Source organism: Armigeres subalbatus, chromosome 2 (genome assembly GCF_024139115.2).
Source record: "Armigeres subalbatus isolate Guangzhou_Male chromosome 2, GZ_Asu_2, whole genome shotgun sequence".
Classification (NCBI taxonomy): Eukaryota; Metazoa; Arthropoda; class Insecta; order Diptera; family Culicidae; genus Armigeres; species Armigeres subalbatus.
Window position 1 is genome coordinate 425,816,464 of NC_085140.1, and position 106,250 is coordinate 425,922,713.

General features: G+C 39.9%; 5 protein-coding genes and 1 long non-coding RNA gene across 12 annotated transcripts; 4 read left to right on the plus strand and 2 right to left on the minus strand.

Annotated features, from left to right (window-relative positions):
• Positions 1-340: 340 nt before the first annotated feature.
• On the minus strand, positions 341-10,299 carry LOC134217882 (zinc finger protein 197-like). 2 transcript variants are annotated; one of them, XM_062696713.1, is made up of 8 exons: positions 10,234-10,290; positions 9,987-10,141; positions 9,714-9,796; positions 9,317-9,657; positions 8,411-8,608; positions 7,886-8,341; positions 7,346-7,827; positions 341-621 (listed from the first exon to the last, which is right to left on the minus strand). In XM_062696713.1, the coding sequence occupies exons 2-7, from the start codon at positions 10,042-10,044 to the stop codon at positions 7,347-7,349; spliced, it is 1,617 nt and encodes a 538-aa protein (XP_062552697.1). In that variant the 5' UTR covers positions 10,045-10,141; positions 10,234-10,290; the 3' UTR covers positions 341-621; position 7,346. The 2 variants fall into 2 exon arrangements, with proteins under 2 accessions (XP_062552697.1, XP_062552696.1); XM_062696712.1 differs by having other exon boundaries at positions 9,987-10,299.
• A 173-nt stretch (positions 10,300-10,472) lies between these two features.
• On the plus strand, positions 10,473-21,444 carry LOC134213531 (zinc finger protein pita-like). Of its 2 annotated transcripts, none has more exons than XM_062692669.1 (4): positions 10,473-10,786; positions 20,290-20,483; positions 20,538-20,790; positions 20,868-21,444. In XM_062692669.1, exons 1-4 carry the CDS (start codon positions 10,652-10,654, stop codon positions 21,012-21,014), a joined length of 729 nt encoding a protein of 242 aa, XP_062548653.1. In that variant the 5' UTR covers positions 10,473-10,651; the 3' UTR covers positions 21,015-21,444. The 2 variants fall into 2 exon arrangements, with proteins under 2 accessions (XP_062548653.1, XP_062548651.1); XM_062692667.1 differs by having other exon boundaries at positions 10,474-10,786; positions 20,538-20,798.
• A 215-nt stretch (positions 21,445-21,659) lies between these two features.
• LOC134210332 (zinc finger protein 62 homolog) lies at positions 21,660-59,009 on the minus strand. Its single transcript, XM_062686380.1, has 16 exons — positions 58,733-59,009; positions 58,319-58,674; positions 58,081-58,266; positions 57,650-58,027; positions 57,376-57,582; positions 43,281-43,440; positions 42,867-43,222; positions 42,620-42,814; positions 42,183-42,566; positions 41,832-42,038; positions 23,375-23,540; positions 22,961-23,316; positions 22,714-22,908; positions 22,277-22,660; positions 21,926-22,132; positions 21,660-21,862 (listed from the first exon to the last, which is right to left on the minus strand). Exons 1-16 carry the CDS (start codon positions 58,871-58,873, stop codon positions 21,766-21,768), a joined length of 3,975 nt encoding a protein of 1,324 aa, XP_062542364.1. The 5' UTR covers positions 58,874-59,009; the 3' UTR covers positions 21,660-21,765.
• LOC134213535 (uncharacterized) lies at positions 29,622-30,239 on the plus strand. Its single transcript, XR_009979474.1, has 3 exons — positions 29,622-29,690; positions 29,754-29,818; positions 29,890-30,239. It is a non-coding gene; the product is annotated as an uncharacterized LOC134213535 (long non-coding RNA).
• Positions 59,010-60,866: 1,857 nt separating the features above from the next.
• LOC134213529 (transcription factor E4F1-like) lies at positions 60,867-66,557 on the plus strand. Of its 5 annotated transcripts, none has more exons than XM_062692665.1 (7): positions 63,148-63,193; positions 63,338-64,126; positions 64,195-64,551; positions 64,621-64,929; positions 64,989-65,170; positions 65,234-65,510; positions 66,164-66,557. In XM_062692665.1, the coding sequence occupies exons 3-7, from the start codon at positions 64,310-64,312 to the stop codon at positions 66,222-66,224; spliced, it is 1,071 nt and encodes a 356-aa protein (XP_062548649.1). In that variant the 5' UTR covers positions 63,148-63,193; positions 63,338-64,126; positions 64,195-64,309; the 3' UTR covers positions 66,225-66,557. The 5 variants fall into 5 exon arrangements, with proteins under 5 accessions (XP_062548647.1, XP_062548646.1, XP_062548649.1 ...); XM_062692664.1 differs by having other exon boundaries at positions 63,157-63,193; positions 64,621-64,781; positions 64,833-64,929; positions 64,989-65,510; positions 66,164-66,556; XM_062692663.1 differs by lacking the exon at positions 63,148-63,193 and adding an exon at positions 60,867-60,917 and having other exon boundaries at positions 63,970-64,126; positions 64,989-65,510; positions 66,164-66,556.
• A 1,352-nt stretch (positions 66,558-67,909) lies between these two features.
• Positions 67,910-72,613, plus strand: LOC134213519 (zinc finger protein 808-like). Its single transcript, XM_062692648.1, has 12 exons — positions 67,910-68,201; positions 68,261-68,607; positions 68,671-69,291; positions 69,349-69,957; positions 70,014-70,220; positions 70,282-70,596; positions 70,662-70,841; positions 70,901-71,101; positions 71,168-71,335; positions 71,757-71,918; positions 71,985-72,158; positions 72,217-72,613. The coding sequence occupies exons 1-12, from the start codon at positions 68,061-68,063 to the stop codon at positions 72,548-72,550; spliced, it is 3,459 nt and encodes a 1,152-aa protein (XP_062548632.1). The 5' UTR covers positions 67,910-68,060; the 3' UTR covers positions 72,551-72,613.
• The last annotated feature ends 33,637 nt before the right edge of the window (positions 72,614-106,250 follow it).

The following is a 106,250-nucleotide window of genomic DNA, read 5'->3' on the forward strand; positions in this document are numbered from 1 at the left end:
CCCATTGTTTCCAATTAAAAAATGGGCGGATCGAACTATGGAATTATAAGTTATGAATAAATACACTTTTTCGCAAAATAACGCGTAAAAACAATTGAATCGATGGACTGAATCAATTATTTAATTAATTACTTCGGTTGCCGCGCAAAATGTAGCAGCAATATTTTCTTTTCTGTTTCTGCTGTTACACATATTGGCCTGACGAAAGCGGATGTTTGACACAGCAATATTTGGAGATGTTCCTGGTTGCGCGCACTGCTTCACCCGTTTGAAGAGCCTGGTTATTCTATTATTTTTTCAAGTTCTTTCATATTTTTACCTAACTAACAACCCTGTAATCTTATTTTTGATCAGTTTACATTGCTGGTAATAACAACTCGTCGTACTTTTATTATTCAAATTCAGTGTAAATAGAATAGAAAGTTCATAACCTCCATTGTCTCGTGCTCCATCCTGCCCTTGTTGCATTTGAACCAAAAATCTGCTTTTAAATTCAACTTCACTGTACGTTCAGTTTCATGAACTACAATCGCCCGTTTTGGATTCTTGGGACGCCGTCGCGTCTGACTGGAACATCCACTGCTATCATGATGCCATTTCGTGTGTCTTGGCAAGGCAGAGCTAGAATAGAAGATGTAAGTTTTGAATGAAAATCTTTTAAAATTTAGAATTTAAGTTGCTTATCAAGGCAACTTCTAATTTTTTCTGGTATATTGAAAGAACCAACAATTTGATGACAATTTATAAGCTAGACTCAAAATTGGAAAAAAAAAAAAAAAGTGATGAACTAATTTTACTCTTCTAATCCCAAATTGACTGTGAGGACATGAGGGCAAGGCCGGAATTAGGGGGAAGGCCACTGGCGGCGCCAGAGTTCTGGTAATGGTTGGGCACTAGCATTTCTAGCGTTATTGGTTTTATAATTTGGCGTCAGTAGAAAGATTTATAATAGGAGGCATCAAGCAATAAATTAATTTAAAGAAATGTCAGGCAGTTTAAATGTGACGAAATTTTAATTGTATTTTATCGTCGATAATTGAAAAGGTCACCATAGGATTTTTTTTGAATATTTTTCCAAAAACTATCAATTCCTGTGTGATAATCTTAAGACTGTAATTACGCTATTTCAGAGTCAAAACCAGGGTTTACTACTGACCTGAATTCTTCGGATTTTTTTCAAGAATTCCTGGGGAATTAACTTCTGTCATTTTTTTGTAAATAATTCTTCAGGAAATACCACCAAGATTTTTCCAAAAAAAATCAAGAGTGCTTTCAGAAATTTCTATAGCAAATCTGAGATATTATTTCAGATATTCCTTCGAATACTAACGGAAGAGTTTCTAACGGAAATTTTGAAGGAATTTCCAGATGAAATTTCGGAAAGAATTCCTAAAGTAGGGTAATTCTCCAAATGTTGAACGGCTAATTTCTTACCCTATTGTTGAACGCACGTGCATTTCTTATGGGAGTTCAACAATAGGCGACAAAATTAGCCGTTCAACATTTGGCAGTTTCCCCTAATTTCCAAATGATTCCTAAAAATAAATTCTGAAGTGATATCCGAGAAAATTTTTGAAGGAATATCTAATTGAATTCTAAATGAAGGGATTGAATGGATGAAGATTTGAAGAAATTCTTACGGATTTCCAAGAATTTTTCCATCTTCCTAGAGGGAGGAAGGAATTACTGGAAGAACTTCTTTAAGAAATTCCTAAAATAATTGCTAAAGCAATTTAAAAAAAAAATCCGAATGAATTCTCTTAAGGAAATTTCGGGAGGTTTCCCTGATACAATTTTCGAAGGTATTTCTGTAAGAATTCCGACCAAATTTCCAAAGGAGTTTCCGAAGAAATTATTTTTAAAAAAATCGTTAAGAAACCTTCGAAGGAATCTCTTGAGGAGTTTTCTAAGGAATTTTCAATTTGTTCTTTAAGGGGTTTTTAAGGGTTTTTTTCCTATAGGATCTTTTGAAAAAAACTTTTGAAGAAAATCTGAAGGAATTCCTAGAATTCCTTTTTTGAAATTTCGAAAAAATATCGTGATGCATTCCAGAAGAATTTCTGTATCTCTCCGAAGTCATTTCCTAATAATTTGTAGAAAGAATCACTGGAAAAAAAAACTTCAAATAAATTCCTGGAGGAATCTACAGAGGAATTTAAGAAATTCAACTCCTTAGCAGTGCGGTAAGACTCGCGGCTACAAAGCAAGACCATGCTGTGGGTGGCTGGGTTCGATTCCCGGTGCCGGTCTAGACAATTTTCGAATTGGAAATTGTCTCGAATTCCTTGGGCATAAAAGTATCATCGTGTTAGCCTCATGATATACGAATGCAGAAATGGTAACTTGGCTTAGAAACCTCGCAGTTAATAACTGTGGAAGTGCTAATTGAACACTAAGCTGCGAGGCGGCTCTGTCCCAGTGGGGGATGTAATGCCAATGAAGAAGAAGAAGAAGAACTTCTTTTGGAAATTCCGAGCCTCAGAGGCTTCCGAGCCTCTTGAAAGGAGGCTTCCGAGCCTCTTGAAAGGAGGCTTCCGAGCCTCTTGAAAGGAGGCTTCCGAGCCTCTTGAAAGGAGGCTTCCGAGCCTCTTGAAAGGAGGCTTCCGAGCCTCTTGAAAGGAGGCTTCCGAGCCTCTTGAAAGGAGGCTTCTGAGCTCTTGAAAGGAGGCTTCTGAGCCTCTTGAAAGGAGGCTTCTGAGCCTTTTGAAAGGAGGCTTGAGCCTTTGAAAGGAGGCTGGAGGCCTCTTGAAAGGAGGCTTCTGAGCCTCTTGAAAGGAGGCTTGAGCTCTTGAAAGGAGGCTTCTGAGCCTCTTGAAAGGAGGCTTCTGAGCCTCTTGAAAGGAGGCTTCTGAGCCTCTTGAAAGGAGGCTCTGAGCCTCTTGAAAGGAGGCTTCTGAGCCTCTTGAAAGGAGGCCTGAGCCTCTTGAAAGGAGGCTTCTGAGCCTCTTGAAAAGAGGCTCTGAGCCTCTTGAAAGGAGGCTTCCAGCCTCTTGAAAGGAGGCTTCTGAGCCTCTTGAAAAGAGGCTTGAGCCTCTTGAAAGGAGGCTTCTGAGCCACTTGAAAGGAGGCTTCCTGAGCCTCTTGAAAGGAGGCTTCTGAGCCTCTTGAAAGGAGGCCTTGAGCCTCTTGAAAGGAGGCTTCTGAGCCTCTTGAAAGGAGGCTTCTGAGCCTCTTGAAAGGAGGCTTCTGAGCCTCTTGAAAGGAGGCTTCTGAGCCTCTTGAAAGGAGGCTTCTGAGCCTCTTGAAAGGAGGCTTCTGAGCCTCTTGAAAGGAGGCTCTGAGCCTCTTGAAAGGAGGCTTCTGAGCCTCTTGAAAGGAGGCTTCCGAGCCTCTTGAAAGGAGGCTTCCGAGCCTCTTGAAAGGAGGCTTCCGAGCCTCTTGAAAGGAGGCTTCCGAGCCTCTTGAAAGGAGGCTTCCGAGCCTCTTGAAAGGAGGCTTCCGATCCTCTTGAAAGGAGGCTTCCGAGCCTCTCGAAATGAGGCTTCCGAGCCTCTCGAAATGAGGCTTCCGAGCCTCTTGAAAGGAGGCTTGCCGGAACGGAAACCTTGACAAGTTTTGAACCCATAGACATTCCTATTACAAGGAAAAGTCGCCTCTCCACATTTCGATATTGAAGGGACCATCGAGAAAGGGAGAGATGCAGGAATGGAAGGAAAATTGAAATGGGTACAAGATCCAATAAAGCTCGTTGCTATAAAAAACGACAACAAAACAAATCTCGCGCTTAGTTTCATAGGGGCGTAACTGTATTGATCGATTTCTCTCAATCGATTATATATTTCGTTATTAACTCAATTGTTTCAAAAGCTACAACCGTGATTATTGGTTTTGGTGCAAGATACAATCATTCTTTATCACACCAAACCATTAAATCATCGACAAACTAGCGCAATTCGGTAGAATAATGAAAAGAAAACATCGACGAAGATAAATCGATCTATACAGTTACGCCCCTACGAAACTAAGCGCTAGAATTGTCATTCCTTGTTGTTGTCCAAAGAATTTAAACATATCGACGTAAGGAGAGTGAATCCAGAGCAAAATATGATCAGAACACATCGAGATATAGAGATATCAAGATAAGGAGGTTATCGAGATGTAGAATGCCAAATGTCTGTAGATTGAAGGGACAGAGAAAACCATCGAGATAGGGAGAGATATCGAGATGTAGAGAGTCGACTGTGTAACAATTCAAAAACTTGATCAAAATACTTGCTGAAGCGTTCCTAAGATAGATATAAAGAATAGAATTCGTTGTACAAACTTAAAAGACTATTTTTTTGTCGGTAAAATAAATTGACGACCGTAAAAGTATTTTTTAACTGATATCTCGTCAATAAATATGACGTTTACTCAAGTTACTGAAACTCGGCAGTCAAGTTTGCCATAGTAGCCGTTAGTTCGGAATTTGACTGAGTTTCGGTAAACCCATCTGTCAAATGTAAAACCTGTAGCGTGTTTCACGTGTTTTACGTGCAAGGGAAAAAATAAATTTTCATCTTTAAATTTGTTGGTAAGTATTCAATATGATTTCAATTTCCTCTATAGATACAATATTCATACAACATTTTACGTTGACTTCAACGAAAGCAACAGGGACGACACAAGGTTTTGAACCCGATAAAATCCCAAAAAAAATCTGCATATTCTGCTAAAAAGACGGCATACGGGTTTTATCATCTTTCTTGAAAGATGTGCCATCTTTTTCGGGATTTTTCGGTTTGGAAAAACTGGTGTCGTTCCCCTTGATTGAAAGTAATGAAACTTATGTCCGTTTTAATTTCAGTTCCAGATGTACTTCAATCAAGAAAATTAGCAAATAAACAGCTATATCGATGGAAAATGCTTCACCCGTACGAAGAAGCTAAAATAAACATGGAAACATTTGTGAAGTTTTATTTAGCATGTTCATATTGTTTTTTTTTTATTTTTACAAAATGTGACCTAAAATATAATCTATTTTATATTGATTAAAGCTTTTCATTGTTGTTTTGATTTGATTCATCTGAAAATAAATAATAAAAATAATTATTCACTGAATCTCGGCAAAGCCCTTTACCGAATTGATCGGCAACGTACTACCGAACGGCACGGTAAAATTTGACAGCTGGGTTGTGTCGAACATTTTACGACCAATCGGTAATTTGAACTTTCACCGAGATTTTTACCGAGATATCAGCTGTTGGATTCTCGGCAATTTATTTTGCCGGCCTCGTCGAAAAAAATTAAGTTTGTATGTGGCTACGCCCATATGATCAAATAAAAAGATATGTTCAATACTTATGCAACAATTGAGAATAAAGCTCTAAAGCTCCTCCTAGCCCACTGTAGTTGCGGCAATGCATTTTGTCTTGAGATAGATACATTAAAAACATTCTAAAATTTGCTTGTCTTTTTGACCTTTTGTTCACCAACCCGTCATATACTATACTGGTTGTGGTGTGCAGGATTCATTACGCAATGATTTACTAATCCCCGAGCATATTATGTACAATACAAAGTTTTTCAATGAAAATGAAAAATGAATGAAACAAAGTTTTAAAATCAAACATCAAAACTTTAGCAATATGTTTGTTTATTCGATTGTAATAGATACATCCGCCATTACGCATTTTTGTCCTAGGTACCCCCTAGGACTGGTGAAAGTACCACCAGGGGTACATGTACCCCAGGTTGAGAAACGCTGACTTAGAGTAATTTACGATGGAATTCCTGGAGAAATTTTTGAAGATATGCATGAAAAATCTTCTGGATGACTAATCGAATTGATTCCTGGGGGTATCTTTTTAAGAAAGAATATCTGGATTATATTCCCAACGAACTTTTGGATAGGTTCATGAAATATCACCTGAATGAATACTTTAAGAAATTTCTGGAGAAATTTCCGAAGCAACTCCTGAAGTAAATTCCTAAGGAATACTTGAGAATATCCGAAGAAGTATGATGATGGATCGACTGCAATCCCGATTTCTTTGGGTTTATATTTTTGTCATAAAGTCTAAATTTCCGATTCAAACTGTCCGAATTTGCGCAACAATTTTCGAATTCGGAATTGGAAATACCTTTTAAAATTTCCTCGAAAATTCCATCAGAAAATCCCTCGTAATATCTTGAAGGAATTCCTTCAAAAATAAATTTCATAAATTTAAGAAATTTCAAATGGTTTTACTCAAAGGGAAAAAAAAGTTCCGAAAGAAATCTTCTTATCAGATATGATTAAATTTCAGTGAAATGTTGGATTTGGTGGGTCACGTGCCCCATCGTGCCCCTGCTTAACTCTGCCAAGGGGGGGCTGGATGTTTGGCAGAGTCAGGGCCCCCACAAAACCTTGTGTACCGAAACCAACCAGTTTTACCCATTGCTTACATATTTGGGTAAATTTAGACAATCCCCCTCCCCCCAAAAGGTGTAGGGGACATCGTTATTCGTCTTGAATTCATTAAACTCCAAAGCATGTACAGCGGAAAAAGTTTTGAAAATCCCAAAAAAAAAAATAGATTGATAACCTGTGCATACTTCAAACTTGCATTTACTTCCGCTATATTCTATAATATAATATAGCGGAAGTAAATGGAAGTTTGAAGTATTTTAACCTTGTAACATATTCCCCTAAGACGCTCAATATTAATTATTTCAACCTGTGCATATTTGTTGTTCCTCATCTATGACTAGTAACTACGATTAGTACAGTCAATCAAGGTAAGCTTGGTATGGACTAACGACCTTCTGTCTGATCAAGCGAGCGGCCTTACTGGAATCATACAGACATTACGGATATATCATATGCGCATTAATAGGAAATGTAGTGAAAGTCGCATTAATATGTGGAAAACAATACCTATATACTTTTTTAGTGATTTCTACTTCAATAGAATGTCTGAAAAATTTATGAGTGAGGTACTCAGACCAAGGTGTATGTTTTTCGACAATCGCTAATGTAGTAAGATGCAGAAGTGCTTTGTGAACGATTTCAACAACTATGTTTTGGAGATGGAATAATAAATAATATACAAACTCCAATTGTTGACCCCCTTCCGCTTACAATTGGACGGGATATCACTGTGTTGTATTATACACAATTTTTAACCGAGGAGTCACTTAAAATCTATGTACTTGGCCACCAATAATTTCACTTAAAGTTTAATTAGTTTTCTAGTGAATCTACACTAACGAAACATTTAAGTTTTACAAACTAGATGGAAAAAATCTATATATGTTTTCCAGTAATTTCTAAGTGAGACCAAACACGGGGAATATTTGTTTTACAGGATTGCATAGCCTGTTATTACAAGAATTTGTATACAAGCATACCTTATTGCTTGCACTCACCACAGCAAGATCTTACCTCATTGTAAATCCATTACTGCATACTTTTTTGGGCCATGCACTATCCTTTGATGGTCGGCCTCACTAGTCTGGGGATTGGCGAGCACCGATTCTTCAACAGTGTTTGTACCTTTCAATCCATCAAATTCTAGGACGCCCTTCTGATCGGAGATTTTTTTGTTATCTTCAAACGCATTCGTAATCATATGTCTTGGAACTATTATTGATATTTCCTCATCGCTATCATAATCCTCATCATCATCATCATCATCTTCGGCACAAAGCTCGATTTTCACCTTTTCCTTGATGTCAATTCCATTTTCTGGGATTATGGTGCTCTTGTCTTCTCCGTCTTCGGGCTGCACCGTTATCAGCTTTCCTTTCGATACGTCTGAACTAAAATGTTTAGGGTTTGTTGAGTCACTGCTCTGTTGTGCAACCTTCGATCGATGAGTACGCTTGTCCTTTTTATGCATCCGCACATGCCTGTTCCTGTCGCCACTGTAGTTGAAGAGAAATTATAAAATTGTAACATATAACATTCAGTGTAACTACTTACGGTAATGCAAATGCTTTTTCGCAAATAGTGCATAAATAGTTTTTCGGTCCATGGATCAGCCTATTGTGGTCCCAAAATTTTCTTTTGTTTTTAAATGTTTTACTGCATGGATAGCACTTCAGTGTTGCTAAGCAGTATTCAACCTTCTCTGTTCCTTTTATCGGTTGATCTGGTCGAGCCGCATTGAGAAACGATGGACCTTGCTCTACATCTGTGTTATCGACGCCATACGAAACTTCCGTATCAGTATCCGATCCGAATTCAATTTTCACTTCTTCAATTGTAATCGATTCGTGTTCAATTATCATCTGCTTATCTGCTGCTGTATGTTCCTCATCCTCAGTTTGTACACATGGTTCGTCATCAGCATTTTGTGGACTGCCTTCAATCCTAATCTTTTCCTGATCTTTCCTCGTTTGATTGGCATGAGTAGGCAAATGCTTCTGCCATTGTTGACTAAAAATTCAAGAATAAAAGTACATGATAACTATTGTTTTTATTTAGTTCCATGTCTATGTTTCGTACCGTACAGCAAACGATTTTTCACAAAATGAACATTCATATATTCTGGGTCCGTGTACTCTTTTATGATCGTAAAGCTGCTTTTGCGTTTTGAATATTTTAAGGCATTCTTGACACTGCAATTGATTTGCTTTGGGTTGGTCTATTTTTGTGGTTTGATCATTTTGCGTATGAGTTTCTTTATGTATTTGCAAACGGTCCCTGTAAGAAGGATGTGGTGTCAATCGTCATTTTTTTCGACTTGTTGATGAATTGTTAGAAAACAACAAATGTGAAATCGCACAAAACAGTAAGCAGAAGGCCATTGAACAATTTGAATTGTAATTGTTTTACTATATGTTCGATTTGTGGATATGCACAACATGTGAAAGATTTAGTTCGAAAAATGTATTGGAGCTAACCACTTCCTTCGGTGGGATTTGAACATACGACCCCAGTGCTAGCGCTTTCCATATTAAGCTATGATGGTCCTCCGCATGATGATTTCAAATTCTCAACATTAGGCACATAGCTGAACTCGCAATTCATTCTCAAAACTAACTCTTTCCCACGTATTTTTTTTTTGAACACATGCAACCGAGTTGGGATGAGTATGTAGTATTGTCTAGCATTGAAATTGCTGACATTTGCCTAAGATCCCCCCTGGTCGTAGTGGCACACCCGATCAGGAAAAAAAGGACCACCCATCGACCTGTAAATATATTTGGAAAGTTTGATTTTGGGTCGGTTTTCTCCATTGTAGAACGGCTGGCACAGTAGGTAGCATGGTGACTACCATACCAAGCCAGGCAACATAATAGCGATTTGATCGCTATTTCAACCTGCTTATATGTGCAATTTGTAATTGGAATTCAATTGGCGAAATAATTACAACACAATTGAGCCCTCAAAAATACTGTTAAACGTTACCTTCGAGCAAAACCTTTTCCACAGGTGGGACACACGTGTGGAGTTTGTGCATGCGCCCTCCATTTATGCTCCCTTAAGAATGTCCTATTTTCGAATTTCTTGTTACATGTTTGGCACCGAATTGTTGCGTTCTTACGGCTCCCGTCTCTGGTTTTATCTGGAGTACCGGCTTTAACAGATAATTTAACCGGTTTTTCGATTGCCGCTTTATCTTTTTTCTCAGCCATCAACTTCAACACATCCTGCACCTCCTGGCATCGTGTCCTGAACTCATTGAACTCAGTCAACCGAAGCCGACATTTAGAACAGATAGCCAGACTTACTCGGTCTTCGGTGGTTATCTGGAAAATACAGTGTCTATGACAATGTAAACAAAGAAAGTCTGCGTTGTATATACCTTGATTGAAAGAAAGTCTGATATCCATAGATGAAGATCCTCTACCTTGAATATGTCTTCGAGGCACTCTTTGCTCAAACACAGTCGACACCAAGATGAATACACAGCTAGGTGTTTCAACCTGCCCAGTTTATGGAAGAGAAGAAGGCGGGGGTGAAAAATTCATTTTCGGTGCAAAACATAAACAAACCGGCTGGCTCTCCCATACTAAAATCCAAGATGGCTGAATCGTGAATTTAGCAGATTGGAACACCTAGTGGTGTATTCATCTTGGTCGACACATCTGATTGCTCCGCCCTGAGATTTTTTGCATTTTTGCTTTCGATACCATCGCGAATGGTTATCTAATAGGCTTATTATCATCACCCTTGCGACACAACTCAATCACAGCCAAGTATGTTAAAGATCAAAGTGTAGCAATTGCAGCCCTAAAATACAGTATTTCACTGCGCTTATGAATCAATTTTATTGCTTCTTGTTATATATTTCATATTTATGGTTTAGTTTTTATTTAAATTACAATTAAACATCCCTCCACACGTAAGATTTTTCGCGTACATGGCGTTTGTTTATCATCAATATGACTTTTACAAAGCTATTAGATGTGTTGGTTTAAATCAGGGCTTTTGCCCTTTTTACCTGTTGATTTCCTCCATTTCTTCGCATCCAATGAATCGATGTGCTCCGCATGCTGCAGTAAATGCCGATGCCGCTGAAGCACATCGGGTGCGAGTTCATTTGTTTGACAGAACACGCACACATGTTTGACATGACAAGTAGGAAGTAAACAAAAGTAAATAATTGAGTTGTAAAGTGTTTATATTTCACGGCCCTACATCAATATATTTCATAAAATATATTTTGTGTTATTGTAATATTTAAAATAAAACGGAACCTGTTATTGCATAAATCATTATTGAACAACATCGGCCGCTACAATGGCAGAGAAAGATTCCAAAGACACAAGCCGTGCCCATAAAGTTTGCCGGCTTTGCCTGAGCGAGGAATCGCTTGAAGACATATTCAAGGAGAGTAGTCTCCCATTGTGTATATCGGATTTTCTCTCGATTGAGGTAAGAACAATCATTTTCATTTATAAACAAAATAGTTGGTTAAAGTACCAAGAATTTTTCCCTTAATTATAATTTTTAACCGGTCCTGTAACCTCTGATCTGTGATTTCTCGCTATCGGCCTAATCAGATTACGAGCTTCATAACATGATACTTAAAGAGTATCTTGATGTCAAAGTTCACTCATCTTATTGTCTTTTCATATGATATCACGTAAAATACCTCGTAATCTGATAGGCTAACATGTTGCCAGATTCGATTCAATCAACCTTTATTGCAAACTAAAATACCAAAGGAGGAATACCATAAAGTAATATTTCAAAAATTTCAGGCCTTACATACTCTGTTATTACAGTACGAAACACATAACAAATTATTATTCGTTTGGTATTAAAATAACTAAGCATGTTATGCCTAAAGTATTTAGCATATTCATTTTTGGTATTTTCACTAAAAAGTGACTATTTGCATTCAAAAGTCACTATTTTTCGGAAAATGGTCACTAAGTCATTATTTTTGCATTGCCTATTGTAAAACAGCTCAAAATAAAAATCATTTGTATCTACCTTATTATCATCAACCAAATGTGAATCTGGTGGCAATATATTAAATTTGGGAAACATGCTCTCTCAGCTAAGCGTGAGGTTAGATTCGTATTTTATGTTGTAACTACCTTAGTTATCATCCGATTTTGACAATTCATGCCCGAACTAAAAAATTAATGCAGTTTGACGGTATGTCCATGGAACCGACTATGACCACCGAATCCCGGAGATATTCCGGGTTTTTCGGAGGTAGGTTCAAAACCGTAAATTTGTGGTGGATAAATTTATTTTTTAATAATTTATATTTAATAATTTTTAATAAATTTAAATAAATTTTTTATTAGGAGAAGTTGTGGTTGAAAATTGAATAATATTAGTAACCACAAATGAAGTAAGGGTCTTGCTGATTGGAACCATATATTGAGATTTTTAATCGGACTAGAATCAAGTGAGATATGGCCATTTCTTTATAATCGGTTCCGATGGATACTTATCAAAGGGGTCAGGCCACAACTTTATTTGAATCTCGCTTTTTAATAGATCGTCCATTATGATGTTATTCCAGGAGGCTTCCAATGTGTCAAGAATGAAAATCTAATTGAATAAACGGATCCTGGAGTCGCTGGGATGTCCCCGGGGAACCTGTGAATGGGGACATTAAAGTTTTAGCTCCAAAATCAGTCATTCGACGGCTCTTTTTTATAGGTTTTAGCACCAAAATCAGGAAGCACCGATCAGGAAGCAAAGTATAAATATAAAAAGGCCATTGACAGCTTTGACCGCTTCCAGGACCTACTGGTTGCTCCCGAGGAACCTGTGGAAGAGGACGTTGTAGTTTTTACACCAAAATCAATCATTCGACAGCTCTTCTCCCATATAAGCAAAGTATGAATATAAAATGGAACATTGATGACTCTGACCGCTCTCAGGACCTACAGTGTCCCCCCGGAAAACCAGTGGAAAGGAACATTTAAGTTGCAGCACCAAAACCAATAACTTGACTGCTTTTTTTCCGTGATTTTTTATCAGAAAGCGTATGAGTATAAATTGGACCATTAATGGATCTGACTGCTTCCAGGACTTACGGAATGCCTTCGGGATACTGTGGAAGGGGACGTTTTAGTTTTAGCGCCAAAACCAATCATTGGACGGCTCTTTTTTCATGGGTTTCAATCCGAATGTAAAGTATGAACAAGAAATAGACCATTGACGGCTCTGACCGCTTTCTGGACCTACGGATAATCCACGGGGAACCTGTGGAAGGGAACATTTTAGTTTAAGCATCAAAACCAGTCATTCGACGGCTCTTTTTAAGGTTTTCGATCAGGAAGCGAAGTATGGATATAAAATGGACCATTGCATTGACGGCTCTGACTGCTCTCAGGAACTACTGATTGCCCCGGGGTTATCTGTGAAAATAAACGTTTTTCGATCAGGAAACGAGGTATAAATATGAAATGCCAGGATCATTTTAAAAATATTACCCGAATCATTTTTTTTGTCAGTTTTATTACTGCCTACTTCATACTTCGCTTCCTGATCCAAAGCCATGAAAAAAGAGCCGTTGTATGACTAGTTTTGATGCTAAAACTAAAATGTTCTCTTCCACGTGTTCCCTGAGTCATTCTGTAGGTCCAGAAAGTGGTCAGAGCCTTGATGGTCCCTTTTATATGCATTTCTCGATTCCTAATCGAAACCACTACGAAAGAGCCGTCGAATGACTGGTTATGATGCTTAAAATAAAATGTCCCCTTCCACACAATCACCAGGGGCAATCCGTGGGTCCTGGAAGCGGTCAGAGCCGTCAATGGACCATTTTATATTCATACTTCACTTCCTGATCAAAAATAGAATGACTGGTTTTAGTGCTAAAACTAAAATGTCCTAATTCACAGGTTTCTCGAGGGCAATCAGTAGGTCCTGGAAGCGGTCAGAGACGTCAATGGTCATTTTTAATTCATATTTCGCTTCCTGATAGAATTCCATGAAAGAAGAGCCTTCGAATGACTGGAATTGATGCTAAAACTAAAATGTCCCCTTCCACAGGTTCCCCGGGGCCAATCCGTAGGTCCTGGAAGCGGTCAGGTCGACAATGGACCATTTTATATTCATACTTTGCTTCCTGATCGAAAACCATGAAAAAAGAGCCGTCGAATGACTGGTTTTGGTGCTAAAAATAAAATGTCCTCTTCCACAGGTTCCTCGGAGGCAACCAGTAGATCCTGGAAGTGGTCAAAGCCGTCAATGGGCCATTTTATATTCACCCTTCGCTTCTTGATCGAAAACCATGAAAAAAGAGCCGTCGAATGACTAGTTTTAGTGCTGAAACTAAAATGTCCCTTCCCACAGGTTCCCCTGGGCTAATCCGCAGGTCCAGAAAGCGGTCAGACCCGTTAATGGACCATTTTATATTCATACTTTGCTTCCTGATCGAAAACCATGAAAAAAGAGCCGTCAAATAACTGGTTTTAATGCTAAAACTAAAATGTCCCCTTCCACAGGTTCCCCGGGGCCAATCCGTAGGTCCTGGAAGCGGTCAGAACCGTCAATGGACCATTTTATATTCATACTTCGCTTCTTGATCGAGAGCCATGAAAAAAGAGCCGTCGAATGACTGGTTTTGGTGCTAAAACTAAAATGTCCCCTTCCACAGGTTCCCCGGGGCCAATCCGTAGGTCTTTAAAGCGGTCAAAGTTATCAATGGACCATTTTATATTCATACTTCGCTTCCTGATCGAAAACCATGAAAAAAGAGCCGTCGAATGACTGATTTTGGTGCTAAAACTTAAATGTCCCCTTTCACAGGTTCCCCGGGGACAAACCAGCGACTCCAGGATCCGTATATTCAATTGGTTTTTCATTCTTGACACATTAGAAGCCTTCTGGAATATAATCATAGTAGACGATCTATCATAAAGCGAGATTCAAATGAAGTTGTGGCCTGACCCCTTTGATAAGTATCGATCGGAACCGATTATAAATAAATGGCCATATCTCACTTGATTCTGGTCCGATTCCAAATCTCAATATATGGTTCCAATCAACAAGAGCCCTACTTCATTTGTGGTTACTAATATTATTCAAGTTTCAACCACAACTTCTCCTAATATCCACCACAAATTTACGGTTTTGAACCTACCTTCGAAAAACCCGGAATATCTCCGGGATCCGGTGGCCATAGTCGGTTCCATGGACATACCGTCAAACTGGATTAATTTTCTAGTTCAGGCATGCCTGAATTGTCAAAATCGGATGATAACTAAGGTAGTTGCAACACATCCAATTTTACCCGAAATTTGCCTATCCTAATTATTTTGTCCATCCCCTGTACATGTACCCCTGGGGATATCTTTCGTAATGACGTACGTTGTATTAAAATTGCAAAGAATACTAATGTTAGGAACATCTTTCAAATACACCCAACGACGGTATTTTTTTCGGCCTATCCCGTAAACTTGACGTTAAATTACCAAATATAATAGCATGAATACTTTCTGTTGAGTATATTTATGGGTGCACGACGTTAGGCATCAATACATTGAGCACCCTTCTTCGCATAAACAAAGTGGGATTCATGTCCATGCGATGTGCTTCTTCTTCTTCATCCGCCACTGGGACATTGCCGCCTCGCAGCTTAGTGTTCATTAAGCACTTCCACAGTTATTAACTGCGAGGTTTCTAAGCCAAGTTACCATTTCTGCATCCATATATCATGAAGCTAACACGATGATACTTTTACGCTCAGGGAAGTCGAGACAATTTCCAATCCGAAAATTGTCTAGACCGGTTCCAGGAATCGAACCTAACCTCAGCATGGTCTTGCTTTGTAGCCGCGCATCTTACCGCACGGCTAAAGAGGGCCCCTAATGTGCTACTTCAGTAAAATATTTAACCCTTTATAAGGCAGACGAATCTAAACAATAAATTAACAAAAACAACAATAGGACACAATGTTGACATGGTTTTAAACTCAAATGTATGTTTGTAATACATTAAACAGTTCAGAAACATTGAAAAATTGGTGGCAATATAGTTGCCACTGCCCGGCAAGCGGTGAAACATTGGTGGCAATATAGTTGCCACTGCCCGGGAAGCGGGACAACATTGGTGGCAATATAGTTGCCACTGCCCGGCAAGCGGGAAAACAGGCAACAACAAAAATATAAAAAGATTTTTAAAAATTTGGTTTTATGTAGAACCAGTCAAATCAAGGTACGTTACATTTTTTGGTGAAGAGTCCTAGCCAGAAAACGCATTATAAGTGAAAAAAAATTTGTTCGCGTTTTTTCTCCCAAGTGGGGACCTTTGGGAAAAAAACACAATTTCGTCAAAAATCCAAAAACAAAATATACAGAAAGGCAAAGCTTTTTTCACGCTGATCACGTAATAATCTAACACAGGAGATTCAAAATAATTGATACCAACAGGAAAAAATATATCTTTGTCGTTTTTTTAACGAATTATAACTGAAAATCCTTCTTCCACTCGAAACTTACGATCTGTTCGCAAAAAACTGTTCTCAAATTGACATTTCAATTTTTTTATGGCTCAAATTCATCTGGGGTGTTACTAGGAAGCAAATAAAGCCACTACATGTGAAATAATAAGTAGAGCTCTTGTTAACAAATAGAAAAACATATAATTTGTTGGTGGCAATATAGTTGCCACTGCCTTATAAAGGGTTAAATCAGCCTTAACTTAACTTAACATAGTTATTATGTACAGTTACACATAACAAGTACCGCAGTGCAGGACTTCTTTTAAAAAATATGACATTTTGAAACAGAAATTACAACGTGCATTGCCATTATTATTATTATTCGGTTGTCTTGTTGATAGTTGGATGGCATCTTCCGTTTCAAATTTGGTATTTTTTGCGTTTAATTTTTTTTTACAAAATAAAGAATCTAAAGTAGCCCCCGGAGTTAAAAGAAGTCCCGCACGGCGGTATCTTAACTAGTTATAATTTTTACTTCGTAATTGGCAAGAACTAGTTCTCCTCAGTGAAGTTTGGGACAAATCGGGCACTAATTTTCACATACTATTAAAGAGAAGTTCATCTCAGGTTCTATTAATAATTGAAGTCCTGGAGTTCATAGAGACCATGTGCTAATTAAGTTGGAGTTTGTCATTTTCTCACACTTCATACTAAAAAAGTAGAGCGCAGATGTGGTTGCAAAAAAACGATAAATTCTTTACGCAATTAGATGCCTGGGGTTTAAAGATTAGATTGTGATCCATTTCTATCCAAAAGAAAGCATGATCTATCGTTTTTGTCTCTTAAATTACCAACAAAGGAGACTGAAATTGAGCCCAGCCACACTCGTATGTGAAGCAGGCATACAGGGGATGTCCAAAATAACTGGGATAGGCAAATTTTGGGCATAATTAGATCACCATGTCGTTATTACCACAAAATTCTGCGAACAGCTCTCCGTTATCGCTAATTTCTCCGAGACCATGGCGTCCCATAATGCGCTTATGGTTCGAGTTGTCGGATCTGATCTTCGCATTGAAGTCGCCCAAACAGATATTGATATCCTCCTTCGGAATTCTATCTACGACGGCATTGAGTTGACTGTAGAAGTTCTCTTTGTCTTGCAGATCGGCAGCATCGGTTGGCGCATAACATTGGATTATAGTATGGTTTCGGACCCGTGTTCTAAATCTGGCAACGATTATCCTTTCACTTATAGGTTCCCTGAGGTTCACTTATAGGTGCCTGAGCGCTTAGTAGGAAGCTAATTCCGCGATGCCGGGGAGCGTGTTCACCTCGTAAACCAGAGTATAGCAGAACTCGTCCCGATGGCGTTCTGTGATCTCCAAAGTTTGGCCAACGGACTTCACTCAGTCCCAGGATCTCAAGCTTCATGCGGCGTGCCTCATTGGCAAGTTGTGCCAATTTACCCTGCTGGGCTAGGGTTAAAACGTTCCATGTTCCTATTCGTGTCCGTTGTTTCTCGCTAAGAGTCGTTGCCGTAAAATCAGTCCGTATTCTTTCATTATCGGATTCTCGAACAAATTGATGTTTCGGAAACTGTAGGTTGATGGTCCAAGGTTCCCTATCCACCGGGATGGGGCTGCCATCTTAGGTATAGCTTCCGGGGAATAGAATTTCATACTCAGCCGCTGGATGCCAGACCAGACGCTGTTGGAGCCGCACCTCCTTGGTGGACAGACGCTCGATCAGTCGGGTCAAGTTTGTTTGAAGTCGCTTTGATAGGGCCTGCTTGGGGACACATGCAGCTTTTTATAGAAGTTCAACAGAGCCCACCGTTGAACCCCACCACATCCTAGGCAGACCCCACAGGACGCACCCTCCCACTCTAGCTGATGTCAGAAGTACAACAGTACCCAGGCTGCACTACCAGCTAAGTACGCAACCCTTAGCTGCCCGTAGAAAATTTGACAACTGGAATCGACCGATTTCGTCGGGTACAATCGGCCGATTGTTGCAACCTACGCTTATGAGATTTTAACACAGGCTTGGGTCAATTAATCACCCTATTTAATATCATTCCGACGAAATATTAGTTTATTAGTAGAATTTCGTACACACCCATTTAAACGAACGACGAATCAACCGATTTGATCGGTAAAAATCGGAACTACCGACTAAGTATAGTCATTGATCGGCCAATGCCTGTGTTAAATTCCCATGAAGCGACGGTGCAACAATCGGCCGATTCACACCCGATTTAGTCGGATTAATTTTCTATGGGGTGGCGGTCAATTGTCATCGGAAGACCCGTGGAAGCGTGAGTATTGGAACTTGTGAGGACCAGAGCTATGTTAGGCGCCCCTACCCTGATGTCAACTCACCATTTCGCAGCTCACCATGAATCGTACGCTGCTTTGAAATCAATGAACAGATGGTGAGTCTGCAAGTTGTACTCCCGGATTTTATCAAGGAACATTCGAGGGTTAAACATCTGATCCGTCGTTGGTCGGCCCTCACAAAAACCTGCCTGGTATTTGGGACGAATCTTCGAAGTGCTCCTTCCACCTGGCTGCCACCATAATCTTGTCTGTCAGCAAATTTCCCTCTCGGTCATTGCGCATGGCGGGCACTGGCGCAATCTTATACCGCGCGCCATTGACAGTTGCGTAAAACCTACGCATATCGTTTCTATCCATGTTCTTTTACGCTTCGATCAGCTATCACACTTTTCGTGTTGCCTTTTTTTCTGCGGTGGATTCGTTTCTTATCTGCCCTTGCTACACTGTACCGCTCTCTGTTGGAACGGGTACGAGCCACTAGCATTCGACTCCTAGCAATATTTTTCTCGTCCATCACTCGCTGGCACTCCTCATCAAACCAACCATTTCGTTGGCGTCGCTGTGCAGTGCCTAACACTTCCTGCGCTGTTGTTGTCACAGCTTTGTGGATATTTTCCCACAATCTGTCGACGTCGCCCGATCCGGTGGCATCTCCTATCCGCTCGTTCAACTTCTGGTGGTACTGTTCAGCAGCTCCTTCAACTGACAAGCGTTGCATATTGAAACGCATCGTTCTGTTGTTTCGTAAATTCGTGACGCTGGAAAGCCGCGCCCGAATTTTTGCAACTACAAGATAGTGATCCGAGTCGATGTTCGGACCTCCGAAGGACCTTACATCTATCACACCTGAGAAATGTCGTCCGTCGACCAGCACGTGGTCTATCTGTGAGCAAGTGTCTCCACTCAGATGTTCCCAGGTGTGTTTGCGGATATTCTTACGTGCGAAGTAGGTACTGCTTATTGCCATTCCTCTAGCAGCAGCAAAGGTTACAAGTCGCAGACCATTATCGTTGGTAGCGGAATGAAGGCTTTCCGTACCAATGACAGGGCGAAAGAAACATTCTCTTCCGATCTGCGCATTTGCATCCCCGATGACAATCTTTACATCGTGTGTTGGGCACTCTCTGTAGACCTTATCAAGGCTCTCATAGAACTCATCCTTCACGTCATCAGGCTTATCGTTCGTTGGGGCATAGATGCTGATCAGGCTATAGTTGAAGAATTTGCCCTTCATTCTCAACACGCAAATGCGGTCGCTTATCGGCTTCCACCTTCTGCTTCCCGATCACGAAGAAGCCAACTCCTCGTTCTGCTCTGTCACCGCCGCTATAGTAGATGTGGTACTTGAATGAAGGGTTCGCTATGGGATTGCTGCCACACTCACGCCGACTTTCTGCAGCTCACGAGCCAGGAGCCCAACACGTGCGGGTTCATTCAAAGTTCTCACGTTCCAAGATCCGACATTCCAATCGTTGTCCTTTATTCGTTGTCGAGTCTGTTGCCGTTGAATCAATCCGTTTGCACTACTTTTGCCTTTCTTGATAACTGTAGAATCTTCGGTAGGCTACCTTACCAGGGCTGCGCTACCAAATAAATGAACTATAATTTTTATTATTAACACTAGGATTCATTGGTTCAGAAAAAAACCGTTACTACTAAATTTTCGAATGGCTATATGATCTCAGTTGTTTTTCAACCGATGATATCAGTTTTTCATCAAACTCTTAGCCATCCTTTCACGTGGCTCGTGTGGATATTTCCGTACATTATTGGTAAAATTAGGCCGGTACAAATATTAGTGCTGTCCAATGAGCAGCTCGAAGAAGCTCGAAGTTATTCCCATCCTTCTCATGTCCTTTTGATGACACAAAAAATATCGAGCAGGATGGGAACAACTTCGAATTAATTGAGCTGCACTATTAAGAAATTAGCTCCTGACGATCTTCGAGTATGTAGTGTTTTTAAAACAAAATTAAAAATAAATGGATTCTTTTTCTTCTTTCTCTTATTGGTATTACAACCCCAAATGGTCCATTACCACCTTAGTTCTCATTCATACATTTTATAAAATAATTGGATATATATCTAATTTATCAACACGTCTGTCTAGCAAACACAAATTGTTGTAAAGAAATTTGATTTTTTTTTTTGAACATATTTCCCCAACGCCCTTTTTCTAGGTATCGATTAAGGACAAGTTGAGCCATGCCATCTGCGCTATTTGCCGGATACGATTGACTGAATTCCGCGACTTCCAAACCAGATGCAATGAAGTGCAAGATGTGCTCCGTCAGAAAATGGCTCAAAATGATGATAATGATGCACGGGTACAAAAGCATTCGTGTCGCACTTGCGGCAAGCATTTCTCGACAAGGTAAACCGATTGGATCAATAATTTGTAGAAAAATTAGCTTCAATCAATTCACAGACAACTTATGGAGTGGCATTTTGAAACTCATAAACCCGATAGGACCGATGCACTACAAAAGTATTCGATCTCGGTACTCAATGAGTACGCGACCCTTGAGGCAGCGCAGAAGGCGGCTGAGGAATACCATCTGAGTTTTCAATACCAATGTAAAGTGTGTCACAAGCTGTTCAAATCGAAAAGGCATTTATGCAATCACATGACAATCCATAAACCGAAGAGGTTTGATTGTAAATATTGCGATAAAACTTTTGTAAGAATGTGAGATATTTCATCGACTATAATACTAATGCAATTAACACTATTTAAAATCGTTGTTAACTATTTCAGCCAAAATTTGAAGAAACACGTGACATTTCATACAAACGACGGTTTGCCACGGCAGGGGAAAGCAGAGCTGATTGGGGATCCACGGGCTTTGAGCGCGCCTCCAGCTGTGAAGACCAGCGCAAAGAGAGGTGCCAACGCTCAAGTTAAACGTAAAAAACCCATTACCGGTTCGAGTCGGAAAGAATCGTTAACAATGAGCAAGGTTGAAACTTTGACAAAAACTTCAGTAAATTCACAAACAGCAGATGAATTGATCAGCAAACCGAATCACAAGAAAGCGAAAAGAGAAACATCCATTGGTTCAGAGGATTTGATTGAAGTTGCAGAAGTGAAAATTGAACTCCTCTCAGATGACGATACATAAATGGCAAGTAAATGAAGCTAACACATAGTATTCAAGATTGAAGAGTACTTCTACAACAATATGAAAGAAAAAAAAAATCATAAATAAAATACGTAATGAACATTGTTCTAATCTAATTTTTAAACATATTTGCAAAGTGAAATTTCTTGTGAATTCAACAAACTACTGCTACAAACTTCTACTGTAAAATAAACACAATATGTCTATTCGAAATTTTATTTTCTTATATTACACTTAAAACACAGTATAAGAGTTTTAAAACCTTCTCCGTATGATTTCCCGTGGAGATTTTTTCGATTATCATCTTTCTGCTTCTTCTTCTTCATGCAACATCAAAGCGCAAAATGCGCTCGATATTTAAATTTTGAATGAGGTTGAATTTAACAAGCCAGCACAGTTTAAAACTAATTCAATTTGTAATAACAGAAGTTTGATTGAATGTTACTTTTATTTGTGCAGTTTCCAAATATGTGTATGACAGCTTTATTTCAAATTACAAAATATGTTTATACCTATGTGAATTATAAATATGAATTAATTTTCGTTTTTATCTGACTTTGGCGAAATAGTGCTTCTACTTTTGATGTCCTTTTCTCGATTATGCTTTCGCACATGTTTTGCCAAGCGACTTCTGAAATATTTTGAAATCAATAGATAAGGTATCAAAAGTTGTATTAATCATCAAATGTCTTACGCTTTTGAAAATCGAAAGCCACAGATGTGACACTCGTGTTTTTTTGGTCCATGCTGGTAACGTTTGTGATGAATTAGGTCCCTGTCACTTTTGTATGTCTTCTGGCAAAAATTGCATTTGAAAGCTCTTGCATTGCAAATTTCCGATTCCTTCGACTGCCGTTCACAGCGCGGTTCGTGTGTTCGCATATGGTGTTGCATGTGGTGCCTGATATAGCAATAGAAATAAGTAAGATATCAGAATTTACTGCCCATGAATTCATAACAGTCCCATGTTTGTTTGATTTCCTACCTACATGGGACTGTTATGAATTTATGGGCAGTTTAGCAGGCTGTCGAAAGTTCTACTAACTGGTAGGCAAAAGGTTTCCCACATATGGGGCACTCGTGTTCCTTTTTCCCATGTGTATACTTCTTATGGTGTTGTAACCTGCCTCGAAATATAAAGGATTTTTGACATATCTCACACTTAAATGGTTCAACGACGGTTTCATTTTTCATTGTAGATTGGCCATTTGTTAATGCACTTCGTGCTTCATGCTCCAAATCCAAACGAGTTTCAATTTTAGCTTCCTCAATTACAATCACATCATTCATGTCATCGGCGTTCTCGTTTTTGATGACGACACATCGCAACTCGGTCTGTGATTTATTTTTCGTTTCATCATACACATTTGCAGTTTGGTAATCATCTGAGTTATCTTTGTAACATTTTGTGTGTTGAAGCAATTGTTCCCTGGAATATTCTAATTTATTCATAATGGAATTGAGGATGCAGATATGTCTTACCTTCTTACAAAAGATTTTCCACAACGTTCACAAACATATTTCTTGGGGCCATGGACCCTCTTATGATTGATTAACTGCTTTTTCGTTTTAAATATTTTATGACACACTTTACATTGTATCGGTGATTCAGAGCTCGTCCCCTGATCATCAATAACTATACATTTGTAACTTTTTATGTGCCTGTTCAAAAATCCACTGAAATATTTCAATTGATTTATAATGGAATTGAGCATTTGTAATATTTTACCTTTTCTTGAACGATTTTCCACACCGTTCACAAGCATATTTCTTGGGAACATGAGCCCTATGATGTTTGATAACCTGTTTATTCGTATCAAATGTTTTATGAGACACTTCATATTGTATCGTTGAATCAGTTCGTTGTGGTTCTTCGTTCAGCAATTGAATCGTATATTTAGCGTCCGTCCCCGGTTCATCGATAACTACGGAGCTTAAATTCTCATTTTCAACTTCTTCGGCTCCAACCATGGTTTGCAGAATGTCTTGTACTTCTTGACAACGAGTTCGATATTGATGGAATTCGATCATTCGTATTCGACAAATAGAACAGATTAGATGGCTCAAGTGGTCATCGGTGGAAACCTATAAGGCAGCATACATTTATTTCGCAATGGATGATTTAGATTGTAATCATATTTACCACGATTGAAAGATAATCCGATAGCCATTGGTAGAGATTTTCTTCTTTGAATATATCATCAAGTAATTCCTCGCTCATACAAAGTCGGCATATTTGATATGACCCGTTAGAATTCGTAGGTTCTGTCTTGATTGATAACATTATCAATTTTTCTTTCAAATCAGTTTATCTCATCTACTCTAACTACTAAATTTTGCTAGTAATAGCGTCAATAGCGTAATAGCTAGGAGCTCGGACAGTTTTGAAACGTAAACAAGTTCGGTGGCTGTTCCATACAAAAATTGAAGATGCTTAATCATAATATTGACAGATTAGAACACCTGTATAGGTTCATTATTTGACATTTGAGCGGTGTCGAAATTCATTTTGAATGAACTCGATGTTGGAAAGAGTGTTCATTTTTTGTAAACAGCGCACCGCTCAAACGTCATTGTGTTTATTCGATGCACCTCCAATGCACCGAATGAACACAATGAGAGAGCCGAGAAGTGAATAGTGAGAATTGAGTAATAAGATAAACATGTGAGATGTGAGAAGGGAGAAGTAAGAACTGAGAAGTGAGAAACGAGTGGTGTGAGAAGCGAGAAGGAAAAAGTAAGATGTGCGAAGTGAAAAGTGAGAAGTGAGAAATTGGAAGGGAGAAATGAGAAGTAACAAAACGGTAGCAAGAAGTGAAATGTGAGATTTGGGAAGTGTGAAGTAAGGAATGATATGTGAGTAGTGAGAAGTAAACGGTGAGAAGTGGAAAGTGATTTTTGAAAAGTGAGAAGTGAGAAGTGAGATGTGAGAAATCAGAAGTGAGAAGTAATATGACAAGAAGGGAGAAGTGAGAAGGTAGAAATGAGAAATTAGAAGTGAGAAGTGAGAAGTGAGAAGTGAAAAATGAGAAGCACAAGGGACCTAAAATCCCTGGCAGCTGGTCAGTAGCTCAAAGCGGAAGTCGGGCGCATCTCGACCCGCAAAGAAAGCTAAGGACAGAGGCGAGGCCTTGTTGGTGAAAACTGATAAGCATAAGAACGCCGACGTCGATTCAAGCAACTGAAAAGCTTTCGTCGCTGGAACAGGACGCGCGAAGCATCAGACGGACCATGATTGGTGAAATGATCTTGGTGCTGAAACGTGGAGCGCAAGCTAGCGGGACGACTGGCCCAAGAGATCTTGGGTAACGGCGGACGAGAGATCTTGGGTTGGGGACGGAAGTGGCCGTCCAGTGCAAGCAACTGGACGAAGTTACAAACGCGGATGACGTCGTCTCTGCCGTCAGAGAGCAGTGCGGTACAAAGGTCGTTCATTTGGCACGCAGCTAGCGTACCCTAGGCCAAGGAGCGAGCGACGTTGAAATCAGCTAGTCAGTAAGCCCAATAAGCAACCTTCAGTAACCAGGTACAGTCGCGATTCGCTGGTTGGGCCACGACCTCGGCCCATAACTAACGAATTCGGTTTTTTAGTTGGGTCAACTGACAGCCATTTGAACACGTGTATTTCGACGTGAACATCACAAATGATGTCCAGTGACGCCCAATCCTGTTTTCGTGTTTACATTGAATTTTGACGTACGGTTGCTTTTTAGTTGGGCCATTGCCCAACCAGCGGAGGCCCAACTAAAAAGTGACCCAAGTATTAAGATCCCAACCAGCGAATCCCGACTGTACTATTGGTGCTTATAGTCGGGACTTATGTCATACGACTTTAAGGCCCCAGACCGTAGCAACCTGTGTTTTTTTTTTTTTTTTTTTTTTTTTTTTACAAGGGAGAATGCATTTACACACTAACCCAGTGCTCGCACCCCATTCACTCCATTTGAGTCTTACTTGGATGCTCTCCCGGACGCTCCGCTGCCATGCCTCGAGGTGTCAATAGCGGTAACTGCCTGGGCCTACAGATATTGCGCTACGACACTCTGCCTCAGATCAATCACACCACTGCCGAAGCAGACCATACGCTACCCTGCCGAAGCAGGGACACTCCCCATGCACCACATGTGCACAACTGTAGGTGTGTGGGTACAACCCACTGCTACCCTGCCGCCGAAGCAGCTTCTCCAAAGACCATTCGCTCCATGTGACCCTTTTTCGGGTGCTCACTCTAACACTCCACTGCAATGCCTCGAGGTGTCGATGGGATACCTCGACTCCTGCCTCAGCATGTGCAGTCCATACTCAGACTTCTGCTGCGCTTTGAGGTGACAATAGCGGCGGAGACACGCTATGACACTCCTGCCTCAGCACAACCAGATCACTCACTCCCTGCCGAAGCAGCTCACGCGCTACCCTACCGAAGTAGGTACACTCCACAACTTATTCTAACACTCCACTGCCATGCCTCGAGGTGTCGATAGCGGTATGTGGGGACTAATCAACGATACTACGCTACGACACTCTTACCTTAGCATGTGCAGTCCATACTCAGACTTCTGCTGCGCTTCGAGGTGGCCATAGCGGCGGCGACTCGCTATGACACTCCTGCCTCAGCACAAACAGACTCCCTGCCGAAGCAGCTCACGCACTACCCTACCGAAGTAGGGACACTCCTCATGCCAGTTGGCACTCCCTCCCTGGGCTTGTGCTTTTGAAGCGGCACACAGTCGCTTTGATAGAGTCCGCTTACGGGCACTTGTGGTTTTTTGGGAGGGATTTTAGCAGAGCCCACTGCTAAATCCCACCACGCCCTAGGCAGTTCTCCCTGACTCGCAGACAGCTGGGGAGGGGTCGTCAAGCCCTTGGACATCATGCTGTTCCTGCTGTCCCTGCTGCCCCCTGTGTAGTCATTGTGATTAGGAAGGGCACAAGGCGCAGGAATGCAATAAGTCACCAAAGTGACTATCTGCGCTAGCAAAAAACAAGCAAGTTTCCCACCCGTCAAATGTTACTCCGTTATACCTATACCAATTTCTAAAGCAGGAATTCCTGTACGTAGAATGTGAAGTCCTTGGAAAACACTCGTTCCTTTTCACCATTCCTAAAGTCCCCGGAGAAGTTAGCTCTTTTGCCGAAATTTACAAGCGGCGGAAGTGGAAATAGTTGCAAATACAATATGTGAGAATTATTCCGGCCCTTGCTGAATAAAAGCAGCACCAGCTGCCGGAATCTTTTGCAACAAATTTGGCCCGTTAGATGGTGCGAAGGAACGCTACCTCAATCATGCGCGACACTAGAGTTCATGATGAGTTGTTTCTGCTAATCCAAGAGACCACTTGAAGTGACCTCGAATTCATTTTGATTTGAACATTTTCACCTGTTTCATTTCAGTTAGTCAGTAAAAATGAAGTTTTCTTGTATGTTTTCTTACGTTTGACAGAAGTCTAATGTTTACGCTCGACAGTGCTGCCAAACTGTATCGTTTTATCAGTACTTTTATCAACCACAAAATGTGGCACATTGTGGCACACCGAGGAACAAATATTTAAATGAACACAATTTGAATTGTGCTCAGCGACCCACCCCTTGGCATGTAATCACGTTATGGGTGGACCTCCGTGTCCCATCGGAAAGGAAAACAAAAATAAGCCAAGCAAGCAATACAGTTGAATCTTAACCACTGTATATCTGTCCAGCAGCAGCCTTGGAGTCGAGGACCGATGTACCTCCCCTGTCCGACCCGTACAGCGTCCCTGACTCGGGTCGTTATTTATGTGACAATTTTCACGCGCATCACGGAATTTATTCCATTTACCGCAAGGAGTTATGAAATTATCCAATTGGGTCCAAAACTGCCGCTAACCGCAAGTCAGACTTATCTGTATATGGCGCCCATATACAGATAAGTCTGACTTGTGATTAGCGGCAGTAAAGCCCTACCTCGTTTATGGTTGCAAACGATAGTGCATCGCTCAAAAATACTTGAACCGATGTTATAAAAATTCTGGTAAAAGCCTGAATCAGTAAAACTAATATTTCTGTGGGAAAAACATATTAAGCTCTTTTAGTGGAATGTATTAAACCGTCTAAGACGAATTAAGTACTGTCCATTTAATTTTCGTTATCTTTGCAGATACGTATTTCGACCACAACTGTGTGGTCGTCTTCAGTGTCTTGTACTTGACTCGACTTGAAGAAAACAATCGCAACTTACACTATTTATACTACGCTAGGTAGCTAATACCGTCTTATTTGCCTACTTTATTTACCTATACAGTAAATTACTTTATTGTTTAGGTAGAAACTTGAAGAGCCAAGAGCTGCCATTTCACTGATCCTTATTCAACAGCGCTGGTTGTACCTGTCGGTGGATTTCCAAACTCTCAGCTACATCGAGTTTCCATGGGGAAGAGACAATTCTTAAGATTTTAATATTTGATGCCGTAATTGGGTGATTTTCCTTATACACATGCTCTGGTACCTTAAATCTAAATTCGTAATGTAATCCCTTATCGTTTTCTCTTTTCGCCTTACTCACTTCCGCCATATGTTCCTTGAACCTTATATCTAATGATCTTTTTGTTTGGCCTACATAGATTTTTTCACATTGGGAACAACTTATCTTATAAACGCCTGCCTTATTTTTTTAAATGAGAATCATCATTCATAAGGCAACATATTGAAATTCATACCGATTCATACAAATTCATACCGGCAAATTTTCATTAGGCGTTTGATTGAAAGTCATACTCCATTTTCCTCAGTGTCAAGTAAATCCACAATATTTTTCGCATATTTTCATATACCGTGGACCCCCGATAATTTGAACGGTACCTCATTCAAATTCACGGGGTACATTGTTAATTTGAACTTCTGGTTACTCCATTTGCATAAAAAACTGGTTTCTAGCTGCTCTCTTTGCTAGTTGAGAGACGTTGTTTATAGATAGAGACCTGCAAACAGTGAATCCGAAAGTACCAAACGAACCAAACGCGGTACCAAACGAGCAAAGTAAACAAACATTACCAATCGGTACTAAATGCAAGATAGGTATTGTAATCAACATGATAGAAATTATAAAAAAGTTCGAAAAGTTCAGTAAATGGAGATGTTTTTAGAGTTCTCATAGCAAATTTATGTATGGTATTTAATCATATTTATTGTTGAATATTGTAACAATTACGTTTTCTTATTTAATAGAGCCCAATGGAAATTCTATGATATAATTTCATTAGTTAAAAAACTATGGCACGAATGTTCGTTTTGGGTAAAATGCCTAATAGTGGACCCCCTAGTAGCGGAATTTTGCTCTTCCTGTCATAAGGAGTAGAAATTTTCAACATATTAATTGTGCTTGATATCGAACAACAAGCTTCCTCTTCTCGATACATACATAAAACACCCAAATACACGATGTTATTCGTCAAAATAAACATTTTAAAATCTAACTGAATCCGCCCTATAGTAGACCCCTTGGGGGTCCATAATAGGAAATTAGTTCCCTATAGTCGACACTTCATTTGATTTTCATGTCCCGTTTCTGGACGTTCTTCTTCCCTATTATGGACCCCTCAAAATATTCCTATAATGGACTCTCTCATGTTTATTTTTTATAGAACTGTAAAAAATCATCTAATTTTACTTGTCATAAGACGAGTTTGTACAGTCCCAAGGCAAGTCGAGTCAAGTACGAGACGCTGAAGACGGCCTTACTGTTGAGGTCGAAATACGCATCTGTCAAGGTACAATTAAGTGGTGGAATTAAATGGGACTGTACAAACTCGTCTTATGACAAGTGAGGAAATTTAACTAAAAAGCTCAAAATAATTTTCTTAATTTTACTTTACTTGAAATCAAATCATAGGACTGTAAGATAGGTTCTCCCAATGGAATTTCATAGGAAAATGTTGACATTGTGCTGTAATAATGCAAAAATGGCTGGAGTGTCCACTATTGGGCTTAGACCCCTTAAGTTAGTCTCCACACAACTGCACACCTTACGCCTTCGAAAATAGTTGCATCTGGCATACAAGCTAATCGAGTGAGTTCCCATTACCAGTTACACTCGCTAAACATGAGACCCAACCCAACCGCGCGTCATTTCGCTATGCAAAGTAGCTTGAATAGAGGGACAACGACCCGCAAATGCGCCATTCAAAATGCATTGACCTTCCTTCCTTCGACTTCGGACTCTACTTCCAAGATCGGAGAGGATTTGACTGGATGTTTGAAAGCCGTCAGAAAGAGATGTCGCGATGCCCGCTAAATCTTTTATATTCAATTGCGAGAATTAGCGTTCGTGATATTGTCTTCGGGTAATATCACGGCAACCGGGGATTATTTTACAGATTCGCAGTTAATCTGAGGCATTTTCCAACTCTAATCGATCACTTCGATTCGATCAGTGGAAGAGGCAAAAGTGGTCCGTATTTGTTTCGCGTCGTGGTGTAATTTAAAACGTTAGTTTGTGACATGGTAACTTTTTGTATGATGTGTTAACTTTTCCTCCTTTGTTCCCCTAGTTGATCGTCAATCTGTAATTTGTTCGATCTAAGTGTCGGCAGTGTGTGAACCTAGTATAAGAAAGGTAAAAGTGCAAATATTAGCAACCTAGATAGGTCCCCAACCAAAAAGTGCGTGTGCGTTTCTTTTGATTAGGTGCGAGGCAGCGAAGCCATTTGCCGTTACACCACCATCCCATTAGAGACCACTTTTGACCCCACTCGTCGGCGTCGAGGTAATCCCGGGGCACACGTGGCCGGAAGAGGGCCGCGTCACGTTTCTTTTACGCGCCCTAGACAGGCAGGCTCATCAAACCATCAGCGTTCAACCGACAGCAGCGAGAACTATTGTTCGACGAACGGACGCATGTGCCGCATTCAAGCGTAAGACCACGCGCCAGGTGAGAGAGTGGTACCAAACATCGTTCGACACGTAAAGCCGTCGACATCGGGCCGGAGTAGTGCGTGCGTAAGCAGCTCTGTGTGCTCAGCCGCCGACTCATCACCATCCACGTAAAACCTATGGTCGTGAGTATTTGCATGCATTTTTTGTAATGTAAACGTCCATGCGCATGAGGCAATAAATTTCATGTACATAATTGCCTCCGTTAAGTAAGGCTGATGACATACTGGAAGAGAAGAGAAGCGAAGCGAAGAGGCTGGAGTTAAGCAAAGCGAAGTGATCAGGCGATCAAAGCGGGCCATGACATACTGAAAGCGTTTTTCAGAGTGTTGATCTCGCAACAAACACAAGGGTAAAAACATGGATTTCGTCAGATGGAGAATATTTTGCTTCTCCAAGCACATTTAGCACAAACAAGAAGAGTGTTGGGGAGATTTATAGAATGTCGCAATTGAAAACCGTTTTTATGATGTGTGCGATAGATTATCATCACATACAAACAGAGGTAGGGTGAAGCTATGGTAAAACTTTTTGGGCAATGTTTTATTCCTATTTTACGTTTGCTCCTATAGAAGATCCATTAATTACTTAACGGGAAATTTTCAACCCCCCCCCTCACCCCTACGTCACACTTTTTGTATGAAACATCTGAAAATTTTGTTTGGATCGTCACACTTCGCCGACAACACCCCTCCCCCTTCAAGCGTTACGTAATTTATGGATGTTCCTCTTACGACATTTCTATACACTGAAGTTGGGTAAAATGCCCAATAGTGGACCCCCTAGTAGTGGAATTTAGCTCTTCCTGTCATACGGAGTAGAAATTTTCAACATATCAATTCTGCTTGATATCTAATAACAAGTTCTGCATCCCCTCTTCACGATACGTACATAAAACACTCAAATACACGACGTTATTAGTTTAAATTAACATTTTAAAGTCTGACTGAATTCGCCCTATAGTAGACTTCCTGGGGGTCCATAATAGGAAATTGCTTCCCTATAGTCGACACTTCATTTGATTTTCATGTTTCGTTTCGGGACGTTCTTCTTCCCTATTATGGACCCCCCAAAATATTCCTATAATGGACACTTTCGTGTTTATTTTCAAAAGAATTGTAAAAAATCATCCAATTTTGCTTTCCATAGCATTTCCAATGCATGTAATCAAATCATAGGACTGTAAAGTAGGTTCTCCCGATGGAATTTCATAGCAAAATATATACATTGTGCTGTAATAATGCAAAAATAGCTGGAGGGTCCACTATTGGGCACTTTACCCTACCTCATAAAAACAACTTCCACAAAAATCGTTTTGTCTCGGCTCCCAACCTTTTTGAAAAACGGCGTAAACAAACGCAAATCCAAAAAATCCGCAGAAAAAAGGGAAACCATCTCCCACCAATAATGGCCGGAAAAAAATTGGGACAACAATTTCCTTATCTATCGGATTGTTCCCGAAGTTTTAATATGCGGACATAAGCAAAAAATGCGCAAACCCGATTTTCGTTGAAGTTGTTCTGGTAGAGCACGTTCTGGTAGTGGCACGTACGTGATTTAGAGTCTTGCGGCGTCGATACGCTCACGCTAAGTACGACGATTTTGAGACAACCAGTCACTTCCCTCCCCGATTTCGGGAAACATTAACCCTATCCTCTGGATAGTCTCAGGCCGGGCAAATCTTAAACTGGTGGGTGGTCTCCTTCACGGAGTGGCGCTTAAGCCACCCATTTAACCGGGGAACGTGACGGGTTGGCGGGTTATAATATAAGGAAACTAGCTTTATGTACCCGGCCTTGCTCGGAATTGCCAGATTGGTTCGCAATTTGATCTCACAATAGGAAAATGTTAAAACCAATTGATATCAACAGGGTAATTGTGTTTACCTATTGATACTTCATCATTTTATTAAAAGAAAACCTAAGAAGGAATCAAACCCACAATTGCCTTATTCCGGGCAAACGCCTATTTCTAAAAAAAGGAAAAACATCCACCGATGCCTTATTCCGGGCAAACGCATATTTTAAAAGAAGGGATCAAACCCACCATTACCTTATTCCGAGCGAATGCCTACCTTTAAAAAAGCAATCACATCCATCATCCAGAAGGAAGCACATTATTCATTGCTTTTCACTGGGCAAACTATGATTCCGATGAAGGGTAACAATTGACCTTTCTCGTCGAAAATTGAATATCGTTTTATTGTCTTAGTCGATTCTTTGGCTAATTTGCGGTCAACTATCCCAAAAAACTCATATTTTTTGAAGCCTTCAACTATTTTAAAATCGAAAACAAAAACCAAAAAAGTGCTGCACGTGTAAACCGGCCTGAAAAATTCACCCGATATTCGTTCAGAATCGTGCCAATCTCAAAAAACAGTCTAATATGGTCTTCTTCAGACGGAGAATATGAGTTCCAAATTTGGTGGACATCGGTAAATGGGTTGAGAAGTTATGGTACGTTTAGAGAAGGCAAGTGAATTGAGCAAGTCGCTTGAATCGAACGCGAACTGAAAGTGTAAACACCTTAATTCAATTCACTTGAACGAAAAGAAAGTTGAACATGTTTAACTTTTGGCAAGTCAATTGAATTCAACTGAGTTGTTCAATTCACTTGCCCTGTCAAAACGTAGCTTTATACTGAATTGATCGATAACTAAACAATACCTCTCTCTCACACCCTCCCCCTTTTAAAACGACCTAACCACATCCACTAAAATTGATTCCTTAGGACAGATAATATGTGATACAAATTTGGTTCACATCCTCCCCCTTTTCCAAAGAGCATCCCTAACCCCCCCATTGTCGTCTCCTTAAGATTAAGAATGTGTGTTCCAAATTTGTTTGAATTCGGCCAAGGCCAAGTATGGGTTCCCTGCATCTTCACTAGTAGATGTTGAACTAACATTCCTTCCCATCCTTTCGTGATTGTAAAGACGTGACCAGGCAGTGTTGTCCTACACTCAGGGCAAAAAAATCTGGTCTTTGATTTACTCCATCTCACACTCACAGTGGGCGCAGCAAGCCAAAAACGTGCGTTTTTTTATTTGCGTGCAAACGGTTGATGTTAGGGTGATACAAAAATTTTTCAAAAATTTGAGCCGCTACAAAAGTGATAGAACTTGAAAATACGAACAAATTCGTAGAATATACCAACTCTCTATCTTTTAACGGTAGCGAGTTATGATGAAATTTCAAAAAATCGTATCTAAAACCAGTTTTTTCAAGAAAAATTTTTTTCTTATTGTTTTTCGACATGGACATGGACATGCTCTAAGTGAACAAGTTTATCAAATCACACGTTTTTCTAAAAAAAAATGTTGATATTTCGGAGGTACATTAGAGAAGTTATTCGACTTTTTCATATTATATAATAAAACTAAACGTTCGCTAATTGGCTTTTTTCTAGTTGGGGCGCTTTTTAGTTGGGGGTTCGCTAATTGGGGCGAAACCCAATTAACCCAATGACGGTTCGTTTCCGTAATTGGCGGGATCGATATTTTCTGGCGCGTAAATTTTTCCTTTGTTCAATGCAAAAAGTAAACAACATTGACGCTTGTCTAGGGTTTTAGTATCGGGAGTACCGGTACCGGAATTCCCGGGAATACCGACCAATTTTAGGTACTGAAATACCGGTACTGGCTTAATGAAAGTACCGGTATTTTCGGTACTAAGGAAAAAGTTTTGGTTAAAACTTCCGATGGTTAAAACCACATTATTTGAATGCAGCAGCTAGTAAGAAAGATATAATTTTTTTTTCTAAAATTTCAAACACCTGACAATAGAGGTAATAAACTATAGAGGACGATTGTCGCTGCGGTTCCTTTTGTTATCGTCCCCAAACATGTTGGCTACCTATCTGTCAAAACGTACTCATTATTCCTTCGTTGACATTTAGTGCCCTATCCTTGCCAGCAAAAGATGTTTCGCCAGTGACGACAGCGACAATCAGTTAGGACAAACGTCAGGCGTCCGATGACGTACCTCAAGACAATCAAACCGCAACGACATCGTCACCCGAATAAAAAAGTCCAATAGAATTAAAATAGAAATTATTACAATACGATAAATTTAATTGTAATTACAATAAAATCTATTGTTGCTCACAATAGAATAACAATAAGGAATATTGTTTTCCACCATAAATTCTATTGTAAATGGCAGTTTTACAATAGAAAATAGGGGTTGTTAGTTACCGTAACAATAAAAAAATCGTTTTTTTCTCGAACAAATTTTTGCAATTACAATAGAATTTATTGTAATTCTATTGTCAACATTTTTCTGTCAATAGATTTTATTGTACGTTTATTGGAACAACAATAAGGCAATTTAATTGGTACAATAGAAGAACAATAGAATTTAATGTTCATCAATAAAATGAATTGTAATTTTATGATATCTTAATGTAATTCTATTGTACTTTCTATTCGGGCACATCCAAAAAAAAAATCGTCACACTTCATCAGTATTTTTCCAAATCGTCCCCGCTTGAGGCAAGAGTGTTCCTGTAAGTTCGATTACTGCACCAGGATGATTTCAATGATTTTCGAAAAAAACCCAGATTAATCCACCTAGCGGTGATGATGCCTTTCTCGCTCGTTCAAAATGGTTGATAAACATATATGAAAAGTCTAAAATAACAATTGGTGAATAAGACTTATTTTTCACATTTGTTTATACCAGATGAACCGGCCTAGGGTCGAAAATCTCGTAAATAAAGATAGATTGAATTGAAAATTCACATTTGTTTATACACATTGTAATAATTGCTGCCGAATGCAATTTGTTGCAAGCAAATCGGATGAGGTTAAGTGCCCGGAAAATGTGATGAGGTTGTGCAATTGCACAAATCGAGTTTCAGACATAGTATAAAAATTTGTATTTTGGCCATAACTTTTGAGCCCATTGTTCGGCCTGATTTTTAATGTGAAACAATGGGACAGGATTCCCCGTTTAAATAATCGGTTCAGGATAAGATTTCGAAAAATGAGTTAGATTTTTTTTTGCACACACACGCACACACATGCACATACACACGCTTTTTCTGAAAATTCCGTTTTGAAGCCAGAATCCAGCTGAAATTGTTGTTTTGAATAATATGATTCTTCATATAGATAAAAATTCAGTTGACCATCCCCGTCAAAAATTGTATTTCGTTTCATTGTTTCAGTCGATTCTTTGGCTTATTTAAGGTCAACTTTCCCAAAGAAAATATGGGTTCTTTGAAGCCTCTAACTATTAAATCGAAAACAAAAACCGAAAACGTGTGCACGTGTTAACCGACCTGAAAAAAATCACTCGATGTTCGTTCAAAATCGGGCCAATCTTAGAAAAACGGCACTTTTTCGATTTTTGTTTTAAATTTAAAAAATACTTAAGCGAATCAAATTTTTTGACGGGAAAGGTCAATTTTTGCTAATGAGTAGTTCCGTTTTTGTCATTATCATTCAAGCACTTTTCAACAAGATTTATGAATTTGATCTGATTTAAAAAAATCTGATCAGAATTCTTCTGGGGTTGCTTTTCTTTATATGGAAAGCATTTCGCAGTAATTATGAATGTATGGTTAAAATTGATTATTTTGATTTCTAAACTGAACCAAAACTATTTATCAGATCACTCTACAGGTAAACTATCCAAGTACAAAATCTGATAGATTACGCGTGACAGAGCTAGTGTTACCAAAATCAGAATTTTTGAGCTCATATTGTGCAATAATTTACATCGTAATGATTACATACCTGATATACTATCAGAAAATCGAAAATCGTTGCTTGCCTTCGTGTAATTTGTTATGGATTGTGGCAAGGATGTTTTCGATCATTAGTATTGTGCCTTGCAACAAAATGACAACTTTCGTGATCATTTTCCAAGGCTCTCAAAGATGTGAAAAATGTCTCCGCAGTACAAATAGCACGTGCTATCCAAGCATTCACCGCCGGAAAGTACCACGTGGCGGCCAAATTAAAAAAATATCGAATTGGCTTTTTTTTCTGGAGGTATGTTGTTCTTAGGCGACTATCTGGCGCGTATTTTTCGTTGCGACCAAAAATGAGCGGAGGAGTAGATTTTTTTATGAGCGGTTTTATATAGGTTCGATAATTTAGTAGTTTGTCAATAACTCATTCCAGAGGTTAAATTTCAAACGTGATATGTGGAGGACTTCTAGAGCGAAGGTTTTTACAACTCTGCCTAATTGTTGTTTCTATTGCACTAATAACAGAGTTATAGCGCTAGTTGCAGTAACTTATTATACAGACTGATCGAAATTTTGTTATCATTTAGTATTAGTAACTAGTGCTTTAACTCTATTATTAGTTGAATCAAACCAACAAACTATTAGGCAGAGCTGTAGAAAAAATATTCGCACTAGAACTCCGCTGTAACACGTTTTGACATTTAACCTCTGGAATGAGTCATTGTAGTTTGTCAATGATCGAACTAAGACTATTAAATGATCTAAAACATACTTGGATTATAGAAAAGTTTGGATACTTTTTCTACTGACTTCCTAAAATAGAATGTTTTCTCCGAATCCTTCCAAAACTCAGTTTCTCCTACATAATCCGAGTGCTTTTCAACGAAATTAATATCCTATGGAAAGAACCACGCGAATAAGGTTGATATAGCCATTTAAATGCGAGTGTTCGGAATATGAGTCATTTTCGCGACTTGAGTCAAAACGCTTTATATTTTTCAACACCCGATTAAATCCCACCGAACCAAACCACAGCACCTGGTGCGTTACCGCATGTATGCACAAGCAGCCAATGTCTTGATGCAGTGAAATAGTTATTTATTGCAAATCGCGTAGCTTCTTGTTCTTCGAACACTGCCCTCTCAAGAAACAAAGATAGCTCAGGAGTAACGTGATAGGCTCTCAATCAGAGGATTTATGATCGGTCCTCGTGTTAGCCGTCTTATTTTTTTCAAAACTCATATTTTCTAGGAGTGTGGTATAATATTACGCATTGCAAGAAAAGTTTTGAATACTAGAAAATTCAAACAAAATTTTTGTCTTTAACAAATAATCAATGGAACCTAATGCTGTGTATTGTTTATATTTATATTCGAGTCATTTCTATAATTGAATCCATCTGATTATTTGGGATATTTGAAAGAATTCAGGTCTGAACTTAAGATGATGAAGGAGGTAGGAAATGAAACATAAATGCATAAATTGAGAATCGATATGTACTCAACAGTTTTCTTTAATGATTGTTAGCAGGAACAAAATAGCTTTTGATTTACCTTGGTAGTAATCAAACTTGCCCACCGAGTTTCAATAGAGAGTAAACATAAGTGGAAAATTATATTCGATTGCTTCAATGCACAAAGAAAAGATGCCTTACTGAATAGAAAAGACAAAATTTTCAATCAAATTAGAAGCTTGCGAGTTTATGGGGCAGCAGACGCTATATCCAAGGAATTAAGACCGGGGATTTCCCTCTGCGCGTTATTTCCGCGCAGACATCCAAATTTTTCTTTTTTTCCGTAATACTCATGAACCAGTTTCCCCAAATCTCATTTGCTCGGATCAACATTCAACCCAGCTGAGCTAAAAATAGAACATTGCCGCACGCAATGCGATGTGTGTTGGTGATGCTTCATACGGCAATATTCATCCGACGTCAAGAGACTGAAGCGACTGCGCATGCGTCCCGCGTCTTCCCGCACACCAGCTGCGCTCCCATATGCTGATTGAACGCCACAAAGAATGATGCATGCATATGCGTAAAAATAGAACAGAAGCACGGCTTGCCGCTGATGCTACGATGGTTAAGCCGACCTATCCACAGTGGCGGAAACCCAGACAAGCCCAAAACAAATCGTTCTTTCGTGAAGCTGATATTATTTCAAATTTGCACATTTAGTCAATGATAATTCCTCAATTTGTTTATTGTAGTTAGTAAATTTAATTTTTGGTGACTTGGTTCAAGTTGATGGTGTAAAGTATCTCCTAAACATATATGTATGGGAAAATTAAATTTGACTGAATTTTGTATCGGGAAAGATTCGGAAAGAACTGATATGATGCATTGAAATATATATTTTGTCACTTAACAGTGGTTAGTTTGGCGAATTGCGCCTTGCTGCACCAAAGCGGGAAATTTACTGTTTCAAGATTAGAATTAAGGGAATTAAGACGCTGCTGTGATCCTAAGTCATGGGCTTCCGGGAGTCTATGGATAGCATAGCATATGTCGGATAACTATTTAAATTTCAAAATGAATTCAGCGTTACAAAATTACTGTTGCTAAATTTTAAGCGCAATCGTAGGTTTAGTCGAGCATTTGTATGGGGGACCACCACTGCGCGACGGCACATTGCCATTCCTTCTTTTGGGCGCATTCGAATGGGAGAGCGTTGAACGTGTTAAACAAAGCACGATGCTTTTTGAAATTGCTATATGAGGACTGAGGAGTATTTACAGTATATAGGGTATTTGTGCTTTTCTTAGCGCTTGATAGCAATAAGACATGAGAAAAGTTATGTCTAACGTTTAGCAGAGAAGAGGATTTTTAATTATTGACGGGTATCCTATCGTAAAAAGCTCACCCCAAATTACAATTTGGTAATTTGCATAGGGCACGCGTAACCTGAGGGGTTCTTATTGATACTTCCCATTATTATACACATATGTGTCTACTAGTTTGGATGTAATTATGCAATTATACCAATACAATTTTGCATTAACATCCTCAAATCAATAGTGAATCTACTTTTATCTCAATTAAAGAAACAGCGTATCCAAGCGATTTCAATAGTTCATCTATTAGAGCATCATTACTGGGCGCGAGTGTTTTGATCATCCTCGCAGCGCTGTCATTTTAGTTTAGTCACTCTTTTTCGCACTGGTCACTATTTTCGGTTGGTGGTTTGGTGGCTGCATTCCGTACAGGTGACATTTAATAGTTCATCAAATAGCAGCGCTGTTATCGCGCTACCAAATTTGATCACCTGTCCGCAGTAGCGATCGGAAAAGTGTCAAGTAATGATACTGCGCTGCCAAACGGCTTATACTCACCACCGGCAATCTTGCTCTAAGTTAATGTATTGAAACTGTATATTTTAATAACCAACGGTAAAAGCTAATATTTTCTTTTCTCGATCCATTAATACTTCCAGAATAGGAATCGGTACCCTAGCAGGATAAACTCTGATGCTTATAGAGGTAATGAATATATGCCCAATTCGATGATTTATATTTGTATGTATCTTGTCACATGCTATGTGTATCGGTGGTGCTGTGGTGTAGTAGCCGCTTCCCGATCACGAGTTCGAATCCAGATTGGAGCATTTTGCTTTTTTTTTGCACGTAAAAACAGTTTTTTGGCCATAACTCCGAAACGCAAAGTTCAATCGATCTAATTTTAAATAGGAACCAATGGGACTGCATTCCGCGTCGAATGCAACTTGTTGCGAGCAAATCGGATAATGATAAATGCCCAAAAACGTGTCTCACATTTTTGTACACATACACACACACACACACATACATACACACATACAGTCATCACCTCAATTCGTCGAGCTGAGTCGATTGGTATATAACACTATGGGTCTCCGAGCCTTCTATAAAAAGTTCGGTTTTGGAGCAGTTCTATAGCCTTTCCGTATACTTAGTATACGAGAAAGGCAAAAAATCTTCCAGTACCGGTATTTTCCTGGTACTCCCGGTACTGAGGGGTTCAGTACCGTAGTACCGGGACTCGCCAAAAAGGGTCGGTACTAAATACCCTACTGTAAACAAGCTCTGTGAACTGTCAACCTACGTCATCATGCACTGGACTATACACTTGAGTGTATTTTCAGCGCACGCGCTACTGTGGATCTGGTGTGCATTTTTTTGACAGTTTGACATGACATTTAGAAGATTCAAATATTCCTCTATTAGTTGAACTAATTACTAATACTATAAAATCGGTTAGATGAAGTAAAATCATAGAGCAGAATTTTTTGCACTGAGTGTAAGACAACACTGTGGCCAGGTATACAACTGCTTCTGTATAGGAAAAGGTATTAATCCCAAGTACCAATTAGTGACAATATGCAGAATATTGCTCAATTGAGCATTGTATAGCCACCCACGATTTGTACAATCACTTATGCTATGCTGAATAATTCAAATGTTTCCGATAGCAAAACGATCTATTCTGAATACACATTAAAAGCAGAACCAAATGGTGAACCAATCCAATGTGAAATTTGCCGCAAAAATTTCAAATCAAAGGATCGTCTCATCAATCATAAGCAAATTTAAGGGATTGAATATCATAATTGCAAACCATGCGAAATATCGTTTCATTCATTGTTAGAGAATACGTTGTTCGTTATGTGGTGCATTTGAATAATTTACATAAAAATCATTATAGTGAAAATCTCGAACGGCATTTGAGGGATCATGTAGAGGAGTTATCCAGCTTTCCACGCTCGGTAATGGCGGCTAGTCGGTGTGTAAAAATCAATCAGTCACTGTACTTTTTGACACTAGCTGGAGGAAAACTCACTGGCGAAAAGGCCTTTTTTCCCTTCCCCTCACCCAGGAACGCCAGTGAGCTTTCCTCCAGCTAGTGTCAAACAGTACAGAGACCGATTGATTTTTACTCAGCAGCAAGCCGCCATTACCGAGCGTGGAAAGCTGGATATGTCCAGCCAACATCCATCGTCCTCTGCAGGTCAGAAGGCTACTGATGAGATCAAATTTCCAACACCAGGCACATAGCCGAACTCTCGCAATCAATTTTTCAAACCAACTCATTCACACGTAGGGGAGAACGGTCCAAAATGCACCCCTTAAGCTTTTTCGATATTTTCGCCCATATAAACAAAAATACCCAACCATTTCAACGTATAGATGCAACATTTACAAACCCAGCTACATTTCGCAATGATCTCCTATTCAAAACAATAAGGTTTTCATGACTTTCTAACGCATTTAAAAAATGTTTTAAAAATAGGCCTGGGGCAAAACGCCCGAATGGCGGTCTAAAATGACTCAATTGCATGTAAAATGATGGTGAACGCATGGTTGTTTGTTATTTCTTTATGGATTGAACTACAATCTTACGGATGTGGTGGAAGAATAGCAAATCGTTTGAGTGAATATGAAGGGATTTTGCTAAATTTTTCCAATGGAGCTCAATGATGGATAACTAATTATGAATTGTAATGGTAATATTCGTTCATAAATGTACTACAACAGATTATATGGGGGTTATGAGTGAGGCCATTTTGCCCCAGGGCTGCATTTTGGACTGTTCTCCCCTATATTGTTCTGTGCAATGCCAACCGAGTAGGATGAGTATTTAGTTGTGTCTGGCATTCACATACAGCTTCATCAACAATTGCGCTCGATATTTAATTAAATGAGGTTGAATTTTGACAAGCCAGCCCAGTTTGAAACTAATTCAATTTGTAATAACAGAAGTTTGATTGAATGTTACTTTTATTTGTGCATTTTCCAAATATGTGCATGACAGCTTTATTTCAAATTACAAAATATGTTTATATGTGGATCATAAATATGTATTAATGTTCGTTTTTATCTGGCTTTGACAAAATAGTGCTTCTACTTTTGATGTCCCGTTTTCGATTATGACTACGCATATGTTTTTCCAAGAGACTTCTGAAATATTTGGAAATCAACAGATAAGAATAATCATTGATTAATCAATTAATCATCAAATGTCTTACGCTTTTGAAAATCGAAAGCCACAGATGTGACACTCGTGTTTTTTTGGTCCATGCAGGTAACGTTTGTGATTAATTAGGTCCCTGTCACTTTTGTATGTCTTCTGGCAAAAATTGCATTTGAAAGCTCTTACATTGCAATTTTCCGATTCCTTTAACTGCCGTTCACAGCGCGGTTCGTGTGTTCGCATATGGTGTCGAATATTATGCCTGATATAGCAATAGAAATAAGTTAGATACCAGAATTTACTGCCCATGAATTCATAACAGTCCCATGTTTGCTTGATTTCCTACCTACATGGGACTGTTATGAATTTATGGGCAGTTTAGCAGGCTGTCGAAAGTTCTACTAACTGGTAGGCAATAGGTTTTCCACATATGGGGCACTCGTGTTGCTTTTTCCCATGTGTATACTTCTTATGGTTTTGTAACCTGCTTCGATATAAAAAGGATTTTTGACATATCTCACACTTTAATGGCTCAACGACGGTTTCATTTTTCTTTGTAGATTGGCCATTTGTTAATGCACGTCGTGCTTCATGCTCAGAATCCAAACGAGTTTCAATTTTAGCTTCCTCTATTACAATCACATCATTCATGTCATCGGCGTTCTCGTTTTTGATGACGACACATCGCAAATCGGTCTGTGATTTATTTTTCGTTTCATCATACACATTTGCAGTTTGATAATCATCTGAGTTATGTTTGTAACATTTTGCGTGTTCAAGGAATCGTTCCCTGGAATATTTTAATTTATTCATAATGGAATTGAGGATGCAGATATGTCTTACCTTCTTATAAAAGATTTTCCACAACGTTCACAAACATATTTTATGGGGCCATGTTCCCTCTTATGATTGATTAACTGCTTTTTCGTATTAAATATTTTATGACACACTTCACATTGTACCGGTGATTCAGAGCTCGTCCCCTGATCATCAATAACGCTACATTTGCTCCTTTTTCTGTGCCTGCTCACAAATCCCCTGAAATATTTCAATTGATTTATAATGGAATTGAGGATTTGTAATTTTTTACCTTTTCTGGAACAATTTTCCACACCGTTCACAAGCGTATTTCTTGGGAACATGAGCCCTATGATGTTTGATAACCTGTTTTTTTGTATCAAATGTTTTATGAGACACTTCACATTGTATCGGTGAATCAGTTCGTTGTGGTTCTTCGTTCAGCAATTGAATCGTATATTTAGCGTCCGTCCCCGGTTCATCGATAACTACGGAGCTTAAATTCTCATTTTCAACTTCTTCGGCTCCAACCATGGTTTGCAGAATGTCTTGTACTGCTTGACAACGAGTTCGATATTGGTGAAAATCGATCATTCGTATTCGACAAATAGAACAGATTAGATGGCTTAAGTGGTCATCGGTGGAAACCTATAAGACAGCATACATTTATTTCGCAATGGATGATTAAGATTGTAATGATATTTACCACAATTGAAAGATAATCCGATAGCCATTGGTAGAGATTTTCTTCTTTGAATATATCATCCAGTAATTCCTCGCTCATACAAAGTCGGCATATTTGATATGACCCGTTAGAATTCGTAAGTTCTGTCTTGATTGATAACATTATCAATTTTTCTTTCAAATCAGTTTATCTCATCTACTCTAACTACTAAATTTTGCTAGTAATAGCGTAATAGCTAGGAGCTCGGACAGTTTTGAAACGTAAACAAGTTCGGTGGCTGTTCCATACAAAAATTAAAGCTGGCTGAATCATGATATTGACAGATTAGAACACCTGTATCAGAGTGTATGTAATTAAGAGTGGCGACATGTGCCGCATTTGACAGGTCTCCTGCTCGTTTGGAACACGATTTTGTGTGGGAACGACAGATGAATTTTGTTCCAATTCTCACAGTGTCGCCACTCTTAATTACATACACTCTGACCTGTATGCATGGTCCAATAAATACGCTAGGAGAAATGTCAAAAATGAAAAAGTACAATCACGAAAAAAAATTCCACAGTGAGATATGAGTTGCAATTCTTTAAATAATTTTAAAAATTTGAAAATGATACATATCATGAAAATAATGAAAACAATTTTCAGCTCATACTTTTGATTATCTACATTGTACATATGTTTATGATGTTCATGATAATAAATGTTTTTCTCGAATTGATCCCCGAAAAGGTACTAGGGGGAAAGACGGCTTTGGCAGGTTTTGTTCTATTATTGGCAGGGGGGTTTTTATCGACCAAATTTTATGAAATTTGGCCACAATATTCTTTGATATGCAAAGAATGTTTAGTCCAAATTTGAGCCTAGTCAGTCATAAAAAACCCCTCTGCCAATAATAGAACAAAACCTGCCAAAGCCGTCATTCCAATAGAGGTATTAAACTATAGAGGACGATTTTCGCTGCGGTTCCCTTTGTTATCGTTCCCAAACATGTTGGGTACCTATCTGTCAAAACGTTCTGATTTTTCCTTCGTTGACATTTAGTGCCCTATCCTCGCCAGCAAAAGATGTTTCGCCAGTGACGACAGCGACAATCTTCCTCTATAGTTTATTACCTCTATTGTCATTCCCCCTATTTTTGATGTTTATTGAATTTCTAATCTCGTGCAAAAAACATTTTCAAAAATAAATCAGCTTGTAATTTTTAAAATTATTTTGAATTTCTTTGGCTATAGGGATCGTTCAAAAATTACGTCCATCGTTTTTCGGCATTTTCAACCCCCCTCCCCCCCTGTTGTCACAAGCTGTCACAAATCATTGATCCCCTCCCTCCCCCTGTACGTACTACTGTAATTTATAATAAAGGTTCGTCTTCTTCGTACACTATTTTTACAAGAAACTTAGTAAGAATTAACTCCCTTAATAGCAAATTAAAATTTTCTTGGGCTTATCAAATTGTTTTTAAAATGTAATTTGATACTTTTTCTTGTTGGACGTAACACAAGACGAGATCCCCCCTCTCCCCCTGTCACAAACTGTCACAAATTCTAGACCCCCCTCCCCCCTCAAAACCATGGACGTAATTTTTGAACAACCCCATACCTTGCCGTGGTAATTTTTAGTGACTCTACTTTTTCTCTGATGACAGCATTCATCCGGTGAACTCCCCCAAGAAATTATGACGTTTGAGCGGGTGTCATAATGAACGCAAAATGAACTTTTGTTCGAGTTGGCGACCCGCTCAAATGTCAAAATCCATCGGGTAAGGGATCGTTCAAAAATTACGTCCAAGGTTTGAGGGGGGAGGGGGTTCTAGAATTTGTGACAGTTTGTGACAGGGGGAGAGGGGGGGTCTCGTCTTGTGTTACGTCCAACAAGAATAAATACCTTATTACATTTTAGAAACAATTTGATTAGCTGAAAAAATATTTTAATTTGCTATTAAGCGAGTTAATTCTCACTAAATTTCTTGTAAAAGTTGTGTACAAAGAAGACGAATCATTATATTTCATACAGTTGTACGTACTGGGGGGAGGGGGGGTCAGTGATTTGTTACAGATTGTGACAAGAGAGGGGAGGGGGGTTGAAAATGCCGAAAAACGATGGACGTAATTTTTGAACGATCCCTAAGTGAATTCGATGAACCCCTGCACAGGTCCATGGGTTTTGACACTTGAGCGATTCACTCGAACAAATGTTTTACGTTCATTTACGACCCGCTTAAACGTCATAATTTCTTAGGGGAGTTCATTCTAAGTTGGTCTATTGTTATTCATTAGTTCATTTTAGTGCTGTCCAATGAGCAGCTCGAAGTAGCGCGAACTTGTTCCCGTCCTGCTCGTTCTTTTTTTGTCAACAAATGGGCATGAGCAGGACAGGGAGAAACTTCGAGCTAATTCAAGCTCTCATTGGACAGCACTTTTGTCTATCGCTATGATTGACCAAAACATAAAAAATTGAGAAGTGATATGTGAGAAATGAGAAATAATATGTGAGATGTGAGAAGTAATTTGTGAGAAGTGAGGAGTGTAAAATGAGAAGCGAGAGGTGAGAAATAAGAAGGGAGAAATGAGAAGTGATAAGTGAGAGCCGAGAATAGTGAGAATTGAGTAATAAGATAAACATGGTTGGTATCGTGACCTTCCAGTGCAAGCAATTGGACGAGGTTATGAACGCGGACGACGTCGTCTCTGTCGTCAGAGAGCAGTGCGGTACAATGGTCGTCCATTTGGTACGCAGCTAGCCTACCCTAGATCAAGGAGCGAGGGACGTTGAAATCGGCTGGTCAGTAAGCCCAATAAGCAAACTTCAGCCACCTTCAGTGGGCAGGTACTATTGGTGCTTAGAGTCTGGACATAAGTCCTACGACTTGAAGGGCCCAGATCGTAGCAACCTGTGTCGTCATTGTGATTAGGAAGGGCACAAGGCGCAAGAATGCGATAAGTCACCAAAGTGACCATCTGCGCCAGCAAAAAGCAAGCATGTAATCACGTTATGGGTGGACCTCCGTGTCCCATCGGATAGGAAAACAAGAATAAGCCAAGCAAGCAATACAGTTGAATCTGTATATCTGTCCAGCAGCTGTCTCGGAGTCGAGGACCGATGTCCCTCCCCTGTCCGACCCGTACAGCGTCCCTGACTCGGGTCGTTATTTATGTGACAATTTTCACGCGCATCTCGGAATTTATTCCATTTACCGCAAGGAGCACGCAATATATTTGAAACAGGTCGACAGATCTTTGCTTACGCGTGTAAAACGAAAGGCCTTGCTGCAGGAATCTCTTGGATAGAAAAAACTATGCTGTGTACTCACTGTGTACTCATTATCTTTATACATTTTCTGTCTGTCTGAACCTTATAGACTCCGAAACTACTAAACCGATCGGCATAAAAATTTGTATTCAGAGCTTTTTGGGGCCGTGGAAGGTTCCTAAGATGGTTCGAGACCCCTCCCTTCTTTGGAAAGGGAGGCTCCCATACAAATGAAACAGAAATTTCTGCATAACTCGAGAACTAAGCAGATAATAAATCAATTTTAGGCGAACCGAAGTTCGTCGGGTCTGCTAGTCTACAATAAGGAGCATGCACCGTATTTGAAACAGGTCGACAGAACTTTGGCTATGTGTGTTTTTTTTTTGATAGCCAAGAAGTTATGTTGTGTACACATTACATTTTATCTACAATAAGGAGCATGCACCATATTTTGAAATAGGGCGACAGACCGTTGGTTACGCGTGTAGATCTAATGGCCTTTCTCAAGGATTTTTTTCTGTGATAGCCATGAAGTTATGCTGTCAAGGCGCCAACTTCATGAAATTTTTGGGGGGCAAGGAGGTATGAAATTATCCAATTCGGGAAATGAAAACGTCACAACAATCGATTTTCAAAACCCTTAGACTTTGCTTACATATAAGATTTTTTTATTCACTGGTTATTTCTGGAAATAAATTGAAATTCATCGACATTTATTCGCCATGTCCTTGTAAAAGTGCAGTAGAGATATTGAATTCAGTCGCTGTTTCCCCATTCTGGATCAAATTTCTGTGTATATATTCTATTCTACGTTCCACAAGGAGTATATTTGAAAGAGATTGATAGATCTTTGGTTATGCGTGTAGATCGAAAGGCCTTACTCCTGGAATTTCTTGGATGGCCGAGAAGTTATTCTCCATACACATTCTATTCTATGTGCCACAAAGAGCATACACCATAATTGAAACAGATCGATAGACCTTTGGCTAAGGTTGGTATCGTGTTCAGAAGAAATTCCTTTTTCTATCCCAATCCCATGTTAAATTCCGTTTACTGAATCGGAAAAGTAAAAAATTGAAATGAAATTTCTTCAACAGTACCTACCTGAAAAGAACAAAAATAAAAAAAAAGAATTTGTAAGGTTCCCACGCAAACCAGTGGGAGTTGTCACTTTACTTTCGGAAAAATAGTCTGCTCGATTATTCCGCAGGTAAAAGTGACATTTTGCTCCATGCAGATCAGTTGTCAAAACTCCGCTTGGTAATGTTGAACAAAATTCCATAACCTCTCTACTTTTTAAGTGGATACTGGGCTTTATGCCTGAAAATAGCGAAAAATCAATTTTTATCAAAGTCGCTTTTTACGCGGTTCTATCGAAAAGATTAGGAAACACGCGAAAACCACAAAAAAAAACGATTTTTAGTGAAATCGTTTTTACGCGGTTCCGATTTATGTGGAACGTGTCCCCCGCGTAAAGCCGACTCCAGTGTATTTCATATTTTTATATTTTCATTTTATCTTGTATTCATATTTTCGTTTTTTTCATGGGATCACATTTTCATATATTTATATTTTTATGTTTTCAGACTTTCATATTTTCATGTTTTATATTTTCATATTTTTATTTGTTATTTTAACATATGTTTACTTTTTCATATTTATTATATTTCATATTTCCATATGTTCATGATTTACATTTTCATATGTCCACATTGTCTCCAGTAGCCTTGCGAGCGAAGGCGTAGGGTTGCCAATCCGGAGATGGCGAGTTCAATTCTTGGTCCGGTCTAGGATGTTTTCGGGTTGGAAACTTTCTCGACACCCTAGGCATAGTGTATCCATTGTACTTGCCACACAAGATACATACTCATGCAATGGCGGGCATAGAAAAACTTTCAATCAAGGAGGAAATGCTAATAGAATACTAAGTTGAAAAGCAGACCAAGTTCCAGTTGGGATGTAGAGCCATTGAAAAAGAAGAAGAAGATATCCATATTGTCATATTCTCATACTTTTATACTTTCATTTTTTCAAATTTTTATTTTTTCATGTTTTTTTACTTTCATATTTTCATACCTTCATTTTGCCATATATTCATATGTTTATGTTTTCAAACTTTCAGATTATTTTCTATTATAAATGTTCATACTTTTATATATTTTTAATTTTGTACATATTTTCATTTCATACTGTCATGTTATATTTTGATATTTTCATTTTTTCGTGTTTTACATTTTTATATGCTAATTTTTATCATAAATATTTTTTTTCATATTGTCATATACATTATGTTTTCATATTATCATATTGTACGTAAACTTCCCTATTGGACCCGACCGTTTGAAATAGTCTTGCCACGTGCTTTTTTCTGCTTCCCTCGTACTTCTCTTTTTATTTTTCCGATGTTTTGACATCTGCTTTGACATACAAGGAGAAAAAAACAAGGCAATCTACCAAACATTTATTGAGTTTGGCAAACCTTGCTGTAAATGGGAACGTTTGAAATAGGCAAGTGAACCGACCTTCGAATCCATTGGTCCACTCAGCGAACTGGACTATCGAAATTCATAACTGGCGCCTTATGAATCCTCGACTCGACTGAATCCTCGACCACCAACAGTGCTTCTTATACGCAGTTACCTTCCCGAGTATACAAGCGTCGATGGGCGTGTGGTCTACATACCGGTCTCCCAACCCCGACGTCCATGGTTCGAACCCAGTCTGCCGCACTTTTCTTTTTTTAAATGAAAATCATCATTCATAAGGCAACATACTGAAATTCATACACGTACAAAAATGTCATGTTATTTATTATTAATATTTCTAATACTTTTTTGCCAAAGCAGGCGCTTAATGATATGTATAATAAAAAACTTATACATCGCATTAGCCACATACATTCCGAAACTTATACTTTTCATTAACTTATGAATGTTATTAGCTTTTTGATATGGGATCATTCATTAGGTGGCATAATGAAGAGTATAAGTATTTTCGAATGGTTGTTTGCCATAACATATAAGGCTATTTTTTTACGTGTACCGATTCCTTGTGGCAAATTTTCATAAGGCGTTCGATTGAAAATCATACGTCCATTTTTCTCAGTGTCAAGTAAATCCACAATATTTTCATATTCACATATTTTCATATACCGTGGACCCCCGATAATTTGAATGGTACCTCATTCAAATTCACGGGGTTCATTTTTAATTTGAACTTCTGGTTACTCTATTTTCATAAAAAAAACAGCTTTCTGTCTGCTCTCTTTGCTGGTTTGTTTGGATTCTGCGTTCCGTCTTACCAGAGACGTTGTTTATACACAGAAAAAAAAATCCATGGTCAAAATTACTATTTTGTAGACTACGCCATGTTTTTAAAACAACCACAAAATTTCAGTTAAATTAACCATGCTTTCGGACAAATTCAACACTGATTCAGTTCATGTAACAACATTCCACTAGGACCACAGTTGATTTTTACTGCGCGCATAGTAAAATCAAACGGGTTTGTTGTCTGCTGAAAATCGTCGGTGCGTATTCTTAAATTAACCCTCGGAATGGTAATTTCGCCGCAACATTTTTAAGCGTGTAGATAGAGTTCGCAAACAGTGAAGCCGAAAGTATTAGCAAACCAATCGTCAAACGCGGCACCAAACGAGCAAAGTAAACAAACATTACCAATCGGTACTAAATGCAAGATATGTATTTTCATCTGATAGAAATTATAAAAGTTTGAAAAATTCAGTAAATGAAGATGTTTTTAGAGTTCTCATAGCAAATTTATGTATGGTATTTAATCATATTTATTGTTGAATATAAGGAAATGGTGCTAAAGAAGAGAAAATATGTAGTTGGAGCAAACGAAATAACTGCTCACACTGAGAGTCACTTCAAGTTCTCACAAATTTTTATGTTGCCGATAGCACATATTTTTTTTGTCTGCTGGCCGTGAAGCCAGAATTGCTTTTATTCTCTCCGCGTGTCTCTATATCAAGACAAAATTTTCAAAACGACTTATCTGCTTTTGTAAACAAAGATTCAAACGACGATTTGACGAGTCTGATAGCTCTCCCACGCAAACCAACACCATAAGCAGGTAGCGGAATCCTTCACCTACCTATTGATGGTATTGGTTTGCGTGGGAGAGCTATCAGATTCGTCAAATCGTCGTTTGAATCTTTGTTTACAAAAGCAGATAAGTCGTTTTGAAAATTTTGTCTTGATATAATACCATCGTCTCTGCGTTTTACGATGTTCCATTTTTCTTTTCTCAATTCTACGTGCTAAATGACGTTTGAAAAAAGATATTTTAGTTACCAGATAAAGATTGTCGCTGGCGTCGCTGTCCGTAACATCTTTTGCTGGCGAGGATAGGGGATCTAAATGTCAATGAAAGAAAAATACATACGGTTTGACAGTTAGGTACCACACATGTTTCGGACAGCAGAACAAAGGGAACCGAAGCGACAATCTTTATCTGGTAACTAAAATATCTTTTCGTTTGAACCATTTTTAATTTGAACGATGTTCAAACGAACGGGGTTCTAATTAAAAAATATTCAGATTAAAAACGGGGGTCCACGTTCACGGTATACAGACTTTGATCTCTTCATATTGCCATATTTTCAAATATCTATTTTTCCATATTTTCATATAAATTATTATTATAGATGCACTAAAATTGACTGCAAAATACTAAACAAAAGATAGGGTAAGACGGTATAATATGCCCCCCCTAAGGCAATTACTTGATAACTTTTTAGTTTTCAACGCAATTTATGCAAACTTTGTGTTATTTGGTAGTCCAGGAAGTCGCAAATGCATTGCCCGTGAGTAGTCATATAAAAATATTACAGATAACACGTAATAAAGCTTTTGTGAAAAGTCGTGAAAAATGAATTACAAAAAGTGCCTGGGCAATACGCTCCACCTTAACCAATGACGTTTCAAGGTTACAAATCCTTATGCACTTGACATTAAAAACTCAAAGGTTCAGCCCAATCGGGTTGTACGCAAAGGTGACGTTGAACTACGTAGCTGTATGTAATCTACAGGTTTTCGACTATTCTGGGCGATGAGACCAAACAAGCGTTTTTCAAGCCCAGCCTGAATCTGTTTTCGATGTGATGTATATAATTTTTGGACCAACATTTGAAAATGAAGATAAAAATATAATTTTCAAATAATAGAGGATGAACAACACTCTCAAGCGTTCTACTTACTTACTTACTTATGGATCCTGTACACCTCTGGTGGTGCAAAGGGCCGACTTGAAAGATCTCCATCCTGAGCGTTGCCCGGCTATCGCTTTAACCTGTTGCCAGGTTAGATTTCGGTCGACTTCTTTTATTTCTTTGTTGTGGCTTCGCCGCCATGAGCCTCTGGGTCTGCCTCTGCTGCGATGTCCCGCTGGGTTCCAGTCTAATGTTGTGAGGCCACCAGGCCCGAATTATATACCGCAGGCATCTGTTAATGAACACCTGCAGCCGTTGAGTGTTCTCCACTGATACACACCATGTTTCACTAGCGTATAACAGCACAGATTTCACGTTAGAGTTGAAAATTCGTATTTTGGTGCGTTCACTTATCTGCCTGTTTTTCCAGATATTTCTTAAACTCGCAAAGGCAGCCCTTGCTTTCTTGATCCGTGCGCCTATGTCGATCTTGGTACCGCTGTCTAACGCCATTTGGCTACCTAGATATTGAAAGCTTTCAACATTCTCCACTGGTTGCCCGGCTACTGAGAAACTGGAAGGGGTTACCGTGTTTACACCCAACGATTTGGTTTTGTTGATGTTGAGGAGGAGCGCTCGGCAAGGTCGTTGAGCTTACTCTGCATATCAGAGCGCCGTTGCGCGAGGAGTGCAACGTCATCAGCCAATTCGAAGTCGTTTAGGTGCTCCATGGTTATAGACTGCCATAACAGCCCGCGGTTTGGTTCACGGTCAATCGCATCTACCAGAATCTCATCGATTACGATGAGGAACAGTAACGGTGATAGAATACATCCTTGCTTCACACCTCACACCTTGCCTCAAGCGTTCACATACGCAAATTACCAATTGATAAAAACTCGCTAGAGAGTAAAAATCGTTCGATAATTGTATCTCGATTCGAAGCATTGGTAACAATGCCAAACATCCGATTGAACTTCATTGTTAACATTAAATTGGTATTAATAAGGTTTATATTATTTTAAATGATAATCGATTACACAATTTGAAAAGCACAAGCCTGGCTGATAGTGTACAACTGCAACCATCACCGACGCAAACTGCTACAGAGACTTACCACCCATCGCTAAGTCAGTCTAAGCCCCTGGTGGCTCATTACAGAAAAACCTATTGCGAAAGCTAGGCTGTCAACGGCGTTATTGATAATAATAATTATTCCTTCACGTGAATTGCGTCGGACTTAGCGTTTAGTCCGGCAGACACCTACGAATCAGAAAAACCGGGCCAAAGAAAGTTTACCAGAACGCATTCACTGCAGCAGCGAAGAAGATTCCAAGCCCCTCTACTGCATCATCAGACGTAAGCAAGAAGCTATCGTCAAATGCCCCCAAGCTTTTCAAGGAAAACGCACGTTTAAGTTAGCATAAACGAACTGCACCAGTTAAAAGCCCTGCAATGGCGGACATAAAAACACTTTCAATGAATAACTAAAGAAATGCTGATAAATTACTAATTTGAAAAGCAAGCCAAGTTCTAGTTGGAATTTAGTGCTATGGAAGAAGAAGCTTGCGGTGCACTTACGAGATTGACTGATTCACCGAAACCAAGTGCTAAACTGTAAGCAAGATACAACATAGATATTGTAACTCACTAGAATCGGTTTTTACGCGGAAGATATGGGCCGCGTAAATTAAAACAACGTAAAAAATCGCGTAAATCCCAAAGTATGTCTGAAGGAATGCGGAAATCCAGAAACTCGCGTGAATAAAAAATCGCATAAAAACGATTCCTGTAAAAATAACCGCGTAACAAACGACTTCAGTGTACATCAGGTATGAAGCGTTGACTCTTCCTTGATCGAATGGTCCAAGAAAATTGAAAATCCATCGAGAAACGGCTGAGATATTAACGTTCAAAGTCTATCATATTTTCGTGACGATTTTCAATTTTTGACGTAGAACTACGTCTGTCTTTTCTATATTGGGATACACTTTACGATTGCAAAAAATCGAAAAACGTCACGAAAATATGATAGACTTTGATCGTCAATACCTCAGCCGTTTCTGGATGGATTTTCAATTTTCTTGGACCATTCGATCGAGGAAGAGTCGACGCTTCATTCCCGAAGTACACTAAAGTCCATTTTTACGCGATTTTTTTTTATACCAGACGTTTTTTATTTGATTTTTTTAATTCGAATTTCAGAATTTCCGCGGTTTATTCAGACATATTTTAGGATTTACGCGGGTTTTTTACGTTGTTGTAATTTACGAGGCATGTATCCTCCGCATAAAAACCGACTCCAGTGTGTTACAGTATTTACGTATGATTATATATATTATTTAAGACTGGCTAACAGTTTAGCAATCGGTTTCAGTGAATCAGTCAATCTTGTAAGTGCATCGCAAGCTTCTTTTTCCATAACACTACATTCCAACTGGAACTTGGTCTGCTTTTCAACTTAGTAAACTATTAGCATTTCTTAGTTATTAATTGAAAGCTTTCTATACCCGCCATTGCATTAGTATGTATATTGTGTTGCAAATACAATGGATACACTGTGCTCTGGGTGTTAAGAATGTTTCCCACCCGCAAACATTCTAGATCGGATCGAGAATCGATTTCGCCATCTCTGGATTCTGCGGCTTTGTTTGCAAGGCTAACTGGAGACCTCAAGCCAGCATAGACGTCAAATTAATGCAACTTACAGGGCTTTTAGCTGGCGCAGTCCGTTTCTGCTAACTTACACGCGCGTTTTCTCTCGAAATCTTGGGGGCGTTTGACGGCAGCTTCTTACTTACGTCTATTATACTAGTAGAGTGCCTCGGAATCTTCTTCGCTGCTGCAGTGGATGCGTTCTGGGAAACATTCTTCGGCTCCGACGCAACTCACGTGAATTAATAATAATTATTATCAATAAACGGTCAAACTTCTTTGTCGCGTCTACTCTGACTTCCTCCATAGGATGACCACCAAACGCCGTTGACAGCCCATCCTTCACGATGGGCTTTTTTGTAATAAGCCACCGGGGTTTTAGACTTACTTAGTGGCGGGTGCTTAATCTGTGTTCCAGTTTGCGCCGGTGATGGTTGCAGCGGTACACTATCAGCTAGGATTGTGCTGAATCATTCTCATACGATAATTATTGAAATTATAATTTCCATTTGATAACTTCTCAGGTGTGAAAAGAAGACGAGTTGTCATCGGCGATAACTTCTAGAATTTTGGAATCTATTGATAATAAACACAAAATTATCATTTTCATGTAAACCTAATTAATACTAATTTAATGTCAACAATGAAGTTAAATCGGATTTTTGGCATTGTGTTTTGGTGTTATGTAGGAAAATAGGTTCAAAAGTAGCATTTACCAATGTTTCGAATCGAGATACAATTATCAAATGATTCTTACTCTCTAGCAAATTTTTATCAATTGATAATTCGGATATGTGATCGCTTGAGAGTGTTGTTCATCGTCGATTATTTTATTTTTTTTATCATCCTTTTCAAATGTTGGGCTTAAAATTGTATCATCACCAGGGTTCATAATGCTCACCCAATTTCAGGAGCACAGGATAAACAACAAAAACAGATTCACCGAAAACCTGTCCATTACATACAACTACGTAGTTCAACGTCACCTTTGCGTACAACCCGATTGGGCTGCACCTTTGAGTTTTTGCAATCGTAAAGTGTACGTAAAGTTGGTAAGGGCATATCGTCCTGCCTACACTGGGGCGTTTTGGCAAGTAATACATGTTTCCGGAAATCGTTACATTTTTGAAGATGGAAGCAATTTTATATCATATTAACCACTGAGAAAAGTTATTTTATTGCCAAACTGAGTGTTCCAGTGCAAGTTTTGCGGACAGTGTGCTAGAGTCGCTCCAGAATGTTGAGCAAACAAATATGAAAAGTTACATCAAAACTGTAACTTTTTGTATTTTGCTATTATTTTCATTGCGTAATACAAAAATACTTCCACATTCACATAGTATGATGTGTTTACAAATACTTATAGGTGCCAACTGATTTTGACCCTTAATTAGTTATAGTTTCCTAGAAATCACAGGGGGGCGGTAGAGCACGGGTAGAGCTGGCAAGGAAAACAGAAAGGGTATCATTTCTGATACAATAGAAGAAAAATGTGTATTTTAATCATTTTTACCATATGGTTTTTTTATTGACATACGATCTATAGTGTCGAATAGAGCTCCCAATTATTTACCCAACCCACTAACACAAATTTCCTTCCTGAGACATCTTTGAAGGTAGTATGGGTTCCCTGCATCTTCACTAGTAGATGTTGAACTAACATTCCTTCCCATCCTTCCGTGATTGTGAGGAAGTGGCCAGGCAGTATTGTCCTACACTCAGGGCAAAAAAATCTGCTCCTAGATTTACTCCATCTAAATGATTTTATAGTCTTAACTAAGTAAGTTTAATTAATAGAGGAATATTTGAATCTTCTAAATGTCATGGCACTGTCAAAAAATGCACACCAGAGCCACAGGAGCGCGCGCACTGAAAATACACTTGAGTGTTTTCACTGGATCTGTGGATCTGGCGTGGATTTTTTTGACAGTTTGACATGACATTTAGAAGATTCAAATATCCCTCTATTAGTTGAACTAATTACTAATACATACTATAAAATCGGTTAGATGAAGTAAAATCAAAGAGCAGATTTTTTTTTGCACTGAGTGTAGGACAACACTGTGGCCATGTATACAACTGCTTCTGTATAGGAAAAGGTATTAATCCCAAGCACCAATTAGCGACAATATGCATAATATTGCTCAATTGAGCATTGTATAGCCACCCACGATTTGTACAATTACTTATGCTATGCTGAATAATTCAAAAGTTTCCGATAGCAAAACGATCTATTCTGAATACACATTAAAAGCAAAACCAAATGGTGAACCAATCCAATGTGAAATTTACCGCAAAAATTTAAAATCAAAGAATCGTCTCATCAATCATAAGCAAATTTAAGGGACTGAACATCATAATTGCAAACAGTGCGAAATATCGTTTCATTCATTGTTAGAGAATACGTTGTTCGTTATGTGGTGCATTTGATTAATTTACATAAAAATCATTATAGTGAAAATCTCGAACGGCATTTGAGGGATCATGTAGAGGAGTTATATGTCCAGCCAACATCCATCGTCCTCTGCAGCTACTGATGAGATCAAATTTCCAACACCAGGCACATAGCCGAACTCTCGCAATCAATTTTTTAAACCAACTCATTCACACGTATATTGTTCTGTGCAATGACAACCGAGTAGGATGAGTATTTAGTTGTGTCTGGCATTCACATACAGCTTCATCAGCAATTGCGCTCGATATTTAATTGAATGAGGTTGAATTTTGACAAGCCAGCCCAGTTTGAAACTAATACAATTTGTAATAACAGAAGTTTGATTGAATGTTACTTTTATTTGTGCAGTTTCCAAATATGTGCATGACAGCTTTATTTCAAATTACAAAATATGTTTATATGTGGATCATAAATATGTATTAATGTTCGTTTTTATCTGGCTTTGACAAAATAGTGCTTCTACTTTTGATGTCCCGTTTTCGATTATGACTACGCATATGTTTTGCCAAGAGACTTCTGAAATATTTGGAAATCAATAGATAAGAATAATCATTAATTAATCAATTGATCATCAAATGTCTTACGCTTTTGAAAATCGGAAGCCACAGATGTGACACTCGTGTTTTTTTGGTCCATGCTGGTAACGTTTGTGTTGAACTAGGTCCCTGTCAGTTTTGTATGTCTTCTGGCAAAAATTGCATTGGAAAGTTCTTGAGTTGCAATTTTCCGATTCATTTGACTGCCGTTCACAGCGCGGTTCGTGCGTTCGCATATGGTCTTGCATGTGGTGCCTAGTATATAGCAATAAAAATAGGTTTAGATATTAGAATTTTACCAGCTGTCGAAAGTTCTACTAACTGGTATGCAAAAGGTTTTCCACATATGGGGCACTCGTGTTGCTTCTTCCCATGTGTATACTTCTTATGCTGCTTTAATCTGCCTCGAAACAAAAAGGATTTTTGACATATCTCACACTTAAATGGTTCAACGACGGTTTCATTTTTAGATTGGCCATTTGTTAATGCACTTCGTGCTTCCTGCTCAGAATCCAAACGAGTTTCAATTTTAGCTTCCTCTATTACAATCACATCATTCATGTCATCGGCGTTCTCGTTTTTGATGACGACACATCGCAAATCGGTCAGTGATTCATTTTTCGTTTCATCATACGCATTTGCAGTTTGGTAATCATCTGAGTTATCTTTGTAACATTTTGTGTGTTGAACCAATTGTTCCCTGGAATATTCTAATTTATTCATAATGGAATAGAGGATGCAGATATGTCTTACCTTCTTGCAAACGATTTTCCACAACGTTCACAAACATATTTCCTGGGGCCATGGAGCCTCTTATGATTCGTTAACTGCTTTTTCGTATTAAATATTTTATGACACACTTTACATTGTATCGGTAATTCAGAGCTCGTCCCCTGATCATTACAATTCTGACGTTTTATGTGGTTGTTCAAAAATTCACTGAAATATTTCAATTGATTTATAATGGAATTGAGGATTTGTAATATTTTACCTTCTTGTGAACGATTTCCCACATCGTTCACAAGCATGTTTCTTGGGAACATGAGCCCTATGATGATTGATAACCTGTTTTTTCGTATCAAATGTTTTGAGACACACTTCACATTGAATCGGTGAATCAGTTCGTTGCGGTTCTTCGTCCAGCAATTGAATCATATATTTAGCGTCCGTCCCCGGATCATTGATAACTACGGAGCTTAAATTCTCATTTTCAACTTCTTCGGCCCCAACCATAGATTGCAGAATGTCCTGCACTTCTTGACAACGAGTTCGATATTGGTGGAATTCGATCATTCGCATTCGACAAATAGAACAGATTAGATGGCTCAAGTGGTCATCGGTGGAAACCTATAAGACAGCATACATTTATTTAGCAATGGATTATTTAGATTGTAATGATATTTACCACAATTGAAAGATAATCCGATAGCCATTGGAAGAGATTGTCTTCTTTGAATATATCATCCAGTAATTCCTCGCTCATACAAAGTCGACATAATTGATATGACCCGTTGGAATTCGTAGGTTCTGTCTTGATTGATAACATTTTCAATTTTGCTTTCAAATCAGATTATCTCATCTACTCTAACTACTAAATTTTACTTTACTTTATTTCACTATACTTTTAGTGCGGTCTTTGGGGTATGTATACAAATAGCTAGTAATAGTGTAATGGGGAGATGCATCGAATGAACACAATGACGTTTGAGCGGTGCGCTGTTTACTAAAAATGAACACTCTTTCATACATCGAGTTCATTCAAAATGAATTTCGGCACCGCTCAAAAGTCAAATAATGAACCTATGCACTGCCCCATAGACTTATGCAGGGGTTCATCGAATTCACTCACCTGATGGATTTTGACATTTGAGCGGGTCGTCTTTTCGAACAAAAGTTCATTTTGCGTTCATTATGCGACCCGCTCAAACGTCATAATTTCTTGGGGGAGTTCATTTTGCGGTGAGTGAATTTGATGAACTCCTGCGAAGGTCTATAGACCTGTGCAGGAGTTCATCAAATTCACTCACCTGATGGATTTTGACATTTGAGCGGGTCGTCCACTCGAACAAAAGTTCATTTTGTGTTCATTATGCGACCCGCTCAAACGTCATAATTTCTTGGGGGAGTCTATAGACTAACGCAAAATGATCTCCCCCAAGAAATTATGACGTTTGAGCGGGTCGCATAATGAACGCAAAATGAACTTTTGTTCGAGAAAACGACCCGCTCAAATGTCAAAATCCATCGGGTGAGTGAATTCGATGAACCGCTGCATAAGTCTATTCCACATCATAAATGAATATTGCATCAAAATGAACGTGGAATATATCTTCATCAACGAGCATGGTCCAATGCACCGAGTTCATCATTGACGTTTGAGACGGGCGCTGTTTACTAAGAATGAATACTTTTTCATTCATCGAGTTCATGCAAGTGTTCATTTTTAGTAAACAGCGCCCGTCTCAAACGTCATTGTGTTCATTCGGTGCATTGGACCATAGTTAAGGATATGCCATTCTAACTTGAATTGTTGCGTGTTGCAAGTTGCAAGCAGGTGCTGATAGACTTTTGGATTGATGTGACATGAATGTAATGGTGGCGAATGTAAACAATATCGCATTGAATTCACATGTCTCTGCTCTCTAATAGTTTTCGAATACACTATGCACGATGTAACATTGAACCGAGTCTCGCTCGTCAAAGATCTAGGTATCTCACTGTACAGTAAACTTCGTTTTAGTGAACACATCTCAAACCACGATAGCTAAAGCTGTTGCTGTATAGGGAGTTCTGAAGCACAACACCCGAGAATAGTGATAATTACTGCCTCAAAACGCTGCATACATCGTTGATTCGTAGCATTCTGGAATATGGCCTATATAGTCACAGTCCTATGCATCGCAAATAGCGAGAATCGAACTGACCCAGAAAGCTTTCATTATACTAATGACACACTGGTGGTACAAGTACCATGGTACAAGAATCTTGAAATGAGTACCATACCAATTATTGTCTTTATTAAAGATAGTCTTGGAATAATTTTCTTGTTCTCTTGTACCATGGTACAAGTACCACAGGTGTGTCCTTAGTATTAGATTTGCACCTGGCGTAATCGACGTGAGCTGCCACGATATGAGCACCGTCACCTTTGGCAGAACCTACCAAAAGATTAAGCTGGGAGCCATGGGACATCGGTTACTCGAAGTAGGCTATAGATCCATAGATCGAGACTAGTATTGAATAGATTGTCTTAAGCTGAGATGTCTTAAGGTGTCATTCAATAACTGAAATTCAAGAAAGATTTCGATCTTGTAAGTACGAAACGTACTTTTCTGAATCTCCATCTCTCCTGAAATAAAATTTGCTGAACTGTTTTCAGCCTTTTGTTTTGCTGAATCGTAAAATTAAAATTTGGTGTGTTCGTTTTGTAATGTTTGGATCGAATATTTGAATCCAAGAATGATTTTTCATGTATGAAATGAACTTTTCTTATAAGAATGATTGTTATTCATTAGTTCATTTTGTCTACCGCTGTTTGACCAAAACATAAAATCTCTTAGTTTATGATGCCTTTAATAATAAATTGTTATGTGATTCCATTCTTTTTATGAATATTTGCGAATTTATATAAAAAAAATATATATCTCTTGGTAGTATGGTACAAATAGAATGCGCAACGCGTCGTCCGTAAACGAAGATCGTGAAAGCTCGTCGCGCTGGATACTCGACTTCGCAAAGAAAGTTTGTCCGGATTCGGTACCGGTGAAGCAAGAGTTACGTGATGCTTTTGCAGACAGGGATGACATGGATCGTCCCTTTTCGATGATTGAATTCTCACTTGCTCTTCTTTCATGTAACAATTCCGCTCCAGGGATGGATAGAATCAGGTTCAATTTGCTTAAAAACCTCCCAGACGTCGCGAAGAGGCGCTTATTGAGCCTGTTCAACCAGTTACTGGAGTGCAACATTGTTCCGGATGATTGGAGGCATGTGAGGGTGATAGCCATCCAGAAGCCCGGAAAACCCGCGTCGGATTATAATTCGTATCGCCCCATCGCGATGCTGTCCTGTCTTCGGAAGTTGTTGGAGAAGATGATTCTCTTCCGGCTAGACAAATGGGTTGAATCGAATAATTTTTTGTCAGATACACAATTTGGTTTCCGCAGGGGCAAGGGAACGAACGACTGTCTTGCGTTGCTTTCTTCAGAAATTCAGCTTACTTTCGCTAAAAAAGAGCAAATGGGCTCAGTGTTTTTGGACATTAAGGGGGCTTTTGATTCAGTTTGCGTCGATGTCTTATCCGACAGGCTCCACGCGTGTGGACTTTCTCCAATTTTAAACAATTATTTGTACAATTTGTTGTCAGAGAAGCGTATGAGTTTTTCTCATGGTGACTCGGCAACTTCACGAATTAGCTACATGGGTCTCCCCCAGGGCTCATGTTTGAGCCCCCTTCTTTACAATTTTTACGTCAGAGACATTGATGAATGTCTCATGCCAAATTGCTCGTTGAGACAGCTTGCAGATGATTGTGTTGTATCCGTTTCGGGGCCAAAATCGGTTGATCTGCAAGGACCATTGCAAGATACTCTGGACAATTTGTCCACTTGGGCTACGAAGCTGGGTATCGAATTCTCTCCGGAGAAAACTGAGATGGTAGTCTTTAAAAAACGCAAGCTGGCAAAATTCCCGCTCCAACTGATGGGTAAGGCAATCACTCATAGCATGTCTTCTAAATATCTCGGGGTCTGGTTCGACTCGAAATGCACCTTCGGGAAGCACATTGTGTATCTGACACAAAAATGCCATAAACGTATCAACTTCATGCGAACAATAACCGGAACATGGTGGGGAGCGCATCCCGAAGATCTTATAACGTTGTATCGAACAACCATTTTGTCGGTCCTCGAATACGGTAGTTTTTGCTTCCAGTCCGCGGCTGAAACACACATGCTGAAGCTTCAAAGGATTCAGTACCGCTGTCTCCGTATCGCGTTAGGTTGTATGAATTCGACTCATACGATGAGCCTGGAAGTACTTGCGGGAGTACTGCCTCTGACAGATCGTTTCGCGGAATTATCGCTCCGGTTCCTCATCCGCTGTGAGGTTCTCAATCCATTGGTCATTGACAACTTCGAGAAGCTGCTCGAACAAAACCCCCAATCTCGATTCATGAGTATTTACCACTGGTACATTACGCTGGAGGTAAGCCCTTCTTTTGTAGACACCAATCGTGCTAACTTCTTAGACTCTTACTCTTACTCTTACAGTTCCTCTGTTACTTTTGATCTGTCCATGAAGCAGGAGGTTCATGGAATACCAGACTTTCTTCGTGCGGAGGTCATACCTCCATTATTTGCAAGCAAATACGGGCACGCTAGCGAGGAGAGAAGCTTTTTCACAGACGGGTCAAAAATGGATGACTCCTCTGGTTTCGGTGTTTTAACGTTTTTCATAGCGCCTACTTTAAGCTTAAAGAGCCTTGTTCCGTGTATACTGCTGAGCTAGCAGCTATACACTATTCTCTCGAGCAAATCGCATCCCTACCTCCTGACCACTTTTTCATCTTCACCGACAGTCTAAGTTCCTTGGAGGCTGTTCGGTCAATGAAACCGGTGAAGCATTCAGCGTATCTTCTTAACGGGATACGGAAAGCTTTGAATGCTTTATCTAAACGGTCTTACACAATCACCATGGCTTGGGTCCCTTCTCATTGCTCGATCCCGGGAAATGAGAAAGCGGACTCTTTTGGCCAAGGTGGGCGCCATGAAAGGTGATATTTACGATCGGAAAATCACCTTCGATGAATTTTTCTCATAAGTTCGTCAGGAAACCTTGAACAGCTGGCAACAGAAATGGACAAATGGTGAGTTGGGTAGATGGCTGTTTTCAATTCGCCCGCAGGTGTCGAAGCGTCCATGGTTCAAAAATTGAATATGGGACGAGACTTCATTCGAACCATGTGTCGTCTAATGTCCAATCACTACACTTTAAATGCACATCTTTTCAGGGTGGGGCTTTCGGAAGGAAATCTCTGTGTTTGCGGCGAGGATTATCAGGACATCGATCATGTCGTGTGGGCGTGCGAGGAGCATCGTGGCCCCAGATCTGCGCTAACTGAATATCTCCGGGTCCGAGGAAAACAACCAAAGCCTATTAGGGAAGTGTTGTCGGGCCTTGATTTCGAGTACATGTCCCTGGTCCACCAATTTTTGAAAGTTGCTGATGTAAGACTGTAACCTTAGTCTGCCCTTCCTCTTGTCTGTTGTTCCCCATTACGAATGTCTTCCTCTTGTTGTCCATTTCAATGCCTGTCGTTAATCCCTTCCGTAAGTCTTCCTCTCGTTGTTGTCTCCCAAAAAAAAGTTTTTTTTTTATCCCGTTACAGATGCGAAACATCGCGAAGAATGTTAACTTTGTTAACATCAGCATCGTAATTACTTAAGTACCCTAAAATCCTTTCCTTTCCTACTGTATTATTGTATTCCCTAACCTCGACCAAACCGCGAGTCTTTCGGTTCCCCAAAACTAACACTATGTATAAGAATCAAGAAAAGTATTGTAAAACTTGATTTCGGCTCCGTAACGCTTCACGGCAAATGAGCCTTCCAAATAAACGAAAGATAAAAAAAAAAAAAAAAGTATGGTACAAATGGAGTCCTCGATGAACAAGGCAGAAACTACGAGGGTGAAAAACATTGATCAAATGTGTCGGTTGTGCATGAGCAAGGAATCTCTTGACGATGTTTTCAAGCAAAACGATCTTCAGAAATGGATTTTGCATTATCTTTCAATCACAGTAATGACGATCGAGAGTTTATTTATTGGTTCTGATAAATAATAGGTTTTATGAACATCATATCGTAGATATCCCGCGACGACCACATGAGTCAGGTCATCTGTATTGTCATGTCGACTACGGTTGGTAGAATTTGACCAATTTCGAACTCACTGCAAGAAGGTGCAAAGCGTTCTGCAGTCCATGGAGGTTATTGGAACTTATGCTGAAGATGCGAAGCATAAATCTATAAATAATTTAAGAATTGCCGATAGCACAACGATCCGTTCTGAAAACACATTAAAAGCAGAACCAAGTGGTGACCCAATCCAATGTGAAATTTGCCGCAAAAATTTCGTATCAAAGGATCGTCTCATCAATCATAAGCAAATTCAAGGGACTGAACATCATGATTGCAAACAATGCGAAATATCGTTTCATTCATCGTAAGTAGAATACCTGAACTTTGTTCGTTATGTGGTGCATATGATTAATTTACATAAAAATCATTATAGTAAAAATCTCGAACGGCATTTGAGGGATCATGTAGAGGAGTTAAATGTCCAGCCAACATTAGTTGATCTCCAGAAAGTTAAAACTGAAACACATAACGATGACGATTCGATGCCATTCAAACCTGATCCAGGACAAGGTTCAGTAATTGAATCTATTCAAAGTGAGTATGTCGTAAACCTTGCCCATAGCGATTTAGTGTGGAACATTCCAGTTAAATTAGAGGCAGACTCGCTAGAAAGAATACATCATATAGAAAATATTGAAAGAGCTGTGCATACAACAATCGAAGCCGAAATAGCTTACACAAGGTATATGCAATTTGTGGAGATGGGCAGTTATCTAATTTAAATTCTTTTTATAATTTTAGAGAAAGTTCTGACAAACCGAGAAGTGATGCAAAAGGGAGGGATTTGAGCACAAATCATTCCGAATCGAACGATGATTTTATTCCGACAGCCTTATCAGGAATTCAACTCCGTTGCAAAAAGAGCGAACATCTTGGGCAAAACACCAACTTCACGCAAAATGTCAAACGCAAAAAGAATGCTGGTGGGTCGAAATCTGATAATTCCATGCGACCTAAGAAATGTATTAATGAAACAGCTTTAACAGATAAACACCTTCCGGACAAAATACCCGACGATGTAGAATTATATAATAGTCGAATCCACCCAGATCTGGAAACATTGCTCATGAAAAGTTTATTTGATTTAAGTGTCAAGACAAATAACCGCCCGACGGATTTACGCAAAGGAGAGGAAAAGCAAGCACAATGCAGCACATGCCTAAAAGTTATGAGATCCAAAAAACATCTATATGACCACATGCGTACTGTACACGGACCGAAGAAGCATATTTGTGGATTGTGCAGTTTTGCATTCTCGAGGCGGTAAGAGATTCGAATGCTTTTTTGTTTCTTTTTTTCCCTTTCTCGTAAAACCAAACTTTTGAATGAAGGCTATTTTGGACGAAACGAACATCGATAGTTGGATTATTCATGGTTTTTTGCCTTTATCGTATATACTATTTAAGTATACATGAAGGCTATAGGATCACTCCAAAAACAAATAGAAGGTTCGTTTTGAGTTTTGATAGAAGGCTCGGAGAACCATAGTGTTATATACCAATCGACTCAGCTCGACGAATTGAGGTGATGTCTGTTTGTGTGTATGTATGTATGTGTGTGTATGTGTGTATGTGTACAAAATTTTGTATATGTACACACTTTTTGAAACTTAGCATTGATCGAATTACTCGCAACAAATTCCATTCGACTGGAAATCTTGTCCCATTGTTTGCTGTTGAAAATTGGATCGGACTATGGGATCAGAAGTTATGACCAAAATACTATTTTCTATGCGCAAAACACGCTAAAAAAACTAACTCTTTTTTTGTGCACGAGGAAGGCACCAACACCGCTAGGTGGATTAATAAAGTTTTTTTTATTAGTAAATCAGGCAATTCTTCTCAATAATATAATAGCAGCACTTTCAATGATATTAAAAAAGTACTATGCTATTTCACATTTATTTTACTTTTCAGAAATGACATGTTAAGACATCAAAGGCAGAACCACCGGGGAATTTCTAAGCATCTAACTTGAAATTAAATTGCATTAAATTGCGACACAAACAAGACTTACGGCTTCAAACAAAGTCTACAAATGAAATAAATGTTTTCAGCATCTTTGTAATGTTTACCTAAATTTAATCACAAACCAGATAACATATTCGATACTGCATCTATGTACACTGGATTTTGTTTTTACACGATTTACATTTTCTCAATTTTCCACTCATCCTAAATGTTTAACGTATATTAATTATCATGTGATTTTTCTTTGATTTATTTTGGATTTTTTGAAACATGTTGCGAATAGTTTGGTGGCAAATTGAAGTAACACGATCAAAAATACGAGCGAAAAAAAATCGTGTAAAAACAAAATCCTGTGTACTGTGCACGTGCTCCCCGGTTCAACATCACACCGCCCTCGTTGTTTGCCACATTGTCACCTTCGTAAAAAGGTTTCCGTTCGCCTCCCTACACATGTCAAACTGTGGCACGTAACCCGTTCGTGCGCGGTTTATCTTCTCAAACAATGTTCGTGTTATTTCATTATATCGATCTTCCTATTGGTGCTTTTTAATCCGAAAAATCGTGTTTTGTCTGTTCATATCGTGCTTCGTTCGTCCTCGAGTGGTGCCGCAGCAATATCGCTCATGTTGCGTTCTTATCCACTAAGGGGCTGTCCGTCCATATACCACGTGGACAGTTTAGGGGGGAGGGGGGTGTGACAAATGTCTACGGTCGTCCGCACTGGCGGTGCCCTACGTAACTTCAGGAGGTTGACTGTTCGCGTATCGAGATCGGTTCGACGATTCCGGTTAGCGGAAAACGTCCGGTGCCTGACGACCTGAAGCCCAACCCTGATCACTCCCCCTCTCCATCCACGCTGCAGCTCCGACAGTATATGCGTGACGACTCTGCTTTACTCATTCTACATGTTTTCCTAGTGACACATTCGCTCTGTGGTGTTATCCGTCCTTAGGGCTGGCAATCCTCTACGTACATACTTCCAAAAACCACGTCCTCAGGAGCCTCCTCAACTTTGAAACACGCCGATCACAAGGGTGGCGACGCGTGGCCTCACCGATGCAGATATTGGCGGAAACAGACGTGTCCGGATAGGATCTGTGTGAGGTAAAAATTCAGCTCTCCATGTTGCCTGTTCACCTATCTCTCTCTCTTCGTTGGCATTACATCCCCCACTGGGACATTGCCGCCTCGCAGCTTAGTGTTCATTAAGCACTTCCACAGTTATTAACTGCGAGGTTTCTAAACCAAGTTACCATTTCTGCATTCGTATATCATGAGGCTAACACGATGATACTTTTATGCCCAGGGAAGTCGAGACAATTTCCAATCCGAAAATTTTCTAGACCGGCATCGGGAATCGAACCCAGCCACCCTCAGCATGGTCTTGCTTTGTAGCCGCGCATCTTACCGCACGGCTAAGGAGGGCCCCGTCTGTTCACCTATACGTCTACAAATTAAGGATGAGCCGCTTGGTCCACCTTCCATTCTTCCCACAGATGCTGTTACTTGACTACAGAGTCCTGTCTCCTGTGTAGGGGTTAATCAAATTCACACACCTAAAGGATTTTGACACTTGAGCTGAATTTAGTGAATTTGATGAACCCCTGCACATTTAAAATGAACTCGATGTATGAAAAAGTAAACTCGGCACCGCTTGAACAGTGAGCGCGCTCAAACGTCGGGTTCATTCACTTGACCCGAGGAGTTCATTTTGCGTTGGCCTTTGGAAGTAAAATATTTGATCTTGAGTTAAAAACAAACATCAGGTGCATTAACTTCTGAACAGATTTCAAAACTTATGTTATTTATTTCGGCCACCGGCTGACTAAATAGTGATTTTATTATGACTTCTTTGGAAATCAAAAAAGAACTTGATAGTTTCGACAGACAGATCTGTCGGCTATGTTTGAGCGAAGATTCACTTGAAAGTATATTCAAGGAAAACGATCTCCATCAATGGATATCGGATTATCTATCGATAGCGGTACGAATCGATATCTAAACATTTTCAGCTATGACTTATTTTCAAGTACATTTTCATAGGTCTCAATTGATGACCGCCTGAGTCAAACCATATGTTCTGTCTGCCGATTGCGATTAACTGTCTTTCACCAATATCGGATACAATGTCACGAAGTGCAAAACAAGCTGCTCTCTAAACTCAAAGATGAAGATGAAAAAGCTGCCACCAGCAAAGCGGATCATTCAAAGACGGATACGGGAACTGCATCACAAGCATCACGGGTAAGAAAAGGGCAGAAAGGTGTACCGCCGTTCCAGTGTGACGTTTGCCATAAGGTGTTTCTTGTCGGGAGGCAACTGACGGATCACAGAAGGACACATAGACCAAAGCATGTGTGCAAATTTTGTGGAGCCTCGTATGTACGACGGTAAGTAATTGAAACAATATGTGATCCCATGCATTTAAATAATACTAACATCATGTTTTCAAGTGATCAGTATGAAAGACACTTAGAAAAAACCCACGCAAACGAAGTTTTGCAAGATCAAAATGAAGCTAAGACAGACGATAAGGGGCAAACGGAAGGCGAACAACGCGAAATAAAAACTGAACCTCCTGAAGAACAGTCCTCTGTAGTAGGAGCACGTGAACAAATTGATGAGCTGGAACCTATGAATCAATCACAATATTCAAAGGTGGATGAATCTACTGTACAAGAAGATGCAGAACTGAAATCAAATGCAATTGAATTTCAAGATGATGAGTCTAGTTTGGGACATTCAGACGAAGAAGAATATCAGACAAATGTTATAGAGGATATAATTGTCGTCGAGGAAGTGAAAATAGAAACTACTCAGGAGGAAGACGAATCCACATCTCAAGTTGCTCTAACAACGTATATGACAGTGGGGGATGTTGATGCCAATGAGAAAGAGCTGCAGAAATTGGCAAAGGCTGCTAAAAAAGAGAGAGTTTATACCGGCGACCCTTTACAGTGCAAGATATGCTTCAAGCAATGCCGGTCCAAACAGGCGCTATGGTGCCACAACAAATCTGTTCATGGACCGAAGAATCATGGTTGCGTACTATGTGGATTCAAATTTGCTTCACCGTAAGATATCCGATTACTGATTTAATGCACTAAAAACATCTTTTTTTCATATTGCAGAAGCGATTTGCATGCTCATTTTCAGTGCAAACAACATTTGAGAAAGAAGAAAGAAGCACGCGAAAATGGAGTTAACGTAGTGGAGATCACTAAAAAAGGCACTGAAGAAGACAAATCAAACAAGAAACCAGATGAAGGTATCAATGAAACAGTTGATGATACTGTTCAATCGTCTAATAAAGCTCTAGGTGCATCCGATCCATCTAAGCTTAATGACACACAGGATAGCATTATTGCTGAGGCTGATACTAGTGTCGAACAGAAGACTGAAACCACAAAGAGTGTCGATAGATATCCTTGCACAAAATGTAATCGCTCTTTTACCAGACAATGTCAGCTGAAAAACCATTTGAGAAATCATGACGAAAAAGCTAGGAATGACGGGGAGTCGAGCTTGAGCGATGATGACGATACAGACTATAGCGAAAGTGCTTCCGGTGTGAACCATTCTGAGCAAGGGAAAGAAGGTAGTGACGATGAAGAACAATTGCAATGTGATCTGTGCGATAAAGTGTTGGAAAGTAAGAAGAGGCTGCAGGACCACAAGCGTAACAAGCATAGACCTAAAAACAATCCTTGTCTCATATGTGGCAAGCCTTTTATAATGAAGTAAGATGAGGATATTTCGTTGGGTAAATGTAGGTAATTTTTGTCATCCATTCCAGGAGTTCTATGGAACATCATATGCGAATTCATCGACCCAAAGTCAAACGTAAGCGTACGAAGCCATCAGATGAAGAACATAGACCGTTTAAGTGCGACGTATGTGAAAAAGCTTTCAAGATCAGGAGAAATCTGATATATCATAAAAAATATATCCATGGTCCGAAAAACCTCGAGTGCCACATTTGCGGTTTTCGCTTTTCAATGCGGTAAGAAACTTCGGAAACTGTTTGACAGCTAAGTTTAATTCTTATTTTCCTCTAAACTCAGTTTTGCATTGGATATGCATGTACAGAGACACATACGTTACCGTGACAGTAGAGAGGACTATCTACCATTTCTACAGAAACAACAAAAAACAGAATCCATAACTGTTGACGATGACGACTCAAAAAGCGAATTGAAAGAATCCACCGAGAGCTCCATAAAGCTTTTAGGCACAGAAAGTGAACCCAATAGTTCAACCATCGAATGTGGTCAATGTGATAGAGTTTTCCAGGACCAGAGATCCCGGCTGCTTCACTACAAATATGCACATAAAAAGAAGCTAAAGTGCTCCGTATGCAACGTCATGTTCTCTTCACAGTATGATGTTGGTACTTATGTGATGAAAGCAAGTTTTCAACCAATGTGGTCTCGTTAAATTTCAGCAAGCGGATGGTAATCCATATGATCAAGAGGCACAAAAAAGAAGATGGTAGCTATCAACCCATGAAATGCGAGATATGCAACAAGGTTTTTCCAACCACGAGTCAATGGACAGAACACAAGATCATTCATGGACCGAGGAGATATTCCTGCAAGCTTTGCCCCAAAACTTTCACAAAATCGTAAGGCCATTCAAAAACGATTATGAGGTTCGCTTTATTACCAAGTGTTTCTCTTCCAGGCAGCATTTAAAATCACACTTGAATTTCCATGTGGACGTGGGAGATGATTTCATGAAACCTGCTCGTGTGAGAAAAGGTTATGAATGCGAAATATGCCACAAGGTAATCCAACTCAGGAAACATATGCAAGGTCACATCCGTAAAGTGCACGGATCGATACTCCATGAGTGTACGACTTGTAAAAGACTATTCAAGGAACGGTAAGATATTATTGGCCCTAACGATAATTAACAGTAATTGGCAAAGCTGTTTTTATCAAATTTCAGTCAAGAGCTAGAAATTCACATGGAAACGCATAATGCGCCACACCAAGAAGATGGGAAGCTGTCAGAAAGTTCCAAAGGAAATGTTGACTCGTTGAATCAGGTTGAAAAGACAGATAACCAATCTGTGAATACCAGCGAGGCTAATTCAGAAACTGCAACGAGCAAAAGGTAAGTGATTTTTCTTTGAAAGAGTGTCAATTTGTTATCACTTGAGTAACATTCCTGGTCCTACCGAGAAATTTTTAAATTGGCTCGATCGGTCATTGTCATTGCGTTCCGGAATTATTGAGAAACCATTCATCCGTCGGAAAAAAAAATTCATTCAAATTAACGCAAATAGATGTGAATCGTGGAATGAAATCTATCCCCCTAAAGGGCTAGGTTGATCTCTTTCATGTGTTTTTCCCATTACATACCTGGGTACAAAGTTGGCTACATCGTCAGTACACCTATGCCTGGCGTATTGTAGAGCTCCATAATCGTCGGTCTTCGGCGATGTTCCTCTAGTTTCCCCGAAAGTTTACACGAGCAAGACACCATTCCCACCCCCAATTAAAATAATATTTTTCACTGTTTTACTTTATTGTAGCAAAGAGCGTCAAGACCAGGCTTCAGAGCAGATTGGAGAGTTTGAGTGTGGTGAATGTCACAAAGAGTTCAAAAATACTAAATATTTGTACAATCACATAAGAAATGTGCATGAACCGAAGCAGCATTTATGCTCGTCATGTGGAAAAGCATTTTTATCACGGTAATATCATAACTTTTTTTCTCAAATTCATTTATTCAATTTCATTACTATTTTATTATATTTTAGGCAATACCTGATAAGGCATCAGTCAACTCATAAAAATGACCATCAGCCACTCAGTTGTACAAAATGCAACAAAACATTTCCATCGTGGAGAAAAACATATATGCATATGCGACTCCATGCTCCAAGAATACATAAATGTAATGTTGATGATTGCACTAAAGCTTATACTACAAAGTATGAAGATCAAGTTCTTTAATGACAACAACATAACTAGGATATTTTGTCTTTTCAGTGGACAGTTATTAGTTCATATGAAGAGTCACAATTCGAAAAAACTCAGTGAAGAAAAACCAGTTGACCAGTCCAATGAAGACGAAAATTCTCAGAAGAAAAAGCGTAAGAGCGTCAAACGTAAGACATATTCCTGCACAATATGTGTTAAAAAGTTTCGCTCAAAGGTCAAATTAGATGCGCACAACGAGGAGAAACATCAAAGCAATAGAAAACAGGCTGAACAACAACCGGAATCGAATGCGCCACGAGAAAAAGACGTAAATCGTGCCAGCTTACCAGATGGCTCTGTTATCTTGTTTGAACCTGAAGAGTTCAAAATTGAACCGGAGTGAAATGTTTATTGTAATAATTGATAATTTTATAATTGATAATATAATTTTTTCTAATACAGACAACTTTCGCTGTTTGAGTATTTTATCAAATCGTAGCCCAACTCACCACTAGGTATGTGCATTCCAAGTTCACTTGTTGGATTATCTTCAGTTGGTCCAATTAAAAGAAAACAAAATCACCCCCATACTGCCGTTATAAACATATATAGGGAATAAGTTAATAAGGTTTAATAAGTTATATATAGGGCAAACATGGGACAAATATGCATATGACGGCAGTATAGAGCGTGATTGTGCCTTTCTCTTGCATATGTTATGAGAAAAAACAGAAGTGAGGTCAAAATTGCACTTTACGGAGATAGATTCCATTTTAATCGATTCACATCTATTTGCGTTGATTTGAATGCATTGGATGTTTTAGACGTAAACTACGTCTAGGGGAAGACTCGGAAATTTCCACATTTAAGACCGTCGCGAAATTAGAAGAGATTTCAAATGCTATACACCCAGTTCTTTTTTTTACACGGGTGGGTTTTAGTTGATTACGACCTTTAGCGTTAATGAAACTATGAGTTAATCCCATGAAAAAATTCACAGAAAATCAAAGAAAATTCAGGTGGTATTTAAAACGCTGTGAAAAATCAGGTTGACCACGAAATTAAAGAATACCAACCGTGTAAAAAATGGTCTTTATCTTTCGAAGGATTTTCGAGGTTTTTTTTATCAATTGATTCGGAAACTCTACAGCAATTTGCCAATTCCATAGATACTATTGATTATCAACGTTAAACTATTGAAAATGTTATTTCTTTCCAAACCTGGTAAATAATTCAGAATAAATCCCGTTCATGCATCCCCAATAAGGACATCAGATTGATATATGATACGGACCCAGTCAACACAAGATCGTATAGGATGTCACATAAGATGCTAAAGTGAAGGCCATATAGGTACTTCCCCATACAATATGTACGTATATCGCCTCCACTTTAGCATTTTAAGTTGCATGATATACAATTTTGTGTGGACTGGGGACCTTTGGTTCAATACTTCCTTTTTCCTGTGTATACACGTGTTTCGCGTGCGCGCGTCATTTTCATGCTGGATTTCACGGAAAGCAGACCAGGGCGTCCAGAAGCGGCCCCAGCGACAACGGCTGTCGCAGGGGTGGTGGTGCAGCAGAATTTTTTTCGCTCGGTGGTGGTAGCGGTCGTGGCAGCGTCAGCATATCATTTACATGGACATTTGAATATTTTTAGCTACATATATGCAGCGTGTTTTCCTATTTACCTTTCTTAAACAAAATGGAATCATGTGTCTGTTTTGCCCTATTCATAATCACATATCGAGCTATATCTATGTAACAAAATAAACAAAATTTAGCCAAAATTCCAAAATATGTTCAGATGTCCAAAATACCATCGTAGCCCTATATATTAAACGAAACTCTCCGTCAATTTGCAAATTTTATTGAAAACTTTGATTGTCAACTTCAAACTATTGAAAAATTTTAATTCCAAAAATTCTTTCCAATGCCAGTTAAAAACGGCAACGGCCAAAGCCAGTGAAAAAATCAGAACCAACTAATGCCATTCACAACACGGACATCAATTTGACATTGGCTCATCGCTCCATTCCTCTATGCATAAAAAGACCCGTGTTTCGGGCTCGCGCCGCGCGTCATTTGCGTTCGAGCATTCCCGGAGAGCGGACACGACGCTCCATCGGTAGCCGTGAGTCAGTATTTTTTTTGTTCTTAAAATGCTTTATTTACAGATTCAGGTGTACATGGTCAAGTAACTTCTCAGAGATTCATTGCTTTTATTATTATGTGTAACTTCTACCTTTTACTGTTCTATTACAATTTATTGTAGTATAGTGGAGATCCTCGAAACTAATATGATTATGCTGGATAATCATACTGATGTTCATTATTGTTGTCTGCCATAAGTTGGTCATTAACGGACATTCGGCAAACTTATGCTTCAGTGTTTCTACTTGCCCACAAAGCTGACAATTTGGATTGTCCCTTCTCTCCTGCTTAAAGAACAGCTCATTATGGTTTATTTTGCCATGGACCAGAAGAAAATATATAGACTTTGTAACCAGTGGTGTGTTGATCTGTCCAAGATTGTTGAGATTTTCGTGGTTTTTGTATTCGGTTTTTGTTGTATATGCCTTGAAAGTTATTGATCCATTGAAACTTGACCCAATCAACACCCACTGTGCCGACATCAGCAGCATAGGATAGTTCCACTACTCAACACCAGGTGTACGCAAGGACATGGGAGGCCATGGTGGGTGGTGTAATGGGGACAGCGATAGGGCGAAAATGTGATGAGGGAAAAAGGTAACGGTCAAGCCCAATGCCAAGCCTTTTCGCGTGAACGACCACCATCGCTAAATGGCAATTAGCTTGCAACTTTTGCTAGAAAAAGACGTGAGTCGATTAGCTATCCGGAAAATTAAAACCAAGAAGTTAAAGTCGAAGATCTGTGAAAAAGTGAATTGCGCGACATAGGAGGAAATATCCAGGACCCCTTTTTTGGCTAGACCTTAGTGCACCCACATCAGTCTACGTGAACTCGGCCGTGGAGTGTTCTTGGAGCCATTAACCAAGCAGCGGTGGACCGCTTGCGTCCGAAGCTCGACCCTACACGCTCTGGGCCAGATTTGCCATTCTAGCACGTCCGTGGCACAACTGTCCAGACACCGCCATTTTGTGGATATCACCAACGCTGCAGGCACTCCGTGACTGGGTTCGAGGAGACAAGCCAGCATCGAAACCTCGAGGTAGTGTCCCCCCCGAGACAGTCCAATACGGGCTATAATTGGAGCTACCCGGTAGCGACGTTAGAGGAAGCGGTTGGAGTAGCGGAACGTGAAGGGGGCCCCCACCGAAGAGAAGTGAGGTAGGAGGTAGATTAAGGAAGTGGGAATACGAAGGAGTAATAAAGGTACCTGTGTGTAATTTGAAGAATCCGGTTTTGGTGTTCAAGTGGAAGTTTCCTGTATTTTCTTGGCCGCGATAATCAAGCGCGTACGCCGACCCTGAGGCTATTGAATAAGGGGGGTCTCATTAGTGCTGGGCAGGGAACGCCCCTTTAGTTACAACTTTTCATCAGATGACAAACTTCGGTTGTTTATGTTTTTCCACACAGCTTTCCAGTTTCGCGTGTATCGCGATGTAACTGCAATGGGAGGCAGTTGGTTTAGGAGATGGTTATAGATGGCGTTGGATACTGGATTTGAAACAAGATGTCCCGGTAGATCGTCCAAAATCGGTTTAATTATTTTAAGATGCAGAAGATCCGCGGGGATCTGGGGCATTTGCATATATTGTGCTAATGCCGGTGTCACGTCAAGTGTCTTCAGATATCGGTTGACCAAAAGCGCTTTTGTTTTTAGATCCGGAGAATGTAGTCCCAAGCCTCCTTTTAATTTCAACCTGAAAACGTCTCATCTTGACTCTTTGTGCTGGAACCCCACTCCATAAAAAGTATCCGAATTGCTTGGTGAACTGTGCAACATATTTGTTTGGCATTGGTAAAATTGACGACATGTATCATAATTTTGAGCAAATATAAGTATTTAAAAGTATAACTTTTTGCTTGATGTTTACAAAACGCGGATGATGCATCCATAGCCATAGCAGACCGTTCACGTGTCGATGATTGTACGACAATTCCCCGAAAACCAATTCCCCGAATGCAATTTCCCCGAATAACAATTCCCCGAACGTAACAATTCCCCGAATGAAACAATTCCCCGAATGTAACATTTCCCCGAATGCTTCTCTCTTCTTTTTGAGTGCGGCACAAAGAGATTGGAGGATTTCTGATCCAGAGGTTGAGAGTTCGTTTCTCGGTTCGGCTTAGGATGCTTCTGGGTGAGAAGCATTTTCGGCTCTTTGAGCATAGTGTGTCCATTGCACTTGCCACACAAGACATTCATGTAACTGGCAGGCACGGGAAAGCTTTCAATAACTGTGGAAATGCTAGCAGAACACTAAGTTGAAAAACAACCCAAGGCGAAGTCAAGAGATATTGCTTTCTTTAAATGTATTAGTATCCTTGGTATGATGAATTCATCTGCCCAGTTTAAAAAAAAAGGAAAAAAAGGAAGTGTCAATGTCTCCTGAAATGAACACATTTGCCTGGTATAAGGCAAAGAGGATAGATAGTCCCTTCTTTAAATGAACTCGTTTGTCTGAAATAAAGTGAATCAATGAAACAGTGCCTTCTTTAAATGATCCCGTGTACCCGATGTAATGGTAATGGAGGAGATAATGCCTTCTTTATATAAGCTCGTCTATCCAGTATAAAGCGTCTCGAGAGAGAACGTCTGTCCATAATAAGGCAAGAAGAAGAGATAATTCGTTCACTATAGGGGCGCGCCTGCCAGATATAATAAAGGATTGATATGGAGCAATTATATGTTTAAAACTGCTGCTATGCTACACTTATCCAAGAAAAAGCCAATTTTAAGAACAATCTGAAACAAAAAATGCCTATTGCTATTCTGAGAAAATGAATTCGGCAAAATGTTTTTCGATAAAAATTATACATTCAATACATATTGCTTATATATTTTTACCTTATTCTGGCCAAATTGGTATCAAAATAAGAGAGCACTTTAATATTTATTATCATTCTTAATTCATTTATATTTGCATTATTTCAAGCTAACGCCTATTTCTGAAGAAGGGACCACATCTACCATTGCCTTACTTTCATGTAAATGATTTCTTTTAAAGAATGGATTACATCCATATTATCTTATTCCGGGCAGATACGTGTTATTAAAGATAGAATAATAGCAATAATAATCTGGGGAAACACTCCCTAAAGGAGCGACGCATTCACCATTGTCTTAGTCCGGGCAAACGCAACATTTTTGTTTAAAAGGATTCACAGCCAACATTGCCTCAAACTTCTTGAGAAGGTATTTACAGGACAGGAGTTTAATTTCGAAGATAAAAAAATATTTACCAAAAACGCTTTCAATCGGAATTGCCGTTTGCGATTCTGTTTTTGAAAAAACACGTTGTTCGACTATTATAGATCAAAAAGCACCTTGGAAATCATACTACCCTGATATTTTTATAATTTTAAAACAGATCTTGGAGGATCAAAAATATCTTATACTACCAAAGGATATTGAGCTGATAAGTGTAGCATAGTTACGGTGTACTTTGTAGATTGGACACTAGTGATACTCATGTTTTTCTTTTGAAATCCTTATTCAAATTGCTATCAGAAATCAAGGAAGGTGTGGGTTCAATCTAGGTTAAAAATCACGAAAGCGAGGGTTACTACTCCTGGCCATGCCCATCTTCACCAAAGGATATTGCGCTGGTAATGTCCAATAAGACACACTTGAATGTATCTTTAAACGCTGATTTTTTTCGAACGCATACAGTCGATTGCGAAGATGTGTTTGTAAGGGGTACTATGTTTTCGGGGAATTGTTCCATTCGGGGAAATGTTACATTCGGGGAAATTGCATTCGGGGAATTGTTACATTCGGGGAAATTACATTCGGGGAAATTGCATTCGGGGAATTGGTTTTCGGGGAATTGTCGTACAATCCGTGTCGATACACCTTTTCCCGTTCAAGGCTACAGTATCCTTCAAATTGTTTTTGAAAATCACGCCTAGAACTTGGATTGCTTCTTTCTTGATTATACCATCCCAGTTTGGAAGTGGTGCCCCGATCTTCATTGACTCCGCCCGTGCTCCGTTTGGTGCTGCTGCACCAAAACGTTCGAAGCAGTCCAAAATCCGTTGAATTTTTGATGAACAGCGCACAATGATCGTAACGTCATCTGCATATGCAATTACACATTCTCCTGGTTCATTGCATATTTCCGCCAAGGTATCTAGAAGTGGTTGCAGATATAACACGAATAGTAGCATACTAAGTGGATCTCCTTGCCGAACAGATCTTCTAATGGCAAAACCTCGGGCAAAACTTTCACTTGTTCGGCCATTGATAAGTAGTTGAGATTTGGAATGAGCTGTTAGAGCAGTCAAAAGGTCCGCGAAACGATTGTTAAAACCCATCCTACGGATAGTTGACATAAGGTATGACCGGCTCACCCTATCGAAAGCATGGCTAAGATCACATGCTATGATAATTTTTCCTGTACCTTCTTGTTTGGAAATTGCTATTTGGTCCCGAATAGTACATGTTGCTTCAAAGATGTTACGATTCCCGTTACTGCATTTTTGGTGAGGGGAAAGCACAGCTGGTGTAAACTGTTCGAGGCGATGTTTCATAACTCTACTGAATATTTTGTAGTCAACATTCAAAAGTGTTATTGGTCTAAGCGAGCTCAGACTGTTGTCTCCTCCACATTTGCGTACCAAGACAATAACTCCATCCTGCAGATCCTGTCGAACCACTCCACTTTTGATATCGTTCATCACCATCACCGGCTCTCGTTTTATTACATCCCATGATTTGACATAGAATTCTCTTGTGAGGCCAACCTTGCCCAGCGATTTATTTGGTGCAGAATCCTTCATAGCGCGAAAAACTTCATTCTCATCTATGTCATCCATGATCCGACTATTCCCATCATGACTTTCAGCAAGTACTCTCCTAGGGTGAAAAAGTTCGGCTTCTACAACCTCTTCTTCGTCGAAAAGGTTTCGGTAATGCTCTAGAATCCGTTGACGTATTACTGCCGGCTCCGTAACTCGCTGTTGATTCACCTCCAATGTTGTGATACTCGTGCCCCGTCTCCTGTTTTCTTGCTCCGCAATTTGAAAAATAGATTCTTACATCTTCGCCTCCCAGGAACGCAACACTTGGTTTTCTCCTCGAATCAGTAAAACGTTTTTGTTGCTGCAGCATAATAGCTTTGATCCTGTTTATTTCGGTAGTGCAATCTTGTTCCCTATGCTGCTCAAAAGCGCGATGCAAACACGTATAGTAGAAGGCCATGGTGTTGTTGAATGTTTGCAATGCGTTAGAGTTTTTCCAGCGATAAAAAGATGCTATTTTCTTTTTTGCATATGAAGCCCACCAGTCAGCCCAAGAGCCGTAATTTCTTTTTTGCCGCACCCAGTAGTTCCATTTACTCCTCAATTCATTCACATTCTCGTCAGTGAGCAGATGATTATTCAGTTTCCAGTACGGTCGCTGAAAGGTAGTTATTCGCAATGGGAGAACTATACGCGATACAACAGCTTTGTGGTCACTGAAGCAGTTAACTTCATGCCTACAGTAGTGTGCATTCGACAGACACGTTGATGTGACGTATATTCTGTCTATTCTCGACATCGATCTACCACGGACGAATGAGTAGTCGATATGTTGGTTGAATCGCTTCCAAACATCTTTCAAATTCAGACTATCGCACAAACGCTTCAACATTGGACTTATGTTGGAAACACCTGTTGCGTCGATGGGATCAATTACTGAGTTGAAGTCACCCAACAATATGGTATGCGTAGCGTAGCTTTGCAAATACTGTGGTACAGTTTGATTAAAAAACATCTCCCGCGCGGCTCTGTTGTTTGAACCCGACGGTGCGTAAATGTTTACCACCTTCACCAAATGTTCGTCATTTCCCAATTCTATGCATATGACCCTTGAATCCAAGCTACGATCTACTCGTCTAACATCAATACTACTACGCACTCCTATCGCTGTGCCACGCTGTGTTTCATTGATATTCATTATCATTTGATATCCAGGAATATTTATACATTCTCCGACTACCTCTTGGAACGCTATAATATCTAAATCTAGTGTGTAGACGAAAGCCCTCAGCGCGTTTATTTTGTTTGTGTTACTTATGCCGTTAAGATTGATTGTTGCAAATGTATAAGTATAATTAGGCATAGTATTTAAGTCACCCATAGTCCGTTGAGTTACATGCCGTCGTGTCTGGTCCTCGGTGATCGTCGTGCTCTCATGTTGTCCAGTAACTCGTCGTCCGAGATCTCCATCGAAGGCTTCTCCGATCCTCTGGTAAGAGAACTGGATCTGCTGTTCGTTGGTGTGATAAGCGTTCGGTCACTCACTACGCTGCTCCTAGTCGACTTGGCGATTTGCTTTGCAAGTTCTTCAGTTGTACATTCGGTCTCCGTGGTTGTGGTTTTCACTGCTTTCTCCCGGGTTTCTGTATCGAGTGGTGAAGCTGGACGTTTGAAGTGATTTTGTTCTTTTTGTTGTGTCAGTGAGTGTTGTTCTAGTGGCGCGTTTTTGTCAACTCCGGTTTCGCTTATATCTGGCGATGAACCAGCAAGTACTCTGGAATAGAGTGATGAGCTTTTGTTTTGCTTGGATAGTTTCGATCGATTGTAGAATATCTCTCACACTACGGAGAGATCATCAGCATCAAGTACGAAATGTGTCGTTCGCAATTCTTCTCCCAAACACCTAGCGGGGTGCGTATCCTACGCATCCGTATGACAACACCGATTCCATCGTTCGTCAGCATCAAGGGATACAGTAGCCACTGCAGTTACACTAATCAAATTCAAACGTGTAGGCATTGTAACCAGGAAGTCCATTTCGGTACCAGCTGTGCAGAAAAGCTATTAGTGATGTTTTTAACTTGCTGTAATGCAACGTACACACCAGTCAAGCAGTTTGACGAACATTGACTCCGCCCCCAAGAAAACGCTTCGGTTGCTGCTTTGTTTGAACGTGTGTGAAGTTGTTCGACCAACCATTTGACAGTTGGCGGCTTGGTTGGAAAAAATTAAAACGGTTTGATTTTGGTTTGAGTTGTCGGGGGTGGAGTCAAGGTTTGCCGAACATGTTTGAGCATTTGTAGTGAAGTTGCTCAAACCCCCATATATTTTTTGATGGTTGGTGCTCACGTTGGCGCTTCGGTCGTTCGTGTGTGGTACTGTTGGTCGAATAAATTGATTGTTCATGCCGCTGTTGGTAAAACTTGATGGATGTTTGAATAAACGAGAGGTGGTGTCAATGTTGGTCAAAATGCTTGACCGTGTGTACGTTCCATAAGAGATATGGAATTGTGCATTCTTCTTCTTTTTCTACGGCTCCAAATTTTTTATTTTTTTCAATATCCAAATTTAGTCATGATTTTAGATTATTTTTTTAGCATTAGCATTACACTGAAAAAAATAATGAAAAATAAACAGCGCGTAAAACTTGACATGCGGGAATTTACGCTATTCTACGCTGAAATGGGCCTCTTCCTAACAAGATTGCTTACAACTTATATGCAATATGGACGATTTACGTCAAATATTGTATACATTTAGGCTATATCCCGGGTGGAATTACGCTAATAATTCCATTTATGTGCATGATTTTTAGCGTAAATTTCAGTGGATTTTTCTATCTGTGTAGCATTGAGCATTTCGCACAAATTCGTAGGTGGTACAAGCCAAGACTATTGTATGAGAGTAGCATCACTTTCATCCGTTACCACAGATATTGATTTGGGACTAATAACTAACTCTTAGATGGAAGCGATACACTCTCCAATAGTCGAGATCTGTCCTGGCCATGTCCATGCGAATGCTGAGGAAGGGGAAGGATAGTTAGTTGGACACCTACTTAGGAAAGATGCAGAGAACTCTACGACCTCTCATAGGTGCCACGGGAGGTTTTGGGATTGTGTAGGAGGTTATAACAGTAGGAATCGTTTTGGTAGAACGTGAAACACAGAAAGAACTAAGATAGAAATACAAAGTAGGAAAGTGACGAGCCTGGAATTGAACCCACGACCTCCTGCTTATAAGGCAGAAGCGGTAGCCACTAGACCACCGAGCTCGTCATGTTTCAATATCCAAATTTAGTCAAGTTGATTTAGATGATTTTTTTGTTTTAATGGGCCTAAACTCGTTAGCTCAAACTTCTTTTTTAAGTCCAAGTACACTTGGTTGATTACGCGCTCGTCAATACTTCCAATCAAGAGATCGTCTACGTACACGAGTAGATATACCGGGATGCCCTTGTCTCGCCGCACGTAGAGGCAAGGATCTGATACACATTGTTGATATCCCGTATCCATCAAGACAGCGTGCAATGCCTTGTTCCAGCATCTAGCGGATTGGCGTAATCCGTAAATGCTTTTTCTTAGCTTACACACCATCTCTTCCTGTCCGACTACGGCAAAACCGGGTGGTTGCCGCATATACAATTCTTCTTCGGCAGTACCAATTAAATATGCGGTCTTCACATCGTATTGTTTGAGCACAAGTCCATTTTTACCGGCGATGGCCAGTAATGCGCGCAATGTTGTCATGCGCGTCACCGGAGCAAAAACGTCTGTATAGTCCACACCGAACATTTGCGAGTAGCCTTGCGCTACAATTCTCGCTTTATATTTCTCTACCTGTCCGGTTTCATCACGCTTGAGTTTGTAAACCCACTTAGCACTTATCACTTTCTTCCCGGGTGGCAATCTCACGAGCTCCCACGTTTAGTTTAGTTCATGGGCTCGAATTTCGTCCTGCATCGCACTTTTCCACTTCGGCAACGCCATTGCCTCGTGATAGTCTTCTGGTTCTTCGTTGTGAGATGCCAACCCCACTACGAAGTCATCATATCTTCTTGGAAGAGCCCCTCGCGTCGCGTCAAGCGGACTTCCCTTCTCGGCACTTGTTCAGATTCACTATGGTAACTATTTTCATCAAAACCTAGAAAATCACTTTCGTTATTATTATTACCGGTGGCATCCTCATAAACTGATTCTTCTTCGAGCTGTTCAGCAACTTCATTTTTGTTCATTAGAATGGTCACTCCATTGTCTTCTTCAATAATCTTCTCCGGAACTTTTTGGATCTCTGCGCTAGCGGTCTCGCGCTCCGATCCGTTATCCAGCTCAAGGAACCGCGCGTCACGACTTATAGTGACTCGGTCTGTTTTGCGATCCAGGAACCTCCAACCTTTATGCTGGTCCGAATAACCCACGAACAAAAGTTTCTTTGATTTGGCGTCAAACTTCTTTCGCTAAACATAAGCAGGACAACCAAAAACTCGAAGGCGCTTCAGGTCCGGCTTCGTTCCAGTCCACATTTCAAAAGGCGGTTCGAGAGGGTAGGCGATTCTGGATGTATGCCGCTGTCAGCACAGCCTCTCCCCAATAACGTTTCGGCAGACCTGCATCCAGAAGCACGCAGTTAGCCATCTCCTGGAGAGAGCGGTTCTTGCGTTCCGCTACCCCATTTTGTTGGGGGAGTAAGGGACTGCGAACTCCATCGGATCGAATGGTGCGAGGTTTCCGACCGAACCCAGTCTCCACCCAGCGAACGAAGTCTTTAATCTTACCGGCCGCCTCATCCTTGGACCTCAGGAGAAAGACCACACAGAATCGACTGAAGTCATCGATGATGGTCATCATGTATCTAATACCGATTGGCGTTGGATTCGGACCACAAAGGTCCGTATGAATCAATTCCAAAGGCTGCTTCGACTTCCGTTCTGTTACTGGAGAGAAAGGATACCGCACCAGCTTTCCTTTTAGACAACATTCGCACATTATTTTCTCACACCAGACTTCCTCATCTCATTGCGAATCTGATCTCATCTAAGCAGCACGTACGAAGTGTTTTTTCTCGTTCGTTCGCTGTTTACGTTTTCGCTTCGTCGCGTTGGCGTTATTTTCTCCCGGACCCATCATGGGAGACTCGGTGGCCGATTCGGTCGCTGGAAAAGTGCCTAAGCGCACTGCTCTTGGAGGCGCGGGTAAGCCCTCCAAGCAGCTTTTGCAGAGCAACGTGTTCTCGCCGTTGCCGCTTGATGACGCCGGCAATCCGCCGAAAAAGAGGAAGAAGCAGCAATCGCAGCTGCCGCAGGTGCAACCGGAGCGGAAGGAGAAGTGCCCGCCCGTGTTTGTGAAGGGCGATCCGCCGGATTTACGCCCAAAAATTCGCCAGCTGATCGCTAAGGGGCTGAAATGTATTTTTCGGCTCTGCAGCGAGAGCGTGAAAGTGATGCTGGCCAACTGGGACCATCATCAATCCGTCGTGGAGTTCCTCGAGGTCCACAAGTATGAGTACTACACTCATGACCACCCCGGCACGAAGCCGCTCAAGGCTTTGCTGCGAGGACTTCACGACATGAAGGAGGAAGAGCTCCAAGCAGAGCTTGAAAGTGGCGGACTGAAGCCAGTAGCCGTCCACAAGATCGCTCGTCACGACAAGGCGAGGAGATATCGCGACCAGCTTTACCTGATCCATCTGGAGCACGGCTCCACTACCTGGAAGGACCTGAAGCTGGTTGGCGTTATAAATTACACCGTCGTTGACTGGGAGCGATATCGGCCAGTGCACCGCGATGTCACGCAATGCACCAACTGCTTCAATTTCGGGCACGGCACCAGGAACTGCCGCATGAAGCCGCGCTGCAACAAGTGTGGCGAACCCCATCCGACTGACGAGTGCGACAAAATGGAGGTGGCCGATCCCAAGTGCGTCAACTGTGTCGACAAACATCGGGCCACCACAAAGGGCTGCCCAAAGCGAGCCGAGTTCCTGGAAATCCGGAAGAAGGCTTCCACCAGGACCATTCCGAAGAAGAACCGTGTTCCTGTAATCAACGAGGTGAACTTTCCAGCCATCCCGGCTCCCCGTCGTGTGATTCCAATACTCCCACAAGCCGACTGGCAGCGGCAGCTGCATCGGTCCAAGCTCCAGCATCGTCGGCACCATCCACCAGCGAATGGCCCCCGCTCCCTCCTCCTGGTTTCCGTCGGCAGTCGGAGAACGAAGCCGTCCCACCGGAAGAATCTGCCCCGCTGTACACTCCGGAGCAACTGATGCCGATCTTCGCGCAGCTCGCCACTCGGCTGCGCGGCTGCAAAACCCGCTTCGACCAGGTCTTCACTCTTGGCATGTTCATCATCGAAAATGGTTGCTAGGGTGGGCCTGGTCAACTGGAACGCTTGCTCGCTCAAGAGCAAAATAATTGAGCTGAAGGATTTCCTTGAGGAGAAGGAAATAGATGTGGCGTTCATCACCGAAACGCATCTAAAACCGGAGGTGAATGTCAACATCCCGGACTTCCGCATCGTGCGACTCGACCGGCCGACCAGGGGAGGTGGTGTGGCCATCGCTCTTCGCTACAACATCAACTGTCGTCTGCTTCCAAGCTTCCAGCTCAGTGTCATCGAGGCCATCGGTGTCGAAATCACCACTTCGGTCGGCACAATCGCGCTCATCGCGGCGTAATGTCCAACGCAAGCTAAAGCCGGCGATGGATCATCGGCTGCCCTTCGGAGGGACATCGTCAAGCTGACGCGGAGACAAGGCCAGTATATCATTGCCGGCGACTTGAATGCCAAACATCAAGCCTGGGGCAACAGTCGCGGCAATCGAAACGGCACCATCTGGAGCAACGACATAGAGGAAGGCCACTACACGATCTTGAGCGCGGATTCCCCCACTCGGCTGAGTCGGTCCGGTGTCCACGCAACCCTCGACCTCTACATAACAAACCTGAGTGACCACGTCTCGCAGCCGGTTGTCTACCAGGAGCTCAGTTCGGATCACTATCCGGTGGTGGCGGAACTGGGCTCCTCGGTCAATCGGCACCAGCAGTTACGGCGGAACTACCACGGAGTGAACTGGCAGCGGTTCCAGCAGTGCGTCGCACGGTGGAGTAGCTAGAACAAATGGCTGGCCAAAAACCCTTTTTCGTTTTTCAAACTTTTGCATAGTATTATATTTTTAGAATATTCTTCAATACTATCTCCATTATGTGCCATTGAAAATTTTACGTTTGTTCCTTATTAGTATTAATGACAACCTATCGAAAATCATGTTAATTTGATGGTTTTTTGCGTGCCGTAAGACAAAGATCAGTTACCACTGCTGACTAATCTAAACAAAACATATAATGTAAGGTTTATAATACACAAAACATCATTTATAGACTGCCCTAGGACCTCCATGAGTTGAAATGAATTATATTTAACATTAAGATATTATTTCATAAACATAAATAACATGGAGTTTTTGACATTTTTTAACAAACTTCATTATTAAAAAAGTAGAAGTACTCCCTCGTATTCCGCTACGAGATTGTACACACATGAAAATATAGGCTTTCATCTTTCCATTGCGGGTTAAAGATCATCCGCACTCGTCCGCAAACGAATTTGCGAGTAACTTCAAAATAGGTTGTTTTTATACTTTCCACCATTGTTTTTAACTGTAGGCTGAAAAATTACAGCAGATAACTTTTTCAAGTTTTTCGAGGCATTTGACACATAGACAGGATTGAATACAGTAGTAGCATACTCTGTTTTTTAATATTTATTCGTTCATTTGGTAGGATCAAATGCTATCGGGCGGAGCCGATTGAAAAAACTTTTTAATGTAATTTTGTAACCTAACCCTCAAATAATAATGTTAGTTTGAGGCATCTGCTGAAAAAGATATTTTAGTTACTAGATAAAGATTGTCGCTTCGGTTCCCTTTGTTCTGCTGTCCGAAACATGTGTGGTACATACCTGTCAAATCGTATGGATTTTCCTTCTTTGACATTTAGCTCCCCTATCCTCGCCAGCAAAAGATGTTCCGGACAGCGACGACAGCGACAATCTTTATCTAGTAACTAAAATATCTGTTTTCTGCTGCTCATTTAAATCTCTACAAAGCATAGCGCATGCTCCATTATTTTTCATCTACTTCCCACTAACCAATCTTTCGAAAAATCTAAATATCAATTGTATTGAATTTGGCGATTGCATTGACAACAGATATGTAAATCTCGATATAACTTAAATACATCATAGTTGATATTATGTAGACAAGTTGAACCAAAGAAATAATATGGGGTAGGAGATAAAACGGGCAAGTGCCACTTCAAGCTAAATAGAAACAATTCGAATAAGCAGTCTACTTGGTCTTAAGTGAAGTAACCGCTTGAGGCAACCTTGTACATAGGACCAAAACAGGAAATAGAAAGAAACATTTCCTCTCCAAAAATAATCGATCCTATGTTATTGTAAGATGAAGATGATTTAAGCAAAAAGTTTATGAACGACCCATAAGAGTGCAAAAACAATAGCCAGACTTTTGTTTAATCAATTTCAAATTTTCCTATGCAACTGATGTTATGCGTGAGTAATCAGTGTTGATTGTACGTTCTGGGTAGCTTTCGCTGCTAAAAATATAATAAACTTGTGAAATAAGAGCTGAAAATCTAATGTTTTGTTTTGAATCGATTAATATTTACCTTTCTGTAATAGGCCCTTATCAAATGCTACGCGTGATTTTTCATTTTTCACGTTTCCCACGCTAATTAAGGACAAAAGTGAGTGAAAAATGAACTGTCATGGAGCTGTCGCTTCTGTATCAGTTTATAATTTCATTTTTGAACATATCAAGAAAGGTCATTTATCACTGGTAGGTGAATTTGCACCTGTAAAAATGTTCGAAAATCGATTGTTACTATCTTTTTGCATCATAAAAGCAAAACCTACCAGAAAACGCCGAAATATAATTTTGGCCAGGATTTTGGTCCAGTTACCCCTTAGTGCGTCGACAGCACCGTCGATTACGAGGTGCGTCCGGAGACGCCGGAAAGTATCGACCGCCAGCTGTGCGCCATCGAAGAGGCAATCTCGGTGGCCAGAGAGCAGCATGTCCCGACGGCTCGGCAGGTAAGCAACTCCTTAAACATCGATACACTCACCAAAGATTTGATTCGATTGCGGAATGTCACTCGCAGGCAGTTTCAGCGTACTGGACTGCCTGAGCTTAAGGCACGCTGCAATCGAATCACAAAAATTATCAAGGCCAGAATGGAAACCTCAAAAATAACGACTTCTCGAATAAGATCCGCACTCTCCCAGATTATGCTAAGCCGTTCTGGAAAATGACCAAAATTCTAAAATCCAAGCCTCGGCCCTATTTATATTATTTATATTATATATAATATATAAACCTTCACACTTTCCGCCATCTTTACTATCCCGCGTGCACAAACTGCTCGGAACGCAAAACATGCGATTCTTCCGGTACTCCCGTTTTCACCGATAATGTCCACCTTTCACTCCTGGGCCCATAACCTGAAGGGGCAGAGCACCACCAGAAACCCGGAAAATAGGACAAACTCACGGATAAACGATTGAAACACGCGAAATACACAGAGAGATGCGTAGTTATTTTATTTGCTCTTTTTTTGTTACAAAGCATGAGATCGAATTACAGACACGAACAACGATTCTGACGTTTTTTCTTAGTCATCAAGGAATTTCAATAGTAGGTAATACATTTTACGGAATTACATTAGATGGTTTCCCAAACTGTGGGTCCCGACCCCCAGGGGGGTCGCGAGCGGATTGTTGGTGGGTCGCGTAGAACAAATATTAATTGCAGCTCGAATGCCGAACCTTCTGATCATTTTTTTCAGGAACATAATTTCAAATTCAAACCGTATTTTATTTTAAATATTCATCACACGCTATTTTAGAAAACATTTATGCCTAAAAGCTGTCCCCTTAATGAAGTAAAATAAAAACACTTACATTTTGACAAACAATATCATGTTCGTCATTTTTTGCATTTGTACATGTAAGGTAACGTGAATATTTTTTATGTGGATGAAGCCGAAACAGATGACATTCAGATTCAATTAATGCTTAATACTACTTGGTAAAATGCATTTTTTCATAGGTGGGTCGCGAGACATATAGAATTTTGCTAGGTGGGTCGCATACCCAAAAGTTTGGGAAGCTCTGCATTAGTGTTAATGCCCAACTAGGTGTTTTCGGGTTGGAGATATTCTCGACTCCCTGGGCGGTTACGTATTGCTAGTGCTGCGCCACCTTTGATCACCTCACGCCTGTTCGTAGTTCCTGTAGTTCCACATATCAGGCGTGGCACGTGGCCTTACGTGAACGGTTTAACTTCTCAGAACTTCGTGTTATTAGCGCGGTACAGTCGCCCGTTTCTTCACGGTCTCGATCTTCCTGCTGGCGCTTTTCCTCCGGAAATGAGTTTGTCTGTTCTCGCCCGTTTATATCGTGCCTGCCGCCCCTGTGCGGTGTTGCAGCAATCTGCCCATTGCTGTATCTCTTCCTCTTAACTGCTCACATTCGCCGTCATACCAGTCGTTCTTCTGATCTGGGGCACCGTGCCGCGTAGCGTGGTGCTACCAATGGCGGATCGAATATCTCTCAGCCATCTTCAAGAGACGCTGCGTAGCTGCTCTTCCGTTGGAAGTGCTACTCCAGCTGTTGCGCGTATTCTTGGGCTAGTCCTATCTTGTAGCGCCAAGTTAGCGGGCGCTCCGACTTCGACGCGTGTTGCACTGTCGAGAGTTTTGAGCGGCATACTGCAAGAGGTAGTGGTCGGATTCAATATTCGTGCACTGCGGTAAGTGCGGAGTCGTTGATGTCGGAGAAGAATTTACGTCGATTGAACGTGGTCGATTTGGTTTTCCATTTCTGTTAGGTGATCTCCGGCGCTTGTGGACTTTTTGCGGGGAAAGAAGGTGCTTCGGACTACCATTCCGCGGGCGAAGTTTGCATCGTTGGCCGTTGTCATTCGATACGGGTGTAGACTATCCGGTCCGATGACCGGTCATCATTTCCTCCTTCCTACCGCGTTCCGTCACGAAGACGATTTTGACGTCCCGCAGGGCATCCATCGTATGTCTGTCCAGCTGTGCGTAGAACGCTTCTTTCGTCGTCGGGTCTCCTTCGTGGGCAGTGCACGTTGATGCTATAGTTGAAGAAACGGCCTTTAATCCTCAGGCTTGTACATCCTTGCGTTGATTGGCTGCCACCCAATCACGCGTTGGCGCATCCATTCCAGCACTATGAAGCCGGTTCCCAGCTCGTTGGGTGCCACAGCTTTGGTGAAGGTAGCCGCTCGATGGCCCGCTTTTCCACACTTTCTGTCCGCTCAGCAAATCTCCTGCAGCGCCACGACGTCAAGTTGCGGGGATGTAATTCATCAGATCATCCTGTCGCAACCTGCGAAACCTAGCGACTTGCAATTCCATGTTCCAAGCTTCCAATCTGTTCCTGTATTCGTCGCCCAGGTCTTTGCTGATTATATCGAGTCGCATTTCTCTTATATTGTTCGTAATGATTGGTTTCTAGGCGGCTTGGCATTGCGCGCAACCTCCTGTCTCGTCGGAGGGCCGTCGTGTCAGGCTGTTTAACGTCCCACCTAGCACCAGGACTTGGCTTGTGCGCTTTGAGCGGCACACGGTCGCTTTGGTGGGCTTACTTTGGATACATGCAGCTTTTATAGAGGTTTAACAGGGCCACGTCAAACCTCACCACATCCTGCGCCCCACAACCCGCAGATGGCCTGGGGAGGGATCTTGGAGGGACCTTGGACATAGTCCCTGCTGCCCCCAACGCCAACATGTAGATTTCATTAATTGAAAATTTGAAAACATAAATAGAACACTGTGGGGAAACCAGAGAGTTTGTTCTATTTGCGCCAGATTCAAACTAGAATAGTGGTCGAAAATTTGAATGAAACTGAATCACTCCTGATTTCACTCTATAATGTTGCAGAGATGCATCTGCAGGGTTGCAGCAATGGGAACTGATTTCAAAGGTGGACAAAAGATAACTTTCACGAACAACTTACAAAGAGATCAAGAGCTATTCGAAAGAGAGATTGCAAAGAATTCAGTGAGTGCTGTTTCATGAACGTGGAACGCTTCTGATGTAGTTATCGAGCTCGTTTTGCAAAATGCCCTCATATCGCGAGTTTCCAAACTATTTGTTGTTTTATCTTTAAGACATTGTTCTAAAATTGTGTTATCTCTTCACTGTGGATCCACAGAAGAGCACTAAATATATTTTGTTGGTAAAAGTTGAAATTTAAGGATTTTGGGTCAAATAAGCATCAAAGTGATTTATGTGCATTTCACATATTCTGTAAAAATAGTTTATTTACAGATAAGTGTTGATATTATTGTCTAAAATATTGAACATATATTGATAAATGTTTGCGAACAAAATTAATGAAATAAATCGTTTCACAAATGTTTTATTTGGTAATTTATTGAGTAAAAAAGATTTTAAAACTTTTGAATAACACGATGCCAAACATTTCCAAACCATACCCGATAGCACAACAAGAGATATATGTTATGAGTCTTGATGTACAGATAGGAGGTGATGGAGATACTTTTTACTTACCTAATTTTGAACATTTATTGAATAATTAGTTTATTTTAATGTAATTGCATACAAAAGGAAACTTTTCTCACGAGCGATCACAGATAAGTTAGGGGTTATTCGAAAGCGAATTTTCCAAAAATTCAGTGAGAGATGTTTTATTACATGAGACATTTACGTAGTTAGTTGAGTTTGCCTCAATGTCCATACATCAAATATTTTCATATTTTGGTACTTTTATCTTCAAAAGTTAATTGAAATTCTGTTTTCTCTTCATTGTAGATCCACATAGACTTATACATATTTTGTTGGAAAAGTTTAAAATTTAAGGGATTTGTAAAATAAGTATTCAATTATTACGTGATTTTTCATATATTCTGTAAAAATAATAATACCAAGAAATCATTTGCACTATATTACGTCGAATGATCATTTAGGGTATACGGTGATTTAAAACTTGTACATTGATGTAGCTCATATATGGTCAATTTTGGAAATCTACAGCCTATTGATTATTCAGGTATTTACAGATAAAGTTGATATTATTGCGAATTTTTTAACAGAAATTGATACTCATAAAAACAAATATCCATATATTAATTAAAATGGATCTTTAAGGCATTTTGGGACAAATAAGTGAAAAATTCATTAATTATGTTCTCCGGATTTTTTTCAATGCGATCTACGAATATTTGTTATTTTTATAGTATAATTGATAAATTATAATTGAATCAATGTTACTCCATCACTTCTTATCCCAGAATCATTGAGCTAATTCATATGAGATTTTGAGTGAAACGTCATGAGAAAAGAATATTTCCTATCTATTCGATCTATTATCACATCGACTAATATATTTACTTCATCTAGTTGTGCAAACGGGTATGGTTTGGGAATGATTGGCATCGGCACTTTCAGAAGCATTTAAAATCAGGTATCAAAACAAACACTTGCGAAATGATTAACTTCATTAGTAATTGTTTGCAAATATATCAATGTCTGAAGAACATTTTGGGTGAATAATCATATTTTATTAATTTTTGATACATGAAAAATTCACGAAGTGCAATTCAATACTTATTTAACCCAAATCCCTTAAATTTCCAATTTTAACAACAAAGCATGTATAGTGCTTTTCTATGGCTCTATAATGAAGAGGAGAACACATCTTTGTACAATACTTAAGATAAAAGCACGAAAAATATGATAAACTGTGATGTATGGGACATTGGGGCAAAACTAGCTAATATCTACATACTCATAAAACATCTCTCTGATTTTCTTGGAAAACTCCTTCTGAATAAGTTAATCTTATCTGTGCGTCGTCCGTAGAAAATGTTATTCTATTTTGAATAAAAAATGTATTAATGAGCTGTATGACCCTAAATTATCAATATTTTAATGAATTATGATTATTGTTATTTTCTATATTATTGGAAAATATCAATTAAATTAACATTATCACATCATTTCCTTGCTCAGAATCATTGAGCTATATTATTTCACTAGCTTTATGTACCCGGCCTTGCTCGGATGCCAGTTTAATCTTGCAGTTTTTTCACCATCGGAATTGGAATAGGTCAAAGGATAATTGTGTTTTCATTGATATTTCATCATTTGATTAAAGAAGGTAGATTAATTTGAAAACATTGACTGATTTTGAAATGGGATCAAACCAAAATCGCTTTATTCCGGGCAAACGTCATTTCTAAAGAAGGAAAACATACACCGAGTTTATTCCGAAAACGTCTATTTTAAAGAAAATGATCCATTTACGTCCAGAAGGAAACACTTTAATCATTGCTTTTCTCTGGCAAAACATGATTTCGATGAAGTGTTGAGTTGATCGATCCTGTCATCTTCGCCTTCTTAAGAAAAAGAATGTTTGTTCCAAATTTGGTTGAAATCGGGTAAGGTATAAGAGTGCTGGAACATTGGATCATTGCATTTGCTTTTTTATTAATCTTGAATCATTATCAATAATTATCATACCTTTTAAAATTTGGAATAAGGTTACTCGATTATGGATCACTATGCAATTTGATCATTCATAATCATCAATCATTAATCATATCGATCGTTAATCATTAACCATACACATAGTGTGTCAAATTTAATCACGATCGGTAATCGTTAATCATAATCCACGGTTTTTTCATTATTCATAATCGTTAATTATTATTGCAAAATGATAATCTATTATGTCATCATTTCAAAAATTATAATTCATTAATCATAATCTTTAATCATAGAGTTGAATGATTTAATCATTTAATCTGCTTAGAATTGGTCCTGGGGGTCAGGAGTTACATGAATTGCCGTTTCTAAAGACAACGCCTTTCCTTTACCTCCTCTCAGCCATTTCAATCCTTTGTTATCTTTCCTAGGGATAGAAAATGTGTACCAAATTTGGTTGAAATCGGCAGGGGTTCAGAAGTTACACTAAATTGCCGTTTTCTGAAAATACCTCCCTTCAGACCCCCACCTCTTATCCAAATTTCCCTCCCGTACGATCGGCCTCATAGTGAATATGTGTACAAAATTTGATTGAAATTGGTCCTGGGGGTGGGAGCACTGAGGTTGCTCTTTCCAAAGACAACACTCCCCTATACCCTCCTTTTTTCCAATGACCATCCCATCCCCTTTGTTATCTTTTTCCTTATGATGTAGAATGTGTGTACCAAATTTGGTTGAAATCGAAGGGGTTCATGATTTATTTGAATTGCCGTTTTCTAACAAACCCCCTCCTCCAGACCCCTCCCTTTCCCAAACCCTCCTCATGATTACCTCCTCGTAGTGAATATGTACAAAATTTGGTTGAAATTCCTGGGAGTTGGGTTACACAGAATTGTTCGTTTTCTGAACAAACCCTCCCACCACCCCTCCCTTTCTACATGACCATCCCACCCCTTTGTTAACTTCCTCTGAGGATAGAGAATGTCTGTACCAAATTGTTGAAATCGCCAAGTGGTTCAGAAGTAGTTAGAACATACATACATAGATTGGTTTTATATATATAGAAGATAGGGAATTTGGGCAAAAGGTAAGAAAAAAGAGATCTCCCATCACCTCCTATCTAATCACATCAAGACTCATAACATATGACATTCTTGTCTAGTTGTGCATCGGTATGGTTTGGAAATGTTTGGCATCGAGCTATTCAAAAGTTTTAAAAATCGTTTTTACTCAATAAATAACCAAATAAAACATTTGTGAAACGATTTATTTCATTAATTTTTGTTCGGCAAACATTTATCAATATATGTTCAATACTTTTAGGCAATAATATCATCATCTGTAAAATACTATTTTATGGAATATGTGAAAATTGCAATAAAATGCACTTTGATGCTTATTTGACCCCAAAATCCCTTAAATTTCCAATTTACCTACAAAATATATTTAGTGCCCTTCGATCCACAGTGAAGAGATAAACACAATTTTAGAACAATGTCTAAAGATAAAATGACAAATAGTTTGGAAACTCGCGATATATATAGGGCAAACGAGCTGATAACTAATACAGAAGCGTTCTACGTTCATGAAACAGACTCACTGAATTCTTTTGCAAAATTTTCTTTCGAATAAGCTCTTGATCTCTTCTGTAAGTTGTTCGTGAAGAAAGTTATCAATTTTTCCACCTTTGAAATCGGATTTCCATTGTGGGTTGTTAGACTACGCGGATTTCGCGATTTTCGCGATTTCGCGGTTTTCATGAAGGCGCGGATTTAATAAGATTTTAGGGTTCGCGCGGATTTGGCGCGGATTTAGTTTTGGAAAAATTCAACAAATAAGCTAATTGGACGTTTATTTGAAAATTAGTGGTCTAAACAGATGGGCTTTATTACCGTTAGCATGTTCTATAAAAGTAACGTTTGAAGTCATTTGCTCACATTATTTTCGGATATTTAGCTTTTATGAATGCCAATTACAGTTTGAGTAGTCATTAAACAAATGTTATTAGAGAGAGCCATTTGTTGTCATTTTGTTATTCTGAAACACACGCGTCTTATTTCGTCGTAGTTCGAGATATTTGTTTCTGTGATGTTTTACGATGAATCACATAGCGATATATGATATCATTTTTCGAAATTTTTTTTGTGAATTTCTATATAGTTGAACATTTTATATGCTTCCATAACATTCTTCTAAAAATTGAAAACACAAAAACGTGCCTTGATTTTATGCAGATGTCTTATTTTAATAAGTTTTCCGAGAAATTCGTTGAATTATTAAATGCTATTTCAAAACCAGATTAATCCACCTGCGTTGGTGGTGCCTTTCTGCATTTAGTAAAGACACCAACCTTATATGGGGTTTATATGGTCCGATGTAACCATTTCTTTATAACTTTTAAACGCAATGACCTATCGTTATAAAATTCAATAGTGATCAACAAGACTTTGTCCCTGTCGAATGAAACTTGTTGGAGAAAAATCGGTTAAGATTTCTATAAGGTTGTTTAATGTTTTTAGCTTTTGTGACACACATACACACATACATACACACGGACAGACAGATATGTGCTCAGCTCTCGAGCTGAATCGAGGTATATAATACTATGGGTCTCAGAGGCTTCTATAAAAAGTTCGTTTTCGAGGTAAATGATAGCCTTTCGTACAACTTAGTACGAGAAAGGAAGTATTCTGAATAAAAATTGCAGTAATTTCAGGAGCAATTTTTAGCGACATTTTGGATAACTCCTTTGGTATTTTTGCAGGAATAATAAAAAATTGAAACCTCTCGAGGAATTTCTAGTATTCAATGAGAATTCAATAAATAAATTTTGACAGCCTAAAGAAGATTTCTGCAGAATTTAAAACTGAAAATTATAAAGAAATATTTTGGAGGAATTTATTAGAATTTTGAGCGCTGACACAGGAATTACTGTCAAAAATCCATAGGAAGGTTCCTCGGACGTTATCCAAAGATTTCATCAAAGAATGTCTGCAGAGATTTCCAAACGATTTCCACAGGAATTGAAGGAGGAATTTCATTGTTTTTCCGCAAGAGTTTTTGCAGAGATTTCCAGGAAAATACGAGAATTTATGTTGCGATTTTCTCCAAAATTCCTGTTATATGATGATCACAAGAGTTTCTGTAAAAATCCATAATATTGCACCTTGAACTAAACGAAAGATATTCCGGAAGTTTTTCCGCAGGATGTCACCAATCAATTTCTGCAAGAATTTCCAAAGATTTTGCAGGAATTAATAAAGGATATCCACATGTAGTCTCTCTAGTATATTTTACTTGAATTTATGACAAATTTTTCGAATAAATTTCCGCAAATTTTAAGGGAAATTTTATATAAATATGCGGAAGAATTTCCACAGACGTTCTAGGGAAAATATTAAGACAAGAGTTGGATTTTTGCAAACATATACAGGATAATTTTTGAATTACTGGATGAACAATTTGATATCAATTCTATTAAAATCAATACAGGAGTTCCTGCCGGAAAAATCGGATGAATTGGCGCTAAAATGTCAATTTCGAATTTCCTGCATGAGCTTCTAGAGAACTTGTCAAAAATTGAAGGATGACTTTTGCACAAATTCGAACTATTTTTCTGGAGTTACGCAATTATTCCATTAAATTTACGAAGATATTTCTGCTGAAATATTCCTCTTAAATTTTTCGAAGTATAAACTTCAAACTCAGGATTCTGACTTGCAAATCAACAGAGCTTGAACAACTATGTTAGATTTTGTATTATTTGTTTTTGTTATTCAAATAATTGTTACATAGATGTTTTGTTTAAAAAATAAAATTAGGTCTAATTCTAATTCTACGCTCGTGATCAATAATTACAACAAAGTTTTTTTATTCTGAAGAAATTGGGTTTCAAGATTTTTATTTTTTGCCAAGATTTTCTATAATTGTTCAAATCTGGCCTAAGCATTCCTTGTAAAGTTAAACCTCCTTGAGTCGATGTTCTATGACTCGATATCGACTCATGGAAGCAAATTATGCCATATTAAAAATATTTTCTGGCACGTGATGGTCCCTTCAAACAGCTTCCGAGGATTTTCTATTCCAATTCGATATTTCCATGAGTCGATGGTCCTTCAATAACGACTTATGTAGGTTTGACTGTGATATCAATGCACGATAAAGTTCGATCAAGAAAATTCCACTGACAATAACGGAACAAAACATGCCAAACCATAACTTCTAATCAGCGGTACTTTATAAAATATTGGCTGTTTAGTTCTTGTTCACTAAGCCTCGGTTTTCTAATGGTGAAAAGGACCATCTAGAAAGGTTGTGTATTAACGGCAATTTTCTGGTCTTATTTCAAAGTTGGTACAAACATGTGTGAAGTTGAAGTAAAATCAATTAAAATTAAAATTTTATAAAAACAAACTCGAAGAGAAGATGTTCAGAAATTGTGATTACTGAAATTGATATTTCACGTGTATTTGCTAAGAATTTAGTTTAGGGTCCGGATTTGGCGAATAAGTTTCATGTCGGATTTGATTTTAGTAGCGATTTGGGCGGAAAATATTTCGATTCCGTAATCATCTGAATACGAGAAGTGTTTGTGTTCAAAACGTTCTGAACACCGCAACCGTACATCTTAGCAACTTGTATCCTAGGAAAAAAAATTCAGACGGCATGCTACATTTCTTCGCTAGTAATGGAACACGTGGACATCTAACGGATAGAATTCAACGTCGTATGTGTTTTTGCTTAGTTTTAAATCTAAACTTAGTTACCATGATCGTTTTGCTTTTACCAACCAGCAACTGAACTGTGTTCAGAGTTCAAAACTAAGAACACCAAGGCACGCTCTGGCTCATGTTCTGTCAAGATGCATCTCTGTAATGTTGTTCCTGTTTGCGTGATCAATATCTAGGTTACTTTGACCTGGCAGTCCGCCAGCGTCACAATCCGATGTTAGCGAAGAAATCAAACATGCACTACCACATGATGCATAAATTATGCCCAATTGAAGCTTTTTAAAGCATAAATTTGCAAAATAATTTTAATGCTACTAGCGTTCTAGTACTTATGCTTATACTATGGGATTTTATTATACTGGGAATTTTATTTCAATGTTTCGCTTGCTATGCTGGCCATTTCCTCATCTTCGTCCGATCGAACTCAACTTTGATGTCTGTTGCTTCAAACATGTCTTCCAGTTCCAATCCCGTCTGCTGTTCAGTCTCATGCTTCATTTGTACTTGTTGATCCACCATCAAGTTTTTCTTCGGATGGTTGGCTTTTACAATGTGCCTCTAACCAGCGCTAAGAAAAAAAACAAACTCAGCTTATTTCCTACAAATTGAAAATATACCAGTCACATATTACATACCTAGTCTCAAATATTAGAACAATCCTGGCACTCTGCATCCTGTCCAGAGCATTCATTTAGCACCCTGCAGCTTCTGCCGGTATGGAAGAACTGGTGGAGATTGTACCTATAGGCATGCCATCCGTGCACGTCTTGGTAGTGGCTCTTTCTCTGTTCATTGCAGAAAACTTCTCTTTCGAACATCCCATCTCACACTTGAATGGCTGAATACCTTTAAGAAATATAAATATATTGCATTGTTTCAACAATTGTATAATGATGTCCTAACCCTTATTATGCAATATTGTTTGAAAACCACAGAACGGAAATACGTTTATTGTTAATGAATTTATTGGTTTGAATTTACGTTAAAAACTGACGGTTTGTAAAAATCGCCTTGCGCCTTTAAAGAATGATCTTTACCTTTGGTCTGTCAAATGTCCTTCCATGGAAACTGCCATTAAGCCTGTGGACAACGGACAGTTGCTTCTTCGTCATAGCTTCTTTATTTGAGGCTACCTTCGATACTGATTTCAGTTTCAGAGTCCTTGATTATATCCTAGGTGAGTTCGAATGGTTATCCAAACGTTGTTCAAAGCGCGAAACATATGATTATTCTAGTTATAATTTTAAGAACCTTGAATGTACATTTGTAATAAACGCTACTACCGCATATAGAATATTCATGATCCTTCGTCCGTATGTCTTCGATGATCTCTCAGTTGTTTCTTATTTCTGAATTTTTATCACACGATTCACAGTCAACCATAAGATCGCTGTTGTCCTTATGATTTGTGTTTTCAGGCGGTTCAGAATCGAAATTGGAATCGTCTTCAGTGATCTCCAGTCGTTTTATAAAAACATAGCTCCCGCATTTTCTATTACCCATATGCCAGCCAAAGTGAGCTAAAATATTAAACAAAAAAGTTAAAATGTTTAATGCTGAAGATTTCCAAATAATATTACGGATTGATAAACCCTTTCCCCAATTAGCAGTTATATTTCCTTGGTCCGTGAATCTTCTTGTCCTGTTGACGATGAACTTGAAACTGTTTATCGCAAACGTCAACTTGCCGAAGACCTTTGCTTCTCTTTGGAACACGTTTCTTTGCAATTTGATTGTAAAACACCTTGACTCCAAACATCGCTGCTGGTAATCATGGAATTCTTTAACGGTCCGGCACTGCACACATCGATTGGCATGTCTGTCCGTTCTGAAACCTAAAAGTCGGATTTAGTAAACTTCGATTACCTTTATAATAATACGATTATGGAGAGGTAATCTGAAATCCACTGTTGATGGTCCGGGTGCTTGAATATGTCTTCAAGCATGTCTTCACCTAAGCATAATCGACAAACTTGCTCAGGGGTTTGAAATGTTTCTAGTTTTATTTGAACTACACTTGAAGACATTTTAAAATAATTGATCAGTTACTGTTCGTTTGCCAAAATTAGAACTAAACGTCTAAGGTCTGGAGAGATTCTTATACATATTCAGTTTTGGCTGTTTTGCTCTGGTGACTTGGTATTCATTTGATAGGACTCAACATGTCTGAAATGAATATAAGTAACAGTTGTATTTATTTCATTAATATATAGCAAACCAATTCCAATAAGAAATTCTGGTTTGTTAGAAAAGAAAGATGCCAGAAATCGAATGCTAGGTATAAAAAGGAAGAAATTCAATCATAAACCAAAATTGAAGTGAATCGGATGTTAAAGAATTTAATGTTAATTAAAGAATGTTTGTTAAAGAATTTAATAATGAATTAATAAATTATTAATCGTTATTTGATGAAAATTCAAGCAAATTATTCTGACGTGTGAAAAAGTCACATAACACTGAGAACATAATCATTTTTACTTAAAGTGGATCCAACTGTGGGCACCTCATTCAAGTATCACTTTAGGTCACTTCCGCCCCAACGACTCACCTCATGTCGTCACCCAAGACCTCTTGGGCCAGCTTCCTGTAGTCAGTCCCACTAGCCTGCGCTCCGCGTTTCAGAACCAAGATCATTTCACCGGTCTTGGTGCGCCTGACACTTCGATCGTCCGATCCAGCGCCGAAAGCTTTTCGCCGCCGCATCGATTTAAGGACTTGCATTTTGCTTTATCAGTTTTCACCAACAAGGCCTCTCCTCTGTTCTTAGCTTTTTGCGGGTCGCCTTCCGCTTTGCCTACTGACCAGCTGCCGGATTTTCGGGCCTTGTGCAGATGGACAGGCCGGTGGTACCTCTTGCGACCCAGCGACTGCGCCTGGTTGGTTTTCGCCTTTTGGGCCGAGAAGTTACCTTCCGGTGAGCCCTTCGCCTTCTGCACCCCTGATCTTTATGGCCTTTATGGTCGCACGTCGTTTGGCTTTGCTCTAAGCGCCTTCATCTCGGAATTCTGCCCGAGCTCTTCTGGGTTAGGCGCAGTTTTCATCATTGGCCGTCAGGCTAAATCAATCGCCTCGTAGGCTATGGTCGCTCCTCCAAGGAAGGAGAAGGCATCGGTTTGAGCACCTTTGCGGCCTTCTCTCTTCCCACTACCTGCCTGATAAACGCATCCTGTTCTTGTCTTGCGACTCGAAAAGCCTGGCGGAGCATCCAAGGTTCTGTTTCAGTTCCTCATGATGTTCTGCCTTGCGTTCGCGAACTCGATGATATCTATCGAATTGCTCGGCGACACCCGCATTCCGGTAGTAACCGCCGAGCGTGATGGCAGTATCCAGTCACGCTGGGGAGACTCCGTGCTGCTGGTTGCAGCCTCTTTCACCAGCCTCCGCCTCCCTGGAAGAAGAACCTCATCAAACATCAAACTTCTAACTCTGTTCTGTAGCAGTTAATACGCAGGGCCGTGCCCCAAGCTGGCCCCCATACCTCAGTATGGAAGAGCGCATCAGCTTGCGCTTGCTGGCATAAACCGCAGAATATTGGAGATCATCCAGGACAATGTCACTACATTTCCAAAGGTGAGTCACATCGATCATTACTGAGTTTGATGGAGCGTTCAGAGGTGACCGCGCAGTTGCCTGCCTTTATCACCGCTTGTTGTCTGACTTTCGGTGTTAACAACAACCACCTCAGTCTTGTGGTGAGCCAGTTCTAATCTCCGGAACTTATCCACTCCTCCACAATTGCGATCGAGTGGGCTGCAGTCAACTCCACCTCTTCGATCGATTCGTCGTAGACTCCAGCGTAATATCGTCAGCGAAGCCGATGATTACCACGCCCATCGGGAACTTCAACCTCAAGACACCGTCGTACATGACGGAACCTGCGAACCCTTGAGGTTATGTCAACGCACTCTCCCCGCCTCCGTGTCGTGCGCCAGTACTGATTCTAGAAGTATCGAGAATCTTGTACAGGTACTCGAATTCCAAGACGCAGGACTGCATCTGCAAGCTGCTCACCTGGCACTATTGATGTATTCCCTACGTCGAGAGTCACTACTGCACATCAAGAACTCCCTCCTCTTATTCTGAATAGCTATCTCCGCGGTTTTGGTAACCGACAAGATAGCGTCTACGGGGATCACCTTTCGAAGCCAAACTGTACTCGATAGACCATCCGCACCCTCCGTGCGTATCAACAACCTGTTGAGAACTGTCTTCTCGAGCACCTTTCCCACCGTATCAAGCAGGCATATTGGTCTATATACCGACGGATCCCCCAGTGGTTTTCCCGCATTTGGCAATAGGACCAAGCTCTGCCTTTTCCATGCTTCAGGAAAGACTCCTCGTCCAGGCATCTCTGCATGACAGATCTAAACATCTCGGGAGCTCAGCAAGTCCGCTTTGATGGGCAGCTTCGAATACCATCGGTCCTGGCGCATCTACCAAGGGACTGTAATCCCTCGTAACACACAGTTACTTCCTCGTCGGTACCCCTCCCTGGCAGCTCCATAAGTGAGGCCATAAACTTGGGTCATGACGTGGGAAGAGCACCGCGATGATCCTCCCAGCATCTCTGGAGACCGTTCGTAGAGGCATCGCCCCACGTGTTTGGCCATTACGACCCTATAGGCGGCCCATGGATTCGCGTTGGCACTTTGACACAGCTCCGAAGCAGGCTTTTTGCTTGATCTAATCTCAGTCTTCAGATCGGCTCTAGCCACGAACGCCACCCCTGCTCCTCTTCTGTAGCAGTAGCTGCATCCTCCTCCGTGCCCGTAGGCAGGCGCGGCGCAGGTTTGCATGCTTGAGTCCACCAGTAAGCTGGTGGCCTCCTTCCTAGGGTGGACTTTCCTACGTGGTGGCATGCACGCGAGAGTACGGACCGCCGCTCAGACCGAGAGTACTGTGCTCGCGGCGGAGCGCTTCCTGAAACACATCGTCGTCGAAGTACGATGTCTTCCATACAGAGGGCAGGCACTGCCCTTCATCCGTCCGCTGAATGCTGGTCGTATAGTCGATGTAGCGAATCGCCAGGTGGTCGCGTGAGTGTAGTCATCATCTACCCTCCAGTTCAAACCACTGTTTGGCCAGGGCTCCAGAACGTAACGTCGATAATCGACTCGGCCCGTTCCAGCTGTAGGTACTTTACCGACATTGGTCACGTCCCCATGCAACATGGACAGTGAATCAGCAGGATCACAATAGTTCGGGCTGCATCACAGTGATTCAGGTTTAGCAGCGTTACCTGCACTGTGATTTTGCAGCACTCTCAAACGCCGACTTGAACCCCCATAGGGTGCTTGTTCAAGCTTTGGAGCAAATCAAACAATTGGGAGGGTTCGTGCAGCATTGTGCCCAGTGTCCTCTCAATCCGCAGCGTCGGCAGAGCTTGTTCTGTCAGGCCTTTGCAATCCCATTGTTGTGCCCTGGTTCAGGTACTTGAAGCAATCTTCGGGTTATTGCCGTATATGCGCCACAGGGCACACAACCATCCAACCTTGATTCCTTAACTGATCGTCCGCTGCAGATAGCCGAACCAATGCTACCTGCGTCCTTGCCGGACCTTTCCAGCCGAAAAGTGCGGTAGGCGTCTCCACCTCACACTCGTTCGCAGTGCCGTGACGAGCCTCGTGCTCTGATTGATCTGTCCAGGCTTAACCCTAGATTCACTCTCCGTCGTGCTCCGAATCCGTGGCTCCCAGTCTGAGACCCGACCCCACGGATTTCACGGGTTCGCACTTGGCGTCCAACATCGACTTTCGAAGTTTCATCAAGCTCCCTTGATGTCTTATCGATATTATGCTTTGATGATGGCGTCTAGCTTTTCCTTCGCCACCGAAGGCCGAATACCATCGCGTTTGCGGTTCATCGCCCTCGTGGGCCGTCCAGAACCCTTACCGGCGTAGCGGAGAAGGTTGGTGGCTCCACACTGACTATGTCGAGTCAAGTAAGAGATACTGAATACGACCACAGTTGCGGTCGAAATACGTATCTGCAAAGATAACAAAACGTAGTGGAATTAAATGGAGAGTACTAAACTCGTCTTAGACAGTTGAATGAATTTATGCTCAAGAAAATTCATGTTCAATGGCTAAAAAAGCAATGATTTTCATTAAGTAGTTGTGACCGATTTTCAACATTATGCTAACATCTTTTCAATTTTATTGGTTTTATAATTCAATCTAAAAGAGAATTGAAGACTCGCATAAGCATCCCTCTTTGGACGAAATAAATAAAATGAAAATTTGTTTTAAATAGACACCTGAAATATTATGAGAGGATGTCGGATACATTGCAATGAGAAGAACAGTTTTTCTAATTTAGCGCCAATTTATAGACATATAGAGCTTTCATTTTACACATGGTCACTGCTTACATTTTTTTATTATATCACATCCTGCATTATTTGGTTATCAGAGTTTCATGTTTGATCAGAAGGTAAAACGGTTTGTTGATTCATGTACCATCGTTTTGTGTTGGTTTCAAATAACTAAAATAAAAAGGGCGTTATTTATTTCATATTTCAGTTACCTTTAAAACTACCTTGACGAAAATGTTTATGACAAATGTTACATTCATACGTGGTCATAGTGTGATGTCTCTTATGATGACTGAAAAGACCCTGTTCAGAAACTGGTGCGGCCGCAGATCAAGCATTCGTGTTTAAAACATCGGTACCTTTCGGTAATGCACTTTATACTTGCAAGAAAACAGTTCCTGGCAGCCTGTTGACAAGCATACGGTCTTAAACCTGTGATATTTCAAAGTTCAAAAAAAACATCAGCATGCGTTCATATGGTTTAACTTACTAAGATGCATGTTTAGATGGTCTTCTAAACGCAACCTTTGGATTGTTTTGCCGCAAATAGTACATACTATGTCGTCCTTTATAGCCTCCTTTATAGTTTAGTTTCCGAAACGAATTTATTCTCGTTAGGTTGCTTTCGAAGATCTGAAACTGAGTCATGAGAATAATATCCGAACTAGTGTCGTTGGGGCCTCAGATAGAGAATTATTTTCATCTTCGATCACATTGAATCCGTTCTCTAAAACCTCTTGATTCGCAGCTTAGAGATACTCAGAAACTTGAACCTTAGCGACAGAGAACACAAATCCATGGGGACAAGTTGTCGCTTTGAGACACCTAAAATAAGATTTTAGTCATTGAGTTTTTTTTCTATATTAATAATACATACCATAATCGAAAGAAGATCTGAAATCCACACATAGATCCATCCGGTCATAGAGGTTCGCCAATTCTTCACTGGTAAAGGATACTTTCGGGACACTATGCTCAAATTGTTACCTGCTCTATGCATATTCGTTCATTTTGTAAGTTTCTAACTCAAACTTTTATTTTTTTGATATCTAGCAATTTCTGACAATTTTCAATCAAACAATCAATAGGTAAAAGAACTTTCACTTCAAATCTGTAGTTGTATCGACAAATTGAGTGGTGTTTATTTGTTATGAAAGACGGTAGATGTTTTTGTAATTTGTTTATTATGAATTATTATGACTGATCCAGAATTCTGGACAGAATCATAGTTTATCTATGCACAGAAAAAGTAATGTTTCACTACCAGACCGATAAAATCTGGCCCATGTTCAGCAATCAGACCAAAATAATCTCAAGACAGTTAGAAAACAAACGCAAATGAATAATCAACAACATTCATCATGAACATTTATCGTAGTCATCGTCGCCTTTGAACTGTGACTTACGCTGAAGTCATTTCCTTACAGGGTGACAACTTCAGAATATCGCCCATTACGACATTGCGTAGTGTGCTGACCAATAACTTGTCAAGCAAATGAAATGAAGTTAAGCCATATCAGCGTATCCAGTATATCTTTGATACGCCCGTTCAGATTCGTCCTTTATAAAAATGAGCTTCATATAAGAAATAAACTTTCTATTAATTTCATT

Coding starts and splice junctions, on each gene's coding strand:
- LOC134217882 (XM_062696712.1), bottom strand. CDS start 10,044: ATGGTATCGAAAGCAAAAATGCAAAAAATCTCAGGGCGGAGCAATCAG. Junction 9,658..9,713: donor CAGACTTTCTTTCAATCAAG/GTATATACAACG, acceptor TGTATTTTCCAG/ATAACCACCGAAGACCGAGT. Junction 8,342..8,410: donor GAAAAATCGTTTGCTGTACG/GTACGAAACATA, acceptor TTGAATTTTTAG/TCAACAATGGCAGAAGCATT.
- LOC134213531 (XM_062692667.1), top strand. CDS start 10,652: ATGGCAGAGAAAGATTCCAAAGACACAAGCCGTGCCCATAAAGTTTGC. Junction 20,484..20,537: donor GGCAAGCATTTCTCGACAAG/GTAAACCGATTG, acceptor ATCAATTCACAG/ACAACTTATGGAGTGGCATT. Junction 20,799..20,867: donor GATAAAACTTTTGTAAGAAT/GTGAGATATTTC, acceptor TAACTATTTCAG/CCAAAATTTGAAGAAACACG.
- LOC134210332 (XM_062686380.1), bottom strand. CDS start 58,873: ATGTTATCAATCAAGACAGAACCTACGAATTCCAACGGGTCATATCAA. Junction 58,675..58,732: donor CGGATTATCTTTCAATTGTG/GTAAATATCATT, acceptor GCTGTCTTATAG/GTTTCCACCGATGACCACTT. Junction 23,317..23,374: donor CGGATTATCTTTCAATCGTG/GTAAATATGATT, acceptor GCTGCCTTATAG/GTTTCCACCGATGACCACTT.
- LOC134213529 (XM_062692663.1), top strand. CDS start 64,310: ATGGAGGTTATTGGAACTTATGCTGAAGATGCGAAGCATAAATCTATA. Junction 64,930..64,988: donor GCCGAAATAGCTTACACAAG/GTATATGCAATT, acceptor TTATAATTTTAG/AGAAAGTTCTGACAAACCGA. Junction 65,511..66,163: donor AGTTTTGCATTCTCGAGGCG/GTAAGAGATTCG, acceptor TTTACTTTTCAG/AAATGACATGTTAAGACATC.
- LOC134213519 (XM_062692648.1), top strand. CDS start 68,061: ATGACTTCTTTGGAAATCAAAAAAGAACTTGATAGTTTCGACAGACAG. Junction 70,221..70,281: donor GGTTTTCGCTTTTCAATGCG/GTAAGAAACTTC, acceptor CTCTAAACTCAG/TTTTGCATTGGATATGCATG. Junction 71,919..71,984: donor GGAAAAGCATTTTTATCACG/GTAATATCATAA, acceptor ATTATATTTTAG/GCAATACCTGATAAGGCATC.